This window comes from Diabrotica virgifera, chromosome 1, assembly GCF_917563875.1.
Source record: "Diabrotica virgifera virgifera chromosome 1, PGI_DIABVI_V3a".
Taxonomy (NCBI): Eukaryota; Metazoa; Arthropoda; class Insecta; order Coleoptera; family Chrysomelidae; genus Diabrotica; species Diabrotica virgifera.
This window is the reverse complement of record NC_065443.1, coordinates 181,290,015-181,434,193: the sequence shown is the minus strand read 5'-3', so window position 1 is coordinate 181,434,193 and position 144,179 is coordinate 181,290,015. Positions and strand designations below refer to the sequence as shown.

At 32.2% G+C, this 144,179-nt stretch overlaps 3 protein-coding genes and 5 long non-coding RNA genes across 9 annotated transcripts; 4 read left to right on the top strand and 4 right to left on the bottom strand.

The window, feature by feature from the left end:
• Positions 1-14,658: 14,658 nt before the first annotated feature.
• Positions 14,659-16,847, bottom strand: LOC126878957 (uncharacterized). Its single transcript, XR_007695906.1, has 3 exons — positions 16,579-16,847; positions 16,086-16,382; positions 14,659-15,683 (listed from the first exon to the last, which is right to left on the bottom strand). It is a non-coding gene; the product is annotated as an uncharacterized LOC126878957 (long non-coding RNA).
• Positions 16,848-39,796: 22,949 nt separating this feature from the next.
• LOC126892173 (gastrula zinc finger protein XlCGF7.1-like) lies at positions 39,797-40,510 on the top strand. The gene is made up of 3 exons (XM_050661648.1): positions 39,797-40,015; positions 40,129-40,248; positions 40,332-40,510. Exons 1-3 carry the CDS (start codon positions 39,934-39,936, stop codon positions 40,508-40,510), a joined length of 381 nt encoding a protein of 126 aa, XP_050517605.1. The 5' UTR covers positions 39,797-39,933.
• Positions 40,511-42,503: 1,993 nt separating this feature from the next.
• On the top strand, positions 42,504-43,586 carry LOC126878949 (uncharacterized). The gene has a single exon (XM_050641824.1). The coding sequence runs from the start codon at positions 42,637-42,639 to the stop codon at positions 43,546-43,548; it is 912 nt and encodes a 303-aa protein (XP_050497781.1). The 5' UTR covers positions 42,504-42,636; the 3' UTR covers positions 43,549-43,586.
• Positions 43,587-51,904: 8,318 nt separating this feature from the next.
• LOC126878955 (uncharacterized) lies at positions 51,905-54,710 on the bottom strand. 2 transcript variants are annotated; one of them, XR_007695904.1, is made up of 3 exons: positions 54,532-54,710; positions 54,286-54,436; positions 51,905-53,307 (listed from the first exon to the last, which is right to left on the bottom strand). It is a non-coding gene; the product is annotated as an uncharacterized LOC126878955 (long non-coding RNA). The 2 variants fall into 2 exon arrangements; XR_007695903.1 differs by having other exon boundaries at positions 51,905-53,314; positions 54,290-54,436; positions 54,532-54,706.
• Positions 54,711-62,064: 7,354 nt separating this feature from the next.
• LOC126878953 (uncharacterized) lies at positions 62,065-69,546 on the bottom strand. The gene is made up of 2 exons (XR_007695901.1): positions 68,876-69,546; positions 62,065-68,750 (listed from the first exon to the last, which is right to left on the bottom strand). It is a non-coding gene; the product is annotated as an uncharacterized LOC126878953 (long non-coding RNA).
• Positions 69,547-74,222: 4,676 nt separating this feature from the next.
• On the top strand, positions 74,223-102,394 carry LOC126878950 (40S ribosomal protein S24). The gene is made up of 4 exons (XM_050641825.1): positions 74,223-74,516; positions 74,863-75,009; positions 75,087-75,332; positions 102,240-102,394. Exons 1-4 carry the CDS (start codon positions 74,502-74,504, stop codon positions 102,240-102,242), a joined length of 411 nt encoding a protein of 136 aa, XP_050497782.1. The 5' UTR covers positions 74,223-74,501; the 3' UTR covers positions 102,243-102,394.
• Positions 102,395-103,066: 672 nt separating this feature from the next.
• On the top strand, positions 103,067-105,132 carry LOC126878960 (uncharacterized). The gene is made up of 2 exons (XR_007695908.1): positions 103,067-103,158; positions 104,968-105,132. It is a non-coding gene; the product is annotated as an uncharacterized LOC126878960 (long non-coding RNA).
• A 14,071-nt stretch (positions 105,133-119,203) lies between these two features.
• Positions 119,204-122,207, bottom strand: LOC126878956 (uncharacterized). Its single transcript, XR_007695905.1, has 2 exons — positions 121,718-122,207; positions 119,204-121,564 (listed from the first exon to the last, which is right to left on the bottom strand). It is a non-coding gene; the product is annotated as an uncharacterized LOC126878956 (long non-coding RNA).
• Positions 122,208-144,179: the final 21,972 nt, after the last annotated feature.

Here is a 144,179-nt window from a genome sequence, read left to right as displayed (position 1 = left end):
AGAAAAAATAAACAAAGATGTGTAGGTTAAATAATGCCATGTTTGAACTAAATATGATTGATTATTTTTAGTATTAGTAGTTCTTATGTGGGGCCGTGTATTTGTTTTTTTTTCTTGTATTTCCTGTCAAAATAAATATCTATATCTTTATAAAAAATTTTTATTAAAGTAAGTTTACTCTTTCTACATAACGATTTTGTTTTAGTGAATTGCTGATATACAAAGTGCTATTAACAAAAGAAGGAAAATTTGAGGAAGTTGGATTTGCCTCTCCATCCTTTTATTGTTGTGTAGAAGGCAGTGGTTTAAGAGTGGAGAAAATATTTGTATGTAATAATAACGTTTTATATCTTGTTTTATTAATAAATAATGATTTTACCTTAACACAATGATTTATTTCGCCGTATGTAATATCACTTTATTTTCAAGAAATATTAACTTAACTCTAAATATACGTTTATCTCTGCGAAATATATTTCTTAACATTAAATAAAATAATTATTAATAGTAAAATAATAATATTCCTTACTAAGAAATATTATTGCTCAAAAAGAATAGTTTTCTAATGTGTAGAAAATATATTTTTATGACCAATAAAATTAATTAACATCAAGTGTAATTTCTTTCTGATAAATGGGTTTGAAATTTGCCAGAAAGTGATAGTTCAATCATGTTTAAGATATATTTCTTTGGCTATAGTAGAATTTATTTGAAATATTTTAGAAAATTATATCTTACATACAAAGATATATTTCTTAGGCAATATGCCAAGTCGATCTTTCTTAAATATTAATAGAGTTTCTTTATGACAAGAATTTTTTTCTCTCGGTGTACGAATGCGAAGATCGAGGAGCTCATCATGAATCTCCAGAACTCGGAAGCCATAAGACAGAGGGAAAGAGAGAGACATGGTAGAGAAACAGCCGAGATGATGGCCGAGCTAAAACAGCTGAGGGCCACCATCGAGCTAAAAGATCAAAGAAACCAGGAGTTAGTCGATCAGCTGATGAGACTAACTACTGAAAAGCAAGGCCAAACCCCAACTCCCTCAGATGAAGTACCCATAAAAGTTGTCATGGAAACGGAAGAAGGTACTGTATCTGGAAACGACGGTGTCTATGAGTTTCCTAAGTATCGTAAGAGGAAAAACAAAAAGACAACCAGCCAAATCTCACAGAACGCGCGTAACAATGACATGTCCGAGATCCTTTCAGAGGCAAGCGATGCTGAAAAGGATGAGTCAAACAACAAAAAACGACGAACTCAGCCTGCCACTGTTAAAAACACCAAGCCTGCTGAAGTAGCTCAAGTGATTATCCATCAACTCTCTGATGATGAAGAACAAAAAGCAAAGGATAATCTAGAAGAAAGACAAAAGAGAAAGAACAAAAAGAAAACAGCAGTAGAAGCCAGCAAGGCTTCAACAAGTAATGCAGTGGCAGAGACTAAGACCTCCACAAGAAAAACAAAACCACCAGCCATTATCTTAAAATCTGTTGGTGAAAGCCAACGGATTTTAGGTAAAGCAGCGACGAATGGCATTGGCTCCGTGAATAAATTCGCGAAGTCAGGCAGGTCTATAGTTATCCAAACAAATGACAGAGAAGGTTACCTCGGGATGTTAAAACTCCTTGAAGACCACACACCAAAAGTGGAATTCATCGCATACCCGATCGACGCTGAAACAAACAGGGCAAAGAGAAAGATCATCAGAGGCCTAAACACAGGATTAAACCTGAAAGCTTTAGGTGCCGAGATCGAAAAAGAAGGAATCGAAGTTCGAAAAATCGAACGGATGATTTCAAAGAAACCGGACAAAAAAGAGCTACCTCTATACATCGTAACCATCGGTGAAGAAGACGAAAAGAAAATGGCCCAAATCAGTAACCTCTCCTACATGAAGGTAACAATAGAAGACGAGTTCAGAATTAAGAAAGACGTTCTGCAATGCTTTAATTGCCAGAACTTTTATCACGGCTCTAGGGCATGTCATTGCGAAGCGCGTTGTGTGAAATGTGGTGAAAATCATAAAACATCTGATTGCGAGAAAGACCGGGAAACCGCAGCGAAATGCGCTAACTGTGGCGAAGCTCACACAGCAAGCTACAGGGGATGCAAAAAGCACCCCAAAAAAGGTCCAAAGCTCCAACACCACCAAAGAGCAGAGGTGCACCTAGTGCACCTACTAGACCTAACGTTAGCTATACCAATGCGGCAAAAGGTAACGTTCCCAGCACAAGCGCTCCCCTAGACCAAAATGCAATGTTGTGCGAAATGAATGCAGCTATGCAGAACTTCGCCAATATGATGCAAAAAATGGTTGCAGCTTTCGATGTGATGAAACAATTTAACAACACCGTGTAATGTTGAACAACCAGTTGGACGAACTTAAAATTGGGTCATGGAACTCGGGCGGGCTTCGTTCGAAACTAAACACACTAGACGAGTTTTCCAACAGACTCGATATAGATGTCATGGCACTGCAAGAAACTAAACTCACCGAAAAAGTGAAAACCAAGTTCCCGGGCTATGACATCTATAGAACTGACCGGACAGGGAGATCTGGTGGCACGGCCATTATGGTGAAAAAAGGAATACAACACCAACATATTCCAACACCAGATGGCCTGGTCACCATGGAGGCTACCTTGGTGCGGATCACTGCGGCCAACCATACACTGAAAATTGCTTCGGTGTATGTGAGACCGCTGGATCCAGTACTGGGAGAGGATCTTGATCTCATCTTGGACTCAGACGAGCCCACTGTGATTATCGGTGACTTAAACGCGAGGTCGCCCAACTGGTTCGACAGATTAACTAACTGTAATGGCAGACGGCTCTGTAACTATCTCGAAAACAAACATAACACTATTGTAACTGGACCCACAGACCCAACATGCTTTCAGGGAGATAATATCCCAACATTCATAGACATTGCAATTCTTCACCAGGTGGGATTACAACACGAGATAATAACGGCAAACGAGGGAGACTCCTCACATAACGTAATAGTTATGACACTTGGGGCAATAGATTTGAACCAAGTAGAACCACGTAAAAAGAAGACAATAAACTGGCAAAACTTCAGAAGAGTGATGAGTGAGAACATTGGTGCAATACCAACAATAAATAACATAAATGAACTGGAAGAAAGCATAATAAAACTAGAACAAACAATACAAAATGCAATGGAAGTCAGCACCAGAACCGAAAACATAGCTACACAACGAGGAAGATTCAGAGAAATATCAATCGAATTAAAAGAATTGATAAGAGAAAAGAACAGAAGAAGAAGAAGAGCACAACGAACTCGAAACAGAGAAGATAAAAGAATTGCAAATGAATTAGACAGGGAGGTCAAAAAACAGTTACAAGAGCACCGAAGCGAATGCTGGGACCAATATATCCAAAGCTTAAATCCGAATAAATCTGCATTCTGGAAAGTATCAGCAGTACTTAGAAACGATAGAAAACCGATTTCACCTCTACACGGAGAAACAGGAATCGTATATACAGACGAAGACAAAGCAGAAGCCATGAAAGATACACTAGAAAAGAATTGTGAGAAAAATTTCCATCAAAGGGAAGACCTAGACTTCACCGCAGAAGTCGAAAATAGTGCAAGAAGAATAAAAAGAAGAAAAGGCAGAATAGGCCTTGAACACACCACCCCAGAAGAAATAAGAAATATAATCAAAAGGGCTAAGGCGAAAAAAGCACCAGGCCCAGACAACATCACAAATAGGGCAATTAAAAACTTACCGACCAAATTAATAGTGTACATCACAAATATCATCAACGCAGTACTGAGACTAAGATACTTTCCAGATAGATGGAAAGAAGCTCACGTAATAATGATCGGAAAACCGGGGAAAAACGGGAGCTTTCCTCAAAACTACAGGCCAATAAGCCTGCTATCATCGATAAGCAAAATAGCTGAAAGAGTAATACTCAAAAGACTCCAAGAGGAAACCGAAAAGCTAGGAATACTCCCCGAAGCGCAATTCGGATTTAGATCAGAACATTCTTGCGAACTCCAAGTACTAAGACTGACAGAGTACATCACGAAAGGCTTCAACGAGAAAATGTACACAACAGTTGCATTTCTCGATGTCAGTAAGGCATTTGACAGGGTCTGGCACGAGGGCCTAATCTACAAAATGAACGATTATGGATACAGTGGGGCGATGACATGTCTTCTGGCTTCATACTTGGCCAACAGGAGGTTCAGATTTCGGATAGGGGAAACCCTGTCCGGGGTCGGGACCCTGGAGGCGGGTGTGCCGCAGGGAGCCGTGCTGTCGCCTTACCTGTACACCATATACACCGCAGATACACCTAAAAGCAACAGAACGATCCTAAGCCTATACGCAGATGACACTGCTATAGCAGCATGCAGCAGAGACCCAGACCTGGCAGCAAGACATGTACAAGGAGAACTAAACCGACTATTACGATGGTGCATAAAATGGAAGATTGCACTAAATCCAGATAAAACTCAGGCCGTCATGTTCCGTAAAAGATGGGGAACACCGAACACAGAATTAAGCTTGGATAATAACCAAATAGAATGGGAAAACGAAGCTAAATACCTAGGCGTAACGCTAGATAGAAAATTAACATTCACACAACACATAAAGCTAACGGTAAATAAAGCAAAAGCACTAAGGAAGCAATTAGCCCCAATAATAGGGAGGAAGAGCAAATTAAACATCAAGACAAAACTCAGAACAGCCAATAGCATAATTCTGCCAACCCTAACATACGCATCCCAAGTAGCAATTTGTCGACGCTACAACGTTGTCTACCGCGTGGCAACGTTTTGTTACAACGTTGTTATTGCCTAGAAGACGACCCAATTCTGCACTAATTTGGTGGACGATTTTTGAGTTGTGTTGACGTTGCCTAGGCAATCTTAAGCGGTGCATAAGACAACTGAAACGACCATAAAAAGTGCCTGCGTGCAATGGTTGCTCAAAGAGTCGGACTGGTTATGTTTTTTTACCTATATAAAAAGTAAACTATTTTGACATCATATCAGGTATTTAAATTTATATAAATACATAAATAAGGACTTAAACAAAATTACCTGATGTGAAATTTATAAACGCATCTCAGATTACCGTCAAATATGGATATTCCACCTTTAAAAAACACACGCGCTCATTTTTTATCACATTTTTAACAAAAATTATGTAAATTTAAAAAATCTAATTTTAATATAAAAGCCAGAATTTATGTTAAAGATGTTTTGTATAAATTTAATGTATTGATGGTGCTTTTAAAGGTATTAGAAAATGCCTGCATTTTTTATATTTTGTGTTTTTTATTTTCTTTACATCCCAAAAAAAACCAAAATGGTGCATTAAACAACATTACCAATATTACTTAAAATATACCTTATTACCAACCATAGACGGATGAGACAACCGAGAAGTCCAATCGCCGACCAAACACGGCCTGGACCGACTATCCCAACCACTTTAGAACGCACCCTCTTATTGGGTGACAGAGGTCATGTGACCAGTGCAATGAAGTGCATCGAGTGCATCATTCTCCTTAACAGCGTTGCCACATTTAGTAGATATCTACTGTTTTGGTATATTTTTGATATTATTTAAAAAATTCTAGTAGGCAATGTTTTTTATTAGATGTTTGGTATATTTCAATATTTTGTTATCACTAAAATAAAATTTGCTTTTTAATAGTATTCACCTTATTTCTAAATTAATTTTCAGACATTTTGTTACAATTTCCCAATGTCATTACCGAAAATAAGATTCAGGACGTAGATGATGATAATAGATGGACAGAGAAATGAAACTGGTAAATACCAGATCTAAATAAGGAAATCTTCATATAATTGGTTTGGAGAATTTTCAAAATGGTTGTAACGCTCGGTTTCATAATCAGTTTTTTAAATTTTAAGTAAGTTGGTACCTACCTGTTTACTTTAAGTTGATTATGAAACCGGGCGATTTTGACAGGTAACCGTTAACACAGATTTTACTGTATTTACAGGGCCTAAAAAGAATCTACTGATTTCTATTGATTTTTTGAAAGCAAGAATACTATCCGCTGCAAGATAATTCGGATGGAATTCAGACAAAATATGTACAAAAAGTACATATTTTGTCGGAGTTTCAGCCAAATTATCTTGCAACGGATATAGTACTGAAAGAGTAAGAACTGGCCTGGCAACCCTGTCTAGCAAAGCTGATACAAATATTTAAGCTTATCAAATCTACTGATAAAACAATGGACAATGGAGAAACCAGCTAATAACAAACAAATAAACAGGTTGTTAAATAAATCGAAAATTTCCAGCAAAATAAAATATAAAATAATAAGAAAAAAGTAAGGTTATAAAGTAAATTCTTTTTTGCTCCTGAAGTTGCCGTAAACGTGAAACACATCTATAGAACTATACGTAAAGGCCCTGGGGTCGTGAGAGACAACTACCTAGTCGGCCAGAAAACCCATGGGCGTAAATTAGTTTAGCATTATAACGTTTTCAAGTAGTTGCGATTGTTGAAAAAACTTAACTGTGATATGTAGTTGTCACAATAGTAATAACTTAGTTGCCCATATAACTAAAGATATTACTTAACGTTGTAACATCGTAATGTCAGTCGGGTTAGGGGTCGTTGGCCGAAACAACTGAAAGTCCACTGTGGCAACGTTATATACAGTGCATTTGTTTGTACTGACAACCAATGCGTCGAAAAATTGCTACTTGGGATCAGCAGCCTGGGGACACACGTGCAAGTCCAACAGGAAGAAATTACAAGTCAGCCAAAACTACATAATCAGCGAAGCCCTAAACGTGCCCAGATATGTACCACTGCGGTACATATACCGGGACACAGACCAGAAAAAAATCCTAAGGACCATGGACGAAAAAGCGTATGACATCTTCACCAATGTGAGAAATCACCCCAACAGGTGGCTAAGGGAATTAACGGATTATGACGAAAACGTTAGAACGGTACATAGACGGCCTAAGCAGCATCTATTGGGATATAGACTGGTCCCAGCAGAAGAACGTGATGTCTGAGATAGTTACAGAGTAGTCAAACCACACCGCGCAATAAAGGGAAAAAAAAAAAAAAAAAAAAAAAGATCATGCTCTGGGGCCCAATCGATGTTAGATGATTGGACACCAGATCGTGCTCACCAAAAAAATACATAAAATATACTAACCCACAAAAAAAATACATAAAACTAACAAAAGACCCTTTATTGTCGCAACCACGTTAATATTAAGTATACTTTGAAGATTAGTGAACACTGACCGTACCCACTCGGCTCATACTCAACATTAAGGGTACAAGGGACCCATCAGGTCACCTTGTACAAGCCACTTAGGCTTCAGGCCCTTAAGTCAGGTCGAATGAGAGACCTAACCGTCGCGAAACTCTGAGCATCGAGACCATGGGCGATAACCATGGGCTCGATGGCCAGACTCATCGGGTGCCCAGCTGCCGAGGAGAACAAAATTTATTTTGCCAAATCGGCGGCTGAGTGACCGAGCTCACTACACGGTTTCCCCGCGGAGTGACATCAATCTAGGTTGATGTCCCTCCGCGAGGAAACACACTCTTAGGGACTTCAGTCCAAATTCATGTCAATACCAAAGTAGAATCAGTAAAGTAAATAGGGAGAAAAGCTACACAGCTACCCCTACAGTGAGGTGGCCTAACCACAACCATGCTAAAGCGAAGGGTGTTTCTCTTTCCCAAATCACTCGACGCAAAGATCATAGCATCCCCGCGTATGTCACACGTTGGGGAGGGGTGGAGGAAAAACCTGGGGGTCAGATAGGTACCGATCCAAAATGACTTGCTCTTTTGGAGCGTGACCGGTCTGATTTTCGGACATGTGGGTCCCGTTGACTAGCAGCGGTACACACATGTTCCTAGGGGGTGGGATGATCGGCGAGTGTGAGTGAGTGAGTGATATCAGATGCACAATACCACTATCCTGGACATTTTTTTTGTCTGATGTAAAAATCACTACAAAACGTTACTACTCCATTAGGAGCTACAGCAAACAAACCTTTGAAACTATTTATGTGTTTATAAACCTATAAGTTGGTTTTTGATGTGCCATTATGTTGGCTTTGGTATGTCACTTCTGTACAATCCACAATATGTAAAAGTGCTGTAAACTAGTAGGTGAACATAATTTATTTTTAAGTTGTGATGGTATATTTTTTATTAGCTGTATGAACAAAGTTTCATGCATAACGATTAACAATGTATACATAATATCTGCAATAGTCCCTCTATTGCAGCCAGGTATGTCTGCAACAAATTTAAACGTAATTGCATCAATATCATGAATAATTTTATTGATCTTATTTAAAGTTATACATACTTCTTTAGGCACGATTGGGGAAAATGTTGAGGATGAATTTTTATAAAAACGACAGTATGAAGTACATGCACACACAGACAGTAAAGTTAGCTGCTAAATCTTTCAAGTTACATATATTCATATATATATCAATACAAATAAAGTGTGAAAAAGATATATCAGTGTTTTTATTTAGTAAATATATTTCTTGATAATTTTTGGTCTTTGGATTTGTCTTCTTCGGGAATATGATAATAAATATTAAAATATGATAAAAAGAAGATTAAAAACAATCTTAATATTGTTTGTAAAATCTGTCAAAATAATTTATTTTATTTTACAGCCATAACACACTGACTAAGGTCCGGTTTCACCAACAACGAATAAATCAATGAATAGCTATTCGTCAAATAAAATTTATTAGATGTTTAAGTTTATAATTTGTTTCAATCTAATTTTGATAATTTAAAATTAAACTCACGAATTTACTTTCTTCTAAATATTTACAGCCAGATTAACTTGCCAATTTATTCGAAGAGTATAAGTATTTTTTTGATAAATAAATAAAATAAGTCTTATTTGACGTTAGTAAAATGTAGAAATGTCAGTTTAATGGTCAAATAACTTTAATCATAGAATAAACTACTTGTTGGTGAAACCAGCCCTTCACAGTTGTCATGATTGATAAATAGTCTTATGTTGTTGCTTTGCCTTACTTTTTTTAATTTTTGGTATTTTAATAAAAAATTTTGGTGAGAAATAAGTATTAAAATTAGTTTTATATTTAAATAAAATACAAATAAACTGTTTAAAATGTTTATTTCATTGAAATCATATAATAGAAGTATAACTTATAAGGTGCGTACAAAATACAACACATTCCTTTTTTTGTTAAAACTGTGATATTTCACCCATCCATGATAATATTCAACTGAATATTACTTAGCATATTAAATATTAAACAATATTTCAATATACAGTAGTTGTTATTCCCATGTACACTTTCACTAAATTGTGATCATTCTTGATATACTGAAATGGAAATCTATATTTGACAAACTATCTAATTTTAGTTTCAGCTGAGTATTCTCTTATTCAAGAAAATACATTTCTGTGTCTTGTTGTGCACTACTTGATGTGATACCACTTGAATGAGATGATTCTGGTTGACTTTCAAGTGGTAATGAAGATGTAGAGGGTCTACATCTACAATCCATTAAATCCATGGAATAAAACAAAAAAAAAACAGTGGTAAACATTTCTGAGATTTAATGTTAGCAACAACATGTTTGTTTTATTTTAATAGTATTTTGTATTTTGACAACGAAACCCGATTTGGGCTTCGAAACGTTAATAAATTCATTTTTTAGTAAAATTGTGGCTTATTTCCCATAAAAAATACGTAATTATAAAAATGCCACAAGGAAATAGCTTCAGAACAACATTGAGATTTAATGCTCGTACTTGTAGTTTGCATACTAAAACAAAACAAATAATATTTTATAGTTATCAAAAAAGACAATAATACATTATTATTGTACCTGTGATATATTTTTTTATAAAGACACAATCCTTATTAGTCATATCATATTGCTTTCAATTTTATAAATTACACAAAATCAAGGATTTACACACAAGATAGTACTACTGCATTTCTTCAGAATCTTCACCAGTCCTATTTGAAAATATGGTGAGAAGATTTTCTTTATCTCCTTTATAAAAGTAGCAGGGACCACGAACATAAATGAGTAGTTTTACTCTGTTCTGCAGATTTCCTAAAAATATGGTGTCATATATACCTTAAATTTACAATTTTAGATATTTTAGTACTTACAATATCAATGATAACCATTCGGATACCCAACACATTACATTACCATTTTGTAGAAATTAAATAATAATAACATACAAACAAATATAAATATTCGATTTCTATTTTTATACAAACAAAAATAAAACTTGACGTCTATCAAATGTCACTGTCACAAATACCACGTGTGAATTTAACTGACACTGACAGTTGACGGATCGGGTCCACGAGCCGTTAAATACCGCTATGAATTCCACGATTTTATTGGTTAGAACTACCCACGTGATATCTGTATTCGTATTCGTATTGGTCAGAGTGATAATCAGCTGTTAGACATCATTATGTGATGGAATTTTTATTTTGATGTAAATAAATATTTATTACTGATAATTTGTATAAGCAAAATTATTGTACTGCACTGCACCTACAGTGACTCAGAGCCTCAATTCTGAAATGATACAGTCGCTACTCAATAAAACTGTAGCTTGTGCCAGTGACTCAATATTAGAAAAAAATTACATACTGAAAGTAAGTTACTAACTATAAGTCCTCTAAAATAGCATAAGCTATGTTTTGGGTTTCAGATATACCATACTTAAATAACAATAATCCTTTAATTATTTTGTGTATGATTTTGATATCAGCTAAAATTAATAAAGAAAACAAAACTCCTTGTTGCTTATTTCTTTGGCTGATAGATTTATTTCTTGCAGTTCAGCTATGTCGATTATTATTTTGTAATATCCGTCTAATTGTTTCAGGATTACATCTTTTTCCAAACTGCCTTTCCACCTCATGTGGTGCACTTTTTTGGGATTATTTGCTATTTCTCTGTCAATACATCTTATTGTTCGTGCGCTATAACTTTTCCCATGTGTAACGATTAATTTTCAAGCAAATTAAGTCAAAACATAAGTGAAACGAATGTCGATGTGTATATACATTTTGTATACTGTATATACTTATACTACACACATCGGCGTACGTTTCACTTTATATTTTGACTTAATTTGTTTGAAAATGAATCGTGACACATGGGAAAAGTTGTAGCGGACGAACTATAGCTATTAGGACTTTGGAGACGGCTGCTCTGAAAAGTTCGTTTGATGTACATCCATACAGCGTATAGCATCTCCCTGTGCTTTATTTTCCTTGAATCTTTCCCTGCATAATGAGTTGGAGCAAATTGTTTTGGCCCATACATGGCAACATTTTTCATACGAATTTCTAGTTACAAATTGTAACTTACAATCTTTTCATGTCGTAAGGCCAAACCCAGTTATACCAGGAAATTGTCTCAGGCCATAGCATTATTCTCTACATATAAAAACTTAAGAAAGTGTGTCCTTTTAGGTGACACAACAGATCGAACACAACAAGCCATGTGTATCTTTTTCGGTACACAGTGTTGAGGACAGTGTGTATCTAAAAGAATACATTGGCACTGGGAGTGTTAATTATTGCATATTTGAAACCCAAAACATGGCTTATGCTATTTTAGAAGACTCATACTAACTTACCTACTTTCAGTATGTAAGTTTTTTCTAATAAATATTGAGCCACTGACACAAGCTAGCTTTATTGAGTAGCGACTGCATCATTTAAGCTGTGAGCCCCTGTATATGTTTATCAATCGTGGCCTAGCTACACATTAAAATTGTTTCGTTGATCATTCCCTGCTTTGCTTTTTTCAGCGTGCACACTGATTTTTATACAGCAGCTTTTGTAGCCAATAGTTACTCTTGTTTGTTTTCTAGATTTTTCCTAGTCAGGACTTTATTTCTTTTTGGTTAGTTACTGTCTCCCTTCTACAATAGAGAGAGAGTTTGGGGCTTATTATTCGTTAAAGTGTTGGAATGCTTGTGGGTTTTGATATATGTACATACTACCACAACTCTCAATACAAAATTTGATCAAACTAAACTGATAGTGTGACCACTAGATTTTTATAATTTGAACAAACTGCAGTTGTGGCGTCACTTCCTGAGTTTGCTCAAACTGTTTGATCAAATTATTTGATAGTGAAACCACGACTTTAAGGATTTAAGTAACATCCATTTAATTTGCAATAAAAAAGATCATGAAGATTTGACGATGCTTGTAAATACATACACCCGATTTAGATAATTTAAGTGACAGAAATTTTTAGATTGTCTTGTCAAATATACCTACATGCAACAAAAAATTTAAACAAAATTTGCATAAAAAAAATTGAAGTGTTTTAAAAGTTTCAATATGTAAAAACATTGAACCACAGAAACGGTTTTTCTCCACAAAGAAACAAAAATCGTAGCAACATATTAATAAGTCATACATACGTTTCAAAATCCAAATGTAAATGAAATATGAAATTTCAGACATTTTAAAAGGACACAAACACAACATGCCCTATATTTCACAAAATGCCGAAGAAAATCATAATTATATAATATAACATATAATTTCCCCTAAATTACTTTTCTCAATATCCAGTATATTTACTTTAATGTAAATTATCTGTTTTTAATTTTCATGCATTTATAATTTAATTTATAAGATCTATTCTAGTGCTGCTGTGTTTGTATTGAACAACTGAAATAAATTAAAATAATATTATTACTATACAATAATTGTTTATATTTTTTATGAGATAAAAGAAATATTTCATGAGACTAGGTACAGTCTAGAAAGCAGACTAGTAGAAACGAATAAATAGTGTTTTTTTAATCAATACTGTTTTTCAATATTGATTTTCTACCACACTTTTATTTCTATCACAAAAATTGTCAATTGTAAGATAAACAAGAAATATTTATCCGTTATCCTCGGTCAGCAGACTTGTTTTCTTGAAACGACACTGCATACAATATTGGTATTTAAATATCCCGCTCTGTCATTCTTAATCATTTGACCAATACGAACACAGATATCACGTGGGTAGTTCTAACCAATAAAATCTTGGAATTCATAACGGTTATTAACGCTTCGTATCGGGGAGAGATTAAATGTCCAGCAAACGACGGCACTGTTGCCAGATTTACCTTTTTTCCTTTTAGCGGGAATTTTAAAATTAGTCTAATGCCACTTTGGTTTTAAAAGATTCTTAAATTTATAACCTTACTTTTACAAGTAATTAGGATTATTTTATTTTACATGTAAATATTGAAACAAGTATTGTACTGTGTCATAATTTAAAACTCATGTTGCAGTATTTTGAAAAAAAAAATGAAGCTCAAAAGAAATATACTTATACAGTACAAATTATTTTTTAATGGGAATGGAACCAGAATGGAAATTTACGATTTCAAAGGTGAAAATGTGTTGGGATAGTATAGATGGACACTTTTTTATTTTAGTATTAAGTGGTTACATAATTATTCAGAATATTAATAAAATTACTAGTAATTTGAATTAGTTTTAATATGTATTATAATAGTATTAGTTCTCATCATGTATCTGGCTAAATAGCTAAGGGCTAAAGCAGCAAAATAAAAAAAATTGAAAAAACATTCTTAGTGGCCTAGCACCTTTACTTTGCCTGGGGGCGAGGCGAGTTAATAAATTCTATTTTCTTATTGCAGTCATTTTGTGACGGCTTAAGAAGTTACATAAATGATGTCTTTAGGCTGTGAAATTTTAACCGTAGAAAGACATCTTTCTGACTTTTATTTACATGATATAGGGCTTTTCACTCAGTCATTTGTTTCGAGCTTCTGTCATGTGTTGTCTAATATTAATATATCTATGTCATATGTTATTGATGTTGCCAATGATACAAACCAAAGACGTATGACGTAGATATATTAATATTATGTGACACTTGACTGAAGCTCGAAACAAATGACAATCGATGAAAAGCCCTATTCAATAGGGCATTTCATTCACAGTCATTTGTTTCGAGCTTATGTCATGTGTTGTCTAATATTAATATATCTATGTTATTGATATGCCAATGATACAAACCAAAGACGTATGAAGTAGATACATTAATATTATGTGACTCATGACAGAAGCTCGAAATAAATGACAATCGATGAAAAGCCCTATTGGCGTCTGCATATCAGGATCCGGTAATACTATATTATTTATCTATGATCAGGATATTGCTGGGTGTACACAAGTAAACAACACTTTTTTGATTAAAAGGTTTATTTCATTAAATCAAAACTTACATGGATACAATTTAAATAAGATATTTTTTCTATTTAAGGCAATATAATATAAGATATATATTTTAGTATAACTCTCCTACATTAACAAGCTTTAACACATTCAGTGGCCATGACGTATGGGTAGCATCAAGAAGGTTTTACGGAAGGTACTGACGACACATAAGTTATGTGAGTAGTTCTGTGTAACTAAATAAATGATTTAAGTATGTGGTACCAGCCAAGTGGAGCTTGTTCGAGATGTGCACCAAACATGTTAATCTGGTCATGCACAGAGACTTATACTATAATATGTTATATCTCATATTGCTCACTATTGTAATGAGTGAGCCTGCATACACAAACTATAATATATTATTATGGTTCTGTGTATGCAGGCTCACTCATTACTACTGTAGTGAACAATATGAGATGTAATATTATGAGATATACCTATTATATATTATGGTATAGCTCTCCATGAGTGCCAAGTTTTAAACTTAACTGATAACAACTAATGGATACCCTTTTATCCAAAATTTTATGAAAATTTTGAATGGTCATATATTGGTATTAATTCCACAACCCCTTCCTATAACAATAGGCGCATTGTTGGATGTTATTGCAGTAGTTCTACTGGAAATACTTACTAAAATTGTATGTATTTGCATCACTTAAAAGTCTACCCAAAAAGCTATTAATACTCTCTAAACCATCATTAATACATCTTGTATACATAATAGGATTTTTTTCAGAATCAGATATTTTATTAAGATTTACTTACCATGCCCTATCTATGTGCCAGGCACTTAACAGTCTATTAGGAGCAATACCCATTACATTTGACGAGGCATTGTAAAAGGTGTCGCTTATGCCTGATATGAAAACATTTGACTATACATATAATACCAACACAGACATGTATTTAAAAAAATTGGTCAATTAAAGTAGTTATCTTTTCTATTTGAAAATAAGAAAGCAGTACAAAATCCATTCCCAAATTCATCTTTCACTAATACTGTCATAAGTTCAAAGTCATAGGAATTGAGCCCATGAGTTCCATCGATTGCGATAAAGGATTTACCAAACTTAATTAACATTTCCTTTTGGCACAGTATTAAGGAAAATAAGACAAAAATCATAAATGTTAAATTCAGAATGAATATCCATTAGTATGCCCTGTTGTTTGTAAAATAATATTGGACATGAGTCTGTAAGCATTCAACCCAAAAATAAACACTGGTTGCATCATCATTGTACATATATCCATCTTTCAAATCAATGCCATAAGAGAGTTTAATGTTTGTGATATCTTTTCTTGTAAGTAAATTAATTCTTTTTAATTCGCCTCCTATGCTATTATGCTCTCCTGAACAGTCTGAAGTTTGCTAAAAAAAGTAAAATATAGGTATAGGAGAATCAAACACACTAGTTTGAAATTGTAAACTGTAGTAAATATTCATGAGTAATATTTAAAAAGTGGTTTAATGGTAACATTTTTGTTTTAAATTATATTGTGTATATCGATGGCGGAAAGGCAGGACCTCATAACTGAAAAATTTGTATAAAATGAGTTACTTCGGTTTTCGCTTTAGAATAAGTATATCAGCACCTATTAAACAGCTTTTAGATCTGGGAAAGCCTTCCGGAAACTTTCCCAGCTGTAATCGCTGTTTAATAGCTGCCGATACACTTATTCTAAAGCGAAAACTGAAGTAACTCATGTTATAAAATTTTTTCAGTTACGAAGTCCTGCCTTTCCGCCGTCGATATGCAAATATTTTACTTACATTTTTGAAGAAAGTCTCAAAATAAACTTTGAAGAGATATTTATCTGATTTTGGTATTTATGTAAGTGCTCTATATCATCCTCATGCGCGTAATGTGTTTTAAAATAGTTTCAATATTTTTAGATACTATTATTCGACTAGTACACCAAATAAACATTTTGCAGGATCCTTGGGATTTTAAAGCTCTTTCTCTATCTTGTTTTGTAAAATAATTTTTTGAGGATCACATACATATACATTCATAATAAGATGTTTCATGTTCTTGTACTCTTCCTGTGCCATCCATACAGTGCAAATCTAAAAATAAACAACAACAGGTGATTACATGGGCAGTTATACTACTTACAGCTTAGTTTTTATCTAATCTATTATCTAGTATTACTCTATTAGTATCTACCTACATAAAACTATCTTTGAAATCTAAATTTTTGATATCAACATCAACCTTAATACTTAAAAAATAAATAATAATGTGGAAGTTACAGGTACCTACCTAAAAGTTTTTGAATTGCAATTTTATCAACTGGAAAAGACTGCAACATAATGAGTTTGAAATTATGACACAGTACAATATTTATTGTTTCAATTTACATGTAAATAAAATAATAATAATAATAATCCTAATCACTTGTAAAAGTAAGGTTAAGATTTTTGACTTGAGAAAACAGAACTGTCAAATTTAAAACCAAACTGCTATAAAATTTTAAAATTCCCGCTAAAAGGAATCTGGCAACACTGCCGTCGTTTGCTGGACATTTAATCTCTCCCTTCGTATCGGGCCCCTGTAACCACGGTTATTGGCTGTGAGTTTCGACGGTAGCGCTATCTCGCGGTTTGAAACTTATACTTTTCTGATAAAATTTATGTATGTGAAATATACAAAACGAGAAAAATAGATACTTATCTAGAAAGACACAAATTATGAACTGAAATATTATTGTAACCTGATTACTAAACTATAAAAGAATAAGTTTATATGAATTATTTAACATTTTAAAGGTTACCTCTGTTTGTTTTTGTGTGCTTACTGCTTTGCTTATTAAAATTTGTAATTTGTATGAATTGTAATTTGTTTGAATTCTATCAAAATGGATATTAAACATTATATACTGGATTCAGTCTTATTTCCCATGATATCCAATTTCAATCAGCAACACCAAAAAAGGAAAGGATTTAGTTGATACAGGACATGTACGCAATGTTTCCGAATACAATTACTGCATCCAGTACTGTTATATTCAATATTTTTACATGAATCAATACAACAGCTGCAATATCTTGTTTTCTTTTTTGAAAAATCCATATTACCCGCCATTTCAGTTTGTGAAGTTTATCAAAAGCATAAAACAAAACTGCCAACTGCCACTAACACAGCGTTGCCACATTTTATTTAGAAAATCTACTTAAGTTTAGCTTACTAAAATCTACTTATCAAAAACTAAAATATACTATAAAACTTTATTAATATATTTGTATATAATTTATGACTTTTTATAATAAAAATAACAGCTGACTAACTAGAATTTTTTTTTTATTTAGCTAATGCCTCGACAACTAATGGGCATTGGCATGGTGATGGTACAGTGGATTTTACCAATTAGGTAGCTAGTGTTAAGTCGACTTTACATTACATGATTTATCATGTGATTTGTTATATGATTTAGTCATGGAGTAAAATTTACATGTTTACACTGTGTGATTTGTCATATGATTTTGCCATAAGCATTGTGTTTTATCATAAGCATTGTCATGCGGCTCGTCATGGGCAAAATCATATGATAAATCATGTAGTGTATAGTCGACTTTATGTGTAGTGTGTGTATTGAGTAAGTGTCTTGTTACTTTGCAAAGTCGATGTCATTGTCTTTGCAGAGACGCTAATTGTATCCGAACGTCTGCGGTCCCTCCGGTGGGTACCAATCCCACAAGGATAGAAACTATTTTCATTTATTAATTTATAATAAACGAAAAATTCTCTACCCTGGTGAGATTCAAACTCACGACCATATCGGACCTTTCGATCCAAAGGTAGGCGCTCTTACCACTGAGCCACAGAGGGAGTTTAACTAGAAATTAATATGACTGTTTGTAAACAAAAACCAAACTTTTTTATATTATAACTGGGGAACAAAATGACCAACTATAATTAATTTTTATCAGTTTCATATTTAATATTTGTATATAATATTTTGTCATCCACTGATTTTAACATCTGCATATCTGGATCACATTCTTCAAACAATTATTTCGCATTTTACATTAGAAACACGCAAACACAACATTTGTTGTTTTGCAAAGTTACATATATTATAATTAGGCCCGGTCTTTTCACCTCCGAATAAATATTTATTAGGAAGTTTATCCGGCAGATTACATGTAAATCTGTCAAATAAACCTCCGAATAACTTTTATTCGGAGGTGAAAAGACCGGGCCTCAGATATTTTAGTTTTCCATCGTTAGCTTCTAACAGGCTCACCGACCACCGAATACCAGAACTCTTCAATAACACCTGAAATAGGTACTGATTGCACTGCTACTTGAAATCTGCAAGTTTGTTACACCAGAATCCAGTTTCATTTCTGTTTAATATTCATCATCTACGTCCTGGGGCTAGATTCCGTGCACTGTAGATATCTACACTTTGCTTTCTATCGATGTCAATTGTCGTGAAAATATTTGAATTTTTAGCTTTAATTGAACTATTTTCTAGTTTTGCTAGTTGATGCTGAAGTGACACTTGTTAAACAAGAAAATATTTGAATTAAAACTAAAAATTCAAATATATTGACATTGATAGAAAGCGGTCGGCGGTGTTAGCGATTGTACACAGAATCCCACCCCTGAATCTTATTTTCGGTAATGACATTGGGAAATTGTAACAAAATGTCTAAAAATTAATTTAGAAATGGGGTAAATACTATTAAAAAGCAAATTTTATTTTAGTCATAAGAAAATGTTGAAATATACCAAAAATCTACTAAAAAATATTGCCTACTAGAATTTTTTAAAAAATATAAAAAATCTACCAAAAAAGTAGAAATCTACTAAATGTGGCAACGCTGCACTAACAGCTGTGGCGAAAACCGTCAAATCCCCTCTACTCTACCCATGGCGCGCCATTTAAATTTATCAGATAAATGCACAAAACTGCCACTAACAGCGCTGGCGAAAGCTGTCAAATCCCCTCTACCCATCGGCTCATGGCCAATGGCACCTATGTACGCCGTTTCTCCCGCTTGGCGGCGCTAGTGTAGTTGGAGGTCAACGTTTTGACTATTCGTGAAGATTGTATATGGTGTTTTTGATTACGATTTTATAAATAATAAATTATGGCCGAAATATATGGATCTTGGAGAATGTTTGTGCGTTGAAAAACGAATTGAGAAGGAATGCGAGAGTTACTGGAAAAAGGAAGCCCTTATCGAATGATAAACTATATTAATCATCGTCTCAATGTTTTATTTCTATAGCTCAGAAGAGGGTATTTATTTAGTATTGACTCGCTCCCCACACGAGTCTGACAACTGTGAATAATATATGATAAGTGCGATCTGCCTTAGTTTTTTATCAATTTAAAATTCACAATTAAGTGCGCTCAGCATTAATTTTTGTGTTAATCTCATTTAAAAATGTGATATTTTCAAAATATGGCCGCCATGACAGTTGCGCATTTGGTGTAAATTTGGTTTAAGTATGGGCTGAGCGTAGTCGATTGTGCAATGTTGTCTTATTTAAAAAAAATTATAATTCCTTATGGAAATATAGAATGTGTTAATTTAATTAAGTACAATTATTTGGGTGTTTGTCTACGTGAAAAGCGACTAAATTTAAGATGAAATTAGAAAAATTTAGGGTTAGGTTTGATCAGGTTATGTTTTAGTCACTAAAGAATATTTGAATGGTACCTACTAGGTCACTTTAATTTTCAATTATTAACTTGTTTATATTATTTTCGATTAGGTTAAGTTTGATCAGGATATGTTTTAATCATTTTAAAGCACATTTTAAAGATAATATGTCACTAAAATTCAGTTATTAACTTTTTATATTATTTTCGATGACGCTAGGTTAGGTTTGATCAGGTTATGTTTTAGTCCCTAAAAAATATTGAGAGCTTGAGAATTATTTAAAATTAGTATTTCACATTTTTCTATATTATTAATTATTATTATTGCTTCAAATATAAATTTTTTTATATGTTCACTCCATAAAAAGCGATTGTAGATGTGGCAACAGTGTGAATGTATATAAAATTGCATATCTTAATCCGTGCGTTTATAATAAATTTTGATCTGAATTTTATAGTGAAGTATTCTATTTTTTACAGTCGAATCTAGGGGCAATACGTAATCTGTTTCAACAAAATGTGTATTGCAGATACGTGCGTTTATAGTCGGCACATATGTATCCCTTCTTATTGCTACAATCCATTTTTTTCTCTTCAGAATATCTTTGAAATGCATAGCACAACATTGAGGGATTTTATTTTCTCGAGTTTAATTCACACAGCGAAACAAATATGCAATATTTACTTGGAAATAGATTGATTTGAAGTGTTGACGTAAGTTGACGTGACCTCCAACTACACGAGCGCCACCTACGTTAAGCTTTCCAGATTAGCTGCCATTAGACTTTATTACGGTTGTCTTGTCCTTAGAGTATGGAAAATTTTTTACCCTCTCCCTGGAGTGACCGCAACGAGAATGAAACTGAAGCCAAAACCAAGTTAGAACCAAACACGAGTGCCAGTGGCGTATCGCGTAGGCCAGAAGAAACTATATAAAACTACATAATTAAATAATATTGCTCGTAGGTTTAGTTCAATTTTCTATTTTTATTAATTACACAATATTATGCATGGCTTACATAGAAAGATTGAAACAAATAACAGTATTTTAGTATGTTGAACTTTTATACCCACTCAAAATTAAACAGGATTAGGAATTAGGGGATGTGACAAAAGCAAGCTTTTTGAATTATTGATTTATGATAGATATCTTTATTTCACATAGGTCGCAAAATTTCGACTCCAATACTATATTTAAATAGGATTTATTTTTTCGAATTCTGAGAAAAAAGTTACAGGGGTGAAAAACCAAGAGACAATTTAGTGTGATTTTTATTTTCAAAGATCTCATTCAAAAGAAACTTTTTATTTATTCTGAGGGACTTTCAGCCCTCGGTAATAATTTAGTCCTTCATTCTACGTTTAAATTTTTCAAAAGTATTACTTTTTTCAGTATAGGGCTTTTCATTCACAGTCATTTGTTTCGAGCTTCTGTCATGTGTCACATAATATTAATATATTTATGTCATACGTTATTGGTATATAACAATGATACAAACTAGAGACGTATGACGTAGATATATTAATATTATGTGACACATGACAGAAGCTCGAAACAAATGCCAATCGATGAAAAGCCCTATAGGGCTTTTCATTCACAGTCATTTGTTTCGAGCTTCTGTCGTGTGTTACATAATATTAATATATCTACGACATACTTTATTGGTATATAACAATAATACAAACCAAAGACGTATGACGTAGATATATTAATATTATGTGACACATGACAGCAGCTCGAAACAAATGACAATCTATGAAAAGCCCTATTGGAAAAAAATGAACACCATGTCAGTGGTAATATTTTCCAAATTGAATATTCGCTATCTTTGTCGTACAACGCACTCAGTCGAACAGAATGTGCTGACAAGACAGCGGCAATTTTAGATATTTGGCACGGCTTTAGGAATAATAATAACGTTTGATCCAAAATTATTGTCACCATAGGTGGCTCTCAACGACAGAGATAGATATACAGTGCATGTCTGTTCTTAATTCAGATATACTACTTTCCAGTTTACGTCAACTTTGCAGTGCACGTCAACTTAACAAGAAAAGGTAGGTTATGTAGAGATGTTGGTGGTGGACATATACAGCATCCCGTTTGATTTTATTTATTATTGTTACTTATAATTGTGTTAATTCTTTTTATTTTAGATTAAAGTTCTGTGTTAAAGGCTTTGACTGATTTTTTATGTTTTATAACGTTAATCAAAATTAATTGATAAAAATTCAGATTAAAGCAAGACATACGTAATTTTTTGCACGGCTAGCTTTGATCCAATAATTGTGTATCGCTCGTTATCTTGAGTTGTTTATTAAATAATAATGATAGTGTATTGGCTAAAGAATTTAAAGGCCGCGTCTCACCATCAAATAATTTGATCAAACAGCTTGAGCAAACTTGACGTACTTGAGGAAGTACGTCAAAGTGACGTCACAATTGCAGTTTTTTTTTAATTCTAAAAATCTGTGCTCTCACTATCAGTCTAGTTTGATCAAATTTTTTGTATTGAGTTGTCTAACTTGTTTGTACTTTATTTAAAATTAAAATTTTTCATTATTATCCACAATGAACACTCAGGATGTGACGTCACTAACTGTCACTTTCAGTTTGCTTAAACCAGTTTGATCAAATTATTTGATGGTGGGACGCGGCCTTAAGACGCGAAATTAATAAAAAGTTATTTATTGTTTATTATTTATGGAAGATCCCAAGCAGAGACTACACCAGGATATATATTGTGATATAAGCATTTTGTTGTTAAAGATATTCAAAATTTATCTAAGCGTTCCATAGTAACAATATATTATTAAAAAAATCACTTTTCCTCTTTTCTCGATTAAGTATTATCTTTTATGGCATAGTATATAAATTATTATAATCACTGAATACATAGTTAGTGAAAAATTATCATATTAATTAATTGAATTAATAATTTAAGCGATGATACAAGTAACAGTTATCCAAGAACATTCAAAAGTCATCTCAAGTTAATGGTGACAATGTCATTGTCAAGTAATGTTTATAGTATTTTTACTACAAAAGCGATATTACGTAGGTCAAAATTTTTGACGTAAGAGAACTGTTCGGGAATCCTTATTTCTTTATTTTAATATTGCTATGATTCTACTATTTATTTATTTTCGGGTAGAATAAGCTTTAGACAATTTAATTATATTTAGTTATTTTGGTATGCCCCCTGTAAAATGACGCGCAATAACCTTCTTAATGTCAATTTTTAAAATTATCCACAAGCTCAAAGCTTATCGCTTTCGGTACGCATGTATAAAACTGGACATGCGTTAAGTACTTTAAGGACAAGGTACCACTACTGTGATTCCGCTTCAAGCTTTCAACGAAAAAGGTACTCCCTTTCGTGATCTTGACGGTACCGTCCCGCGTTCCACGCGCATCGCGAATTCCATGGAAGGAGTCCAGAATTGAGTCACCCATTGGATCTACAAGTTTACCATATCCTAAACATCACCGATTTCCAGGTAAGCGATATTGTGCAAAGCTTGTGGAAACATAATTTTTAAATTCTATTTTTTTACAACTCAGTTTTCATATTTCCTGCAGTTTTCATAACATTTTGAAACATTTCGGTCCTTCGCAGCCATATTTTGAGCCTTTTTTCTATTTATTTTACATAATATAAGCTTATTTTGCGTCATTTTTAAACCTTGTAAGCTTCTATAAACGACAAACGTTATAGGCTTTTTATTAACAGTCACTTTTTTGTAACTTTTAAAAACTTTACAATACGATACCTAAAGTAAATTCTCGCACATATTTTTGAATCGAGAAATTGAACGGTATATCGCTTTCTAGTTTTTGCTTTTCTAAACCTGTCGCTAATTATTATTATCGGTTAATTTGATGGGTTCACGTTAATTAGGTTTTCTTGTTTATTTTTATGTCGATTTTGATAAATAAAGTTACTTGCTGTTGTTCGCTTATTTATAACAAAACAATTATTATTTGAATTACGTTTATTATTTAAACCACTTGTGTCTTTGATTAATAAATTTTTTATTCGCTATTTAGAATACAAATCAATCACATTTAAGTAAATTTTATTAGAATATTAATTTGTTAAATTAACTTTCTAACATGTCTGATAAATTAACAAAAGCCAATTTAAAGCGAACTACTGCTTTTAAACGATTACAAGAAACTTACGAGTGTGGTCTTAAAGTTTCGAATGATGAGTCTTTAAAGCCTGAATTTCTTGCTAGAGCCAATGCTATTGATGGCACTTATAATGAATTTCAAAGTAATCATAACACTGTTATTTCATTAATCAATGATGATGAATTTTCTTCCTATGATGAGATGAGATTAAATGCTGATAAAGCCTTTTATGGAGTTTTATCACTAAAACATGATTTTTTGTTGAATGACTCATCTTCTCAAGCGGCAAACATGTCTACTGTAGATAATTCTAATTCTTCTAACCGTAGAAGTGTCGTAAACCTTCCAAAGCTTTCCTTGATGCGTTTCGAAGGTTCTTATAAAGATTTTCCTACTTATTTTGATGTCTTTAACAGTCTAATCCACAATAATCCTGACATATCTAATGTTGAAAAGTTTCAGTATCTGCTTACTTCTTTGGGTAATGAACCCCTAGCTTTAATCAAAGGCATTCCTCTTACTGAGGGCAATTATACTGTAGCATACGAAAAGCTGGAAAAAAGATATAAAAATACACGTATCTTAGCTAGCCACTATTATAATGAAATTTTTAATGCTCCCTCAATTTCAAAGGCAAATTCTTTTGAACTAAGAAAATTATTAAGTGTCTTTTCAGAAAATGTTGCTGCTCTCAGGGTAATGAAGTTGCCTGTAGATCATTGGGATTTTTTGCTATTTAACATGCTTCTTAATAAATTAGATTCAAAAACCAGAACCAATTTTGAACTGGAACATAGCCTTAGCCAGGAATTGCCAACTTATAGGCAATTAATGTCGTTTTTAGATAGACAATGCATCGCACTGGAGTCTGTTCAGTATATTGCTTCGTCATCTCACAATCCAAAGGTGAACAATAAAAAACACGTATCTAGTTTTCTGGTGGAATCCAGCCCTAATTCAGTTGAGCAGTCTAAGTGCATCTTATGTTCTTCGCCTCATGCCTTATATAAGTGCGGAATATTTCTTTCTAAATCCCCTCAAGAGAGGTTTTCTATTGCTAAACAACACAAACTTTGCGTTAATTGTTTAGTTTCGCCACACTCTATGAGGAATTGTGTGTCACCTCATAAATGTCGTGTTTGCAAATTCCCCCATCATACAACATTGCACTTTGATAAAAAATCAAACGATACAGCTTCTGAGCAGAATTCAAACGTTCAGGTTACTTCTTCCAACCCCTCTGTTGGTCCGTCAGTGAGTTGCAACCCGTCTACTAGTTCTTCGATTACCAATACCCTTGTAAATACTTACATCAATTCTGACTGTATTACAAGCAACTTATCACTTCCTCAATCAACTATTTTATTGTCAACCTGTGAAGCGGAAGTAAAGGATATTCGAGGTAACTTTACCACAATACGAATTCTTCTTGATACAGGTTCTATGGCGAATTTTATTTCTGAATCTTGTGTTCAACGTCTTGGCCTTTCAAAAAGAAATTTTTCGATTCCTGCTGAAGGTCTCAATGGAATATCATTGGCTGCAAACAGTGGTATAGTGCAGTGCACAATGAAACCGTGTGGACAAATCGATCCAACATTTTCATTTGAAGCCATTGTTCTTCCTAAAGTATGTTCAAATCAGCCAAAATTCCTAATTAATCCTTCTGAGTTGACACATCTTCAAACTTTAAAATTGGCAGATCCTAAGTTCCACATACCTGGTCCTATAGACATGTTAGTTGGTGCAGAACTCACTCCGTTTATTTTAAAATCGGGTAGAATTTTTGGAAATCCAAATCAACCAGTGGCATTAGAAACTGTTTTTGGATACGTTCTTCAAGGTAAAGTAAATTGCCTCCCTAATGATTCTTCTATAAATACTCTTGTTAATTGTCATATGTCTCTTGAAACAAATATCGACACGCAATTAAGAAAATTTTGGGAGCTTGAGGAGATTTCTAAATCCTTACCTTTATCCTCTGAAGATAAAAAATGTGAAGAAATATATAAGTCTTTAACTCTTAGAGATTCTACAGGTCGATTTTTTGTCCCGTTACCTTTTCGTCAAGAAAAACCTAAATTTCTTGATACTTATTCTCAAGCCCATCGACGTTTTTCGATGCTTGAAAATCGTTTTAGAAAAAATCCTGATTTACGCACAAAATATTGTGATTTTATGCAAGATTATTTAAATAAGGGTCACATGTCTCTCGTTCCTACAGAGCATAACCATTCTCCTTCGGCCTATTATATCGCCCATCATGCTATATTTAAGGAACAAATTTCCGAATTCGAGATTGTATCTAAAATAAGGGTAGCCTTTGATGCAAGTTTGCGTGACATAAACGGTGTATCTCTAAATGACACCTTACTTGTAGGTCCAAAGCTTCAGAAGGACATTGCTAGTCTTTTACTTAGATTTCGATTTTATGCCTATGTCTTTGTTTGCGACATTAAGCAAATGTACAGACAAATTAATGTGATTGCCGACTATTGGGACTATCAACGTATTCTATGGCGTTTCTCCCTATCCGAACCTCTTCAGGAGTATCATTTACGCACTGTGACATATGGTATATCTTCTTCACCATATTTGGCATTACGTACCTTGTATGAACTCGCAGCTTCTGAAGAAAATAATTATCCTCATGTAGCTAAAGCTTTAAGAACTCAATTTTATATGGACGATGGTTTACTGGGAGCTAATGATATTCCCTCAGCCTTGACTCTTCAATTTGACTTAATCGCAGTTATGAAAAGAGGAGGTTTTGAACTTGGAAAATGGGCTAGTAATCACCCTGATCTAATTACTCATCTTTCTGCTTCCGATTGTCAGAACTCATCTTATAGTTTTGATAAGGACGAACCTTCATTCATCAAACTGTTGGGATTAAAATGGGATCCGTCATCAGACATATTTTCCTATTCCTATGTCCCTTTTGATCGCTCTTGTACAAAGAGACACATTTTGTCTGAAATTAGTAGGATTTTTGATCCTCTCGGATTTATTTCACCCTGTCTTCTGTTTGCAAAACGTCTGCTACAAAGATTGTGGGAGCTCAATGTCCCTTGGGATGAAATCTTATCCGACGAGATTACCGAAATTTGGACAAAATTCAAAACGGAATTACCAAATCTCGCTGATATTAAAATTGCTCGTTATTTGGGTTCTGAAGCCATATCTCTCGTCGAGTTACATGGCTTTTGTGACGCCTCTCAAGTAGGTTATGCTAGTGTTGTTTACTTTCGAATTGAAGAAACCACTGGTAATATCAAAACCTTTTTGGTTAGCGCTAAGTGCAAGGTTGCTCCATTAAAGACCCAGTCTATTGCTCGTTTGGAGCTTTTGGCAGCAGTTCTTCTGGCTAACTTAATTAATTTTGTTCAAAGAAGTTATGAGGGCTTCATAATGTTTAACACTGTATATGCGTTGTCAGATTCTATGATAACTTTGGCTTGGTTGTCTTCTTCACCAAGTCGATGGAAGACTTTTATAGCTAACAGAGTAAGTCATATACAAGAAACTGTCCCTAATTCTAGTTGGCATCATGTGGCGTCTTCACAGAATCCTGCCGATTATGCAAGTCGTGGTCAAAGTCCGCTTCAACTTCTAAATACTTCTATGTGGTGGTCAGGCCCTCCTTTTCTTTCTATGCCTAGAACCACTTGGCCCTGTCAGCCTGCAACTGAATCTTACTCTGATTTATCAATAGAGATCCAAAAGGAGGAAAAACAAGTTGCACTTGCGGTGACAGTTAATAGTGACAATTTTCTATTTAATTTACTTAACCGATTGTCTTCTTTGTTTAAAATTCAAAGAATTTTAGCTTATGTTATAAGGTTTATAAAAAATTCTAGGTCTAAACAAAGACTCAACGAAAACAAAATCCTTACTCCTCAGGAAATAAATTCTTCACTTATACCGATCATTCGATATGTTCAGCTGGATGTTTTTTCTGATATTTTTCTTAAGATTAATCAAAATCAGTTACTGTCAAAACCTTTTCGTAAATTGGCCCCATTTGTGGACCCAGATGGTTTACTTAGAGTTGGTGGTCGGCTTAAAAGATCTTCTTTTAGTTATGACATTAAACATCCTATCCTTTTGCCCAAAACACACAGACTGACAGAATTGATAATAGAATCAGTTCACAGCTCATATTTTCATCCTGGTTTAAAGACTTTGCAATACTTGTTGCTTCAACAATATTGGATCTTATCCCCTAAAGCAGCAATTTATAAATGTTTATCTAGATGTATTACATGTTTTCGTTCTAAACCCAAGTCATATAATCCGTATATGGCTGATTTACCCTCGTTCCGCGTTTCTCAGTTAAAGGCATTCTCATCAGTTTGCATTGATTTCACTGGTCCATTTTCGCTTTTGATGAGCAAACACAGAGGAGCAAAAACTTTTAAGGGTTATGTCTATTTATTTGTTTGTACCGCTACTAAGGCCATTCATTTGGAGGCCACATCTGATCTTAGTTCAGAGTCATTCTTAGCAGCTTTTAGACGTTTCATTGCCCGAAGGGGTAGGTGCAATCATATTGTAAGTGATCAGGGCACTAATTTTAAGGGTGCTAATAATCAATTAATAGAACTTGCTCAAATTACAGCACAAAATTAGACATTTCTTGGAATTTTAATCCTCCCGCTTCTCCGCATTTGAATGGATTGGCCGAGGCTGGCGTCAAGTCATTTAAATCATATTTTTACCGAGTTATGGGAAATCAAATTTTAACCTTTGAAGAGTTCTATACAGTTCTAACACAAGTCGAGGCTATTCTAAATTCTCGTCCCTTGTGTCCCATTAGCTCAGATCCTAATGATCTGCAGCCACTTACGCCTGGACATTTTCTGATTTTCGAATCGTTAAATAATCCGATTCCTGAACCCAATTTAGAGCATTTAAGTCTTAACAAACTAAGTCGTTGGCAGCTACTGCAACGTATCCAAAGCGATTTCTGGAAACGTTGGTCTTTAGAGTATATTAACACTCTTCAACAAAGACACAAGTGGACTAAACAGTCTCCTCCGGTTTCTAAAGGAGATCTGGTAGTTATTAAGAATGAGCAGCAAGCTTCTTTGCAATGGGAACTTGGTCGTATTGTTAACTTATTTCCGGGACAGGATGATGTAATTCGCGTTGTCGAAGTCAAAACTTCTCGCGGCACGATGAAACGACCGGTGGTCAAGATTTGTCCTCTTCCAGGCAATTAGGCAATGTAACTGCCTTTTTTAATTAAGTTTAATTGAGTTTAACTTTAGTTTTATTTTTTTTTCTTTCTCTCTTACTTTGAAAACATTCGTTTTGGCGGGGTGAATGTTCGGGAATCCTTATTTCTTTATTTTAATATTGCTATGATTCTACTATTTATTTATTTTCGGGTAGAATAAGCTTTAGACAATTTAATTATATTTAGTTATTTTGGTATGCCCCCTGTAAAATGACTCGCAATAACCTTCTTAATGTCAATTTTTAAAATTATCCACAAGCTCAAAGCTTATCGCTTTCGGTACGCATGTATAAAACTGGACATGCGTTAAGTACTTTAAGGACAAGGTACCACTACTGTGATTCCGCTTCAAGCTTTCAACGAAAAAGGTACTCCCTTTCGTGATCTTGACGGTACCGTCCCGCGTTCCACGTGCATCGCGAATTCCATGGAAGGAGTCCAGAATTGAGTCACCCATTGGATCTACAAGTTTACCATATCCTAAACATCACCGATTTCCAGGTAAGCGATATTGTGCAAAGCTTGTGGAAACATAATTTTTAAATTCTATTTTTTTACAACTCAGTTTTCATATTTCCTGCAGTTTTCATAACATTTTGAAACAAGAACTGTCAAAACATTAGAATGTGACTTTTCATTATTGCCATGGCATGTTTATAATAAACATGGCAATAATGAAAAGTCACATTCTCATGTTTTGACAGTTCTCTTACGTCAAAAATTTTGACCTACGTAATATCGCTTTTGTAGTAAAAATACTATATGTACGTATCCATACCAGTGAAAACTTTACTACATATAATTTGCCGTGTAAAAAAAGAAAAAGTAGAGATAGCCGTAAAATATTTGCGCCTGTGCTCTTAAATAATTTTTTTACATATAAACAAAGTAGAATCAAGCAATAAAATGTTTAACAACAAAAAAAGTCAATAATATGTAATAACAATATACGCTATTAATTCCATTTTCGAAGTTGCCACAATATATTTTATAATTTCATTTATTTCGTACCGTTTCGTACCTACACCACTGGTAAAATGGTGATTTTTTATGTTACTTTTAATTTTACATGTAAATTTTTCTCATTTTATAACTTAACGATGTAATTTTAATTATGTAGTAAGGTACATTGAAGTGTTAATTTTCAAATTATTAACCATTTAAGAGGCAATATCTAAGAATATAGGAGTATTTATTGAATTTTCATCTACGCACACATAACAGAAATATTTATTTACCTGTAAAATGTAATTCGCACTTATTTCCTGTTGCTGTCGCTTTTACAACCGTAAGCCGAACACATCACCATTTTAAAGAGTTAAAGAAATTGCTAGTTTTCACTCAGAAATCGCACAAAAATCACTAATAAAACTAGTGGTGTCAAACATCAATGAGAACCAACCGTATTAAAATACGGCTTCACTTCCGTTCGAAAAAGAGATGGCGTGATAGTTCTCCAGAAAGAGAAAAAATTTTCCATGCTCTAAGGTCTTGTCCGACGGACTCGCGTCCTTGGCTTCCACAAGGTCAAAGTTGTGACAGTTCTATGAGAATGTAAAATAAAATGCCGCGAAATTCAAATATGTTTAATAAGGTTATGTTTCAACTGTTGACATTATTTGAAATATAGGTTCGTTCCAAGACGACACATTTGTACGATCCCTTGAACCGCCACGAAATCGATTGGACTGTTTTAATGCGCAGAATCGCCCTTGAACGGTTTTCTTTCGATCTCGATTCGATTACCGGTACATACCCCTCTTGGAACGAATTCGTGTACCATTTCAAGTTCGAGTTGCGCCTGAGCCATTTTCAGTGCGAGTACCACTGTACCACTATAATAGTAGTTTGCTAGATGGTTAGAAATTAATATTTCTAATGTCCACTTTACATCAACAATAAATTGAATAAGAAATTGACAAAGTTATTCAATACCAAATTTGACGAGTACAAAATGTATGGTTTGTAAAAGAAAGTGAAATAATTTGATGAAATAGAACAATTGGATATGTTTTATTTTGTCAATTTTCTTTTTATTCACGGCAAAATTGGATGTAGAATTGTGTTTTGTATAAGCCAAATTTGACCTTAAATAACTTTGTCAATTTCTTGTTCAATTTATTGTTGATGTAAAGTGGACTTAACATGTTCATATTAAACATCACTTCAGCTTCAAAACCTTCCCCAGAATCGATATCTGACATTAAATCGTTGTCTTCTATGAAAAAATAAAATAATAAATTATCCATTTTTATAAGATTAATTTGAAAAAAAAAGAATTAATAATTATTTAAACGGAAATCAAGATTCACAGGTACTAATAGCGTAAATTGTGGATTATTCTATTATTGAATCATCAGCTGATCTCATAGCAGTGACCAGTAAAAATGAAAACAATCCTAACTGCGCAAGTCAGTACAAATAGTTTCTACTTGAAGGCATGTATCAAAAGGGCCGTTCAGTTACCGATTTCGAAGCGGTACATGGATCGCTTGGAACAACACGGTGTACGATACCAATCATCGTTCATGTTCGCTTGGAACGCATTTTTTATAATGCGCATGACGAGGGCAGTACGAAGGACGGTTTTCATGTCACTTGGAACGCGCCTATTGATGTAATATTTGAGGGGTCTAAAATCAAAACCAGCAATCTCCACTTTGACAAATTTTTCAGGAAATAGAATTTTTTAATAAAATTTTAGCGTTTTATTGAAGTTTGATTTTGTTTTGTTATTTATATTTATTTGTACATTGGCTTTAGTTATGCAAAAAGAAAACTTAATTATTTACATTAAATTTTAAGTAATTAACAATTTAAGTTTGGAGATTTCTGGTTTTGCTTCAAACACTTGGAGATTGCCGATTTTGCAACAGAGAAAACAATATATGAATTCAAAAAACACACATCTTCCTAGAAACTAAATTTTTATTGAAAAATTTTTAAAACAAATATTTATGGAACAAAAAATTTTTAAACATTCAATTTTGAAATTTCATCACAAGCATCAGGTTCTCCTTCAATATGTTCAATACCTCCTTCATTTTCTTCGGAATCAATAATGTTTTCTAACATATCATTATTCCTATTTAAAGCGTTATGGTAAAACCAGTGATGTGGGTAGTAGGTAAACCAGTGATGGGATCCCACATCAATGGGTAAAACTCAAGATTTTCTAAGTTTTTCATCCACTCTTCTCCAAAATGTTTTGTTAGAAGTTTATTAACGTCTCGAAGTTTTAAAAGGTTAACCTGAATAGCCCCCAATTCAATAATACCAGCCCTAATAGCACACGACGTCCTTTGGACGTCCAAAATAGGTCCATTTTTGGTCCTTACGTCCATGGACTATAAACGGACGTCCTTTGGACGTCCCATGTTGGACGTCCTTCGGAAGGAATAAATATGGACGTCCTTTGGACGTCCGACGTTGGACGTCCTTCGGACGGAATAAATATGGACGTCCGACGTTGAACGTCCTTTGGACGTCCATACTGGACGAAATACGGACGTTTTATGAACGCTTATATATTTTATATTGGACACATTATTACGGGATCAAATAGCAAAATAATTCAATAAAATATTAACTTACGCGTTAACTTTACGTTAATGAAATACAGTCAAACCTGTCAGTAACGGGCACTAAAATGAAAGAACTATTGGCTGATATAGAAAGGTGGCCGTTATTGCCAGTTTTTGTAGTCTAGATATACAGTAAAACTTGTGTTACTGGCCACCTGATAAAATCGGCCACCTGTACTAACGGCCAGTTTAAAAATTTCCCAAACCAATTATATCTAGACTACAAAAACTGGTAATACCGGTCACCTTTCTATATCGGCCAATAGCTTTTTCATTTTTAGTGGCCGTTACTGACAGGTTTTACTGTAATTGGTTTGGGGAATTTTTAAACTGGCCGTTAGTACAGGTGGCCGGTGTTTGCAGGGGGCCGGTAACACAGGTTTTACTGTAGTTTAAATCGAAAAGATTAAATCTTAATTCAAAATTGTATATACAATTATTACAATTATAAACTATATATAGTTTAATATCCAAAACATGTTTTTGATTTTATGTAATGTAATGAAAATCTTATTTGTAAATTATTGGTTACAAATGTTTAACAATAGGAAATATTCAAGAATAAATAAAATAAAAGTTTAATCCTAACAACACAAAACATTCCAGGAATGTAGGTACTACCGTTCTATTCCGTGAACATCTATCTGATTAAATTATGGGTGGAAAGTTACCACAAGATATTCTAGGCCCGTTCCAAGTGACATGAAAACCGTCCTTCGTACTGCCCTCGTCATGCGCATTATAAAAAATGCGTTCCAAGCGAACATGAACGATGATTCGTATCGTACACGGTGTTGTTCCAAGAGATCCATGTACCGCTTCGAAATCGGTAACTGAACGGTACTTTTGATACATGCCTTCAAGCAGAAACTATTTGTACTGACTTGCGCAGTTATGATTGTTTTCATTTTTACTGGTCACTGCTATGAGATCAGCTGATGATTCAATAATAGAATAATCCACAATCCACGCTATTAGTACCTGTGAATCTTAATTTTCGTTTAAATAATTATTAATTCTTTTTTTTTTTCAAATTTATCTTAAAAATATGAATAATTTATAATTTTTTTCATAGAAGACAGCGATTTTATGTGAGATATCGATTCTGAGGAAGATTTTGAAGTTGAAGTGATGTTTAATGAACATGTTAGAAATGATAATTTCTAACCATCTAGCAAACTACTAGTGGTACTGTGGTAATCGCACTGAAAATGGCTCAGGCGCAACTCGAACTTGAAATGGTACACAAATCCGTTCCAAGAGGGTTACGTACCGGTAATCGGTTCGGGATCGAAAGAAAACCGTTCAAAGGCGATTCTGAGCATTAAAACAGTCCAATCGATTTCGTGGCGGTTCAAGGGATCGTACAAATGTGTCGTCTTGGAACGAACCTTCTATGAACATACTACAATGTCTTCCTGGAGGGGTAAAATTTTCCATTACAAGATTTTAAGAGAGGCCATTTACTATTCAATTTGCGTTCATTTTCAAATTTGCCGCGCGAGTATCTATGTAGCGTCGCGTGGTCATTGGCATTCATTGGTCATCACATTTCATATATTTATTTCATTTTCATGGATAACCGATAACCTAAAAATTTAGTAAAAATTTTGATTGGAAAAAAATGCATCGATAACTGTCGATAAGGGGGTGTGGGAAATGGAAATTAGTGGCTTTTTTGCTGTACTGTCTGCTAGTTTTTGCTGTGGGCTCGTTTAAACAATTTTGTAAGTATTATAAAATCCGTTTTCAATTTTCTTTATTCTTTATGAAACGAATCATTTATGCATGCATATTATTACCTGTAAATATTACCTATTTCTTTTGATTTTTAATTGTAAAGAATAGAAAAATTACCGTTCTTTTTAATTTTTTTTAGAATCGGCTGAAAGTGGTCTACCAAAAAAAAACCAAGGAGGAAATGCCTTTCATAGCCTTGTGGCTATGAAAGGCAAAAGAGAGATATAAAAAGTGTATTGGCTAGTTGGAAGAAAGTCCACATTGTCCATGCATAATAAGTTATTACTTTATCAACAAATATCAAGAAGATAGCAGGAATAAGTCACGAGCAACAACTTCATTAGTTCAAGAATATTGAGGAAATCCAGCTCCTCGATACTACTGGGCAAACTAGAAGATTGAAGAGGACAAAGCCTTTTGAACTAGTTTGAGTGATAGGTGATAGTGAAAAACGGAGCATAGTGCTTGTGTGCTGTGCCTGTGTATGTTAGAATAGTGCACGATCTTGTTAGATTAGATAAGAGACGCTATGGGGTAAGCTCTTCATTTTAAGAAACAGTAGTAATTTAGGTTAAATTAAAATTGCTTATTGGTCAGTTATGACCAGATTGTTTTTTTATGTTTGGCAAAAAGGGCTTAAGTCAGAATTGCACATTGATAATGTTTTGATGATTTATGGACCAGAAAAAAACTGTTGTAGATGTAAACTGTATGTACAGTAGAATCTACTACAGTACTGTAGAAATCATCAAAACATTATCGATGTGCAATTCTGACTTAAGCCCTTTTTCCCAAACATCAGAGAATTGTAATGTACAATAATTCTCCTATCTGCTTTTTCATGAATTTTGTAGGAGACGAAAAACCATTTTTAGGATCATCTGCTTTCACATGTAAATTTTGACATGTTTTGTAGTAAATAGATAGTTGAATTTACTGCAAAACATGTCAAAAAATATATGAAAACAGGAGGTGACTATAAAAAAAGTTTTTAGTCTCTCTTACAAAACTCATGAAAAACAAATCGGAGATATGTCACATCGGTGACTATATCCAGGGAATGTCTAAAAAATATACTTTGATGTCCCAAGAACCAAATATAACCTACAGTCCATCTAATTTACTTACCGTTGCACGTCATTATCTACGCCAGAGATCTAAGTTGACATAGTTGCCAAAGTATAAAAAGATCCTGAATCCATTTTAAATCAAATTTATCACATAATTATTGTAAACGTGGATTATACAACAAAACAAATTAATATTCAATGTAAATAAGTAAAAACTTAAGAAATAGATAACAAGAATTAAGTTATAATCTTTTAAGATTTGCAGTGCAAGCGTTTTTGCACTGCATTGTTAATAATTAAAAAACGGCAACTCTTGGCAAAAAGCCGGTAGGTTTCTTTGTATAAGTATGTCTACAATAACAACTAAAAAAGTTGTCAGATACCTCGATTATTCCAAGTCGTTATAAAATTAGGTGAAATTTATATTTTTATAGTAGAGGATCTTTTTATAGTAAAGTAAATAATAAAAACAGTAAATATAATAAATAAAACAGATACTTATAGTAAAGAATATAAACAAATATGAAGTGTCATCACCGCAACTGTCAAATAAATGTTACCAATTTATTCTAAAATGTCACCTTCGTTCGATTACAGTTACAGTGTGATCCGAACAAATCTGCTTCATAAAAACGCTTTATAATCCATTTATACAAATTAAATGAAACATATTATTGTGTATTTCTTTAGGTTAACATTAATAGAAATCTTCAAATATTATTTCTACGCGTATATAATAAAATATGTCTAGTGGCTGTAATTCCAGTGTACTCGGCAAAGTGATTCTAAAAAAGAACACACCTACCGCCTAAATATTTCGTGTTGGTATCATGCAACGTCACAGGCTACGACGCGGATGACGCGCAACAGTTAGTAAATTAGACGAAGTATGTAGATATATACAGGGTGTAACAAAAATACAGGTCATAAATTTAATCACATATTCTGGGACCAAAAATAGTTTGATTGGACCTAACTTACCTTAGTACAAATGTGCACACAAGAAAAGTTACAGCCCTTTGATGTTATATATTATATATATAATAGCACTAAGGGCCTTAGAGGCCCATGGCTTGAAAAGTTTGTTTTTTTTTTCTTCATTTTCACGTTTCTTTATGTACTGAGATCTTCTCTGGCTTGATATGTGATTTTTCTTCATTCCTTCCTGTTATTCATTTTTCTTTTCTGACCCTGTAGCACCATTCTTTCCAAATCTTTTTCGACCTCTTGCTTCCATCTATTTTTCGGCCTTCCTCTTCTCTTTCTTGAAGCTATAGTGTAGTTTAGTACCCTTTTTGGAGTCCTCCTGTTTGGCATCCTTTCAATGTGACCTCGCCATCTAAGTCTCTGTGCCTTTATCACTCATTTGAAGTTACAAGATGAAGTGATTTTTTCCAATATATCGAAAACTATTAGAGATTTTTTATTGAAAATGGACATGTGGCATTATTATGGCAGCAGTATCTTACGAAAAAACTATAGTAAAATTTGGACACCCCATAAAAATTTTATAGGGGTTTTGTTCCTATAAACCCCCCCCCCCCCAAACTTTTGTGCATGTTTCAATTTAATTATTATTGTAGTACCATTTAAGCACAACGTTTTAAAAACTTTTTTGCCTCTTATTGCTTTTTCGAAAAGTCAATTTTTATCGAAATATTTTGAATATTTGTCAAATCCACCACATATTTGTATATGGTTAAGTACGATTATGGAGACTTAATAATAATATGCAGACTTATTTATGCTTTACATTTTTAGGTATATTTTGAACCATAGTAAAAAAGAAGCCAGATCTCGATAAAACGTGCCTTATCGAAAAAATACAAAGAGGCAAAAATGTTTTAAAAACATTCTGTTTTAACTAATGGTACCTCAGTAATAGCTTAATTGGAATGTACACAAACATTTGGGGGGTTTAAAGGAACAAAACCCCCATAAAATTTTTATGTAGACATGTTAAAAAAGAAGTCGCAACTCGATAAAAACTGCCTTATCTGAAAAATACTAAGAAACAAAAATATTGAATTTAACTAATGGTACCACAATAATAAAATTGAATTGGAACGTACACAAAAGTTTGGGAGGATCTAAGGGATCAAAACCCCCATAAAATTTTTATGGGGTGCACAAATTTCACCATAATTTTTCTTTAAGATATTCCTGCCATAATAATGCCACATGTCCATTTTCAATAAAAAATCGCTAATAGTTTTCGATATAATCGAAAAAATCTATTTTCATTTTGTAATTTCAAAGGGCTGTAACTTTTTTTATGTGCATATTTGTACTAAGGTAAGTTAGGTTCATTCGAACTATTTTTGGTCCCAGAATATGTGATTTAATTTATGACCTGTATTTTTGTTACACCCTGTATATACAGCCCATTACGCACCACCTTAAAAATTGGGCATTTTTGATGTCTCGAATTTCCTAAACATGTTGTTGCATCTAAGTGATTTTTTTATAATATTCTAGCCTAGGCCCTAGGCTATAGGTTAAGTACCTCCTTATGCTTGTCATGCACGGGGAGCTATACTGTAATATATATTATATCACATCGCTCTCTATAGTAATGAGTGAGCCTGCACATAAGGAACCATTTGTTTCCTGTCTGCAGGCTCACTCATTACTATAGAGAGCGATATGATATAATGTACATATATTACAGCATAGCTCCCTGTGCATGACAAGCTTAAGGAGGTAACCTATAGCCTAGGCTATAATATTATAAAAAAATCACTTGAAACAACAGGTTTAGGAAATACGAGACATCAAAAATACCCCATATTTAAGGTGGTGCGTTAATTTCTTGGAGAAGTGTATTGTAATTTAATGTAAATAATGTAATATCCAATAATTGTAATTTAATATAAGATGTAATATAAGTTCCTTAAAAAATATATTTTTTATTTCCCACGACATTAGATGGATGTTCGGCAGCAAGACATTGGACCAAACTGGGACGTCCTATGAAGGCCCAATTGACGTCCACCGAATGTCCCTTCGGATGTTAAGTGGACCTCCATTGAACGTTTGGCAACGTGGCATTTGGACCAAAATTGGACTTCCTGTTAAGGTCCAATTCACGTCCCCTAGGACGTCCGGTTAAGATCCAATTTACTTCCGATTAAGGTCCAATTTACGTCCGATTAAGGTCCCATTTACGTCCGATGAAGGTCCAATTTACGTCCTATTAAGGTCCAATTTACGTCCGATTAAGGTCCAATTTACGTCCGATTAAGGTCCAATTTACGTCCGATTAAGGTCCCATTTACGTCCGATTAAGGTCCAATTTACGTCCTATTAAGGTCCAATTTACGTTCGGTTAAGGTCCAATTTACGTCCGATTAAGGTCCAATTTACGTCCGATTAAGGTTCAATTTATGTCCGATTAAGGTCCAATTTACGTCCGATTAAGGTCCAATTTACGTCCCCTAGGACGTCCGATTAAGGTCCAAATTACGTCCGATTAAGGTCCAATATACGTCCCCTCGGACCTTAGATGGACGTCCAATGGACGTTCGGTAGCGCGACATTTGGACCAAAATAGGACGTATAAAGGACGTTCCTCGGACGAAAACGGACGTCCCTAAAGTCCGTGAAGGACGTCCAATGGACGTCCATTGGACGTCCTTGTGCTATTAGGGAGGATTAATCATCCTGATATTTTTTCCAGCCTTACAAACACTTTTTGGTTGTCCAATATCGCTTCAATAGTGCGGCTCTCTCTGTACCAAAACTTTTAATCCATTCGTCAAAGACTGAAGCATGTTATAGGCTGTGCGCTGTGATTGGTGAAAACGGAGATTGCTGGTGTTGCTACTCACGCACCGATGGAGATTGCTGTTTTTGCTACTAACCCTATTTTTTGACGTTAAATATTTACAAGATATTGGGGGTTTTGCTACATAATATTTTGTGAAGTTGTAGAAATGAACACAAAAATATAGATGGCAGCAATAACTCAATTTAATGAAAATGTGGAGATTGCTGGTTTTGCTTCTATACCCCTCATTTGTGCTGAATAAATTTGTATGTCTTATTAGTAAATAATATTTGTGCTGAATTAATGTTACAATTAAGACATTCATAATATAAATTGCTGTCAGAGTAATCTAGTAGATGTTCTTAAACTATATAAGGCCTACAATATTTTGAGATTATTATTTACTATAAATCTACATATTATTTTAAAACTATTTCGGCTAAAATAGGAATATATAATGGAACATATATGCACGGAGTGTACGCTCACATTCTCAAAACATTCTAATTTAAGAAGTCACCTGAAAACGTTTCATCCTGGTAAGTTGTTTTTGATTAATAACAATCCACTGGATATCTATGCAATCTACAAACTTGATGACTTCTCGTTGTTATATCTACAATTTGATGATTCCTAATTCTTGTAATTTTAGATAAACTGGACATAATTGCACCCAACAAAACATTTAAATCTATTGTACTTTGTAACAAATGTCCCAAAAGGTTCTCTAAATATTCCAATTTAAAAAGGCATGTCACTAAGTTTCATCCAGGTGAGGACAAAACTTCTATTTAGTGCTTTTTGGCTATTATTGTATACAGGAATCAATAGCGAACATATTTTATTTTATTTCAGAAAATATCAACGAGCTGACTTCATCTAAGATTTGCCCATATCAATGCAGTGAATGCCAGAAAAAGTTTTCACATTTACAAAATCTTAGAAAACATAAAAAAATTCATGCAAAAGACAGTATATTGGAAAAAAGCAACAAAACTTCAAGTGCAGTTTATGTAACTACGAAAATTCTATAAAATCCAATTTAATTCTTTATTTCGAAGAATATCATGCCATTAAAATAGAGCAACAAGATCTTCACTTTTCTAGTGAACTAGAATTTCAAAAATGGAAAACTGACATGGAAAAAAAAGAATTTTCTTCATGTCACATACAGTCATCCATATACAACTGCAGAGGGCATTAAGAAACAGAGTTATATTTGCCATCGTTCAGGTTTTTATGTGAAAAAGGGTAAGGATATGCGATATTTAAAAACCAAAGGAAGCAGAAAAATTAATGGAATATGTCCTTCTCGATTGAAAGTTTGTATTTTACCAGAAAATGGCAATGTTAAAATTAATTTTATACAAACTCACATTGGTCATGACAATGACTTGGGTCATTTGAATATTACTAAAAATGAAAAAATAGAAATAGCTGGTAAAATTGCTTCGAAAATTCCTCTTGTTTCCATATTAGATGAGATTAGAGATTCTGTAACTAATAATAAGTTGGAAAGGATGCATATCTTAACAAGAAAAGATCTTCATAATATATCACAAACTTTTAATTTAAATTCTGATGGAATTCGCCATAAAAATGAAGTTATAAGTATTGAATCCTGGATTGAAGAACCCAAGAATAGTGGAATAATTTTATATTACAAGCCACAAGGGGCTTTATGTAATGATTTTCCTTGTTTAAAAAATGAAGATTTTCTTTTAATTGTTATGCATCCTGGTCAACTGGAAGTGTTAGACAAATACTCAGAAGATGTAATTTGTATATCGACGGAACACATGGACTTAATGCTCATGATTTTGAACTTACTACATTGTTAATATTGGATGATATGAGGGAGGGATTTCCTTGTTGTTTTATGATTGGAAATCGGTCTGATGAGGAAATAATGACTATTTTTTTCATGAAGATAAAAGAAAATTTAGGAAGAGTAATCAAACCCATGGTTTTCATGTCAGACATGGCCCAATATTACTATAATGCATGGCTCCAAATTATGACTCCAGCTAAATTCAGGTAGAAAACTATGCAATATATTCTTATTTTTAAACGCTTTTATTTAGTTCAATAGTTTTCGTCAAATCTTTAGACGTTAATTTGACTGCCTTTTCTCCAATGCAAATGAATGAAAATTGCAGACATATGCATTTGCGGGAACAATACACGAATAATCAATAAAAAAATTTTTTGTTTATTAATTGTTTAAATAAAATAAACGATTTTAATGGAAAATATGTACTTAAATTCTCTTGTTTTTTACGATGTAAAAACTTGAAACTTTTACGGATTGTAGCTAATGATATGAACCTTACATAATTTCACTTTTTGCGTTAATTGTTTACGTTATGCTTCATAAATAAACAACAAAGTTTCAAATTTTTTGCCCATTCCAACTACTTTTCATGTTAGTAGATACATCATATGTTTTATACATATTTTAATAAACATGACGATATATTTTAATGTTTGAAAAGTGTAAGATTAAAAAGTACAAAATAAAAAAATATGAAAAAAAATTTTTAAGAAACGCTTTTCTTTAGTTACGAGTGACTAAAATTAAATATATAAAAAAATCAACTAAAAAGCAAAAAATAAAAATGAAAAAATCTAACACATTCGTTAAATAAAAGCGTGGGGCGAAAACCATTTATTCGATGAAGACGCGCCACGCTTTTTTTTGACGAATGTGTTAAATTTTTTCAATTTTTTTTTATGTTGATTTTTTATATTTTTAATTTCAGTCACTCGTTATTAAAGAAAAGCGTTTCTTAAAAAATTTTTTATTAAATCTATATTATGGATATTAAATTTTAGGCTATTTTGTTCCTGGCACGTAGATAAAGCGTGGCGGAAAAATCTAAATAAAATTGATGGTCAAGAGCAAAAGGTAACTTAAATATTTAATTTTTTTGCCCACTCATCATATCATTCGTCTTTTAGGTTATCGTATACAAACAGCTACGTACCTTATTACAAGAGACTGATGTTACTTCATTTAGGGATATGATACAAAATTTTCAAATTTCTCTTCTATCTTCTGGTAATACCCAAGAATTTGGTCAATATTTTCAAAAATGTTATCTGCACAATATGAAATCCTGGGCGTACTGATCACTTGCATGCAGGAATAAATACAAATATGAGCATAGAACGAATGCATCAAACGATTAAATATTTGTATTTAAATGGAAGACAAGTACGAAGGCTGGATAAAACTATCAATATCTTGATTAAATTAATTAAAGACAAATTGTTTGAACGGCTTATTACGTTGAATAAAGGTAAAATATCCAGCAAATTACGAGAGTTACGGAAAAGGCACAAAACAAGTCTTAATTTAGATATGGACACCATTGTCATGTCTGAAATGGGCTGGGAGATACCATCAAGTTCAACCAATGATATCTATTTAGTTCAGAAAAACAAACCCAGTTGTGACTGCCAATTAGTCTGTGATTTGTGCCAATCCTGTCTACATTCATATTCCTGTACATGCTTGGATAACAGTATAAGATGGAATATGTGCAAACACATACATCTTGTGTGCCAATTTATGAAAGGCTATCAAATTCAAGATACTAATGCAGATGAAGAACATATAATAAATACAGATGAGGTAAAAATTAAACAAGCTACAGAGCAAGCAAAATTTGTGGAATTTGTGAGTAAGTCTTGTAATATCAATCAAGAAAAAACGTCCAAACAACTGGAAGTTGAAAAACAGAAATTGATAGAAATACAAACCCAAATAATTCAAAATATAACAACTTTTGAACAACTTGAGGCATTTAAAAGTATTACAGCACCCTTGGTGCCTACATTAAGGACATTAGCAGAACATTCTGGAAATGAACTTAATATTGTGGCACTATCTCATGGCACACAAAACATTCCACACAATAAAAAAGTAGTTGCTCAAAAACGTTTATTTTCCACCAAGAAAAAAACTACAAAGTCAAAAAAAAAGCTGTTATCAAAACCTGATCCTGAAGAAACAAATTTGATAGCAAATCAATTAATGCTACAAGTAAATAATGTGCTCTTTAATTAGAATAAAATCTTTATTTGTATACATTATTAATTTGTTTGATTTTCTCACCTATTCTAATTCATTTTTTTTTAATTCATATTGAAAATATTGTAGGCATTAATACTTTAAAAACATTTACTAACGTACCTACTCTGAAAGCAATTTATGATATTATGTCTGTCTTGTAACATTAATTCGTAATTTCATCAGCACCAATAATATTTATTAATACATAATATAATAATTTCAAATTCAAATAAAAATAAAACATAACCTTATAATATTATTTGTTTGCATTTTTATTTGACATTTCAATCGAATGACCTTGAGAAAGCCAAGGAGCAAAAATATTTTATAATGGCACCTATGTACGCCGTTTCTCCCGCTTGGCGGCGCTAGTGTAGTTGGAGGTCAACGTTTTGACTATTCGTGAAGATTGTATATGGTGTTTTTGATTACGATTTTATAAATAATAAATTATGGCCGAAATATATGGATCTTGGAGAATGTTTGTGCGTTGAAAAACGAATTGAGAAGGAATGCGAGAGTTACTGGAAAAAGGAAGCCCTTATCGAATGATAAACTATATTAATCATCGTCTCAATGTTTTATTTCTATAGCTCAGAAGAGGGTATTTATTTAGTATTGACTCGCTCCCCACACGAGTCTGACAACTGTGAATAATATGATAAGTGCGATCTGCCTTAGTTTTTTATCAATTTAAAATTCACAATTAAGTGCGCTCAGCATTAATTTTTGTGTTAATCTCATTTAAAAATGTGATATTTTCAAAATATGGCCGCCATGACAGTTGCGCATTTGGTGTAAATTTGGTTTAAGTATGGGCTGAGCGTAGTCGATTGTGCAATGTTGTCTTATTTAAAAAAAATTATAATTCCTTATGGAAATATAGAATGTGTTAATTTAATTAAGTACAATTATTTGGGTGTTTGTCTACGTGAAAAGCGACTAAATTTAAGATGAAATTAGAAAAATTTAGGGTTAGGTTTGATCAGGTTATGTTTTAGTCACTAAAGAATATTTGAATGGTACCTACTAGGTCACTTTAATTTTCAATTATTAACTTGTTTATATTATTTTCGATTAGGTTAAGTTTGATCAGGATATGTTTTAATCATTTTAAAGCACATTTTAAAGATAATATGTCACTAAAATTCAGTTATTAACTTTTTATATTATTTTCGATGACGCTAGGTTAGGTTTGATCAGGTTATGTTTTAGTCCCTAAAAAATATTGAGAGCTTGAGAATTATTTAAAATTAGTATTTCACATTTTTCTATATTATTAATTATTATTATTGCTTCAAATATAAATTTTTTTATATGTTCACTCCATAAAAAGCGATTGTAGATGTGGCAACAGTGTGAATGTATATAAAATTGCATATCTTAATCCGTGCGTTTATAATAAATTTTGATCTGAATTTTATAGTGAAGTATTCTATTTTTTACAGTCGAATCTAGGGGCAATACGTAATCTGTTTCAACAAAATGTGTATTGCAGATACGTGCGTTTATAGTCGGCACATATGTATCCCTTCTTATTGCTACAATCCATTTTTTTCTCTTCAGAATATCTTTGAAATGCATAGCACAACATTGAGGGATTTTATTTTCTCGAGTTTAATTCACACAGCGAAACAAATATGCAATATTTACTTGGAAATAGATTGATTTGAAGTGTTGACGTAAGTTGACGTGACCTCCAACTACACGAGCGCCACCTACGTTAAGCTTTCCAGATTAGCTGCCATTTCTAGACGCGAGTCTATCTATTACACTGTGGTGGTACGGTACAACCGGTGGTGGGGAGACTTATATTTTTGACTTTACGTCACAAGAGTTTATATTCCCATATTTTTAAATTATTTTCGATCATTGAATGCGTGTTATTTTGTATATATGTGTATTATTTGTGTTATTATGAAATAATAAGACAAATAGTACACATTTTATCTTATACCGGGTGGTGAATCGTAAAAAGGGCCATAGGAAACTCAATGTAAAATTCTGAATTGTTGAATTCCTGCTTCCCTAATTATTCTACATCAAAAGTCATGAGAGAATACTTGTAAAGAATTAAAATCTGTATTAAAATCAAAAGTTAAAATTGTTTAAATGCATTCCAAAATTTTGAAAAATATGATACATTTGCCACAACAGGTATACATGTAAAAGTAAGGCCACACGTTACTATTTAACCGACAGTGCTCACACCATTGACTGAATAAAAAAATCTTTATTATTAATCCTTTCTCCGCAACTGAGGGTATCTTATCAACTGTATTATTTTTAAACAATAGATGATAAAATAAAAATATTGACAGTTCAAAAATGTGAACATTATTGCATTGTGTGTGGCCTAAGTTTGGGCTGAAAACTTGACGCATGTCAAAATTTTCAATGTGTTTTAATTGTATTCATTTTTTTCGAATCCTGAGAAAACTAATAAATATTTTTGAAAAATTTAAACTCAGAATGAAAGACTACATTATTACCGAGGGCTGCCCAAGTAGCAATTTTTCGACGCATTGGTTGTCAGTACAAACAAATGCACTGTATATAACGTTGCCCGAGAGCATTTTCAGTTGTTTCGGCCACCGACCCCTAACCCGACTGACATTACGATGTTACAACGTTAAGTAATATCTTTAGTTATATGGGCAACTAAGTTATTACTATTGTGACAACTATATATCACAGTCAAGTTTTTTCAACAATCGCAACTACTTAAAAACGTTATAATGCTAAACTAATTTACGCCCATGGGTTTTCTGGCCGACTAGGTAGTTGTCTCTCACGACCACAGGGCCTTTACGTATAGTTCTATAGATATGTGACACGGTTACGGCAACTTCAGGAGCAAAAAAAGAATTTACTTTATAACCTTACTTTTTTCTTATTATTTTATATTTTATTTTGCTGGAAATTTTCGATTTATTTAACAACCTGTTTATTTGTTTTTTATTAGCTGGTTTCTCCATTGTCCATTGTTTTATCAGTAAATTTGATAAGCTCTAATCTTTGTATCAGCTTTGCTAAACAGGGTTGCCAGGCCAGTTCTTACTCTTTCAGTACTATATCCGTTGCAAGATAATTTGGCTGAAACTCCGACAAAATATGTACTTTTTGTACATATTTTGTCTGAATTCCATCCGAATTATCTTGCAGCGGATAGTAGTTTTCCTTTCAAAAAATCAAAAGAAATCAGTAGATTCTTTTTAGGCCCTGTAAATACAGTAAAATCTGTGTTAACGGTTACCTGTCAAAATCGCCCGATTTCATAATCAACTTAAAGTAAACATTAAGTAAAGTTCACTTTAAAGTTGACATTTACCCATATATGAATTGTGATAAAGGTAGAGGTACCAACTTACTTAAAATTTAAAAAACTGATTATGAAACCGAGCGTTACAATCATTTTGAAAATTCTCCAAACCAATTATATGAAGATTTCCTTATTTAGATCTGGTATTTACCAGTTTCAGTTCTAGACAAGGCGAAAACGGCGGGTTTGAAGGGAAAAATATTCCCATGAAATTTTTTTGCATAATCACATTCGTGAGACATCCCAGAATAAGGTTCAAGAAGTCGCCCAAGTGAAAAGTGGGCCAATTTTTTTTAACAATTTTTTTTTTAATCAAATTGCAAGAATCAATATTTTTGGCCCGAGCAGTTTTTTCTTTAATTTTTTGGACCATTCTGGACAAAAAAGGTCTCTAATAATTTTTCTCTAAAGTTGATCGTTTTCGACTTATAAGCAATTTAAAATTGAAAAAAACGAAAAATGGCGATTTTCAAGGCTTAATAACTCAGTTAAAAGTTATTATTATGAAAGTCAATATATGACTAAATCAAAGTTTGAAGCCCTCCCTACAAGATCTTGAAGAAATTTTCGTCATTATTTTATTACTAAGCTGTTATTTTTAAGTAATAATAATAAGCGCCATTCACGTGTGCGGGGCTGTAAATGCTGAGTGCGAGAGAGAAGCTATTCCAGCAGTCCTCGCACTCACATTTACAGCAGCGTCAATACGATACAACCACTCATTGTTATTAATTAAAAATAACAGCTTAGTAGTAAATTAATGAAACAATTTCTTCGGGATCATGTAACGGTGACTTTAAACTTTGATTTAGTCACTTTCTGACTTTCAAAATAATAATTTTTGACCGACTTATTAAGCCTTAAAAATGGCCATTTTCGCGTTTTTCAAATTTTAACTTGCTTCTAACTCGAAAAAGATCAACTTTGAGAAAAATTATAAGAGACCTTTTTTGCCCAGAATGGTCCAAAAAATCTAAAAAAAGTTAGTCCGGGCCAAAATATTTATTTTTGCAATTTGATTAAAAAAAAAATTGTTAAAAAAAATTGGCCCACTTTTCTCGTGGGAGACTTCTTGAACCTTATTCTGGGATGTCTCACGAATGTGATTATGCAAAAATATCTCATGGGAATATTTTCCCAACGAACCCGCCGTTTTCGCCTTGTCTATTCTCTGTCCATCTATTATCATCATCTACGTCCTGAATCTTATTTTCGGTAATGACATTGGGAAATTGTAACAAAATGTCTGAAAATTAATTTAGAAATGGGGTGAATACTATTAAAAAACAAATTTTATTTTAGTGATAACAAAATATTGAAATATACCAAACATCTAATAAAAAACATTGCCTACTAGAATTTTTTAAATAATATCAAAAATATACCAAAACAGTAGATATCTACTAAATGTGGCAACGCTGTTCAGGAGAATGATGCACTTCATTGCACTGGTCACATGACCTATGTCACCCAATAAGAGAGTGCGTTCTAAAGTGGTTGGGATAGTCGGTCCAGGCCGTGTTTGGTCGGCGATTGGACTTCTCGGTTGTCTCATCTGTCTATGGTTGGTAATAAGGTATATTTTAAGTAATATTGGTAATGTTGTTTAATGCACCATTTTGGTTTTTTTGAGATGTAAAGAAAATAAAAACACAAAATATAAAAAATGCAGGCATTTTCTAATACCTTTAAAAGCACCATCAATACATTAAATTTATACAAAACATCTTTAACATAAATTCTGGCTTTTATATTAAAATTAGATTTTTTAAATCTACATATTTTTTGTTAAAAAGGTGATAAAAAATGAGCGCGTGTGTTTTTTAAAGGTGGAATATCCATATTTGACGGTAATCTGAGATGCGTTTATAAATTTCACATCAGGTAATTTTGTTTAAGTCCTTATTTATGTAATTATATAAATTTAAATACCTGATATGATGTCAAAATAGTTTACTTTTTATATAGGTAAAAAAACATAACCAGTCCGACTCTTTGAGCAACCATTGCACGCAGGCACTTTTTATAGTCGCTTCAGTTGTCTTATGCAACGCTTAAGGTTGCCTAGGCAACGTCAAGACAACTCAAAAATCGTCCACCAAATTAGTGCAGAATTGGGTCGTCTTCTAGGCAATAACAACGTTGTGACAAAACGTTGCCACGCGGTAGACAACGTTGTCGCGTCGACAAATTGCTACTTGGGTGAAAGTCCCTGAAAACTTCTATAATGTTTATTTTAATAAGTTACAGGGCTGAAAATAAAAGAGAAGTGTAATATTTAATTTCAAATATTTCATTCAATAGAATCTGCTTGTTTATTCAAGGGGCTTTCCGCCCTCGGTAATAATATAATCTTGCATCCTGCGTTTAAATTTTTCTAAAATACTTGGTTTTCTCAGGATTCGAAAAAAATCATATTACGATTCAAATGACAGTAAACTCTCGCGACGTATTCTCACCCTTAATGTTCATTGGTTAGTCGATTTAGGCAACCGTAGTAATGTCTAAGAACCGTGCCCTGTAACGAGAAAATAAACTAGGAAGGAGTACAGAGTACAATGCGAAATGACTACGAACCAGGAAGGAGGTTTCAAATGGCGATCAGCTGTCAGGTTTGCTTTCTGTCTCCAGTGACATACCTTTGAAAGAGGGAAGAAAAGAAATTCTTAACGATTTTATTACATCTTTGATGTTAAACAAACAGCTACAGATCAAGAGAAAATACGTATTAATATAATATTTTGTTGAAAAGTCAGTTAAATAACATTTTATTATACTAATAACTTCAGTTAATTGATTGCATATACAGGAGCTTTACCAGATGGTACGCCTATGCACACAGCTGATCCAATACACAAACACCTTCTACCTCGTTGACAAAAACTTATGAGTCATCCACAGACGTTCAAGATGGCCGGTTCCGCTAGAAATTTAAGGTGTTGTTGATATATGAAAGACTCCTTTCTATTTTTGTTATATTCTAAGGTAACGAGAAGCTAATTCGCACACTTGATCCAACGTTGCCGGGTTGTACGTGTAACAGTCAATGCGCGGTAAATGTAAAAAAGACGATGCATTGTGCCAGCACACAATCATAATATAAGGATTAATTTAATCATAATATATAATTAATAATCATAATATATAATTAATTTAATCGTAATATATAATTAATTTAATCATATAAAGATAGTCAGTCAATGGCGTGCGTCATACAGATTATATTTTCAAGTTTAATTTATGTCTTACTAATATACATGATAAAGCTCAAGCTAAAATAAGTTTATTCAAGAATTTAAGCTATACGTACAGGAACTGTAAGAAATTTTATAAAAGTTACTAACGAAGAAAAAACAAACAGATCGCTTCGTAGCGGCAATTAAGATTGCTTCGTAGGGGTAACTTTAAACATGGCCTGTTCTGTTGGGCCATAACAGAGGGTCACTTTAAATTGTCGGCCCGAGTGGGGAAAGAATTTGGTAATATACTGGGTCAAATGTAAATACCAGGTAAATTCAGAACCAAGTACTAACTTACTAGCAACAACATTTATTACAGGAGTGAAATGGAAACAATAAGCTATAAAGATAGCCTAACTAAGAGAGCTTTAATAAATTACTTCAGACACATATTTGCTCTTTATTTAGCGTTTGCCTCTAAATCCCCGCCTTTGAAATCAATAGGCAGTGATGTGTTGTTACCATATCAATCTCTAAAAGTTAAAGTTGATATAAAATTTACATACCTAAATTGTATTTGCCTAGTGATAAAAAATAGTGTTTTTCAAACTAAGCAATATCTTAAGGCTTAAGGATTACAATAAAACGAACATATATAGTCGTACCCAATTATTTTGCAAACATGAAGTTGGTCAAGAACAACCAAACAATTACACAGTTTAAAAAAATTCCTCAAATACAAAGTATAACAATACTTGAATATATGCTACACAGGGTGTTATAACAGAAAAAAATAATAAGCAGTAGAATAAATATGATCGCCATTTACAATTAAAAGAAAATATGATTGATTTAAAAAATTGTGGCCTTCTATGGAAAGTTTTTGTTATCATTGGGTTTGAAAGTGTTTTTCACTCACTAATATCCTTGTAGTGTAGAGCACCAATTCAAGTTAAACTTGTTATTGATTTTTGTGTTTGTTATTGTTTTGTATTTTTTTATGACTCTGTAAGCATTGTCTATAAAATTGTACAATTTTCCATGACAATAAAGCATATTTCTATTCTTTCTCTTTCTTTCATATTTCTATTCTAAGTTGTCTATTTCTTAAACCAAAGCATTGATTATTTATTACTACGAAATATTAATATCATCATTATTAATCTCACAATCAACTTTTAGAAGTTGTCACACAAATAAAATATTTGGGAATCATTATTGATAATTTTGATTTCTGAAATGAAAATAAGAATAGAAAAAGCCAGATCCATATTCACTAAAATGAAGAGGGTGTTCTGTAGAAGAGATTTGAGCCTTGAAATGAAACTTCACCTGATGAGATGTTACGTACTTTCTGTGCTGTTCTATGGAATGGAGTCGTGGACGCTGAAAAAGATTGATACCAAAAAATTAGAGGCATTTGAACTGTGGATGTATCGCAGAATCTTGAGAATATCATGCACGGAAAGAGTCACAAACGTCGAGGTCTTGAGAAGAATGAATAAAGAAAAGGAAGTCATATTTACGATCAAAAAACGAAAACTGCAATACTTAGGACACATTACAAGAGGCGAAAGATAGAACTGCTTCGAATAATTATGCAGGGGAAGATAGCAGGAAAAAGGTCCATAGGAAGAGGACGAAACTCCTGGCTAAAGAATCTACGGGAATGGTATAGCTGTAGCAACAATGAATTGTTTCGGTTAGCAGTTTCGAAAATACATATAGCCCTGACGATCGCCAACCTTCAGAACGTAGATGGCACTTGAAGAAGAATATTGATAATTTATTTATTAACATTAAAAAGATTTATTGATTACAGAGTTAATTTATTTAATGGAAATTAAGGTAATAATAATAATAATGTTTATTCAACACAAATATAACAATATACATAAAATAATAAACTATAAAATCTTCATGCGACTAAAAACATATCAAAGTGTATAGTTAATAAGAATAAGCATAGGAAGCCACAAGAAAATAAATTTTCACGTAGCTATTATAGCCCAAAGTAACTCCTGTTGTTTATCCAAATCTTCACTAGTCAAAAGCCTTTAAATTAAAGTTCCAGCAGTTTTTCCTTTTTCTACATAATATACAGGGTGTAACAAAAATACAGGTCATAAATAAAATCACATATTCTGAGACCAAAAATAGTTCGAATGAACCTAACTTACCTTAGTACAAATATGCACATAAAAAAAGTTATAGCCCTTTGAAGTTACAAAATGAAAATCGATTTTTTCGAATATATCGAAAACTATTAGAGATTTTTTATTGAAAATATATATGTGGCATTCTTACGGCAGGAGCATTTTAAAGAAAAATTATAGTGAAATTTGTGCTCCCCATACAAATTTTATGGGGGTTTTGTTCCCTTAAACCCCCCCAAACTTTTCTGTACGTTCAAATTAAATTATTATTGTGGTACCATTAGTTAAATTCAATATTTTTAAAACTTTTTTGGCTCTTAGTATTTTTTCGATATAGCAGTTTTTATCGAGTTGCGGCTTCTTTTTTAATATGTTTACATAAAAATTTTATGGGGGTTTTGTTCCTTTAAACCCCCCAAATGTTTATGTACGCTCCAATTAAACTATTACTGCGATACCATTAGTTAAACAAAATGTTTTTAAAACTTTTTTGCCTCTTTGTATTTTTTCAAGAAGGCAACTTTTATCGAGATACGGCTTCTTTTTTAATACGGTTCAAAATATACCTAAAAATGTAAATCATACATAAATTTTCATATTTTTACTAAGTCTCCATAATCGTACTTAACCATATACAAATATGTGGTGGATTTGACAAATATTTAAAATATCTCGATAAAAATTGAATTTTCGAAAAAGTACTAAGAGCCAAAAAAGTTTTAAAAATATTGTGTTTAAGTAATGGTACTACAATAACAATTTATTTGGAACGTACACAAAAGTTTGGGGGAGTTTAAAGGAACTAAACCCCCATAAAATTTTTATAGGGTGTCCAAATTTCACTATAATTTTTTTTTAAGATGCTACTGTCATAAAAATGCCATATGTCCATTTTCAATACAAAATCTTTAATAGTTTTCGATATATTGGAAAAAATCGATTTTAATTTTGTAACTTCAAAGGGTTGTAACTTTTTTTATATGTACATTTGTACTAAGGTAAGTTAGATTCAATCAAACTATTTTTGGTCCCAGAATATGTGATTAAATTTATGACCTGTATTTTCGTTACACCCTGTATAAAATATCTGGTGTTTCTGGTTCCTAAAAACAAATACATAAATAAAAACTCTACATTGTGTACCATAAAAATCATACAAATGTGGAAAGTACCACAAAAGTACAGTACACACTTGATACTCTGACATGCTCGGTAGTCTGATCTTTTGGTCCCATACCTGTCGGACTATCAAGGGACAACTGTATTTTAATATTAGGACAGTTATATAAGGTTTAGGTTAGTTTAGTTAGTTTTATATAAGGGCAGTTGCCATAATAAGCCACAACAAAAAGGTATTAAAAGAAAAAGCTATAGATCTGAAATGGGAAGCTACTACGTTTAGTCTATATATAAATGAAAGTAAAACAAAATATTATATAGAGTGCACAAAGTCGAATCAACATGAAAATCTGAAGGTAGACAACCATACCTACGAATATGCCTCCCATTTTCACTACCCAGGCTCAATAATAAATGACAACAACAACACCAGTCAAGAAAAGCATGGATTCTTAGCAGCAATAAGTGATTTTATGCATACACAGACTTAACGAAAAGTAAGATACTAAGTCTAAGCTTAGAATCTACAAAACAAATCTACACATTGCAGTGATGGTTTGTGGAGAATTAAAATGAACCACGAGCTGGATAGTATTAATGCAGAGCGCAGATATTGTTAGAATTGTAAAATCTCAAAGACTAAATTGGCTTGGTCACTCAGAAAGAATGCCAGATAATCGAGCTGTGCAAGTAATCCAGAGATGGAAGCCCCAAGGAAATAGAACAAGAGGAAGGGCCCATAAAAGATGGATAGACGATGTAGAGGGGGATCTTAAAACCATGAACATCAGAAAAGTATCTGGCAGGGCAGAATGGAAGAATGTTGTTAAGCACACCAAGACTCACAAAGGGTTGTAGCACCATTAGAAAAAGATTGAAGGACAGTTTGGGCTATATGCATTAAAACACTGTGAGCTTTGCATATAACCATATTGTAATAAACTATATCTTATACTTACATGGTCGAGAGAAGTCTGGGCATTATTTTCTTTACATTTACTTCTTTCATCAGCTCTTTTCTTGCATTCTAGATCACCTTTTCTTTTTATCGCCTGCTTTAGTAACCCGTTTTGGTTTGGAATATCTTTTTGAAGTGGCTGGCCTTCCTAATAATTAAGTTTGAATTATTACTTAGGTAGATCTTTATCATTATTGTAGACATTTTTTAAAAACCTTATTAATTGAATTACATTAAACTTACCACTTATACAAAGTTTATTGCATATTCTTTCATATTTTAATTTTAGTTCTGTTTCTGTTCTCCTTATGGCTTTTATCCATTGTTCCCGACTTTGTTTTTGTTTTGTTCCCGTTCCGATAACCAAGGATAACTTTATTTATTTTTTACAATTTACAAGGTAATCTGTCAATTGTCAAATTGGTGTCAAATATTGAGATTTTAGTGACTTGGCAACGTTGGATCAAGTGTGCGAATTAGCTTCTCGTTCCCTGTAATCGGAAGTTCCTTGTCCCTTTGCTTGTTTCGTTTGACACTGTCCGCTGTCATGAGCCGCTGTCACATCCGAAGAGATGACCAACTTTCATCTTTTACAGTGCGTTTCTTCCTTAGAATATAAAAAACCAGGAAGGAGTCAGTCATATATCAACAACACCTTAAATTTCTAGCGGAACCGGCCATCTTGAACGTCTGTGGATGACTCATAAGTTTTTGTCAACGATGTAGAAAGTGTTTGTGTATTGGATCAGCTGTGTGCATAGGCGTAACATCTGGTAAAGCTCCTGTATATGCAATCAATTAACTGAAGTTATTAGTATAATAAAATGTTATTTAACTGACTTTTCAACAAAATATTATATTAATACGTATTTTTTCTTGATCTATAGATGTTTGTTTAACATCAAAGATGTAATAAAATCGTTAAGAATTTCTTTTCTTCCCTCTTTCAAATGTACGTCACTGGAGATAGAAAGCAAATCTGACAGCTGATCGCCATTTGCAACCTCCTTGCTGGCAAGAAGTCAGTTCGCATTGTACTCCTTCCTGGTTTTTTATATTCTAAGGTTTCTTCCGTCTGGCCAATCATAAGGCAGAATTTTGTTCTGTCACTCAAAGTGGACCCGCCCCGCCCCCTCATTCCTTGTGTTGTGTAAAAAGTTGATTGTCAACATATTCGAATTTTGTTAATTATTTGTTAATACAATGGATGTTAAGTTATTAATTTAATAAAAATATATCATAGAGTCATTTCAATATTTCAGATAAATATGAGTTGTTTATTAGCCTAATTCGTGGTTATCCACACATATATTATACGATAAGTAAATCCAATAAACATTTAAAGACCAGGAAATGAAACAAAATAGTTGGAAATCCCACGGCATGCGGCACCAAAGAGCATACTTTCGTTTATTTCCTAATCCATGTAACACACAAAACAGATAAATATTATAATAAATAATAGTATAAGTATAAATAAATAAACACAAAGTTTGTTTACTGTTCGTATAATTTATAGGCTATGTTGTTGAATTAGAATTAAGTCATTGTTTACTCTTTCTACTCATGCGCAAAAATTCCGCTACGTCGATCTATAAATTGACATAATATTTTCTTCCGTCTCCAGTCCGTTTCTTACGTCTACGTTGCGTCTACGTCTACGCTACGTCAAACTATAAATCCAACTTAGTCGGATTTATAGTTTGACGTAGCGTAGACGTAGACGTAACGGAGACGCAGTGGAAAAGATCAACACTGAATTTTGTGTACTCGTGTTTATAAATGAACGCAAGCGTCTGACGGAACATAAGAGAAACGTAACGTAACGGAAGAGATGACCAACTTTCATCTTTTACAGTGCGTTTCTTACGTCTGGCCAATCAAAATTAAGAATTTTGTTCTGTCACCCAAAGTGGACACTCCCTCATCAATTTTGTAAAGATAAAATATGTTGAAAGATATGTTGTTTATCAACATATTCAAATTTTGTTAATTATTTGAATACAATGGATGTTAAGTTATTAATTTAATAAAAATATATCATAGAGTCATTTCAATATTTCAGATAAATATGAGTTGTTTATTAGCCTAATTCGGGGTTATATACACATATTATACGATAGGTAAATCCAATAAACATTTTAAAGACCAGAAATGAAACAAAATATTTGGAAATCCCACGGCATGCGGCACCAAGGAGCATATCTTCGTTTATTTCCTAATCCATGTAACACACAAAACAGATAAATATTATAATAAATAGTAGTATAAGTATAAATAAATAAACACAAAGTTTGTTTATTACTGTTCGCATAATTTATAGGCTATGTTGTTGAATTAGAATTAAGTCATGGTTTACTCTTTCTACTCATGCGCAAAAATTCCGCTACGTCGAACTATAAATTGACATAATATTTTCTTACGTTTCCAGTCCGTTTCTTACGTCTCCGTTGCGTCTACGTCTACGCTACGTCAAACTATAAATCCAACTTTTTATGTTACGTTACGTTTCTCTTACGTTCTGTCAGGCGCTTGCGTTCATCTATAAACACGAGTACACAAAATTCGGTGTTGATCTTTTCCAGTGCGTCTCCGTTGCGTCTACGTCTACGCTACGTCAAACTATAAATCCAACTTTTACACTCAAATGCCCATAGAATTTCTTAGCGCTTGTTCACAATGGACGTAACCATAAGGTGAACGTAAACCGTTATCATTTCGTAAACCGTAATTTGTACATAATTTTATGCAGCGTTCACAATAGACTTAAATTTTACGTAACAAAACAGGTATTTTGATTGTCAATTGTCAAAACGTTATTTATGGGTTGATGTAAATACCTACATGTTTGTTTTTGAATTTTTGTGCATTTATTTAACAGAAATATGAACACAGCTGGTTTGGCTTGTGACCTGCTTACCATTTTATTGTTACGGGTAATTTAAAAAACAAATACATAAACCAAAAAGAAAAAAGGAGAGGTTAGGAGTCTTAAGGCTGTATGACACTATGCATTTTCTTGTATCATTTCTAATATCGTTTCTGATATCGTTTCTTGTATACATTTTCTTGTATCATTTCTTGTACGTACATTTGTGCCCTGTATGACACTATGCAAGTTCTTGTATCGAAAATTGTATGAAATTCGGCACGTGATTGGTCGAAATTTTGTTTGTCACCCTGTGTCACGTTATGGTAGTACTGCATCTACAGACACAGCTGATTTTAAATATTTTATAAAATTTATAAACTTTTATATAATTAACATTTTAATGTTAACCAGAATTTTACGTTGACTGAGGTTGATTATTTGTGTTTTTATTTTGTTTTGATATTTGTGCTAAAATATTTGCATTAGAATTATCTTCAGTTGGATCCAAATTAGGAACTATTGTATTTTCGTCTATTAAAAAATTATGCACCATGAAACCTAAATTTATAGTTTGAACTTTACTAGGAGCTAAATATATGGTTATTAGTAGAACAGTAATCCATACCAAACGGTATATTAAGTATCAATAAAAGATTTATAAATAATACCTACAAAAACACAAATAAATTCATCAATACATTATCCCATTTTCATTTCAGCCGCCATTATGAGTAAGTAATTATGACATTTTAGATGTTTTACCAGCAGGTTTTACGTTTTTGCTCTTTGCGCAGAAATTGGCGCAGTTCTTGTACAATAATCTGTGCCTGACACAAATTCTTGTATCGTTTCTGATATCGTTTCTTGTATCTGTGTATGACACTATGCATTTTTTTGACATATCAGAAACGATATTAGAAATGATACAAGAAAATGTATAGTGTCATACAGCCTTTATGAATGAAATGAGGTTGTATGATGCACAGTGGTTTTTACTTACACAAGGATTTTTATATACAATTTAAAAATGTTTTTCACCCTTACTATATTATAATTAGGGCTAGGGCTTTGAACGCACAAGCTGAATTAAAAGTTCAATATCCACGTTCTCCATTTTATTTAATTTATATTACCAAAACGTGAGATAAATATAGATTAATAGAGTAATGGGGTAAACAAAAACAAACCATAATAAGTAAACTGACAGAATCCACCCGTCTGAAATGTCAAACTTTTGATCACCAACATTAAAATACAAAAAATACTACAGTTATCCTTAAAATTCACGTAATTCGAACATAAAGTTGAAACAATCTCAACTTTATGTAATCCTTACGTTTAAACGTAAGACAACCATAACCATAAATTTTACGTTTGCCCATTGTGAATACTTACATTTGATTTCTACATGTTCAACTTTATGAATTACGGATGCATTATGCGTAAATTACGTTTTACGTCCATTGTGAACAAGCGCTTACACTCAAAAGTGTAACACTAAAAAACAAAGGAACAGACCTATTATAATCTTTCATCCTGCGTTTAAATTTTTCTAAAATACTTAGTTTTCTCAGGATTCGAAAAAAATCATACGATTCAAATGACAGTACACTCTCGTGACGTAATCGCACCCTTAATGTTCATTGGTTAGTCGATCTAGGCAACCGTAGTAATGGGTGCGTTCAGCGGTGAGTGATCAATTTACGCTACTGATACATCGAATGAACTGCTCTTTATATTCCGCTACATTTTTGCTCCAATTTGTTTGTCAAATATTTTATTTAGCTGTCAAGAACTTAACCAAACTTTATTTTGTAATTTTGTCTACTCTAAACTCTAAAGAAAAAATAATTAATTATCATTCTGAAAACGTTCTGAATGAACATATTTTATTCAATCAATTGGGATTTTTTAAGATTTTAGTAAATTATACATATTACATAGAGGTGGTTTTACTTCATGTAGAATTTTTTGGGTATACAGCCAACCCAGGGAAATACCCCTTTTTAGTTTAATTAATTATCAGATATCATCTAGCTACTGTTTTATTTGCTACCAGGTAACATTATATTATACAATAGATACCTTTATAAATCTGGTTCATTCAAAATAGGAACCAAAACTGTGCCAAAAGTACCTGTTTATTGCTTTTACGCATGCGTCATTTTATGCTACACTCAAAATATTACACTCAAAATGTGCTCCAAAAGATGACACCGCTCCGCTACATTTTCGAATCGAATGAATCGAATTTCGATGTTCATTCGATGTAGCGCACAACGCAAAGGTCGTTCAGCGTGAAGGAGCGAGATGTGATCCTACCAGATCACTTTATGCTCATTCGCCGCTGAACGCCACCAATGGCTGCATTCAGCAGAAAACTGCGATGACTAATCGATTACTTAGCGATGTGTAATCGCTAACGATTCTTCTGAATGGTATACTTTCATGTACATACGAAATAGGTTATGACAACTGTCACATTTTTCAAAATGATTTGCAAATACGTGAAAGACACCCCAAGAACAGAAATAAAAATTATTATGAAATGGTAATTTATAAATAACCCCATTTAATTCATACATAGTTTCAAATTCTTGAATTTCTTACGACATAGGTAAACCTAATAGGTACATACGAATAATCCAACAAAGCAGCTCAGATATTTATCAGCGTGATTTATATGCTTTCCACCCTTCCTTGCCTTCAATTCATGTTTTTTTTAAGATACATAACTTAAAATATACGTGGTAGACACACGTCATACGTCAATCTTATTTCAATTTGCTAAGTAATCATATTTCAAAACCGATGTTTAAAATGGCGACCGATAAGTCATCGAATGATAACTAATCGACAATTTATGTGGCATTCAGCAGAAAATCACTAAGCGATTAGTCATCGATTGAGTCTGCTGAATGCACCCATTGCCTAAGACCCGTTTGCAAATGGGTTAAAAAAACCCAAATTTACAATATGGGCGCGTTCACCAGATGCAAACGTTGGCAATCAGTTTGCGCTTTATGGTTCTGAACGACTTGCTAACGTCAAACATGTTTGGAAAGCGGTCGCCATTTTTGCAAACATAAGATATTTAAGTTGAACTTTGCAAACGTGTTGAAATATGGCGGGAATTTAAATTGTATATATTGTAAAATATATTGATAAGGGTTTTATATATAAAATAAAGGCTACTGAAGACATTCTGCTACGTTATTATCTATTAAATAAATTTTCTTTTTTCCTTTAATAAAAAAAATAAATTCAAAAACGTATTTATTGAGAAAATTTATTTTAGGTTACGTTCAAACCAAGCAAGCAAAATGTCAAATTTTAACCTAAACAACCAACCGTTCAGTTCGCTGTCAACAAGTTTAGAATCAAAGCGCAAACATTTGTGAATGTGTTTGCATCTGGTGAACGCAGTCAATTTCAGTACTGATTTCAGTACTAAAAATATTGGTTAGTTGCGCGAGTCGATTTAGTATGAAAAATGTCAGTTTGTGCCAAGTTTGTGTTTGCAACTATCCGAATTGTAATCAGCATATAGGCATGCGCTCTACTAAATTTACATGAGCTTTACTCAAGGTTCATAGATAGGAGCTTTACTAATTGATGTTGCAAGCCATTAACTTGGCTTTTATTTCTGCTACAGATATATCCACACCTAGTTTGGCTAATTCTGCCTTTATTTCTTCCAAAACTTTAATTCGTGCATTCCTCATTGATCAGTGATTCGATTTGTAAAACTCTATTAATGTTTCAATCTGCCTTTGGCTCCACATGTTGAAAGTTGAAATCACTATTATTATTATGTACCTATAAACAAAACAAAACATGTTTTAATTTTTAGTACTAAATCGGCGCGCGCATCTAATTTGTAGATACAATATTTTACTAGAGTCTGTGGCACGAAAAAAGAAATTTCGCAAGGCTATGATTGGCCACAAATTTTAGGCTTGCGATTGGTCAAGAAGCGACCATGTCAACTTGTCATAACTATAACCTCAGAAATTTAAAAATTTATCAACGGTATAATATACATAAAATATTATTTTAAATTTATAACGGGTTTATGCCTTTATGGTTTATCTTATTATTATACACGTGGAAACCGATATTCGTTCATAAGTTCACATGATTTTTCAGTTCTAGTGAAATTAGAATAATTGGCTTCTCTCCTAAATATATTTTCTGTTAGAATGGATTCAAAGGACCTATTTACAAATTACCTATTTATGAATAAGCCAAATTTGGATCAGAAATATTATGTGCTAAACTTTATTGCAGTTTCTTTTATGTGTTTGACCAGCTTAAAAATTCATCAATTTGAACACCTAAAAACATTGTATGATCAGTTACTTCAAGGTTCATATTGTTTAGTTCAACAGTTTGTGGTTTTTCATGAATGTATATATTAGTGCGGCATTAGGCAAACTAGACACTACAAATAAGTTTAAAGGTGATGTAAATGATGCATATAGAGCTTTTTGAACTCTGTCTCCTATCATATTGATACAACATGTTCTTTAATATCAAAACGCATAACTAATAATACCAACAGAAATTGGATCAATACTGAAATTCTTCAGCTTAGTAAAAAGCTAAAAGATTTATTTTGACTAACAAATGTTAGTGGTAATCCAGATTTAATGTTTAACTATAAAATACAAAAGGCCAACTTTATCCGTAAGGTAAAGGATACAAAACAAGTCTCCTATCAAAGTTATTTCTATAGTGCTATGTATTAAGAGTATGTATAAGTCAAAAATGAAATTTTTTTATTAGGACCTTTCAAAGTCTTTTTTACCACTGATAAAATAACTATTACAAATAAATATCAAAATAAGATGTGTCAAAATAAGATCACATCTTATCGTAGTGACAAAAAAAAAACAAACCACAAAAAAGAATACATTTATTTTAAATATTAACATTAATATTTTTATTTGTAAAATGTATACACTATGTGTTCTTGATAAACATCAAGTATAATATATTTATATTATTTATTAACATAGTATGTAGTTACGGCCAGTGGATAGTTTACAGGCTGGCTTATCTAGGAACCGATTTTTTAAATTTTTACCTCGTTTAAATGCACCTCTTGCGTCAAAGTGACGTTGCCAGTGGTGTACCTAGAATAAGTTGATTAAAATTAAAAAATCAAAATAACAAAAATAAATTTTACAAAATTTATCAAAATGGAAAATATAGAAAGAAGTTTTTTTGAATAAAATGGATTACGGTCTTAATATGGTTTAGTTTCTTATTTTATTTTTCAACACTCACGAAATTTTTGACAAGCATTGACTTTTTGAGATTTTTTGACTTTAGACATTTATCAAATCCGTACGACACTGCAATTTTACAGTATTACAATATAAAAATTAAAGTGTAAACTATTCAGTGAACGTAACTGTACATTAGCTGTAATGAGTAGGTAAAATAAGAAGTAAAAAATTGTAATATAATAACCATGTTTCACTAATTAACAATATCTAATATCTCTAATACATTTACTTTTGATTGAGACTGGCTGAATGACTATAGTCCAAGCAAAAAAAATATCAAAATGGTGACGAAATATGATTAATAAATTAGTAATTAACTATTTTACTTTCTACTTTGGTAATACCTTATTAATTATACAGGGTGTCCCGAAAAGATTGGTCATAAATTATACCACATATTCTGGGGTCAAAAATAGTTCGATTGAACCTAACTTACCTTAGTACAAATGTGCTCATAAAAAAAGTTACAGCCCTTGTAAAGTTACAAAATGAAAATTGATTTTTTTTAATATGTCGAAAACTATTAGAGATTATTTATTGAAAACGGACATGTATTATTCTTGTGGCAGGAAGATCTTAAAACAAAATTATAGTGAAGTTTGTCCACCCCATAAAAATGTTACGGGGTTTTGTTCCATTAAACCCCCCCAAACTTTTGTGTATGTTCCGATTAATTCATTTTTGTGATACCATTAGATAAACACAACGTTTTAAAAACTTTTTTGCCTCTTAGTATTTTTTCGATAATCCAGTTTTTATCGAGATGCGGCTTTTTTTTAATATATTTACATAAAAATTTTATGGGGGTTTTGTTCCTTTAAAGCCCCCAAACGTTTGTGTACGTTCCAATTAAACTATTATTGTGGTACCATTAGTTAAACACAGTGTTTTTAAAACTTTTTTGCCTCTTAGTCTTTTTTGGCAAGTCACCTTTTATCGAGATGTGGCTTCTTTTTCAAAATACACCTAAAAATGCAAATTATAAATAAATTTTCAGATTATTAACAGGTCTCTTTAATCGTACTTAACCATATACAAATATGTGGTGGATTCAACAAATATTCAAAATATGTCGATAATAAACACTGGCTTATCGAAAAAGTACTAAGAAGCAAAAAAGTTTTAAAAACATTGTGTTTAACTAATGATATGGGGATTAATACTAAATATATAAAGACTAATAATGGGGATTAAAAGAACGAAACCCCCATAAAATATTTATGGGATGCATAAATTTCACTTTAATTTTTTTATAAGATGTTGCTGCTATAAGAATACCACATGTCCATTTTCAATAAAAAATCTCTAAAAGTTTTCGATATACGAAAAAAAATCAATTTTCATTTTGTAACTTCAAAGGGCTGTAACTTTTTTTTGTGTGCACTATTGTATATAGATAAGTGAGGTTCAATCAACTTATGATGTACATATATATCTCCAGTTCTGTCTCACATCATCAACCTATCTGTCAAGGATGGCAAGTTTCCAAGTGATATTAAAACGGGAGTAGTTAGTCCAATTTTCAAAAAGGGGGATCCATGTTTGGTTGATAATTACAGGCCAATCACTGTAACAAGTGTACTCTCTAAGATTATCAAAAAGTGTATTTACAATAAAATGTTAAGTTTTCTGAACAAACATTATATCTTAAATAAATGCCAGCATGGGTTTCTTCCTAACAAATCTACAGAAAGTGCTTCTATTTCATTATTTAATTATATCCACGCTGCTTTGGATCGAAAAAGATATGTGGGTGCACTCATTTTTGACTTAACTAAGGCTTTTGACTCAATTGACATTGACATTATACTGCATAAATTAGAAGCCCTTGGTTTTCGGGCCATTTCTTGAACTGGTTAAGGTCATACTTACAATATCGTAAATTCCTAGTAAAAATCGATAAGAAGTCATCTGTTTTTAATCTTGATCAAGGTGTACCACAGGGCTCCGTATTAGGACCCTTAATATTTCTTTTATATGTCAATAATTTGATAAATTTTATATGTGGAAATGCAGATAGATTATTAAGGAAGCCGACCCCGCATAGGGATAAGGCAAAGAGAATGATGAATGATAAATTTGATAAATTTTTTAACTGCAGATCATACAGTTCTCTATGCAGATGATTCAACAATTATTGTAGTTGACTCGTCAACTGAAGTCGGAACCCTTATCCAAAATGAACTTGGTAGCACAGGAATTTACAACCTGGTGTAAAAGGAACTCTTTAATGGTATATGATGCAAAGAAAACTATTTGTATGCAGTGCTACTCGTGCAGTTAGCCATCCCATGATTATAAGATCACAGTTAGTTCTGAGGAAATACCTTTTAGTGATACATTATTTCTTGGTAGCATTCTAGAAAGTAATATGACAAGGGATGAAAACGTTACTAAAGTCTGCAAAAAAATGAATAAGGGTTAGTATGCGATCCTTCAGTTGAAAACTCTATTTAATACCAATCAATTGATAAGTGTGTACTATGCATTGGTTTACTCATATAATATATGAGTCATATTATAGCCTATAATGTTGTCTTGTAGGGAAACTCTTCTAGAGTTTTTGTAACTAAAAAGAGAATTATTAGATTGATATTTAATATCTATCGATAATAGACAATCATGTCGTAAATATTTTATTGATCACAGACTGACTTTCCATGCTTTATACATTTATAAGTGCATTATTCATGTTAAAACTATATTTCAAAATTTTACTCTCAACTCTGACTATCATGATTACCCGACAAGGCACGGGAGGATGATAAGCGTATGTAAACATTCCACAACTCTTTTTGAAACTAGTCCTGATTTTACAGGATCTAAATTTTACAATTGTTTGCCACTTGATATGAGAAATGAAAATAATATTCAAAAATAAATTAAAATCATGCTTGATAGAATTATGTGTTTACAACCTAAATGATTACTTTGACTTAATAAAAGACTAAAAGGAATGAGGACCGACGGGTTCAGAGACACTCTATATTGCATATCTTTTTTTATTAATTTATAGTTTGTTGATTATGTTTTATATAACTGTCCTGTATGACTTGTTGATTATGTTCTATGTAACTACATATATGGCTTGTCCTATACTGCAGTGCTTAGAGAAAACACTGTATCTGCAAAAATTAAATTTTTACTTCTTTCTAACCCAAATGTGCATATATGTCTTATTTGCTTACTAAAAATGACGTAAGTTAAACCAAAACACATTAAACACACCGCATCTTATGCCGTATCTTGTGTAAATGTATACGAATACTTTAACAAAAATTGATTTTACTCATGTGATGTCTGCAGATACGGTGTTTTCGCTAAGCACACTATCATCTAAATGAATTAATAAAGATATTCTATTCTATAAACAGTGTTACATTTGCCAAATTTATTATGTGGGAACCAATCTTTAGTTTTCGTAAACAAATCTTTAAAATTTTCTATTGCTTTCTAGTTACGTTTCTTTATGAGTGTTTCCATGTTTTCTGTATCTGGTCTTATAGCATCTTCAAAGTATTTTAATTGTTGGACCTGGTGGTTTGTTAAATTTGAGTTTGATCACCAGTCTGACTTAATTTTCAAGTATATCAGGTTTTTTTTCTGTTTTGTTAGGGGTTTAGTGAACGAGTTCCTAGAGTTGATCATCTTTATATAGATCCCTGCTTCTCTATTTGTTCTCAGTATTCCTGTGTATTCTCCAATAGATATACTCTTTCATTCTCTACTCATTCTATATAATATTTCAAAATATACTTGAGATGTACTTTTTGTAAAATAAAATAAATTTGTTTTTAGATAAGTATGTGCTTTTATTTCATAAAATTTATACATAAAATAATATTTTTAACTATGGAAAATAGTGCTCTAATACACATATAATCTACAAGCTACAGAAAACCCCTGGTCATATTATATTATTTTAATATGTTATTAGTTGGAAATTATAATATTTATTCAAAACATGAGAACAGCTAGTACTGCCACGATTATTGTAATTCTGTATGTATGAAATACAGTAATAGCTGCCAAATATACAAAATGAAGGATGTACTGCAACAAATCTACATGAAGCTTTTAATTTAATAAAGTTTATGTAGTGGAAGATAGCTGTCAAACCTGACAAACCTTAATTCGTTTGGTTCAAGAAAAGAATAAACATGTTGGAAGAACAACCTGTCCTTAATCTTTAACTCATAGAGTGGAAAAATAGCTACGCATCACTCTAGATCTAGACAAAGTGTGTGTATGTGTGTGCGGAACACTAAGAATTTGACTGAATATTACATTTGGCATTTTTCCAATTAAAAGAGATACATCAGATAGTAGTCATGTCTTGAAAAAATTGTGTCTTCTATGATAATAATTGAATCCTATGCTGGAACAATGTTTGCGTAACCACAATAGTTGTATTTTGGTTTTCCAGGAACAAAGTTCTATATGTGCAAAATAATGTACTGCCGAGCATTGGGAATATTAAGACTTTACTTGATGCATCCTAAAATCTATCATGTTATCCTCATAAAGTTGCTTTTTTCAAATCATTACTACTTGCATGTTTTTCAAAAGTTGTAGACAAAATCTGATTTGGCATTTACAACATTGTTCCTGCATAGGAAAAAAATTTGAAATTGAACTAATTTGGTAACACTTATTATATTCAATGTTTTGTCTTACTATATTATACAAGAGGAAATATCTGCATCTAATAATAACAATAAAGGTCTGCATTTTTTGTTCAAATTCAAACAATACACAAAATATAACATGATATAATATAATCATATACCGTCGGCCTCAGTGCCAAATCTTGTACATATGTGCATGTTGTGAGATTTTTCAGGAAATGAAAAAAACTCTTATATATTTTTTATCTTTATCAGAATTAATATCATTTTGCCGAAATGTGTTAAAAAGTACTATACTCTTTAAATTTAGAAATAATATTAAGAAGATTATATCAGTATTATGTGTTGTAATTATAAATAAAAAAATAGTGGATTTTGTCAATAATGTACATATGAGGTTTGGCTCTGACAATGACGATATACCTCTATGCACAAAATACTAAAAAAAATGCTGAAGATCAGTTGGTACCGATTTCAAGAAATCAGCACCTAGACTTTTCATCTTAAGCAAGAGAAAAAAAGCACAAATTGAGCATTTTTAGATTAATACATCAATAAAAGTAGCAACATTAAATCTTCAAATTAACAAGGGTCTACACAACATACCTGTATATTTGGCTAAATATCGTTACATAATTTGTAGCATCATCCCATAAGCACAATGTAAATATGAATGCAAAGATTGCATTTATCTCAAAACTTTGTTTTTTGCAGTTAGGCCACTGTTGCTCTGTGTCCCTTATGTCAGTTCTATAAACAGTGATGAGTGCGCTAATAAATTAAGTTGTGAGATAAAAAGAAATAAAACTAGTGTAGGTGGGAAATTTAGCGATACAAACCTATACATTTATATTATATTTATTGTTTTCCACCTTTAGATGTATTGGACGAGTTTGGCAACTGCCACTGTGACAGTTTTAGTTGAAATACTCATCTGATACGTCTAAAGGTGGGAAACAATAAGTAAAATGTAAACTTATAAGTTTTTATCGCTAAATCTACCACCTCCACTAGTTTCATTTCTGTTTATCTCACAACTTAATATTTTCCACCTTTGCGTTATTTTGCCGGTTATTAGGGCGCTCATCACTGTATAACTTTTTTAAAAAGATATGTTGGTAGTGAGTTTTTGATAATTTTGTGGAACAGACAAGCAGCATGTAGAAATCTTCTCTTTTCCACGCTCAACCATTTTACATGTTTTAAATTTGTGACAAATAGGCTGGTGTCTTTTGAACCCCCCGAATTCTTCCTCTGTCATCTGATCGAATACAATGTCCATATGGGCCATTCCACGAATATACGTCTGTTCTAGACCATCGCGACAACGAATATTTTAGTGTGCAACATAAGAAGTACGAAACTAAATTGCAAATTACATTCTTCTTTATTGGAATAATTTTTACAGCCATTTACTTTCGTACTTCTTATGTTGCACACTAAAATATTCGTTGTCGCGATGGTCTAGAGCAGACGCGCAGACGTGGAATGGCCCATACACAACATCACCATAGTTAAATTTTGATAGGACTAAACTTTCGCACAGTTTACTTTGTATGACTGACAGCAGCGATTATGATTGTTGGATGCAGCAAAATTGTTCTTAAACATCGCCAACTTTTGATGAACTATCTTCTCATATTCAGTGATATTTTATTCATTGTGTTTCTAAAAATAGTATATCTGATTAGAAAATTAACATTTCTGTAGCAATTTCTGTATTTCAAGCAATTATTTTTTAATGTGACAGGCTTTATAGATTCTTTATACCTCTAAAATATGTCATTGCTTACCAGTAAAATGTTATCTATCTATGCCCTCAGTTTCATTTATTTTGCTTTCAGACATGCAGCTCTTGGATTCTCAAGATTTTACATCTCATTTTACATTTTCTCTTTAAATATGTTACATCTTTCTAAAGCATATATTTCTTTAGGAAATTATAAATCATTATAATTACATAATATTATTATTATTCTTCTATATTTTGTTTATTTTTATTGGATATTGCACAGACATTAAAACAACAAACAACGGTCAACTAAAATTTAAATTCTAGGTTATATCTTATGCAGAGTTGCCAACGACCGAACGTCGTTTTCTACTAGATTTAGGTATAAAATCTACTAAATTCTACTAGATGGAGGATAAAATCTACCAAAAATTCTACTAAATTATTTGCTCACAAAATGACACTTGACAGCCAAAAAAGAAGAAGAAATGACAGATGACAGCCCAAAAACAGAAGAAGAAATGACAGATGACAGCTAAAAAAGAAGAAGAAATGACAGATGACAGGTTATTATATGTTAAAAACAACAAAAACCATGTTTATTTAAAATATAATAATTTTTATATTTACATAAACCACATAATTGAAACCTCTAAAAAATAATTAAAAAAATGTTAAACACTTATTCTATAGAAAAGTATATCCTCTCTAGGAGAAAGTGGTGAAAACAAGAGAAACGAGTTGATTTAACTAATACCATTGATTAAGAACTACCCTTTTTTTTAAATTCTAATACATTTTGTACATTTAATTTTTTTAACGTCACTTTCTTGTGCTTAACACAGTTTACTATCAAAAATTTTACTTCAAAATTAAGTTACTTTAACGTTTTGAATTGTAAACTGATTTTAATATAAAATTATAGCTTATTTCCAGTAAAAATAATGCATTAGAGTTCATTTCTAACTCTCAATAAACCCCTACTGATAAAATGTTGCAAGTCTGCAAGCATTGGCAATTTCATCTGATTGCACATATCACAAAAATATCCTCTCTAAGAAGAAATATGTAGGTAAAAATAAGTTGTATTTAACTGAAAGGATAAGTAGTTATTAAAATGAAATAAAGTGTCTCTATTTATTATAATATGGGTAACATATTCATAAATACAAACAAGGAAATAATAATATTATATGTGTTGTATCCCATAAGTCATTTTGAGGGAGAATGTGACTTACACCGTTTGACTTCTGAGGCATCCATATGTAAACATGTAAAAGACAACTATAAGTTCTAGGCAAAAAAATATCAAATCGTATTATACGAAGGGAATATTCAGATCATTGTGAGATTACTGACATACCAGGGTGCTCCAGTAATTGGTCTAAGGACTTTTGATTGAAATCTCTGTATGGTTGTGATGTGTGTTAATTTAGCACAATCCCAGAGATGGATACCATACATCCTAATTGATCTCAACATGGCTTTGTATAGTAGTAATTTGATATTTAATGACAATTTGGATATCCTACCAAGGAGCCAGTACATTTGTCTGAACTTGAGATCCAACTGCCTGCATTTCATTTAGAGGTGTTTGTTCCATGTTATCCTTTGGTTGATATGCAATCTAAGGTATTTAAGATGCAATGTAAACTAATTTGAATGCACAAATATCATTCTTGAGACGAGACATTGTGGAAAAGTTTAGAATTTGTTAAAATGCTGGATTCAAAAGTAGGAGTTTAATACAACAGATATATAACATAAATGGTATTAACAATATAAACAGGTTAATACAATAAAACAAAGGTTTAAGTATTTATTTTTTAAATTTTAATACTTTATGCATTGGAATCTATAAAGTTTTGAACTAAGACCAAAAGTATGACACTTTCAGTTGCATGCCATCAGCATTTGTTTATTTAAATGTGCTATAAAAAAACACCATAAATCCAATTCCTTTACTTATTATTTTTTGTCCTTTAAAACAATTTGTTTATTCATACATTTTTGCTAGCTGTGGAAGTTCTTTTAACGGAATGTGATATAACATACTTTAAATGATACTTCAAATCAAACACCAATATCATGTACCTATGTATTTATAAATTTATTAACAAACTGCAGTCCAAGAAAAATAATATATTATCAACATTAGCCATTTACAGTAAAACCTCCGTTAACCAAAATAATTGGGGGTAGGCTGTTTTGGATAACAAGAATTTCAGTTAAAAATGACATTGTTTTTGTACTCTTCTTTTATCAAATTACATAGTATTGGAGAGATATAGCTACAAAACATCATTGTCAAAGGGAAACACAAAAGAAAATAGAAGAATTCTTTAAAAAACACTCTAAACATGTTCATTTTCCTTGGTTTTATTGCTTTTTGATTAATTTCCTTTATATTGACAAAATTATTGAAACTGTCAGCCATTTCGGTTGAACGATGTTTTGGTTAAAAAGGTTTCGGTTAACGGAGGTTTTACTGTATTTGCCTTAAATGGCAACATTTTAAAACAAACAAACACACATTACACAAAAAGTTGCACTAGACTTTCTCCTGGTTAAAAATGTATAAAGGTACTGCCACAGTTTGTTCGAATTAATAACCGCAGGCTCAGTTGCCAATATTTCAATGTTTTCTCTAAACAACTGCAATATTTGTAAAGCTGCTATTATTGGAACAAAAGGTATGTTGCATTGCATCTCATTTCACATATTAATACGAAAAATCTCTTTAAAATCTCTTTAAACCTTCTTTCAATAACAATTGAAGCAATTTATGATTGATTAAAAAGCACTTCAACTGCTGTCGAAGATTCTGCTATGGTGTCATTAATAGGTAGTTGAGAACTGGATATTCCCTAACAATACATTGTCCATAAATTCCCCATTTTATGTGCCCATAATCCATAATATGCAAAAGTATTTGACAACTCCTAAAATAGAGTATTTTTTCTAAATGCACTTCCATAATATTGTAGGATGAGTATTATGGGTTATATTGCTCTTTAAATGACAAAATACTAATTAAATTCAACGTTTTACTCTTTTTCATGATCTTTTTACTTTTTATATATATTACAGGCATAGAGATTACAGGTAACAAAAATAGAATTTTAGCACATTTTAGAGGTTATTTTTATAATTTTTTACAAAAATAAAAATATTTAATGTCATTGTCATTTGTCAAAATAAAAGATTCCTTTCTTACAACCAAAACCTACTAAAATCTACTATATTTTCTACCAGATTCTAAAATCTACTAGATTTAAAATTTTCCCACTAAATCACAAGAAATTCTACTACAGTCGAACCCGCTTATTAGAGTACCGGTTATAGGAATATCCCGGTTTATGTAATATAAATTCGAGGTCCCAAAACGTTTCCATTTACCCTTTAATAAATTTATCCGTTTATTGTAATATGGTTTAGTAACCTAATACCGCTTTTTCGAATAAATGTTTCAAGTCAACAAATAACTTTTTATGTACAATTTCCTAGAAATTTTAAATTTGCCTGATCTAATGGTTTGTCGTTTTGTATATTATTACGGTTTCTCAGGTACCTACCTAATAAACACTTTATTACTGTATTATGATGAGTAAACGCTTCTCTCCCACAGAAAATTCAATCGTATGCCGACAAGGTCATAAAATAATTTCATTTGTCTACAAATTTCTATAGGTACATTGCCACACACTTGGATGTTTTTAGAAACAGCATTTTTCTATAAGATTATTTATTACCAATAGTTGATTGTTTGTTTGGGGGTCTTTTCTAAAACCCAATTCCAATTTATTAGGTCTGGATCCCGCGTATGAAAAAAAGTTGATTAATAGCAAGCTGAAAATTTGTTAATAGGTTAAGGGTGTCTAGTCGGATAAACTTTGATGTATGGGAACACTGGAACAGGGGCAGTTTTAATTGTAGAACAGGTTAAAAATTTGGAATGGTCAGACCACGAAAACGGCACATTTATTTTGTCCGACAGAACAGACTTAAACTCTCCGAACAGAGATTAAACTCTCATGCAAAACTCAGACTGCTATTTATCACCTGTCATAATTCCTGTCATTTGACATGTTCTACATGTTCCACTCATTAAAACGCCCATTTGGTGATAAATAGCAGTCTGATTTTTGCATGAGAGTTCAATCTCTGTTCGGAGAGTTTAAGTCTGTTCTGTAGGAAAAATACATGTGCCGTTTTTGTGGTCTGACCGTTCCAAATTTTTAACCTGTTCCACAATTAAAACTTCCCCTGTTCCAGTGTTCCCATATATCAAAGTTTGTCCGACTAGACACCCTTAAGCTATTAACAAATTTTCAGCTTTCTATTAATCAACTTTTTTCATACGCGGGATCCTTATATATTGTCTAATCGTTTCGTAATGATTTTTGTAAATAAATTATAAATTTTTATTGATATAAATAGACCTAAAACCATATGCATATACATATTGACATAGTATGTACTATTATAACGTATATTTGGTAGGTACATTTATTTCACCATCCGCCAATGATCGGTTATTAGAATATCCCGCTTATAAGAATATTTTTGCTTGGCACGAAGGCTATTCTAATAAGCGGGTTCGACTGTAGATCTAGTAGAAAATCTACTAAATTGGCAACCCTGGCCCTGGATTCCGTTCACTGTAGATATCTACATGTCGCTTTCTATTGGTGTCAATTTTCGTAAAAATATTTGAATTTTAGCTTTAATTGAATTATTTTCTAGTTTTGCTAGGTTATACTCTAATTGATGCTGAAGTGAGACAGGGCCGGTTGTTCGAACGCTAATCAACATTGATCACTATCAAATACTTAATTACTGTCACAAGTGTCAATGTCAACTTTGGTTGGGTTGCCGAAAACATAATTATTGATGACAATTATGAAATTAGTTAATCAATTATGTTAATAATTGTTATGTTAATTGACTAACTAATCTCATAATTATAATTAACTATGTTTTCAGCAACCCAACCAAAGTTGACATTGACAGTTCTGACAGTAATTAAATATTTGATAGTGATCAATGTTGATTAGCGTTCGAACAACCGGCCCAACAACAATTAGTAAAACAAGAAAATATTTGAATTAAAACTAAAAATTCAAATATATTGACATTAATAGAAAGCGATATGCGCAGTGTGAATATATTTTAATTTTTAGTTTTAATTCAAATATTTTCTTGTTTTACTAAGTCTCACTTCAGCATCAATTAGAGTATAACCTAGCAAAACTAGAAAATAATTCAATTAAAGCTAAAATTCAAATATTTTTACGAAAATTGACATCGATAGAAAGCGACATGTAGATATCTACAGTGCACGGAATCCAGGCCCTGATCTTATGATCACAGTCAGCTTTCTAACCAATCGCAAGCCGGGATTTTGTGGCCAATCATAGCCTTGCGAAATTTCTTTTTGTTTGGTGCTACAGATTCTAGTCAATATTTTTAGTACTAATTTCAATTTCAGTACTAAATTTAGCATAGTGGCAAGCGGACCTAAGAACCGTGGGTGAGAATAGGCCTTTATTTATCAATCGGAACTCGTCAACAGTGAATTGTTCGGAATTCGGAACTTACTCTAGGAAGCACATGTTTATTTTTATAGTTTGATTGACGGCCACCTTTCCCGTTTGAGCGCTCTTTTTGTGAAGTGGTCTCGGTATATGATAGCCAAAATGGTAGGTGTATAAAAATCTGAAAATAAACGAAAACATCCAAAGTTATTTCACAAATATGGTTACAATCTTTAGTAAAATAATATACGGTGAAAGCTATTTTCTCCATATTTTTATCCTTTTAATAGAACTTTATAGTCTTTGATTTTTTTGTGGCTTATAGGATGACAGTTTAGTAAATTGTGAATGTGAAGTGGATGTCACAAAGAAAAATCTTAAATGAAGTTTAACTTTTACACAGATGAAATACAAATATGAATTTGTGAAATACTTTTTGTTTTTATAAATTTTAGATACAACATACTTCTACTGCATGGATTGGATAATATCTAATTTTATTATATTTTAGACGGAAGGTACAGCTACTATTCGAACCAGAAAGTTCATGACCAACAGACTTTTGGCTAGAAAACAAATGGTTGTTGATGTTTTACATCCTGGTCAACCATCAGTTAAGAAAACTGAAATAAGGGAAAAGTTAGCCAAAATTTATAAAGTAAGTTTTAAATTTGTGTTTACATTGCTAGTCCATATTGTATATATCATTTCATCAGTATAGTATAATGATTTTAGGTACTCCCAGATGTAGTATTCGTCTTTGGCTTTAGGACAAACTTCGGAGGTGGTAAATCCACTGGATTTGCTTTAATTTATGATACATTAGATTTCGCCAAAAAATTCGAACCTAAACATAGGTTAGCAAGGCATGGTCTCTATGAGAAGAAACAACAAACAAGAAAACAACGTAAAGAACGTAAAAACAGAATGAAGAAAGTTAGGGGCACCAAAAAAAGTAAAGTTGGTGCTTCTGCTAAAAAGGTGAGGATAGATTTTTTTATAATTAATTATAGTCTGGCCTGATTATCCGAGAATAGACCATTTTTGGGAAAAGTTATTTACCAGCAATTTTATTGCTGGAATCAAATTATAAGATCGTATATATTAATAATATAGGTATGCAAAGTCCTCAGATAGTGTGCTACTTTTTTTATAAACAAAATGGCGCCTGGAAATCGTGCTTTCTTCAATTATTGCTCTATACCTCCGAAGATTTTAATTTTACACCAAAAACACTCAAATAAAAATTCACTGTGATTAAATTCTGCATAGAAACGTGTTTTTCCCGATCTGCTCGGATGAAAGTTTTTCTCGGAAAATGCGGGTTTTCCCAACAAAATCTCTAATTTTCAAATAAAGTTTTAGATAAGTAATTATCTACCAATAATTAAATAATTTGGTGACTTAAAAGCCTTCTTGGATTAGATTATAGTTCCAGAAGATGATGAAAATTAAACGAATATTTTAGCAACAATTCAATTGTTAATTAATAATTTACGGTTGCAATAATAACCAAAATAATTATGATACACTGATCAAACTTTAAAATCATAAAGATGAGATGCCTATTTAATATTTTGTCGACAAAATATAAATTTTTTATTTTTTTGCATAATCTTTAAATGTTAAAAAACAAATTAACGTTTCTCAGAAAGTTTTTATTATATTGTAATTTTAAAAAATAGCTAAAATGCGCATTTCAAATATCTTGAAAATAAATGCTTTAAAACTTTTTTGCAACCATTTGCAAAAAAGTTATGAAACAGCAAAGTAAACATACAATTACTACGGTGTTTATAATTTTTTTTAATTCTTTCAAAGCGTAGAAGTGAGTTTAAAGTACAAGCTAATTATTTACAAAAAATACCGATTATCAGTTTAATGGTTATATTTGAATTAAAGATTATAAATATATTTTTTGTAATTTACACGCGCGAAAGTAGAATCATACAGTACTGTAGCTAAAATTTTCACTCGGAGCGACGACCGGCCGTGCGAGACATACACTTTTATAAATAATGTATGCTGCTTGTCAGTCGCTTTGAGTGAACATTTTAGCTCCGACTCTGTATCAGGCCTACTTTTGCGCTAAAAATTACAAAAAAAGTATTTTTAATCTTTGATTAAAATATAACCTTTGCACTAATTTTTGACATTCTTTGTGAGTAATTAGATTGTACCATAGACTCACTTTTAAGCTTTGAAACAATTAAAACAAATTATAAACAACGGAAAAATTGTATATTTACTTTGCTGTTTCATAACTTTTTTGCAAATGGTTGGAAAAATTTTTTAAAGCATTCATTTTCAAGACCTATGAAATACGCATTTTAAGTATTTTATAAAATTAGAATATAATAACAATTTCTGAGAAATGTTAATTTTTTTATAACAATTCTTTTTAAACATTTAAAGATTATGCAAAAAAATGAAAAATTTATATTTTGTCGACAAAATATTAAATAGTCATCACACCTTTACAATCTTTCTAAGTTTGATCAATGTCTCATGATTATTTTGGTTGTTATTGCGACTGTAAATTGTTAATTAAAAATTGAATTGTTGCTAAAATATTTGTTTCATTTTCACCGGCTTCTGAATTTATAATCTATACCAAGAAAGCTTTTATTTCACCAAGCTATATAATTATTGATAAATAATTACTGGCCCAAAAAATATATTTGAAAATTCGAGATTTTGTTGGGAAAACCCACATTTTTCGAGGAAAATTTTCATCGGAGCAAATCGGAAAAAACATGCTTCTGTGTAGAATTAAATTGGGGTGAATTTTTATTTAAGTGTTTTTGGTGTAAAGTTCTAATCTTCGGAGTTATAGAACAATAATTGAAAAAAATAAGATTTGTCGGCGCCATTTTGTTTATAAAAAAAGTAGCACACTATCTGCGGACTTTGCATACCTATATTAATAATATATAGGATCTTAGAATTCGATTCCAGCAATAAAATTGCTGGTAAATAACCTTTCTTTGTACTTTACTAATAATACCAACTATTTTTTTTTTTTTTTTCAAAATTTAAAGATTATGCAAAAAAAGGGAAATTTATATTTTGTCGATAAAATATTAAATAAGCATCTCATCTTTATAATCTTTGATAAGTTTGATCAATGTATCATGATTATTTTGGTTATTATTGCGATCGTAAATTGTTAATTAACAATTGAATTGTTGCTAAAATATTCGTTTAATTTTCACCGGCTGCTGGAATTACAATCTATACCAAGAAAGCTTTGATGTCACTAAGTTATTTAATTATTGATTAATAATTACCTACCTAAAACTTTATTTGAAAATTAGAGTTTTTGTTAGGAAAACCCGCATTTTCCGAGGAAAATTTTCGTCAGAGCAAATCGTGAAAAACATATCTCTATGCAGAATTTAATTGCGGTGAATTTTTATTTGGGTGTTTTTGTGTGTAAAGTTAAAATCTTCGGAGTTATAGAGCAATAATTGAAAAAAATATGATTTGTGGCGCCATTTTGTTTACAAAAAAAAAGTAGCACACTATCTGCGGACTTTGCATACCTATATTATTAATATATAGGGTCTTATAATTCGATTCCAGCAATAAAATTGCTGGTAAATAACTTTTCCATGAATTTTGCTAATTAGCCCAGAGTATTAGTACAGTTGATCATAATAATTGTATACTTGGTTTGCTGATCCTTGGTCCCATTTAGTGTAAATTTAGTAATTATTTTTTTGCTACCTTGGTTAATTTTCACCTGGCAATGCCTGGAAATTATTATCCAATCAAACATATCGACTCTTTTATTATTTTTGTGTACAGATATATCAAACTTCATCCTATTTAAGATTCACATGAACGTATGTCCGCCTGCTTTAGTTCTGATTTGCATATGAATATCTACATGTAACGTCCAACCCCCGATAGGTCTACACAAAAATAAATAAAATAAAACAAAATGTAGTTACGTTTGTGTGATCCTAAGCCCCCGTATAGTAACTTGTAAGTAAGTCAGATGCTGTTCCAACAAAATGGCTCCTAGCAGAGTTCCATCATCTTCGATACACAGTGAAAGAAATATTATCTATCCGAAAATCATACATGTTTTGTGATAGGTGAAACAGTTGAACATGGAAATGTATCAAATTCTAGAGGGTGATCAATAACGGCATGGTATATGTTATGTTTGTTCTTGTGGGCTTATTGTTAGAATGATAGAATTGATGACCAGCTTCTTATTTATTGTTTATTGAACAGAAACTCATATTACATCAAACCTCTCTGTCAATTGTCCATCTCCGTTGCCATCTTCACTTCACACCATGTCACTAACACTACATAACATGCCCCTTTTTTTTAACAAAAAAAAAACTAAACTACTCATACAAATTAAATATACTTGCAATATTACATTGCCCCATTAATATTCTGAAAATGAAAACCTTTTTGGCATATTTACTATTCGACCACTCCTGGTACAAAATTGATTATTTACATTTTGTCTGGGTGTCCTATCTACGTTAACATTTGAATTGTTATAACTTTGAATTGAAATTGGTGTATTGTTGTTCATATTTGGAGCCTCATGCAAAGTGGAACTAGCCACTGTACTATTTTCATGCTTAACAAACACTTCACTATTATGTCTACTAATTGTACTGGCAGACTTTAATATGTGTTGTCTGTTCCTATGATAATGTACACCTTCAGGTGTTCTCATAACATATGATCTTGGAAAAGGATCTACAGTAGAACCCCGCAAATCCGAACTTTCGGCAAATCCGAACCAACGGAAAGTGAAAAATATTTTAAAAATTCAAAATAAAAATTTAAAAACATGTTTATTATGTGAGAAAATAATTACGTAAGATGCTAGCTACAGTATTAAACACTGCAACACTAATGGGTGAATAAAAGCATCGAGTTAGACTAAACACAATCAATAAAGGAATGTGCATAATACACATTTCCCATGGTAATACTATGAACGAAAACATTGAAAAAGATAAGAAACATAGTGTAATCAATATCCAGATTACAAATTAAATGAATCATTTACATGGCCGAATTCCCATGTCCCGTGACGAAACAAAACTACTGGCGTTAGCGATTTAATATTTCAGTAATCTAAATATTTTTCAGCTTTAGAATATTGGAGGCATAAACGTGCGGATAAAGTTTCATAAAGGGATTGGTGGCAGTCCAAATCTTTTAAAAATCATCTTCGTTAGCTTCTTAGGCTAACTTTCGGATAATCCGAACAGGCTGTCCCCCCAATTAGTTCGGATTTGCGGGGTTCTACAGTATTTCTATCACAGTAGCAGGTAACCACGGTGATAATGGAACCTTTTTATAAAATACATTTTCTCCAACAAACAGCTTTGGTAGGTTTCTCGCTGACCGACGCGATATTCTTTTACTTTCCTTTCTTTTTCCTTCATCAATTTGTTATATTCATCTCTATTGATTGTTTTTGGTATGAGTATATTTTCACTAACTGATAATTTCATTCTTAAATTACGTCACCAGTGGCGTGCTGGGACTTTTCAAGCGGCCCATTGATTTTATAGAAAAGCAGCCTCCCATTCTCATTTTGTCTTCTATTATCAGAATTTTTTATTTGTTATTTATTGTTCTGAAGCTATTTCTTTGGGGTATTTTTGTAATTACCTATTCTAATTGGAAATAAGCCACAATTTAACTTGATAAAATAATTTTATTGACGTTTCGACTTCCAATTCAGACGTCATTGTCAAAATACAAAATATTAATAAAATTTAATCTGACTCATTCATATCAGCAATTCAGACATATAGGTATTATACATTTTAAAGTAAAAGACTTTAAAATGGTATTGCCAATATTTATGAGTTGCGTTCCTGGGATGACTTTATTGAAAAATATTTCATTCGATTACATGAGATCACCCGTGTTGAGCTGACCCCCCCCCCCCCACTTGCAAAAATTAAAAACAAATAGCCCTGATTTATGAGATATTTATGAGCTTTCATATTCCGCAAATTAAAAATTTTGAGCTCGTTCCACTGAGCAAGTATTTAATTTTTAGTTAAAATATTTAAAAATAGGAATATTGAATCGATTTTTGTGGCAGAATTACGAGCTATTTATGAGCTCTTGAAATGATATAGTTTTGATTTTTGAGCTCATCCCCTTCACCCCCAAACAACCCTTTAATTGATTTAACTAAGAGAAAACTTAAAATATATAGTATTGCAGATATAATTCCTATAGCTTGTATATTCTAAGAATAAACTATTAAATCACGTGAGTTTCGATTATTAAGCTACAACCCCTTCGCAAGAAAACCAACCCATCTTCCCGGCTTAAGAGAGAGTTGTACTTAAAATGCATTAAATTAATTATTTGGTGACTACATATCATTTAATAATTTATGAGCTCCCAAATTACGCGCATTTAGATCAGTAAATAGCAATTTATTTTGTATAGTGCAGTCACTGAAGGTAAAAATCAACGATTACCTTCAATTTCGGTGAACCTTCATCAATTTTCACGAAAATTGGTCAGTGGTTAGGGGATACCTCAAGAAACGAAAGGTGACATGGTACCACCTTGCGCCTTTACCCTGAGGGTGGATACCGCCCTTTCTCGTGGGTGAAAATGATTTTATAAAAAATAACTGCACAAATCAATAAAAGGACAAATTATAAGCAAAATTTGTTATATAGAGTTATTAAAATAAGTCAATACTTTTTAAATTATTAAAGATCAAAGATTTTAATTATTCGTGAAAAAAATTCATGTTTTGAAGTGGTTTTTTGCAAATCACTGAAAAACTGTAAATTTTTACAAAAATGTTAATAGTAGTTTAATTCATATAGCTTATATTCTAAGAATAAACTCTTAAATCACGCGCATTTCGATTATTGAGCTACAACCACTTCGCAAGAAAACCATCCCATATTCCCGGCTTAAGAGAGAGTTGTACTTAAAATAATTTAAATTAATTATTTGGTGACTACATATCGTTTAATAATTTATGAGCTCGCAAAATATACGCATCTCAATTATTGAATTGCAATTTTCTTTCTATAGTGGTCACTGAAGATAAAAATCAACTATGACTTTCGATTTCGTGATTCATTTTCACGACAATTCGTGAGTGGACGGAGGATACTGTAATGTATGCCTCTTTAGGATTGTGGGACAACATAACAAAGCTATTTACGATAGGTTTTATTAAGCTTTATAAAGATATGTAAATTAACATTAACATTGTTACTCTTGTTCACATGGAGTCCCTAACCTAAGTGTGTTGTCAATGTCTGGTTGTCATGTCACAGCTGTCACTTGTGGTTCCGTTTACCAAGTGCAACGTTGCCAAGTATATGCGTACATGACAACCATACATAACACGTCCCCTTTAATAAAAACAAAATAAACTAAAAATACTTCACATAATATATCATAGGTACATAGATAACAATACTTAATTCACAAATATATCAATAGGTGAATCTATCAGGAGGGCGAATGACTCTACCACTTCTGGATGTTTTCAAACCAGGTGAAGTACTGTATGATGTAGAAGGTACATTAATGTCATTGATGGGTGATGTTCTATTAGATGTTGAAGGTACATCAATATCTTTGATAGTCTTATTTGTTTGACAGTCTCTTGTATCATCGGGTACATCTAGACAAAGAACTGTTCTCGTATTTCCCATACTTGTCCTTCCAGTAGTCACAATATCATTTTCATGACTAGCCTTCACATATGCTTGCTCACAATTTGCATAAGCATGTTGCTGTGCTTCTGACCGTACAGGTCTAAGATAGTGTCTATTACGTCTATAATCAGTATCATTTACTTTAACGACATAATCCCTTGATCCTTTCTTTGCCACAACCACTCCAGGGTTCCATTTCCTTTTCTTTTCTTGAAGTAAAATTTGTTTTCCAGATTTTAATTCTGGTAACCTATTTGTTCCTTTGTCATAATAGTGTTTTTATTTTCTTTGATTTTCTCGCAATTGTGTAAAATATCTTTTATTAGAATGTCTGGGCTTTAGAAATTCCATACTGACTGGTAAGTTGGTTCTGAAATTTCTTCCAGTTAGCAACACGCAAGGAGTAGGTAAATTTTGTTTTGGAGTTGTATTATAATCTAATACAGCTAGAAATGGATCTTTCTTAGTTTGTACAGATTTTAAAAACAAGTTTTTTATTGTTTGTATTGTTCTTTCCATCATGCCATTGCTATGAGGATATTGTGGACTTGATGTTGTTACTTCAATATTATACATACGGACAAAATTTAAAAATTCATGAGAACTGAATGGAGGACCATTATCAGAAAATATTTCACAAGGCAGTCCATTAATAGCAAACATATTTTTTAATTGTGTTACAACACTGCTAGCCGTTTTGTTCATTAGTTTGTTAACAATTGCAAACTTCGAAAAATAATCAACCACAACTAAAAAGTCTTGTGAGGCTGCTGTCATAAAATCAATACCAATTTTTTGCCAAGGTATTTCAGGTACATCATGTGATTTTAATGGCTCCCTACTGTTGCTCTTATAGCTCATTTGACAAGTCAGACAGTTCAGAACAATGTTTTCTATATCCTTCATCAATCCCGGATAATAAATTGCTTCTTGAGCCTTCTTCTTACATGATACTACACCCTGATGAGACTGATGTATAACATCAAGAAATTCACCTTCAATTCTTCAGGAATAATTAACCTTTTTTTATAAAACAATACAGAGCTTTTATGCTGAGGCCACCCATTTAAAACATAATATTTAACTTTTTGTAAAGATGGGTCAGTATCAATTGCATCTTGTAATCTTTTTTCATTTTCTTTTGATGTTGCCACAATAGAATACACTTTCAAATTATTTTCATCATCTATAAAATTAGTATTTATCGTTTTGTTCAAAGCATCTCTACTTAAATTGTCAGGAACTTTGAGATTCTTACCAGGAACATATTTGAGTGAAAATTTATATCTCATTAATTGCATTGCCAGTCTTTGGATCCTAGGTGACATTTCATCTAAAGGTTTTTTTAACAAACCTAACAGAGGTGTGTGATCTGTCTCTATTTCAAAATCTATGCCATAAAGATAGAATGAAAATCTTTCACATCCATACACTATACAAAGAAGCTCCTTTTCAATGTGGTTATATCTTCTTTGGGTTGGAGTTAATGACACTGATGCAAATTCAATTGGAAACCCATATTGCGAGACCATGGCCCCCAAACCATATGGGCTGGCATCAACAGAGAGTATGGTCTTTTTGTCAGGGTTAAAATAACGCAAAGTAGTGGCTGATGCCACAAGATTCTTTAATTTATCAAAACATGCCTGTTCATTATGTCCCCAATGCCACTCATTTTTGCTAGAAAGTAAACATCTTAGAGGACTAGTGTGTTCTGACAGGTTTGGTATAAATTTTGCAAGATATACTATGGTACCCAAAAAACGTAATTTTTTTCGATTACTTGGTGGTGTCATTTTTGTAATAGCTTCTGTTTTATCATGATCAGGTGAAATGCCAATATTACTAATCTGATCACCTAAAAATTTTACTTTTGTTTGACAAAATTTAGATTTCCCTAAATTTAAAGTTAAGCCACTCTGTTTAATTTTTTCTAAAACACATTTCAAATTATTATCATGTTCACTTTTAGAACATCCAAAAACCAAAATATCATCAAAATACGTTATTGTTCCTGATACACTATCTAAAGCTTCAGACATATATTTTTGAAAAATTTCAGGTGCACAGGTAAGGCCATATTTGGTAATCTCAGATATCTATAACGACCAAAAGGTGTAGTAAAAGTACATAAAAGTGAACTTTCATAATTCAAAGGCAACTGAAGAAAAGCAGATGATGCATCTAATAATGTGAAATAATTAGCCCCTGAAAGCTTAGCAAATAAAGTATCTTTAGTAGGAATTGGAAACCTTTCTCTTTTAACATATTTATTTAGATACACAGGATCCATACATATTCTAATATCAGATCCCTTATTTTTCGGAACAACTACAATAGGATTTTGCCATTCTGTGGGTTCACTAACTGGTACGATAAGGTTTTTACGTACCATATCATCAAGTTTATCTTTAACTTTGCTCCTTATAGCCAGTGGAATTTTTCGTGTCCCACTTATGAATGGCACTGCATCACTAGATAAAGTTATATTAAAATACCTGTTGACCTTTCCTACACCTGAAAAAATGCTCTTATAACTATTTATAATATGATTTGTTTCATTGTCTATCATACTAACACTAGGCTGATCACAAACAATTTTAAAGTCTCTTGCTGCCTTTAGGCCTAATAGAGATTTTTGTGTATCATTATCTAAAATATAGAACAGACAATCTTTAAATATGCTCTTAAAAGAGCAAGGTATATAAATTTTACCAACAACATTAATAACATGTCCAGTATAGCTAGACAATGAACTATTAGTATTTTCAAGCATATTATAATCAATATTTAAATTTTTAAAATCACTACTGTTCAATATATTGACTTCACTTCCAGTATCAACTTTTAAAAAACTCTACCATTAATAATAATTTTTTGGAACCATTCTGAAGAGTTCGGATTAATTTCATTAACGGTCCATACTAGCACCTGTTCATCAGTTAAATCAGTGTCAGAATTACTACGACTACTATCGTTATCATTGATTTCATGGACTTTGTTATTATTATCAGGACAAAATTTACGGTAGTGCCCTTTTTTGTTACACAAAGAACAATATCTGAAAAATGCAGGACACTTACCCCTAATATGCTGAAGTCCACATTTATAACACTGAATATAATGGTTACCTGTATTTTTGTCAGTAACTTTGTGGCTTGTAGACTGCTCCTTCTCATACTTTGAACCATACCTTGACTGTCCTGTTGATCCAGGTCTGCTTTCTTCATTTCTTTTCTTCACAACACTAACACTTTCTTTGGATATTTCACGTTGAGTAACAGCACTATTTTCCATAGCCCTACAGATGTCTATAGCTTGTGCTAGTTTTAAATCAGCACATTGTAATAATTTTTCTTGAATTCGTAGATCATGTGTACCCAAAACAATCCTGTCCAAAATTAAAGTATCCTTTTCTTTAATCTCACATGTTGATGCTAATTGTTTCAAGGCAGTTACAAACTGATCGATACTTTCATTTTGTAATTGATCTCTTAAAGAATTTAAAATGTTCATAAATTAAATTCTTCAGAGGGCTGCAGTATGTATCAAACTTACACAAAACAACGTTGTACTTCTGATCATCTCCATCATTTGCATACTCGAAGGTATTGAATATCTTTAGCCCTTCATCTCCCAGCTGATTTAGGAGAATAGCGATTTTTATGTGGTCTGGTTTTTCACTTTTGCCGGAGGCTGTTAAAAATAACTGGAACTTTTGCTTCCAAAATTTCCACTCGTGTGAAATATTATTTCCTTGGAAACTAAACGGTTCTAAGCCTTTACTAGTATCTGTCATCTTGATTCGAGCACAGTATAGCTCCTTTACTTACGTATACTTTTTATAGGTTTTTTCATATGCACTGGCTTTTAACACAACTTATCGTCACCTATCTTAACCTATCGTCACTTTTACGCTGCCACCATGTAATGTATGCCTCTAGGATTGTGGGACATAATATAACATAAAGCTATTTACGATATGTTTTATTAAGCTTTATAAAGATATGTAAATTAACATTGTTACTCTTGTTCACATAATTCACATGAAGTCCCTAACCTAAGTGTGTTGTCAATGTCTGGTTCATGCCCTGCGAACTCAATGGAAAAAATTGGTTCCATATATATAGTGAGCTTCCGGAATTAGAGATGGCGACACATAATGTGGATCGCTAATATATGTGGTACAAGGCTAATTGAAAAGAAGAAGAATATTTGACAATTGAATGTCGAGTTGGACAGTTGTGTTTATTTGGTAACAGCGTTGCCACATTCAGCAGATTTCTACTTTTTTGATAGATTTTTGATATATTTTTTTTTAATTCTAGTAGGCAATATTTTTTAGTAGGTTTTTGGTATACAGTGATGAGCACGCTAATCACCGGCAAAAAAGCTCAAAAGATGGAAAACATAATACATTGCGAAACAAAAAGAGATGAAACTAGTGGAGGTGGAAATTATCGTTATAAACGTACTATTAATTAACATTACATTACATAGTTTTCCAACTGTAGACGTCTGTGACAGGAGTATTTTATAAAATTCTACTGTCACAGTGACAGTTGTCATACCTCTGATACGTCTAAAGGTGGGAAACTATGTAATGTAATGGTATTTTAGACGTTTATAACGATAATTTCCACCTCCACTAGTTTCATCTCTTTTTGTTTCGCAATGTATTATGTTTTCCATCTTTTGAGCTATTTTGCCGGTTATTAGCGCGCTCATTACTGTATAATATCAACATTTTCTGTGCTATGCATTATGACTAAAATGAAATTAACTCTTTAATAGTATTTTTACATTTGACATTTTGTTACAATTTCCTAATGTCATTACCGAAAATAAGATTCAGGACGTAGGTATGAATACAGAGATTAGAGAAATAAATGAAACTGGTGTCTGATACCAAACTTTCTTGTTTCAAGCAGCAGTGCAGTAGTGTTTCGGGTAATATTTATATAACAAAGAGTTTTGACATTCGGTGAGGCTATTAAAATTAAACTAACGACGGAAAACTAAAATATGTATGTAAAATGTAACTTTGCAAAAATAATGTGTTTACCCGTTTCTATTAACGTAAAATGAAAAAGATTTTTTTCCGTTTTTAACCGTATTACAACTGATGATCGCAATAAACTTTTGAATAAATAGTTATTTATGATATAAATGTTAAAAGTACACGTTTAAGGCAAGCATGTGAAAGTTTGCAGAATGAGCGAAGCGAGTTCTGCAATTCACATGAGTGCTTTAAAAATGTACTTTTTAACACGCATATCATACAATATTTTTTCTACAAACGTAATTACAGGACAATATCTACAAAAACTTTTACTTGGACTTGACTGACATTCCATTTTTATATTTTTTTGACATTACATCAAATTGCCTATACGGTCAATACGAACTGCAGTGCCTTAAAATTTTTAAAGCACTAGTGCCTTGAAGTAACATTTTTAACGCTCGTATGGAGTGCTAAAAATTGCATTTTTAACACGGTTGTAGAAAAAATGTATTTTCATGATTATTTGTCAAAGAAGGTATGAATGAGGTTGGGAATTGTACCAAATTTGATCCAGACATGCATAATATGTTAAAATCAATGGATGACAAAATATTATATAAAAATATTAAATATAAAACTGATAAAAATTAATTAAGTACCTAGGTCATTTTGTTTCCCTGTTAAAATGTAAAAAAAGTTTGGTTTTTTTACATTCACGTTATATTTATTTCTAGTTAAGTTAGCTGCTGTTTTTATTATAAAAAACCTAAATTATACTTAAATAAGTTAATAAAGTTTTAGTTCTTGATTTAGTAGATTTTAGCCAAACATGCAATATATTTCCTAAATAAAATATGGCAACGTTGTCTTGTATTGAATTAAGTGCGTCATTTTGTAATTTTTGTGTTGTGTATGCGTTTTATATCAATTTTATATTTGTGTATTAAGTTTTTATCCCGTACCCAAGTGATTAGTGAAGTGAATGTTTCATATTTTAGTTATTAATAGACATTTTTTCAGTGTATAAATTATTTTTCTTCCCTCAACTGTACCTAGTTGTTTCCAGGTAATGTGAATAATTCCTAAGGTAGAAAGACATTTTACATTATGTTATGAAAACAATGAATTCATGTCAAGATTTATATAAATAATAATTATTACTGTCATTTGTTGGTTTCATTATTGTTCTTACATTGTCCATACATACATACTTATCATTTTTTAAATATAATCGCTGCTCATGCTAAATTCTATGCTTGTGCATGTTATTAATTTTTTGTTTTTGCAATAATTATTTTTATTTTTATGGTTTCTGTAATACAAATATTTTATTGCAAAAACTAAAAATTAATAACGTGCACATTATAGAATTTGGTATGCCTAGCGAAGCTTCCAAAACGGTACAGATATCTTCCAAAACGTTACAGAGATCTTCCAAATCGTTACAGAAATCTTCCAATTTAAAACGCTTAGTTGGCTTCCAAAAATATCGATGGTGTTGGAATACGGGACCAGTTCTGCCCATAGACTATAGAGTTCCCTTTCTACCCCACCCACTCTTCTATGGTGTGGTTGTCATGTCACAGCTGTCACTTGTGGTTCCGATTTCCAAGTGCAACGTTGCCAAGTATATGCGTACATGAGAACCATACATAAAGTGCACTTTACATCAACAATAAATTGAATAAGAAATTGACAATTCAAGGTCAAATTTGACTTAAGGCTGTATGACACTATGCATTTTCTTGTATCATTTCTAATATCGTTTCTGATATCGTTTCTTGTATACATTTTCTTGTATCATTTCTTGTACGTACATTTGTGCCCTGTATGACACTATGCAAGTTCTTGTATCGAAAATTGTATGAAATTCGGCACGTGATTGGTCGAAATTTTGTTTGTCACCCTGTGTCACGTTATGGTAGTACTGCATCTACAGCTGATTTTAAGGATTTTATAAAATTTATAAACTTTTAATTAACATTTTAATCAGAATTTTACGTTGACTGTTTGAGGTTGATTATTTGTGTTTCTATTTTGTTTTGATATTTGTGCTAAAATATTTTCATTAGAATTATTTTCATTTTTATCCAAATTAGGAACTATTATTGTATTTTCGTCTATTAAAAAATTATGCACCATGAAACCTAAATTTATAGTTTGAACTTTACTAGGAGCTAAATATATGGTTATTAGTAGAACGTAGTCCATACCAAACGGTATGGATAAAAGATTTATAAATAATACCTACAAAAACACAAATAAATTCATCAATACATGATCCCGTTTTCATTTCAGCCGCCATTATGAGAGTAAGTAATTATGACATTTTAGATGTTTTACCAGCAGGTTTTACGTTTTTGCTCTTTGCGCAGAAATTGGCGCAGTTCTTGTACAAGAATCTGTGTCTGACTCAAATTCTTGTATCGTTTCTGATATCGTTTCTTGTATCTGTGTATGACACTATGCATTTTTTTGACATATCAGAAACGATATTAGAAATGATACAAGAAAATGTATAGTGTCATACAGCCTTTATACAAAACACCCAATTTTGCCGTGAATAAAAAGAAAATAAAGAAATATGACAAAATAAAACATATCCAATTGTTCTATTTCATCAAATTCCTTCATTTTCTTTTACAAACCATACATTTTGTACACGTTAAATTTGGCCTTGAATTCATCATCATCATCATCATCATTCTCTTTGCCTTATCCCTATGCGGGGTCGGCTTCCCTAATTGCATTTCTCCACACAATTCTATCTTGGGCCATATCAATGTTAATCCCCTTTACCAACATGTCCTGCCTTATCGTCTCCCCCCAGGTCTTCTTTGGTCTTCCCCTCCTACTCCTTCCAGGAATCTGCACTTCAGCTATTCTTCGTATTGGGTGGTTAACGTCTCGACGTTGAACATGACCAAACCATCCTAACCTATGCTCTCTCATTTTGGCATCAATTGGTGCCACACCTAGACTTCCCCTAATATACTCATTTCTAATTTTATCCTTCTTTGTCACTCCACTCATCCATCTAAGCATTCTCATTTCCGCCACATGCATTCGCTGTTCCTCTTTCTTTTTCGCTGCCCAACATTCAGTTCCGTACATCATAGCTGGTCTTATGGCTGTTTTATAGAATTTTCCCTTCAGCTTCATTGGAATTTTTCTGTCACACAACACACCACTCGCTTCTTTCCACTTCATCCATCCAGCCCTAATTCTACTGCATGCATCTCCATCTATTTCTCCATTACTCTGTAATATCGATCCTAGGTACTTAAAACTATTGCTTTTTACAATCATTTCACCATCCAAAGATACCATTTTATTTGTAGTAGCTCCATCTTTAAATGAACATTCCAAATACTCTGTTTTTGTCCTACTAAGTTTTAAACCTTTTTCCTCCAGAGCTTGTCTCCACTGTTCCAGTTTTTGTTCTAAGTCTCTTTCACTATTTCCTACTAACACGACATCATCAGCATACATTAAGCACCATGGAATGTTACCCTGTATTTTCGCTGTTATCTGGTCCAAAACTAATGAGAATAAATACGGACTAAGCACAGAACCTTGATGCAATCCTACTTTCACATGAAATTTATCAGTCTCTCCCACACCTGTCCTAACACTAGTCGTTACTCCCTCATACATATCCCTCACAATCTTTACATATTCACCAGGGACTCCTTTCTTATTGAGTGCCCACCACAGAATCTCTCGAGGAACTCTATCATATGCTTTCTCAAGATCAATGAATACCATATGAGCGTTTGTTTCTTTACTCCTGTATTTTTCCATCAACTGCCTTATAGTGAAAATTGCATCTGTTGTTGATCTACCCTGCATAAAGCCAAATTGATTCTCGGATATTTCGGTCTCTTCACGTATCCGTCTATCAATTACTCTTTCCCATATTTTCATGGTGTGGCTAAGCAGTTTTATAGCCCTGTAGTTTGTACATTGTTGTATATCTCCCTTGTTTTTGTAAACAGGTACCAGTATACTGCTTCTCCATTCGTCTGGCATTTGTCCAACTTCCATAATTCTATTAAATAGACCAGCTAGCCACCTTGTTCCTGTCTCTCCCAATGCTCTCCATACTTCCCCAGGAATATCATCTGGTCCTACCGCTTTTCCTTTCTTTATTTTTTGAAGCGCTTGAGCCACTTCCTCATTGGTTATTTTGGTGACCATTGCTGCTACTGTCTCCGTTGACTCTACGAGCTGTCTGTCAAATTCTTCATTTAATAAGCTGTCAAAGTACTTTCTCCATCTCTTTTTGACATCCCTTTCGTGAACTAGTATTTTATTATTTTCATCTCGGATACATCTAATCTGATTAAAATGGCCTAAATGAATCTAAATTTGGCCTTGAATAACTTTGTCAATTTCTTGTTCAATTTATTGTTGATGTAAAGTGGACATAACAGATACCTCAAGAAACAAAATTAACAATGATAACTTGCCGTTTTAGCCTGGGGTATATGTCACCCCTTCTCGGGGGTGAAAATTACTTTATTATAAATATCCCCACAAATCGAGAGAGTGACAAATTCTAAGCAAAACCGATGCTTATCTAAAAAATGCCCATTTATTGTTTGTATGGATCTAGCAAAAACAAAACACTTATACATAAGTAGAAGACAACACAGAGGAATACTCTGACATATATTTAACATATTATATGAAAAGATAGACCGTTACAAAAATAATCTAAAACAATACTTACAGAACTCTAGGTCTAATAAAATTTAAAAATATTATTGCACGTTAGTGGTTTGGCTTCTTAAACATTTAAAAAAATCAGTAATTTTTTTCTGAATTTTCTTTTATAATGATTTTTGATGTGCAAAGTGTGTGACTAATGCTCAGAAGCGGAGACCGAACTAACCGAGGCCGAACTTACGGGAGTCTACTGTACAGGGTTACGCAATTGAACTGTTACCAACTTCACATCGATATATCTGGCAAATGATAATGACAGCTACGTCAAAGTTGGTCTGATAACACTTCAGTATATTGTTTATAAGCCGTTGTTTATAATCTATATTTTATAATTATAATCAATTATAAATCAAATCGCAACATCAACGTTAAAAAGGGAATCATTAAATCCTTATATGATAGAGCCAAAATTACTTGTTCTGACGAAAATTCATTTTTAGAAGAAAAACAATTGTTAACATCTGTTTTATTAAAAAATGATTATCCTTTATCGTTTATAAATAAGGAATTGTCAAGATTGGATCGAATGGAACAGAACAACTTAGAACGGGATCCTACAACATTCACAAGAAATAATACGAGGAAAATATCAATACCATATATAAAAGGACTATCCGAGAAACTTAAAACAATACTCTTTTGGAGTAAATAGTTTTATTCGGTCCTGTATCTGTAGTGGTTCTTCTAATATTTGGTTCGCTTCTGGTACTTGGTCGTCATTTAGTGGAGTAAAAACTTCTGCTAAATACTCGGCAATTAGGTCAGCCTTTTCTTTATCACTTTTTGCCCATGGTCCTGGTGGTGTTGAATTTTTACGTATTGGAGGTAATGCTGTTATTGGCTTTCTCTTACTTTTTATGGGCTTCCATATAGAGTTGTCTTGTCTTGATAGATTGGTGATGTAATTCGTAAATGACTCATTTTTGACTTCTTGCAGCTTTGATTTTAATTTGTTGCTGATGCGATTGTATCTTGTTCTGCTGTCTGGTGTGTGTGTTCGTTGCCATGCAGATCTGGCCTTTCTTTTTTCAGCTACCAGTTTTTTTATTTCTAAAGGTATATTACTTATGTTTCTGTTGGGACTACTTTGTGGGGTAGCTGATTTAGCTGCATACTGTAGTATGTTTATAAATTTGTTATAGTCCTCTTCAATTTCTTCTGGTTTTTTCAGCCTCGTTGTTATTTCGATAGTATCGTGAATTATTTGTCGGTAAGTGTCCCAGTTTGTTTTATTGTTGTGCAGGTGGAGTTTTGGTTTTTTAGTGATAACTGTTGTACTTACCGTTGCTATTATTGGGCTATGGTCAGTAGTTAGGTCATAGCTTGGTGTTATATCTGTATAAGTTATACCGATACCGTTTGTTATGAAGAAGTCCAATAAATCTGGTTTTTTGTTGGGATCGGTCGGCCAGTATGTTGGTGTTCCCGTTGACATAAATGAGTAATTCTTATTTTGTATAACATGTGCCAGTTCTCTGCCTTTTGGTCCTAAAGTTTGGAAAAATTCTTCATAGTGTTCTCGTTTTAGATTATGGCGAGGAGGGCAGTACACAGCTGTTATGTTGACATTATATGGAAGTGCTTCAACGCTTACTGTCGTTGCTTGGATGTGTTCTTCTTTGTACTTCAGTAGTTCATGATGTTTAATATTTTCTTTGATGAGTATTGCTGTACCTCCGTGGGCTGTGCCGTCAGGATGCTCAGTATGATATAGTTTATATTTAGGTATGTTAAAATAAGTTCTGTTCGTAAAGTGCGTTTCACTAATTAAAAATATGTCAATTTTATTTATGTCTAGAAATATTTTCACTTCTTCTGTATGGCTTGGAAGGCCGTTGGCATTCCATTGGGCTATTCGAAGAAACTTAACCATTTACTTCATTTTGTTCATAAGAATGGTAAGCATGTTGAGGACCATGCTATTTTGTTGGATTAGTTGGTTGAATAGATTCTTGAATTCTTCCAAAAACTTGTTTAACACAGTGGTTGTATCTTCTGTTTGGTTGTGTTTAGTTACTTCAGCGTAGCTCAAGCCCTGGGGCAGTGGATTGGATAGTTGTTGTGTGTTTCTTGTGTATATATCATTTGTGTAGATTGCTGATGGGTTTTGATGCTCTCCATTGTTTTTGTTGCTTCCTTTGGTAAGTTTCTTATAGTGATCACATCCCTTATAATTGGCTGGGTGGCCTCCATTGCATAACGCACATATGGCTGGCGTCTCCTTTGACTTTTTGCACGTGGTGGTATTGTTTGAGCCTCCGCATTTTACACAGACGAATTGTTTATTACAATATGATTTGGAATGTCCATATTGTTGGCATCTCATGCACTGTATTATACTGTTTTTTGTTTTTTAGTTTGTGGAGGTTCTATGAGTACTACTCTGTTCTGTAGGCCTGTTATATTATAGACACCTTTATTGTTTTGCGCGGGTTCTAAATCTACAAAGAAGAGAACACCTTTCTGCATAGTGTCTAATATCAGATTTATGTGATACTATTCAATCTCTAAGATATCTCGAACATTGGCCGATGTATTTTTTGTTACAATCATTACATGGGATACTATACACTATGCCTGACTGGAGCTCTCTAGGAGTCTTATCTTTTAATTTTGAGAAGGTAGAATTTACAGTGGAACCTCGATAACTCGGATTAATGATAACTCGGATTAATCGGGACCGCGGCCGATCCGGGTTATCGAAAATCCGGGGTAGCCGGAGAATATGGTCAAAATTAATAAAATACGGTAGACTTACAGATAAACTCCGTTAGAATTGAAATAACATGAAATATAAATATGCACAGTACCTACACATCTAAGTTACTAAAAACACGCAAACACAAACGTAAGCAAACAAGCGAACAATCTACAAGACCGTACTACACACAATACAGTCACAATCGATGTTATGTTATTTAAGAACAGTGAAAACTAAAGACCATTGTTTGAAAAAGAATTTATTAAATAGTCTTTTTAAACAATGCTGTTTGAAATATATAAAGGAATACTACATACAGGTGTCTGTTGTTTCTGTCGGCGCGGCGTGTACCATTAGTCATTTTTACTGTCGTATAGTTCAAATTACACAAATACACATTATCTCTCAAATATTATATTACAAACATTTTTATTGTTGAAATGTTTATCTGATAATTAACTATTTTGATTGGAAATACGCCACAAATAAATTGTCATTGTCATTGTCAAAATACAAAATACTGAAAATCAAAATGTTTATCTGATGAAAATCGGTCCGGGTTAGCCGGACTTCCGGGTTATCGGGGGCCGACTTATCGGGGTTCCACTGTACTGTTAAGACCGTTTTGTTTGCAACTTTGATTTCTAAATATGGTTTTAATATTCGTGTTAACTTGGGTGTGATCTCTTGTACATAAGGTAAAGTGACGAATTTAGTGGTGGCTGGGTTAACATTGCTGGTTGCTGCAGGATCTTGTTCAGTTAATTGATTGTTGTTAATTATGTTTATGGATGATGTACTGAATAGGATCTTTTTTAATAATAAAGATGGATATGAATTGTCGATGAACAATTGGTAAATAATTCTTAGGTTCTTTTTGTGGTACGATGTGTCAGATATCTGCATTACCCTGTTTTTCATTTGTTTGACTAGGTTTGTTTTGATTGTTTATGGTAAGAGTTGTAATTGAGAAACCTACCTGAACTCATGCTTTTTCGATACCAGTCAATAGTAATAATATTTGTGTTCGATTGTATAAACTTTGTATCTAGAAAAGGGATGGATTGATGTTCATCCTTTTTTTCTATAGTGAATTTTATGTAAGGATCGTAGCTATTGAACACAAATAGTAGTTCGTCTTCTTTGTCTTTGGGTATTGCCAATATCATGTCATCTACATATTTTTTAATAAAATGTATTTTAAAGGAGATAACGTATCACTACGTCTAGTAGATCATCCATAACATATGAGGCCAATATGGGGCTAATTTTTGCACCCATAGGTGTACCAAATTTTAAAGAAAATTTTTTGTTGTCAAAAGAAAAATATGAGTTATTAAATAAAAAAGAAATTAAATTGACAAAGTATCAAGATCTATCTTGCAATGTTGAGCAATCTCATCCCAGTGTTTGTAAATTGATCTAATACAAGCTCGTAAATACACGTTATTGAATAAAGATACCACGTCAAGACTGACAAGGACATAGTCTTTAGGTAGTTGCAAGAACTTCTTTTGGTGGGTGCTTACTATTCTCAGGAGGAATATCTCGGGGCTACCCTGTTGTGATAGTCCTACAGCTCTCTTAAATGTTCTGTGTGCTCTTGTGTTTTTATGCTAATATTCTAACTTTGTGTTAAGTATTTAGACTAGGTGATAAAATTTTATAGATTTTACTTATTAAGTGTTAGCTTGCCAATGTATTTCAATGATGCATTTTAACAGACTTTGACTTATGGTAAATACTTTGTATATTGACATCAATAAACTGAATTGAATATTATTAAATTTCTTTTTTACATCAAAAGAATCTCTGATGTAGTACTCATTATCAAGAACATACGCTGACGTTAATATGTCTGTAAGGAAAGTGGCTATACTTTCCGTTGGTGCATTTATAGAAGATACAATTGGTCGAACTGCTAACGTAGGCTTATGTATCTTAGGCAATGAGTAGTACCTAGGAGCTACGCTATTATAATAGTAAGGCGTTTTCTAGTCTTCTCATCAATGATTTTTTTAGTGCATAATTGTTTAATTAAATTATTACTCTTTCTTTGGATAGATTCTGTAGGATCTGTATGTAACTCCTGATAATATGTCATTTTATAATAGTTGGTTAGATAATTATGTATAATCAGATTTGTTCATGATGACAGTGACATTTCCTTTATCAGATTTAGTTACAATCAGCTCCGGGTGTTCTTTTACAAAATTTTTTGCTGTATCGAAAATTTTATGTAAAAAATTGTTTGTATTTTTACTATATGCAACATAATTAGTTAGAATGTTTGTTGCTCTTGCTCTTACTATATTTTTTATACTATTATCTACAATAGAAGAGGATACTGAATCAATATCTGACAAAAGGCCTTTGATAGATATATCATGATGTATTCTTGGTTCTAAACTGAATTTAGGTCCAAGTGATAACAAGTCTAAAACGTCTTGTGGAATCTCGACATTACTGATGTTTTTTATCCAATTTTTGTTAGTTGTTAAGATTTTCTTTTTTAAGTTAGATTTAAGTTTTTCGAGTTTCCTCATATGTTTCAGTTTGGTATCATTAAATATTTTATTGTAAACTTTCATTTGTTTTTTTTTTTTTGAAAATTCATTAAAAGTTCTTTCATTACAATCATGAATCAATTTGTCTTTCAAATTAATCTTGAACTTGAAACAGCGTTGTTATTTTTCTTTTAATTTCTATGGACTCTAGAAGTTCCCTCTTCTTTTTGTTGGGTTCACTTTTTAGGATTTTAGTTTTATCGAAATCAAATTTGTGTTTCTTTTCGTTTTCATGTTTTGTGAATGCCGTAGTGTTATTTTTGTCATATTTGTGAGACCGAATTCTAGAGTTTAGTAGCTGGCTGGTTTGTCCGATATATACCCCATCGCAATTTGAACAAGGAATTTCATATACAACATGTGATTTTTTTGATTGCTGGGTTTTAGTTTTTAGTTTAGTAATGTTATGCTTGGCTAGGAGATTTGAGAGTTGTTCAGATAACCCTTGTATGTAAGGCAGAGACATATAGTTCTTCTTTTCCTTATTATTTTTGTTGTTGTTTTTGTCGTTGTAAAAGGTATGTAGTTGTGACTTGAAGGTGTTTTCAATGAGGTGATATGGGTATGAATTAAGTGTTAGTGCTGTTTTTGCTTTTTTTATAGCATGAGGTCTATTGATAGGATCGCACAACCTGATGGCTCTGTCGGCTAGGCCAAGAACTACTGATTTCTTCTGGGACAACGGGTGATGAGAGTTGAAGTTTAGGTATCTTGACGACCAGGTTTTTTTGGTGTACCATGAAGTAGTTATGATGCTGTTGTCTCGATGGTAAGGTCAAGTCCAGAAAATTGATTTGACAATTTTCTTTAACTTTAACGTGAATTTAAGTTTTTGGTGGAAGTTATTGAACTCATTTAGCAAAACATTCATTTTGTCCTCTGGTGCAGCACCAAATACCTACATTTAATAAAAAAAAATACCTTTATGTGAATAAAATAAAAATAATTTTGTATAAAACATTTATATAATAATGTATTTAAGCGCATAAACATGTTAAACCTTAATAATTACGTAGGTACCTACAGAAATAATTAAAATATATTTTAGCTTCTTTCTATAATCTCGTCGTCCTCACTTTCACTGCCACTGTCGTATGGTATAAAATGACATTAATTTCATCTTGGAAATCAGTCATTAAGAATAACAAACTGCAATTACGATCCAAATTTTCCAAATGAGCAATGAGTTACTCAATAAAATGTGATCAGTAATAATTTTAAGCTTATTTAATATTCTTTGTTATAACTTAATTTAGGTGAACTGACCATCAACAATTATAATTTATTTATTCTCAACTGTAGGACAATGTAAAACTTTACTTAAACTTGACTGACAATCTATTTTATATCTTTCTTGACGTTACTTCAGAACTGTCTATACTTCTATACTGTCAATGCATAAATTAACAACCGTAGAACACCATCCACTTTTAATGTTGAATATTCTAACATTCTTAACCAAAAAAAGTTATTACGCATATCGATTATAAAATTGCTGATTACTTTTCGAAAATGACTATCACTCACAAAAAAAAACAATGAAAAATATTGTTTTACTTGACTGTAACGGCTTAGTTTTAATTTAACATTTTTAGGGACCTACATTTTTAGGACCTAGGTAATGTCCGATTGAAAATTCTTTTGAAAAAAATCAGCATTGCCGCGCTAAAAACTCCCATAAGGATTGTATTGCCGTGTGTTCGTGTACTGTAAAGTCAAGGTGGGACAGACAGTAGTGGCTTTTAAATGGCAAAAAAGCTAGTTGTCAACTATCTCTAATCCTAGTCACAGCAACTCCATAATGAAGGGATAGTGTGACACCTTACCCTCTTAAATAAAACATAATATAGAAGGAATTTTAAAAATGCAACATGCCTATTCACTGTGCAATTACTGTGACAATTAACCAGAAAGTCTTCATTAAAAATCTGAAACCATTCAATTAAAAGCAATTTTTTTTTATTTTAAAATCAAATTTGCATATTTTTACGTCACACTAACCATAGACCTTACCCATGTTAGAAATTTTATTTTGAAAATTAGTTCATATTAAATGGTAAATACTTTTGTTTAGTAACAAAAAAACAGATGACCATAAACAAAAAACAAGAAATAAATTGTAATTGAAGCAGTTAGAAGTAAAACAGCCTAAGTGCAATTTTCACGGAAACGACTTTAGTGCTGTTTCACGTGCTGAATATCTTGTACTGTTTGGTAGTAAAATCGACTATGCTCTAACTCTACTTTATCGCCATCTTTTGATGAATAGAAAAAACAACCAAAATGAAATTCACCAACCCTTAAGAGCAGAAATCGCCTTAGTGCACCTAGGCTGTTTTACTTCCAAACAAGCGACTGGAAATAAATATATTTTTATTAGATACTTAAGTTGTTTGGGTTTTACTCACGGTTTGGATTTTTTATGGAGTGTAGGTTATACTACTCTAGTAGATTAATAGCAGTGTTGTAAGTGATACTATTGTTTGCAGAAATTATATATTTTGTCATTAAAATATTTGGATCATGTTTTTGAGTCAGGTACTGTCATAATGATTTTTGAAAAAAACAGAAAATAAGAATCTATTAGTTAAGTCATGATCAAGTAAATGTGATTGCTTACAGTGACTCATGCGGCGGTCAGAATAAGAATAAAAATATAAGCAAATTATTCATACACATTGTTCGCACTACACATATTGAAAATATTGACCACAAATTTTTTGAACCTGGTCTCACCTATATGGAGTGTGATCGGAGTTTCGCTATAATAGAAAAACTGAAAAATAAAAATCCTGAGATATTTGTACCTGATCACTGGTGTTACTTAAAAGTGTTCAAAAAAATTTGTTGTTATTAAAATGACATATTTTGTGTCCCTTTCAAATTTAAATAATTTCATTAAAGATAAGAAGGATAGCGAAGATCTTGTGATCAAATGGAGAGACATTAAGTGGTTTAAATATAATAAAAACCAAAAATACCAATTTTCTTTTAACAGTACTTTAGACGAAGACGAAGAAAAATACAATAAGAATGTTGGACGACTGGTGAATAATCTACTTTGGAACCTCTTGGAGATCAAGCAAAATAAAAAAAAAATAAGTATCAAAATGGGAAAATTTACAACAGCTGCTAGATTTCATACCCCCCCATTTACCAAAGCCGCAAAAACACAATGAAAAAAGCCAGCACCGCTGTTGAGTCTTGCAAAGAAGATGCCAATGACGAACAAGACGGGTACATAGATTTTTTTGTCAGATTATAAGTAACTTTAGTGTTATAACAGAGTAAAATTTGTGTTTTTTTAAGAAAAAATAAATAATATTAATTGAAAATTAAGCTTTTGCTTTGTTCCTTTTATGTATTATAAAGTCATTTTTGCTTAAAGGTAAAACTATTTAAGTGCACTTTTTTGTCAAGAGGTAAAAAAAATAAAAAAATTTCTCGCCAGAAGTATCTTTAAAATTTTATACTTATTTTGAATTGTTTAATACTTTAAAAATTTTTATTTTGAACGTGCAGAATTTTTAAAGGAGCAAAAACTTTGATGCTTTATTTCTAAAAATGTGTATTTTGCTACTTAGGCGGTTTTGCTTGTGACCCCTTTATTATATGTTAAAAAGAAACTTATCGAACCTGTCAGGATTCTGCCGTGTCGGGATTTTGGGGTAGACCCTGATAATACATATATAAAAAGAATTACAGAAGGCCGAAGATCAATTCGGATGGTATCAATTCGGATCAATTAATTAGGAGGGTAGTTAAGGGGTTGTTTTCACTGATTTTTCGTAGAAAAAAGTAGGTACCGACCTTATTTTGATCATAAGTCACTCAATTTTTATGCTAGAAACTTTTTTTGAAAGGTCTAATTGCATACTTCTAAATATTCTGCAAAATGCAAAGTTTTTCCGTTATTTGGCTTTGAATATTTCAAATTATGCATTTGACGAAAAAACTAACCTTTAACATGCCGTATCTCAGTTTGTATTGTTTGTAGAAAAATTATAAAAAAAAGGATTTTGTTTGTCTTTCTAAAAGATACAATTTTTAAAGCTACAGTTTTTTGATTAAATGTATATTTTTGAGTTATTCTCAAAAACCCTCTAAAGAAGTCGATTTTTTCGTCGAAAAACTGTTACTTTCAACCGCGAATAACTCGAAAAATATTAGTATTACGAAGAAAACGCAAAGGACATTTTTTTCTTTACAAATTTAATTTTGAATTAAAAAAAATAGATTTAACTATTTTAATTGATTCAGTTGTTTTCATCATTAGAAAATAATTTATATTTTCTTTTATTTTTAATGTTTGTGTTTTATCGTTGTATTTTTACGTGTATCTAATTTTTATATTTTCATTATTATGACAAAAGCTCTGCTTTATTGTATTGGGTTTATCCCGTTAATAAATAATAGTTATTTATGATATAAGTGTTAAAAGTACACATTTAAGGCACGCATGTGAAAGTTTGCAGAATAAGCGATAGCGAGTTCTGCAATTCACATGAATGCCTTAAAAATGTACTTTTTAACACGCATATCATACAATATTTTTTCTACAAACGTAATTACAGGACAATATCTACAAAAACTTTTACTTGAACTTGATTGACATTCAATTTTTATATTTTTTTGACATTACATTAAAATTGCCTATACGGTCAATACAAATTGCAGTGCCATAAAAATTTTAAGGCACTAGTGCCTTAAAGTAGCATTTTTAACGCTCGTATGGAGTGCTAAAAATTGCATTTTTAATACGGTTGTAGAAAAATAAAAATAAATTACATTTTCCGTCGATTTCCATGGTTAAAATGTAATGAAAAATTCCCGCCCCAAGATGGGGTGGTAACCAACCCTAAGGTTTTAGCGTACAGCGGCATAATATAGAAAATGATTCGGCTTCATTTCCAGGCCTAATCTCCAGTAACATTATTTAAATTCTAGAATCAGTTGTTTGTGTGAATCAACTCTTACTAAATGGCATTGGGAAGAGTATACTTTCACTAGTTGGAGTCTACTTTTACTAGTAAATATTGAATAAAAATCTTCATTTTATATTTATAATCAACCCTTACTGAAACCAGCCGTTTGAGTTGACTCGAACTAGAAATAGTCAACTCCAACTGAATAATCAACTTATGTTGATAAACTCCAATGTAACTTATATATTTTTTTTTTTTTCAGTAATCTGTTAATGGACGCGCATCATTGTGTGGCACTTATCTACAGTACATTTCAAGTTCTATATGTGTTATTCAACAAACAGACGATGTGCAGGTTTGATTTTTATGTTAAACAAGATCATTTCAACAAATATATTTAAGTTTCTAAGTATATAATCGACTTTTATTTATCCTCATTTCTATGCCATTTCATTTTTATTCTAGATAGAAACATCTTTATGTTCTAGAAACAAATAATAATTGTTTAATACCAGAAAAAGTATCAACCTTTGAATACCTAGGGAGTTTAATTGACGACGGGAGAATAGACGCTGAAATAGCAAATAGAGGAAACAAATCGACACGGATATTTTATGCCTTACATAAACCCATACTACCCAAACAGCACAGTACGTTTTGAGTACGTACAATTTTGGTACTGTACGTACATGATGTAAAATGTACGTTTTAAGTACGTACACTGGGGTACATACCAGTACGTACAGAATAGTACGTACTATTACGTCCAAGTATGTACCATGAGAAAGAAGAGCTAAGGCATATTTATTATGTCAGGTTATGTTAACCTAACCTAATTTATTTGGTTAGGAACAGGAACTGTCCTTCCACCTCGAGTACAGTTTTGATGTGATAATTCATTGCAAGACAGTTTCATTTAGATTTTTTTTTTACTTATTTTTGGTGTTGGAGCTTAGTGTGGTTTCCTGTTATCTTAAGATTATTGAGGTGAGTGTTTTTTAACTTATTATAGTAATACTGAAAAATGTATTTTGTGGGCGAGGAAGTTAGATAAATAAAATTAAATAAAAAATAAGTAGGTATATTTAAAACAAAACGATTTGGCAAACTTTAAGAGTCATAAGTTTTGCTTGTTTTTGTACTTCAAATATGAATTTTTTTTCATATTGGTGAATAAAAAGGTAATTTTAACAATTAATTCATCATTTAGGTATCTATTTTAAATTTTAGACATGTCATCAAATAGTAAACATTACAAAAATGCTACAAAGCAATTGAAACGATTTAAGCAAATGAATGTGCAAAAAATATCTAGTTTTAATATTTCAGTGAAAAGTGAAATACTAGTTTAGATAATAAAACTATGGATATGACGAGACACTAATGATAATTCAATGGATGTTTTTGAAAATTTAGAACATCATCCATTACCACACTCTCTTTCAGACACACTCTGTTTTGAATATGAGAATATATTATTAGAAGATGAAAAATGTATTAGTGATACTACGGAGGATACTACATAAAAGTCTTACCAGTAGCTTATAAGAATGGTGCTGTAAACATAATATTACACATGTGGCTATTAATGACCTGTTAAATATTTTAAAACCATATCATCCTGAATTACCCCAAGATGCTAGAACTCGTGTTACACACTCCAAGGAAAACTATTCTACAACCAATAAACTCAGGTCACTATATTCATTTTGCATTGAGAAATTGTTTGCAAAAACTACTGTCTCAGTATTCTGGAGAAGAGTGTCTTGATACTGTAGAAATTTTAATTAATATAGATGGTCTTCCACTTTCAAAAAGTTCATCCAGTCAAGTGTATCCAATTTTATGCAGTTTATATCCGAAACAGGGGCCAGTTGATATAGTTGGTATATATCACGGTTATGAGAAACCCAAAGATTCTAATTTATTTTTAGAAAAATTTGTAGATGCCATAGAAATAATAATTAATAATGGTATGAAATATGAAAGTAGAACTTATTTTATTAAAATTAAAGGTTTTATTTGTGATGCTCCTGCTAAAGCATACATTACATGTACTAAAGGTCATTCTGGTTACATGTCTTGCAGTAAATGTGACATTGAAGGGGTTTACACTAATAGGATTTGTTTTCCTGACACGAAGAATTTTCATTTGCGCACTGCATAAATTTGACTGTATTTAAACTACATTTGACTGTAATTAAATGCATTATGTAACAAAGATATGTACTATTGGCACCGTGCAAGTTCGGCAAAGCGACCTCTATTTTTACGCTCTGTACTTTTATTCGCACTTTTAATTATATTGGCCAATTATATTAGTCCTGGTTGCTGGATAATTGTCAAGGCCATGGTCCAAAAAAATAATAAGAAAAAATAAGATGCAGGTTATGTTATGCAAACGTAAACAATTGTATGTAGTAAATAAAATTAGTTATTAAAATGCAGTACTGCAAGCAAAATACAATTAATTAAATTTACCTTTATATAATAATTGCATATCATATCAATATTGTGGAGCAATATATAATTTTTCTGCTTCAATGACAGAAGGTATGAAATATACGTCAATTTGACAATTTCAATTGACAATATGAATTATTTAAGATAGCTGCAATATTTCTCCGCGACTCGCGCACGGTCGTTTCTCGTTTCCCTTCCAAGTACTTGCACACCGCGAATACAGTTAACTATAATTTATTGGGCTTAAAATAAAGCATTTAATCGTACTAGAGGGACATCAGTCTTAAAATAGATTTTTTTAAATTAATGTAAAAAACAACCCACTTCTAAATTTCTAAATATTTAGAGCAGTTGCAAAAATGATTTGATTTTCGGAGACACACAAGGCAGACATACATTTAGCAGTATTATTTATTTATATGGGTGTATTTCCATGAGTTAATTAATGCTTCAGTTGATGATGGTTGTGATAAAATATTCTTTATCAAAAGTATCCAGTTTTATAATTTGATATTCTTTCTTGATAGAAGCTGCAATAAAAAGTCAAAAATGTAGTGATAAGAAGGTGGCGGAGCAAGAAATTGGACGATGGTTGAGGAGAGCCGGGGATCGCTTAAAAACTTTCAAGGAAAAGGAATCAGAATAAAAATTGAATTTATTTATTTTTTAAATAATAAAGATATATTCACCTATATTTACTTTTATTTACATAAATCATCATAAGTGTGTATAGTATGTACATAATATTATGTATATACAGTGATGAGCGCGCTAATAACTGGCAACATAGCACAACAGATGGAAAACATATTAAATTGTGAGATAAAAAGAAATAAAACTAGTAGAGTTGTTAAAATTAGCGATAGTAACATATAAATTGATATTATATTGATTGTTTCCCACCTTTAGACGTATCAGAGGAGTATGTCAACTAAAACTGTCACTGTGACAGTGGCATTTCTCAAAATCGTCTGATACGTCTAAAGGTGGGAAACAATCAATATAATGTCAATCTACAAGTTACTACCGCTAAATTTAACACCTTCACTAGGTTAATCTCTTTTTATCTCACAACTTAATATGTTTTCCATCTTTTGCGTTATTTTGTCGGTTATTAGTGCGCTCATCACTGTATAGTATGTACTACGTACATACCTTCAATATGTATCTACTAGGTACGTACCGTCAGTACGTATTAGGTACGTACCATAATTTGGAAAATGTACGTATTAAGTACCTACTTCATACAGCAAAGTACGTACATTGTATGTACTTTATGTCCCATCAGTACGTACTTAGTATGTCTTATGTACGTACTTGTGCTTACTGGGATAGAGTCTATATTAATAATTTAAATCAGTTATTTCAATACAAAATGTAAATTTGACCTGTTTATATCAAAAATACAAAAAAAATTTAAAACATAAAGTGCCAGATGATGACACCCCAATTCGACTTTAGAGCTATAAGTTCAGAATGACACTAAATAACCACTTTAAACATTAACACATATATATACTTTATAATATTATAAAAAGCTACTATGACGCACAGCTCGCTTACCAAACTTGAAATACCAAATATTTGATAAAAAATATGTTATGGGGTGCTGGTAGATCCCCACGTGGCAGGTGCCGGGTTAATTGTTCTTCTTTCCAATAATTAAGCTATCCTTTCTTGTTCCTTCTCTTAATTTCCTTTTTTTTTTGTCCAATTTGTAAAATTTTATTTGATCCATTAATTAGAGAAATACACTGAAATAACTCAGCCGTGCACTTCGCTAGTTTACAGTGCGCCAATATTGTGAGAAGGGTGACTTTAGCGTTATAAATAAAAAATTATAGAAGCTACAGATTTAATTTTATAAAAATTTTAATCTTATATTTAATTATAAGGTTTTTTCAATAGTCTGAATTTTTCAATAGTCAAGTCAGTTTTTTTCTAAAATTTATATTTTCGGGGTTATTTAAAGAAACATCTAATTTCGCAGTTCATTTGTTTAATAAAAAATTAAGTGCCCACTTCTAGAGTAGACCTTTTTAATATGTTGTTTATTAAACATTTCTTAGGGCCATCGGTACATAATTCGCAAATATTTTAAGGCTATCCCTACTTTTTTTGTCTTTACACGACAAATTACGTGTAGTAAAATTGTCACTGGTATGGATATGTAAACTTTACTTGACAATTTCATCATCTGTAAAGATGGCTTTTGAATGTTCTTGGATAACTTTTACTAGTATAATTAATTGCCTTAATTGTTAATTCAGTTAATTAATATGAATATTTCATATTTCCGACCAATAGAAAGCTACAGAAATACAAATTAAATTGATCATTTTTGATAATATCCCATCGTCAAGTATATTACATCAGATACCCTTCGTTGCTGTGAAATAATACATTCAGTGACATTAATGACAATTACTGTTTTAAAACTTATAAATAAAAGTGATGACTTTCAATCGTCAAATATTTATAACAACTGTGTGTTTAATTGTACTAATTTGTACTTACATAAATAAATTACAATAAAATTTTGGTTTTAAACAGTTTTATTCATGAAATAATCGCATCAAATTGCAGCTCGATCTCTGAAATTATTATCGAATTGTTTCCCTCGTGCGACTTGACGTAATTTCACTCCCCTTCGGGTCGTGAAATTAATACTGTCAAAGTGTCACTCGGGAAAAATTCGATAATTTCAGAGCTCTTGTGCAATTACTACTGATAATTTTTTCACTACCTATGTATTCAGTAATAATTTATCTACTGTACAACAAAAGCTAATAATCAATCGAGAAAAGAGGAAAAGTGATAAAGTGATTTTTTAATAATATATTGTTACTATGAAACGCTTACAATTTTGAACATCTGTGACAACACAATACTTGGATCACTGAATATATCCTGGTGTATTCTCTGCTTTGGATCTTCCATAAATAATAAACAATAAATAACTTTTTATTAAGTTCACGTCTTAAATCAATTATTTATCAAACACATTATCAATATTATTTAATCAACAACTGAAAATATTCCCGATGCTAGGTCAAATATTTAAAATTGCCACCGTCTGACTGACAATATGCTGGCAATATTCTATTTACTACTGACAAAGATTTGGAAAATATTACCACGGACATTGTGTTCATTTTTTCACATCCTGAAAAAAAGAACAATAAATATTTTTGAAAAATTTAAACGCAAAATGAAAGACTAAATTATTACCGAGGGCCGAAAGTCTCTTACAATAAATAAAAAGTTTATTTTGAATGAGATATTTTGAAATTAAAAGTCACACTAAATTTTCTTTTAGTTTTTTAGCCCTGTAACTTATTAAAATAAACATTATAGAAGTTCTCAGGGACTTTCAGCCCTCGCTAATAAACGTAATCTCTTATTCTGAGTTTAAAATTTTCAAAAATACTTATTAGTTTTCTCAGAATTCGAAAAAAAATGAATTCCATTTGAGTAGCATTTCAGCAGAAACTACGTACCCATCCCCTTAATGAAATTAAAAAACATCTATATATTGTTTGATTTTTTCCGAAGGGAAAATCTATATGCATTTGTATTAAATATTTTGTATTTGTATTAAATGAGGCGCTCAGAGCAACAGTGGCGCAGTCCACAAATTGAGCATTTTTAGATTAATACATCAATAAAAGCAGAAAAATTGGATATATGGTTCAACAGTGGTCTACACAATCTAGCTCTATATTTGGCAAGATGGCACTACATAATGTATTGTTGCCTTGACAAATACTAAAAATACGAATGAAACAGTGGCTTAACCCTCAATTGTGTGGCTCAGACCCAACAAACAAGTGTTCATCGTATCAGAATCAGAATAATACGCATAATTCATAAGAATGACTATTTTTAATTTTATAAAGTAATATTTAATAATAATAACTTTAACCCCGTCCTTGACTGAGTGGTAAGAGCGCCTACCTTTGGATCGAAAAATCCGAATGGTTGTGAGTTCGAATCTCACCAGGGTCAGAAATGTTTCATTTATTATAAATTAATAAATGAAAATAGTTTCTGTCCTTGTGGGATCGGTACTCACCGGAGGGACAGCAGACTTTCGGATACAGTTAGCGTCTCTTTGCAAAGACAATGACGTCAACTTTGCAAAGTAACAAGACACTGAATCCTTTCCGTGGGGCCAAATGACGAATGTATCGTCAACATATCGTAGCCAACATGTGGGTTTGAGCGTAGATGTGGATAGTGCTCGGGTCTCAAAATCTTCCATAAAGATATTAGCAATTACTGGAGAGAGTGGTGAGCCCATTGGGGCACCATTTATTTGTCTGTAGAATTGATTTTGGAAGATGAAATAAGTGTTGGACATGCAATGTTTAATGAGAGATAAGTGGTCTTGCTGGATACTGTTTCGTTTCCAGAATATTTAGGGTGTCATCTATAGGAATGTTTAGTAAAAAGTGAAACGATGTCGAAACTTACTAAAATGTCTGAGGGTGAGATAGGATATTGTTTGAGAAGTTCGATGAAATGAAAAGAATTTTTGACGAAAGATGAGGCATTTTCGGCGAAAGGTTGTAGAGTTTTGGCTAGATATTTTGCCAAAGGTTGTGTCGGACAGTTGTATGCACTGACAATGGGGCGTAGAGGAAGATCGGGTTTATGAATTTTGGGTAGGCCATATATTCGAGGTGTTCTAGAAGACTTTTCACGAGGAATTGAAGTTTGTTTTACGGCAAGAGGAACAGCAGTTTTATTGATGATGGTTTTTGTTGTTTTTTCCAAATAGGTTGTGGGATTATTAGAAACTGGCTTGTAGTCGGGGGTGTTAATGAGATTTGAGAGCTTATCGATGTAAGAAGAAGTGTTTAGGATGACAGTGGCGTTTCCTTTATCGGCAGGAAGAATGACTAGATCTGGATTTGCTTGAAGCTCTTTCAGGGATTTTCTCTCAGATTGACTAATGTTTGGAGTAGGGGGCTTTGAGTTCCTAAGAACTCTAGCGACGTCTTGTCTAACTATTTCAGCATCTTCAGAAGGTAAATGAGAGATAGCTTCCTCAGTTTGACAGATGATTGTCTCAATTGGGATGTGGTTTGGGGTAACAGAATAATTGAAACCTTTTGCTAAAGCTTGAGTGGCAATAGTAGAAATGGGGGTATCAGAAAAGTTGTGTACCACTGTGGTGGGTTTTAAAGTTCTGGGTTTTGGAAGTTGTTGTGTAATTAGATGAGCTAATTTGCGCTTTTGAGTTTCAGTCTTAGACTCGAAAGTATTTAGGGCTGTTTGTGTGTTTATACGGTCGAAACTGTCCCATAATATAGGATGTACATGGAAAGAATGAATAGATGACCAAGTATTAAAAATATGGGTGTTTGTGACTTCTAGTTTTCGTCTAGTGGAATGAATTGCTTCACGAAGAAGCGCGAAACTGGATTTTCTAAGAATTTGGGAGATAGAAGAAGAAGAAGTATGGTGTTTGAGTTTTAGACATTTGGGAATGACTTTATGGTCTCGACAGGCTTTAAGGAATGTTAGATCGCAAAGAAGACGAGTTTTGCGCAACAACAGATTGTTGTATGATTTAGTGAGATGGTAAAATTCCTCTCCGTAGAGGCGAATAAAATGTTCGGAAAGGTTTCCGCGGTTAATACAATAAAACTTAAAGCTAAAATCAATATCAACAAAAGAATTAATATTAAAATTAAACTCACCAGGCTTCCGGGTTGAACCGCGTCGTTGGCTTCTAGGCCGAGCTTTCGACGTCCTCTCTGACGTCATCTTCAGGGCTTCCGGGGTCTCAGTCTCCTGAGGCTCCAGACACTACACTCACTACTCACTACTCACTGCAATACTGTTGTTGCTGACGCTGGGGCGGTCATTTATACCGTGGACTGATGTGACTGACGTGGCTGTCGATGACGTGGCGGAGTGGGAATTAGCGCGAAGACTATTTGGAGTGGCGCGAAGACTATTTGGAGTGGCGCGAAGATTTTTGACGGCGGGAATTGTATTTGTAGATGGAGCGGACGATGTTTTCTTTAGGAGGGGTCTCCAAGTCGAAGGTAAACGGATGCCGTCATCTCTTTTATTGAGACAACTTGGCCGTTTTTCGATTTCTATGGCTTCTCGGATAATCCTTTGTTTATAGAAGCGGATGGGGGCTATGGTTCTCAAAGTCAATTTTGTGACCTGTATGAAGATGGTGTTGGCCTAGGGCTGAAACTGAATCGGAATTGCGAACAGATATGGAATGTTCATAAATCCTATTTTGGATTCTACGATTGGTTTGTCCTATGTAAGATCGGGGGCAGTCTGCACAAGGAATTTCATAAACTCCGTGTTGTTCATTTGGAATGTTGTCTTTGACGGATCGGACAAGAGATGAAAGTTTTTGTTGGGGGGTAAATACTGTTTTGGTAAATACTGTTTTTATTCCTCGTGGCTTAAGAATTCTGTCGACAGAATTCTGTCGTTCTTCTTTATAAATTATACTTTAAAATATTACACAAAATACCTTTTTTATTTCTTTTTATTATAACTTTATTATAGGAACTTCATTAATGCACGACTGCACTTGCACGATAAACAGCAAACACAAAGATATCACAGGATTATTATATTGTATGTAATAACAAAGAATACTCCATCCAACGGATGGAGTATTCTTTGGTAATAACTTAATAAAGACAAAATTCAGATAATGGCGCCCCATCCAGCATGCACATTCAATAGGTTTATTTCTGTTCTGTTCTTTCCAAACATTATTATTTCTTAGAACTTAGAGTCAGTACGGTTGTATATTGCAAGCTGGTTTGCCATTCTGTGAATTATCATAAATAAATCCTCCTTCAGTATTCCACAACAATTAACAGCGAAAATCCCCTAAAAGCACCTGCCTAATACACCTTTTACGACCGATAGCGTGAAGAGCGACAACGTTGTCAAGAAGATTCTCATTTAGTTTGGCGCGAAATTTAACAGTTACAAAATGCACATTTAAGATTTAAATTGGTAGTGTCTAATTATTGTGTAAGTTCTATAATTACCGATGCGCGATGTAGCTCCGTTATTCTGAAAAAGTTTACCATCGTTTTATCATCATCTAATATTATATAGGTTTAATTAAAATAATTTTAATGGTTCAGTGTTTTAATTCGATGATGAAAAAATATGTGACTACATTTATTAGAAGCTTCTTGTATTCTACTAATAATATTTGCTTTGATTAAAACAAGAAGCTATAATATAATTACTCATAATAATAGTCGCTTTTTGTGTAAAATCTCCATGGACCACAAATGGATGTCCAATGTACGTTGAAATCAAACGTCCAATGGACGTCGCGTAATGGACGTACATAGTACGTCCAGTTTTGGTCCATGGACGTTTGGACTTTAAATGTACGTTATATGGACGTCCATCGGACGTTGTGTGCTATATGGGTATGGCTGCAAGCTTCACTATTACTGGCCATACACATACAATGTGCATTTGCTATGCCATTGGAACTGGCTATCACCGAAGCATCTAGCGGTTTAGCATTAGCTTTTTGGGAATTCTTCACCTAAAAAAAATATTTTATCTTTGTGGGAATGCTTCAACTACAAAAATTTATTTTCATTAGAGTATTTGCGTTCTTTACAATGATTGAGAATATTTTAAAATCAGACATTCATATAATATAATTTTAGAACAAACAATCATGACTGTTTATTATTCTCTTTTCTATCATAGCAATTACATGTCGTCGACCTAATCTGTAAACTGTGTAACTCCATTTATCCAAATTTTACAGAGGCACAAAAAATTATTTCTTTAAATATGACTAATGCGAATACTACGTATCTCCCATTTTAAAAGATAGAATGCTAAAATTGAATATTTTATAGATAGGTATTAACATTTGTACCTATATTGTTTAATGAGTGTATTAATATTATTTACCACCAACTTTTTCTTGAAAATATCACTTTCTAAACAGTGAGGTCAATCGTGGGGTATGACAAACTGGGGAGTTACATATTTTTCATACTAAATTTGCTGCAAGGGAGATACAGTGTATACGAAGATGTCACTATTTACTCTTCTGGTAAAAATATGCATGTGCATCCTTTTTTAAACGAGTAGGGATTTTTTCAAATAAATGGCAGTAATAACTCATTTTCAGAGAAATATGGAGTTACACAGTTTACAAATTAGGACGACAATATGTCTGGTTTCATACAGATATATAAATGTAAATAAATCTAATATTTAAAACCCATTTATCCGAAAGACACTAATACTGTTATCCATATATTTCTTAATGGTGAATAAATAAAATAAAAACTTACCTTTCCAACAATAATATAGAAATCATCAAAACATCAATGTTTCAAAACAAATCCAGTTGTGAAGGCTTTTATCCCACATAACAATTTCATGTTCTTAGTAGATTCATAGAACATACTTTTCAGAAAAAGTATATACTGAGAATGTGCGTAATTACCATTGCGAATGTGCAGAGCAGATACTGAGTATATACTACATTACAGTACTTAAACGTTCTATGTATATACTTAGAATGTACTACCGCACTTCTTTTCAGTATATACCAAGAATGTTCTTTTTAGGACATTCCAAGGACGTGCTATAAACCTTCTATGTGTATACTTAGAACATACTACCGCACATCTTTTTAGTTTATACCAAGAAGGTACTTTTTAGAATATTCCAAGGAAGTGCTATAAACCTTCTATTTATATACTAAGAACGTATACCGCACATCTTTGTATGGGAAGAATATTATATTTTTAAGAATATTCTAAGAAAGTGCTATCAAGTGCTATATTGCTTAGAAGTATGTTTTCAGCATCACCTAATCTCATCTTAGGTTCTACTGGTTCTACCAAATATCTATTTACATATTTTAATTGCAAATGAGAATGTAGTTAGTACCTACATTCTACAATATTACTTAAGAAGTAAGTACATATTTATAAATTTTAGTTATTTATATAAATCATTATATAATATTTAGCTAAACTAAACTATGCATAATGAGTAACTAAAATTTATATAATACGTATATGTACTTACCTATTTAAGTAATATTGAGTTATCAAAATAGATTATATATGTATTTTGAAGCACCGCAAACAAAATAAACAGATTATGTATGTTCTTTAGTCCTAGTACTACCCCAAGTAGCAATTTTTCGACACATTGGTTGTCAGTACAAACAAATGCACTGTATATAACGTTGCCCGAGAGCATTTTCAGTTGTTTCGGCCAACGTCCCCTATCCCGACTGACATTACGATGTTACAACTTTAAGTAATACCTTTAGTTATACGGGCAACTAATTTATTACCATTGTGACAACTGCATATCACAGTTCAGTTTTTTCAACAATCGCAACGACTTAAAAACGTTATAATGCTAAACTAATTTACGCCCTGGCCGATTTGGGTTTTCTGGCCGACTCTGAAGTTGTCTGTCACGACCCTAGGTGTTGTTCTAGGTGTGTGACACCTTTGCGGCAACTTCAGAAGGAGAAAAAGAATTTACTTTATAACCTTATTTTTTTCTTATTATTATATGTTTTATTTTTCTGGAAATTTTCGATTTATTTAACAACCTGTTTGTTTGTTTTTTTAATAGCTGGTTTCCATTCCATTGTCCACTGTTTTATCAGTAGATTTGATAACCTTAATCTTTCAATCTTTGTATCAGCTTTGCTAGACGGGGTTGCCAGGTCAGTTTTTACTCTTTCAGTAGTTTTGCTTTCACAAAATCAGTAGATTCTTTTTAGGCCATGTAAATACAGTATACTTATACAGTAAACTGCATATCCATCTTAACTGTCCCAAGAGGAATTCCAAAAAATTGGAAACCTAATTATTCCAAAACAACAACTGGTAATTACCATTTTTTAGCTAAAATCTACTAAATCAAAAACTAAAATATACTTAAGGATTTTTGGGATATATTTGGGATTTTTGATAATAAAAACAACAGCTAACTTAAGGGGATAGGCGCAAAATGTCGCCCGTTAAAATGTTCAATGTATTTTACATGTTTTCATTTTTTGCGAATCCTGAGAAAACTAATAAGTATTTTGAAAAATTTAAACGCAGAAAGAAAGATTAAGTTATTCCGAGGACCGAAAGTCCCTGAAAACTTCTATAATGTTTATTTTAATAAGTTACAGGGGTGAAAAAAGACAAAATGTAAAAAAGACAAAATGTAGTGTCATTTTAATTCCAAATATCTCATTCAAAAGAAACGTTTTGGTTTTTCTAAATAATGCAGTCTTTCATTCTGCGTTTAAATTTTTCAAAAATACTTATTATAGTTTCCTCGTGATGCGAAAAAAATGAATAGGTACATTTAACAACTAGAATATTTTCTCATCCACTAATTTTAACAGCTGCATGTCTGGATCAAATTCTTCAAACAATTGTTTCACATTTAACATTAGAAACACGTGAACACAATATTCTGTATTTTGCAAAGTTACATAATGTTTAGATATTTTAGTTTTCCATCGTTAGCTTCTAATAGGCTCACCGAATGCCAGAACTCTTCAATAACACCTGAAATACTGCTTGCACTGTTACTTGAAATCTGCAAGTTTGTTACACAAGAATCCAGTTTCATTTCTCTGTAATATTCATCATCTACGTCCTGAATCTTATTTTCGGTCTTATTTTCGGATTGGGAAATTGTAACCAAACGTGTGAAAATTAATTTAGAAATGGGGTAAATACTATTAAAAAGCAAATTTTATTTTAGTCATAACAAAATGTTGAAATATACCAAAAATCTACTAAAAAATATTACCTACTAGAATATTTTAAAAAATATCAAAAATCTACCAAAAAAGTAGAAATCTCCTAAATGTGGCAACTCTGTTAAGGAGAATGCTACACTTTTAACACTGGTCACATGACCTCTCTGTCACCCAATAAGAGGGTGCGTTCTAAAATGGTTGGGATAGTCAGCGCGGCCGGGTTTGGTTGGCGATTGGACTTCTAAGTTGTCTTATCGGTCTAGGGTTGGTAATAAGGTATTTTTTTAGTAATATTGGTAATATTGTTTAATGCACCATTTTGGTTTTACTTGAGATTTTTGGGATGTAAAGAAAATGAAAACACAGAATATAAAAAATGCAGGCATTTTCTGATACCTTTAAAAGCACCATCAATACATTAAATTTATACAGAACATCTTTAACATAATTTTTGACTTTTATATTAAAATTTGATTTTTTTAAATTTGCATATTTTTTGTCAAAAATGTCGTAAAAAAGTAGCGCGTGTGTTTTTTAAAGGTGAAATATCCATATTTGACGGTAATCTGAGATGCGTTTATAAATTTCAGATCAGGTAATATTGTATGTCCTTTATGTATTTATATAAATTTACCCTAATAGCACAAGGACGTCCAATGGACGTCCATTGGACGTCCTTCACGGACTTTAGGGACGTCCATTGGACGTCCGTTTTCGTCCGAGGAACGTCCTTTATACGTCCTATTTTGGTCCAAATGTCGCGCTACCGAACGTCCATTGGACGTCCATCTAAGGTCCGAGGGGACGTATATTGGACCTTAATCGGACATAATTTGGACCTTGATCGGACGTCCTAGGGGACGTAAATTGGACCTTAATCGGACGTAAATTGGACCTTAATCGGACATAAATTGGACCTTAATCGGACGTAAATTGGACCTTAATCGGACATAAATTGGACCTTAATCGGACGTAAATTGGACCTTAATCGGACGTAAATTGGACCTTAATAGGACGTAAATTGGACCTTAATAAGACGTAAATGGGACCTTAATCGGGCGTAAATTGGACCTTAACCGGACGTAAATTGGACTTTAATAGGACGTAAATTGGACCTTAATCGGACGTAAATGGGACCTTAATCGGACGTAAATTGGACCTTAATCGGACGTAAATTGGACCTTAATCGGACGTAAATTGGACCTTAATCGGACGTAAATTGGACCTTAATAGGACGTAAATTGGACCTTAATCGGACGTAAATGGGACCTTAATCGGACGTAAATTGGACCTTAATCGGAAGTAAATTGGACCTTAACCGGACGTTCTAGGGGACGTGAATTGGACCTTAACAGGACGTCCAATTTTGGTCCAAATGCCACGTTACCAAACGCCCAATGGAGGTCCACTTAACATCCGAAGGGACGTTCGGTGGACGTCAATTGGGCCTTCATAGGACGTCCCAGTTTGGTCCAATGTCTTGCTGCCGAACATCCATCTAATGTCGTGGGAAATAAAAAATATATTTTTTAAGGAACTTATATTACATCTTATATTAAATTACAATTATTGGATATTACATTATTTACATTAAATTACAATACACTTCTCCAAGAAATTAACGCACCACCTTAAATATGGGGTATTTTTTATGTCTCGTATTTCCTAAACCTGTTGTTTCATCTAAGTGATTTTTTTATAATATTATAGCCTAGGCCAGCGGTTCTCAACCTTTTTTACTCAACGACGCACTAACGTACTCCTTACAGATTTGCGACACCCTTATATGTACAAATTTTTGCTAGTGGTAGGTAAGAACAGATGAATATATTAAAAAGATATACAGTGCGTAAATCGTTCAGCTGGACATAGGGAACATACATTGTATATATTTAGATACATAAATACATACATTGTATTATATTAAGATAATTGTGGCAACTTCGCTCTCTCAATGACAATATAGTATATAGTTGTTAGCATTAGGGCATTAACCTCAAAATTGACAATTAATTTTGGGTGACACAAATAAACGTCAAAACATGACATTGTAGTAGAACTATTTTTGACCTAATGGGAAAACTGAGTCTGTTTAATTTGGAAATTAATTTTTAAAGATATTTTAAAAATTAAAGTAAAATTATTAATTCATCAGTCAAAATCTTTGTTTTTGATTTATTTATAGACTACCTTGCATTCAAAATCACTCATTCTATTCGTTCTAACAGCTCTATTGCACCAGAAACTCGTACTCGAACAGAAGTTTCACCTAACACAGGTTGGCGCAGTTGCCACAATGATCTCAATGTATAATCCCTATGTTCAGCAGAACGATTTACGTACTGTATATTAAAAACAGTTACAGTCGGAAAAATGAAAGAATACCCATGAACGATCACATCAATCACTTATTTTGTATTTGCTATCTTTTTCTACAACAAACGTTTGTTATTTATAGAAAAAGACAGCAAATACAAAATAAGTGATTGATGTGATCGTTCATGGGTATTCTTTCATTTTTCCAACTGTAGAGAGGAAACAATTACGGATTGGCACTTTATTGATTGGTATAACGTGGTATATACCTAATAGTTAAAAAAATGGTTGAATGCATGATTGGTATATTATAACAAGTAAAAAAATATAAATAAAAATATCGTATTCGTAAATCTCGCAACACACCTGATAGGTTCTTCCGGCACACCAGTGTGTCGCGACACGGTGGTTGAGAACTGCTGGCCTAGGCTATAGGTTACCTCCTTAAGCTTGTCATGCACAGGGAGCTATGCTGTAATATATGTACATTATATCATATCGCTCTCTATAGTAATGAGTGAGCCTGCAGACAGAAAACAAATGGTTCCATATGTGCAGGCTCACTCATTACTATAGAGTGCGATGTGATATAATATATATTAGAGTATAGCTCCCCGTGCATGACAAGCATAAGGAGGTACTTAACCTATAGCCTAGGGCCTAGGCTAGAATATTATAAAAAAATCACTTAGATACAACAACAGGTTTAGGAAATTCGAGACATCAAAAATGCCCAATTTTTAAGGTGGTGCGTAATCGGCTGTATATACAGGGTGTAACAAAAATACACGTCATAAATTAAATCACATATTCTGGGACCAAAAATAGTTTGAATGAACCTAACTTACCTTAGTACAAATATGCACATAAAAAAAGTTACAGCCCTTTGAAATTACAAAATGAAAATCGATTTTTTCGATTATATCGAAAACTATTAGCGATTTTTTATTGAAAATGGACATGTGGCAGTATTATGGCAGGAATATCTTAAAGAAAAATTATGGTGAAATTTGTGCACCCCATAAAAATTTTATGGGGGTTTTGATCCCTTAGATCCTCCCAAACTTTTGTGTATGTTCCAATTCAATTTTATTATTGTGGTACCATTAGTTAAATTCAATATTTTTGTTTCTTAGTATTTTTCAGATAAGGCAGTTTTTATCGAGTTGCGACTTCTTTTTTAACATGTTTACATAAAAATTTTATGGGGGTTTTGTTCCTTTAAACCCCCCAAATGTTTGTGTACGTTCCAATTAAACTATTACTGAGGTACCATTAGTTAAACAGAATGTTTTTAAAACTTTTTTGCCTCTTTGTATTTTTTCGATAAGGCACATTTTATCGAGATCTGGCTTCTTTTTTAATATGGTTCAAAATATCCCTAAAAATGTAAAGCATAAATAAGTCTGCATATTATTACCAAGTCTCCATAATCGTACTTAACCATATACAAATATGTGGTGGATTTGACAAATATTCAAAATATTTCGATAAAAATTGACTTTTCGAAAAAGCAATAAGAGGCAAAAAAGTTTTTAAAACGTTGTGTTTAAATGGTACTACAATAATAATTAAATTGAAACGTGCACAAAAGTTTGGGGGGGTTTAAAGGAACAAAACCCCCATAAAATTTTTATGGGGTGTCCAAATTTTACTATAGTTTTTTCGTAAGATACTGCTGCCATAATAATGCCACATGTCCATTTTCAATAAAAAATCTCTAATAGTTTTCGATATATTGGAAAAAATCACTTCATCTTGTAACTTCAAATGAATGATAAAGGCACAGAGACTTAGATGGCGAGGTCACATTGAAAGGATGCCAAACACGAGGACTCCAAAAATGGTACTAAACTACACTACAGCTTCAAGAAAGAGAAGAGGAAGGCCGAAAAATAGATGGAAGCAAGAGGTCGAAAAAGATTTGGAAAGAATGGTGCTACAGGGTCAGAAAAGAAAAATGAATAACAGGAAGGAATGGAGAAAAATCACATATCAAGCCAGAGAAGATCTCAGTACATAAAAAAACGTGAAAATGAAGAAAAAAAACAAACTTTTCAAGCCATGGGCCTCTAAGACCCTTGGTGCTATTATATATATATATAACTTCAAAGGGCTGTAACTTTTCTTGTGTGCACATTTGTACTAAGGTAAGTTAGGTCCAATCAAACTATTTTTGGTCCCAGAATATGTGATTAAATTTATGACCTGTATTTTTGTTACAGCCTGTATATATCTACATACTTCGTCTAATTTACTAACTGTTGCGCGTCATCCGCGTCGTAGCCTGTGAGGTTGCATGATACCAACACGAAATATTTAGGCGGTAGGTGTGTTCTTTTTTAGAATCACTTTGCCGAGTACACTGGAATTACAGCCACTAGACATATTTTATTATATACGCGTAGAAATAATATTTGAAGATTTCTATTAATGTTAACCTAAAGAAATACACAATAATATGTTTCATTTAATTTGTATAAATGGATTATAAAGCGTTTTTATGAAGCAGATTTGTTCGGATCACACTGTAACTGTAATCGAACGAAGGTGACATTTTAGAATAAATTGGTAACATTTATTTGACAGTTACGGTGATGACACTTCATATTTGTTTATATTCTTTACTATAAGTATCTGTTTTATTTATTATATTTACTGTTTTTATTATTTACTTTACTATAAAAAGATCCTCTACTATAAAAATATAAATTTCACCTAATTTTATAACGACTTGGAATAATCGAGGTATCTGACACAATTTTTTTAGTTGTTATTGTAGACATACTTATACAAAGAAACCTACCGGCTTTTTGCCAAGAGTTCGGAGCCGTTTTTTAATTATTAACAATGCAGTGCAAAAACTCTTGCACTGCAAATCTTAAAAGATTATAACTTAATTCTTGTTCTCTATTTCTTAAGTTTTTACTTATTTACATTGAATATTAATTTGTTTTGTTGTATAATCCACGTTTACAATAATTATGTGACATTTTTGATTTAAAATGGATTCAGGATCTTTTTATACTTTGGCAACTATGTCAACTTAGATCTCTGGCGTAGATAATGACGTGCAACAGTAAGTAAATTAGATGGACTGTAGGTTATATTTGGTTCTTGGGACATCAAAGTATATTTTTTAGACATTCTTAGTCACTGATGTGACATACCTCCGATTTGTTTTTTCATGAGTTTTGTAAGAGAGACTAAAAACTTTTTTTATAGTCACCTCCTGTTTTCATATATTTTTTGACATGTTTTGTAGTAAATTCAACTATCTATTTACTACAAAACATGTGACAGCAGATGATCCTAAAAATGGTTTTTCGTCTCCTACAAAATTCATGAAAAAGCAGATAGGAGAATTATTGTACATTACAATTCTCTGATGTTTGGGAAAAAGGGCTTAAGTCAGAATTGCACATCGATAATGTTTTGATGATTTCTACAGTACTGTAGTAGATTCTACTGTACATACAGTTTACATCTACAACAGTTTTTTTCTGGTCCAGAAATCATCAAAACATTATCAATGTGCAATTCTGACTTAAGTCCTTTTTGCCAAACATAAAAAAACAATCTGGTCATAACTGACCAATGAGCAATTTTAATTTAGCCTAAATTACTACTGTTTCTTAAAATGAAGAGCTTACCCCATAGCGTCTCTTATCTAATCTAACAAGATCGTGCACTATTCTAACATACACAGGCACAGCACACAAGCACTATGCTCCGTTTTTCACTATCACCTATCACTCAAACTAGTTCAAAAGGATTTGTCTTCTTCAATCTTCTAGTTTGCCCAGTAGTATCGAGGAGCTGGATTTCCTCGATATTCTTGAACTCATGAAGTTGATGCTCGTGACCCTGCTATCTTCTTGATATTTGTTGATAATGTAATAACTTATTATGCATGGACAATGTGGACTTTCTTCCAACTAGCCAATACACTTTTTATATCTCTCTTTTGCCTTTCATAGCCACAAGGCTATACATTTCCTTCTTGGTTTTTTTTTGTAGGCCACTTTCAGCTGATTCTAAAAAAAATTAAAATGAACTGTAATTTTTCTATTCTTTACAATTAAAAATCAAAAGAAATAGGTACCTATTTACAGGTAATAATATGCATGTATAAATGATTCGTTTCATAAAGAATAAAGAAAATTGAAAACGGATTTTATAATACTTACAAAATTGTTTAAACAAGAGATCTAGCCAGTGCCCAGAGCAAAAACTATTAGCAGACAGTACAGCAAAAAAGCCACTAATTTCCATTTCCCACACCCCCTTATCGATGCATTTTTTTCCAATCAAAATTTTTACTTTTTTACTAAATTTTTAGGTTATCGGTTATGTTATGAAAATGAAATGTGATGACCAATGACCACGAGACGCTACATAGATACTCGCGCGGCAAATTTGAAAATGAACGCAAATTGAACAGTACAATAAATGGCCTCTCTTAAAATCTTGTAATGGAAAATTTTACCCCTCCAGGAAGACATTGTACTATGTTCATAGAATATCTTGTGGTAACTTTCCACCCATAATTTAATCAGATAGATGTTCACGGAATAGAACGGTAGTACCTACATTCCTGGAATGTTTTGTGTTGTTAGGATTAAACTTTTATTTTATTTATTCTTGAATATTTCCTATTGTTAAACATTGTAACCAATAATTTACAAATAAGATTTTCATTACATTACATAAAATCAAAAACATTTTTTGGATATTAAACTATATAGTTTGTTTATAATTGTAATAATTGTATAAACAATTTTGAATTAAGATTTAATCTTTTCGATTTAAACTACAGTAAAACCTGTGTTACCGGCCCCCTGCAAACACCGGCCACCTGTACTAACGGTCAGTTTAAAAATTCCCCAAACCAATTACAGTAAAACCTGTCAGTAACGGCCACTAAAAATGAAAAAGCTATTGGCCGATATAGAAAGGTGACCGGTATTGCCAGTTTTTGTAGTCTAGATATAATTGGTTTGGGGAATATTTAAACTGGCCGTTAGTACAGGTGGCCGATTTTATCAGGTGGCCAGTAACACAAGTTTTACTGTATATCTAGACTACAAAAACTGGCAATAACGGCCACCTTTCTATATCGGCCAATAGTTCTTTCATTTTAGTGGCCGTTACTGACAGGTTTGACTGTATTTCATTAACGTAAAGTTAACGCGTAAGTTAATATTTTATTGAATTATTTTGCTATTTGATCCCGTAATTGGTATAATGTGTCCAATATAATATATACGCGTTCATAAAACGTCCGTATTTCGTCCAGTATGGACGTCCAAAGGACGTTCAATGTCGGACGTCCAAAGGAGGTCCATATTTATTCCGTCCGAAGGACGTCCAACGTCGGACGTCCATATTTATTCCTTCCGAAGGACGTCCAAAATGGGACGTCCAAAGGACGTCCGTTTATAGTCCATGGACGTAAGGACCAAAAATGGACCTATTTTGGACGTCCAAAGGACGTCGTGTGCTATTAGGGTAAATACCTAATACGATGTCAAAATAGTTACCTTTTTGGTTTTCGCATTCACCATACAGGTGTTAAAAATATAGGTAAAAGAACATAACTAGTCTGACTCCTTGAGCAACCATTGCACGCGCAGGTTCTTTTTATAGTCGCTTCAGTTGTCTTATGCAACGCTTACGAAACGATGTTGCTTCATAGGAGGTTGCCTAGGCAACGTCAAGACAACTCAAAAATCGTCCACCAAATTAGTGCAGAATAGGGTCGTCTTCTAGGCAATAACAACGTTGTAACAAAACGTTGCCACGCGGTAGACAACGTTGTCGCGTCGACAAATTGCTACTTGGGACATCATTCGCCTTCATCCTTAACACTGCATAGATCCATAGATGATACAAATAATGAAATAATGCCTGTTTTCTTTTTCATATTTTACGGTTTTTTCCTACCTGATCCATTCAGGTAAGAATAGAAATGGTCAGAATATGATGCGGGGGGGGGGGTTATGAATGTATTGTGGAATAACAAAATCGGTGGTCAGTGTTGCCAAACGGAGAAAAATTTCCCTTTTTGCAGGAATTTTCAACATAAAAGGTGATAAAGGGAAAAAGTTAACTCAAAAGGGAATTATTGTTCCAGTCCAAATTGTAAAATATTAAGAAAAATTCAAAATATTTGAAAATAATTCAACATATCTTCTCAGATTTTGTAAACAGGAGGGAAGTTTTTTTTTATAAAAGTGGGAATTTTTAAGGTAAGTTGACGGAAAAAGCTTACTCGACGGTTGGCAACGCCAAAGCCTTTGGTTGTGCAGTTTGGCACGTTTTGGTTCTGCGAAATGGCCTATTGAATTGAATGTACCTAAATTCAAATTCCAAGGATGTAAAAATACTAATGATTCATGATAAACTCGAAACGGTAACGTAATTTCAATTATGAAAACGAATTTTTAATAGTATCTATGTAAACGTTAATACAATTAATGTTTAAACTTTTTTACCCTACAACAATTTTGAAATGAAATTCGTCCAATACTACCTACATACATAAATTTTATTAATTATGTATTCTAAAAAATAACGAAGTTGATAATTAGGCTATATTAGATAATAAGGCTAATATTATACTTCCTATACATACAAATTATTTTTAAGATATTTTAAAAGTATCTACTTATAAGTATGTGTTAAAAAAGTACTTATAAGTATGTGTTAAGAATATTCGATAAAGGTATATTCTAAGAATAAACTTTTACGAATATTCCGAGATCCTACGTACACGAATATACTTAGTATATTCGGTACGAGACTATACTTTGAAGTATATGCAAAGAACATGAAATTTAGAATGTTTTTTAAGGTAGATGCTATGCTTGTACTACACATATACTAAAAAGAATATACTCCGACGAATGTTGGTAGTATATGCTTAGAACATGATGCGAACATCATTGTTATGTGGGATGTGCCTGAAGGCTTTTGTATGCTTTCATCTGCTGCTTAAAGTAGTAACCATGCCCCGGAATCTTATATGGCAAAATTGGGGAATTTCCCCCACCACTTCCACACCGCTCAGCTAAATAAAGAGAAATGACAGCCTTTCTCGCTCACGAAGACTTTAACCAATCATTAATGTTAAAACACCATACCTGAATGTCACAAATAAAATAATCAAACGAAGCTTAACTCGACAATGTCAATTCTGTCAAAAGTAATGACAGTTAGTGCAAATACACATAATTTTCTATTAGTTTACAGTTTTTATTGTATTATCTGTAACGATTTATTCTCAGTAATTTCAATTTCAGTTGGTTCCTTATCCTTCGTTTATAAAGTGTAGTTTTGTTTTAGTTGCGAAAGAACTTTGGTGTTGTGTTAATGAAAAATAAACATGGTTTATTATTGTTGTGTACAAGTCACAGATAAGTTGTTATAAAAATGCATAGGTAAATAGTAATTAATTTATAACTTTTTTATCTGAAACAACAAATAAATACACGTACCTATATTTAGAAAAAAATTGTCTAACTTTTTTATATCCCTTTTCCTTACTAAATTTGAGAGCAAAAATAACATATTTTGCAACTTGAGAATTCCGAATAATTTATGAGTATTACTTAGATATTATTTAAATAAAATACTTTAACAAGCTTAGTAAGTTTTGGTATTTTATTTTAATAATATAGGTGAGATTATTTCTTGTAAAATAACAAGATATTTTAATTAGTAACGAAATTGTCCGCAAGAGGCGCTAAACGGATAAAATTAATGCTTGTCTATTTGAATTTCCCGCCAAATGGTGATTAGTTAACACATCGCTCGCAAATGGCGTAAGGAACCAAATTTTTACAGTGAGTTGCCTATCTATTCGGTAATACTATATATTATTTATCTATGGTAGTAACTGTGAGACTCTTGACTCTACCAGTCTATCTATAATAGCATTATAACAGTAATTGATGGAATGCACTGTAAAATCCAATTCTGATGACTGAATTGTATATGGATCTAAATCTCCAATTATTTTCAGCTTCAATGAATATCTAAAACAATAAAAGAAATAATGTTCTTGCTTGCAAAATTCATCATTATTGATAAATATCAGGGAAAAATCAATAGTAAATAAAAATTGTTTCGCCTACCTTTCTAAAACATCTGCGGAGTTTCCATTAATAATTTCCTTAAATAATCACTTTGCATTGTGGTAAATTTATAAAATTTACAAATGACAAACAGAAGTTTTAAAAAATACACACAAAACAGCCAACAAAATCCAAATGAATCCAAAATAGGCAAAATACTAGGACAAACAAACAATGAAATGAAACGACAAACGACAACGATGATACAAACATAACCTTAGTTTTGTAACTTTTAAGCTCCAAGCTCCTCCCAATTTCGTGACGTCAGACTTAGGCTGGCTGAAATTAAAACGTCTTTTAAACGTATTTTAACGTCATTAATCTTACGTATTTAAAATCACCTACAAAAGACGTCAATATGACGTAATGTTCAACCACGTGTATATATTCCACCAAATACTGACGTTTCCTCGACGTTGTTGACGTCACTTGGTTGCCTGGGGTGTAACTACTATACTTATCTATGTATGTGTTAAATACCAAATTACATTATATTATGTATGTGAATGAATACAGTAGCAGTAGGTAATTAATATAAAATGTATGCAATATGTAGATATGTAAATATTTTCTTATTAAAATGCATATAACAAAATTACTTATTTTTTCTTGAGAAATTATCGGTAATTATAGCTTTTTCGTTGTTAATTCGTGTAGTCATCCTTAATCCATTATTGGTTGAATGTAACTTTTATTGGCGGCAAGAAATGGATGAATTTAACAAAGCCATAATTCGCATCTTGCAAACAAGTAGGTAAATACTCTCTGGGTGAATTCTAAATAAACTGCTTCTAACAATTTTATAGCAGGCAACAGTGCCTTTGTGTAAACAAATAAAAATTACTTTATGACCCATGCATTTTTCGGCTAAAGATCGAATTGGTAGGTACTCGTAACAAAGTAATAAATATTTATTACCCTAATAATATCTAATCAAGCACTACAGGCCCTTGACGACTGACCATAATACCAAACATAATTTAAATTTTTAGTAAATTGTAAAAAAAATATTCGTTGACCTGCAAAATATGATAATAAGCGGTATTATCTAATTAGAACCTATTCCAATAAAAGGATAAATTTATTAAGGAGTAAATGGAAACGTTTCGGGAACTCGAATTTATATTCGATAAACCGTGATATTCCTATAACAGGGATTCTAATAAGCGGGTTCGACTGTAATGGATTTTCCCCAAAAAGTGCTTAATTTTTTGGATATTTCACGTCGAAATATTCTATTTGAAATTTGGTGAATATGAATCTATTTTTCATTGGCTATAACTCTGGTTCTACGAAATCCAGAGACCTAACGCGTGCACCATTTTTTTTTACTTTTTTATAAACTATATTTTTACTAAGAACGTTTTTTTCGACAAAATACTTACTTTTTGAGTTATTTGCGAAAAACCGTCTAAAAATGTGGTTATTTTGTTGAAAAATGAACATATTCACTCGCAAATAACTCGAAAAGTGTTGATTTGGCGAAAAAGCTCTATAGAGCAAAAGTTACTTAGAATTAGTCAGTTTACCCATTTCCGGACTTATTTTGGACATATATTTTTTCACCCCCAAGTGGGGGTGAAAGTCGCCCCCAGGGCAAAAGCACACATCACTTTTTTTCTTTGACATGTTAGCTATACGCATGCCAAATTTCATGTCAATCCAAGCGGTTCTTTAAAATTTAGAGCAAAAACCGTGAAAGAATGGACTACAATATCGATGGCTTAAGCCATTAATTTAATTAAAGCACATATTGTATGTCCATTTTTTCTATTATTGAGTTATGCACTGTACCGTGATACCTGATAACAGTCTATCACCCTGCACAGACATTGCAACGCGTTTGGTGTGGTATAAATGACATTTCAAAACTGCGCTGTAATGCTGTGCTATAAGAGCTTAAACAAAAGTCGATTTTGTCAAAAAGTGCATGCACGGAAATACTAAATAAATAATTGACGTCAGAATTGCAGTTTTTTTGAAATTCTAAAAATCTGTGCTCTCACTATCAGTCTAGTTTGATCAAATTTTTTGTATTGATTTGTCTAACTTTATTTAAAATTAAAATTTTTCATTATTATCCACAATGAACACTCAGGATCCCAGATAGCACATGACATCCCGAGGATGTCCGTTTCAGGTCCCAATTAAGTCCGAATGTACGGGGAACTTAATCGGACGTTCCCGCAGGAATTACAATAAATCCAGACGTCCCCAGGAAGTACGATAACGGACGTCCCCAGGACGTCTGTTTCAGGTCCCGCGAAGTCAGAATGTAATGGGGCCTTAATCGGACGTCCTCAGGAAGTACGATTACGGACGTCCCTAGGAATTACGAATCCAGACCAGGGGCCTGATTCTAATTCATTTCGACAGTCGCAATTTCATTTCGACACCGCCATGACAGCCGCGATTCTTATTCATTTTGATATTAGTTACAACTGGGGTTAGTTGCAACATTAACCTTATCATGTTGACACTGCTCAGAATTTGGGTTGGCGCTCCGGTTTATTGGAATTTGTTGATAGTCTGGGAAAATTATTGAAAAAATGCCATTTTTGGGGAAAATTACTTACCAGCTATTTTATTGCTAAAATCGAATCTTAAGATTGCATATATTAGTAATATGGGGTATGACAAGTCCGCAGAAAGTGTGTTATTTTATTTATAAACAAATTAGCACTCCTAAATCTTCTTTTTTTTCAATTAGTGCATGCTCTGTAACTCCTAAGATTTTTCCTTTGAGCCAAAAACACTCAAATAAAAATTCACCGTAATTTAGTTCTGCACAAAGTTATTTTTTTTCCGATTTCCTTCAACAAAAATTTTACTCAGAAAATCCGAGGTTTCCCAAAAAATCTGCAATTTTCAATTAAAATAGGGAAAATAGGGAAGTACCTAATTATTTATCAATAATTAAATAATTGATGACATGAAAGATTTATTATAGTAGATTATACAGAGGGGCTAAATTATGGAATAAATTCATTTCTTTAAAACGGACGATTTTGGAGCAAAATCCCGATAGAGGTCGATTTTTATTTTTAAATTAGAATTTTTTGGCATATATTTCATGCTTAGTGACGTCATCCATCTGAGCGTGATGACGTAATCGATAATTTTGTTAATGGGAATAGGGGTCGTGTGGTCCCAAGTAGCAATTAGTCGACGCGACAACGTTATCTACCGCGTGGCAACGTTTTCTTACAACGTTGTTATTGCCTAGAAGACGACCCTATTCTGCACTGATTTGGTGGACGATTTTTGAGTTGTCTTAACGTTGCCTAGGCAACCTCCTGTTTAAGCAACATCGTTTCGTACGCGTTGCATAAGACAACTGAAGCGACTATAAAAAGCACCTGCGCGTGCAATGGTTGCTCAAGGAGTCAGACTAGTTATGTTTTTTTACCTATATTTTTAACACCTATATGGTGAATGCCAAAACCAAAAAGTAAACTGTTTTGACATCGTATTCGGTATTTAAATTTATATAAATACATAGAAGACTTATTACCTGATGTGAAATTTATAAACGCATCTCAGATTACCGTCAAATATGGATATTTCACCTTTAAAAAACACACGCGCTCCTTTTTTTTATGACATTTTTGACAAAAAATATGCAAATTTAAAAAATCAAATTTTAATATAAAAGTCAAAATTTATGTTAAAGATGTTCTGTATAAATTTAATGTATTTATGGTGCTTTTAAAGATATCAGAAAATGCCTGCATTTTTTATATTCTGTGTTTTCATTTTCTTTACATCCCAAAAATCTCAAGTAAAACCAAAATGGCGCATTAAACAATATTACCAATATTACTAAAAAAATACCTTATCACCAACCTTAGACGGATAAGACAACTTAGAAGTCCAATCGCCAACCAAACCCGGCTGCGCCGACTATCAAAACCATTTTAGAACGCACCCTCTTATTGGGTGACAGAGGTCATGTGACCAGTGTCAAAAGTGTATCATTCTCATTAACAGCGTTGCCACATTTAGGAGATTTCTACTTTTTTGGTAGATTTTTGATATTTTTTTTAAAAATTCTATAGTTTATTTTTTAACCAGGAGGAATAAACTTAAAAGGCAGATTCACGCCTAAGAAAGTCACTAGAATAATAACCAAATACATCTTCTTTTTTGGTTGATCATGTCGGCCCTCAACGGTAATCCATAAATATTATATTATATTAATACGTCGCTAAAGAGTTCTAAAAACGACTGCTTTTTATATAAAAGCAGACTAACAATCTAAAAATTAAAGGAATAACACAGATAACACAAAAAATCGCTTGTATATCTTAACTAACCTATGAAATTCCACTAGGGTCAAAATTTGATAAATGTCATTAGTGTCAAAATTTTATAAGAGTGGAGTAAACTTGCCTGCAGTTGGACCAATTACAAACAAGCATTACAGCGCGGTAAATTTGAATCACTCTTCTTGGTTAAAAACAAACCATTAGTAGGCAATATTTTTTAGTAGATTTTTGGTATATTTCAACAGAATTTGATCCATTTTTTTCGAATCATGAGGAAACTATAATAAGTATTTTTGAAAAATTTAAACGCAGAATGAAAGACTGCATTATTTAGAAAAACCAAAACGTTTCTTTTGAACGAGATATTTGGAATTAAAAGTCACACTAAATTTTTTCTTTTTTTCACCCCTGTAACTTATTAAAATAAACATTATAGAAGTTTTCAGGGACTTTCGGTCCTCGGTAATAACGTAATCTTTCTTTGTGCGTTTAAGTTTTTCAAAAATACTTATTAGTTTTCTAAGGATTCGCAAAAAATGAAAACATTTAAAATACATTGAACATTTTAACAGACGATATTTTGCGCTTATCCCCTTAAGTTAGCTGTTGTTTTTATTATAAAAAATCCCATATTTATCCCAAAAATCCTTAAGTATATTTTAGTTTTTGATTTAGTAGATTTTAGCTAAAAAATGGTAATTACCAGTTGGTGGTTTGGAATAATTAGGTTTCCAATTTTGTGGAATTCCTTTTGGGACATTTAGGACGGATGTGCATATCACTGTATTACTGTATATTTACATGGCCTAAAAAGAATCTACTGATTTTGTGAAAACAAAACTACTGAAAGAGTAAAAACTGACCTGGCAACCCTGTCTGCGAAAGCTTATACAAAGATTATCAAATCTCAAATCTACTGATAAAACAATGGAATGGAAACCAGCTATTAAAAAAACAAATAAACAGGTTGTTAAATAAATCGAAAATTTCCATCAAAATAAAATATATAATAATAAGGAAAAAATAAGGTTATAAAGTAAATTCTTTTTCTCCTAGTTGCCGCAAACGTGTCACACCTCTAGAACAACACATAAGGGTCGTGACGTGACAGATAACTAACTACTCAACTACAACTACAGAGTCGGCCAGGGCGTAAATTAGTTTAGCATTATAACATTTTTAACTCGTTGTGATTGTTGAAAAAACTGAACCACACTGAACTGTGATATTATGTAGTTGTCACAATCATTGTGACACAATGGTAATAAATTAGTTGCCCGTATAACTAAAGGTTGTAACATCGTAATGTCAGTCGGGATAGGGGACGTTGGCCGAAACAACTGAAAATGCTCTCAGGCAACGTTGTATACAGTGCATTTGTGTGTACTGACGACCAATGCGTCGAAAAATTGCTACTTGGGGTAGGTCATTTGAAAGGGCGTTCAATTCTCTATTCAGTAATATAAACATTAATATCATTAGGTATTTATACAGGGTTGCCAAAAAATAATTTTTGAATTAAATTAATTGGCGCAAAAAGAAGAATGTATGTAATTTATTTAACTCAAAATACATTGTGTACTGCTGTCAGAAAATAGAAAAAAAGGTTTATTTCACAAATAAACATTTCTTTTCGCTTAAATTAAATCACAAACAGCCTCCCTCCTACCTACTGGCAGTTTGAACATTTAATTTAAGCTAAAAGCAATGTTTATTTGCAAAATAAACATTTTTTTCTATTTTCTGACAGCAATAGAATGTATTTTGAGTTAAATAAATTACATGCATTGTTCTTCTTGCGTCAATTAATTTAATTTAAAAAATTTTTTGGCCTCCCTGTATAAATAATGATATTAATGTTTATAATAGGGCTTTTCATCCATTGTCATTTGTTTTGAGCTCCTGTCATATGTTGAATAATCTGTGTATAATATTAATATTTACGGATTATAACGAAATATGACAGAAGCTCGAAATAAATGACTGTGAATGAAAAGCCCTATACTGAATAGAGAATTGAACGCCTTTGTAAATGAGCTACAACACGAACCCCTATTCCTATTAAAAAAATAATCGATTACGTCATCACGCTCGGATGGATGACGTCACTAGTTTGAAATATATGCCAAAACAATTTATTTAAAAATAAAAATCGACCTGTTTCGGGATTTTTCTCTAAAATCGTCCATTTTAGAGAAAATAAATTTATTCCATAATTTAGCCCCTCTCTGTATATCAGGAGACAGGCGACAATCTAACCAATAGTTTAGCAATAATATATATATAGTGACTGTACACCCCGATATGGGGCTAAGTCGCGTAAGCTTTCTAGATCCTATTTCTTAGGAGGATCAGTCCCTTTTGCTTATGTTATCTTCTTAACGATTTCTCTCCATTTTTTCCTATCTCTAGTTTTTCCCCGCCATTCTCTGACTCCTGCGTTTTTTAAGTCTTCTTCAACTTCTTGCAACCACTTTGATCTTGGTCTTCTTCTTTTCTTTCTTCCTCCTGGATTCCATTCTATCATAGCATATGTCACTGCTTCATCTCCTGCCCGCCAGATGTGACCTAACCATCTAACTCTGCATTGCTTTATTTTGGTCACGATATCTTCTTTTAGTACTTTCTTAATCTCTGCATTTGTTCGGCTTCGATATTCATTTTGCTCTGTTCTGATTGGTCCCAGTATGGTTCTCATGATCTTTCTCTCCACTATTCTTAAGTTTTCTTCATCTTTTTTAGTCATCGTCATTGTTTCTGCTGCGTATAATAATATTGGTCTAATTATGGTGTTATACATTCTCATCTTGGTTTTAATAGACAGTATTTTGCTTTTAAGTAGTGTTTTATTTGCAAAATAAGCTTTATTCGCTGCCAATATTTTTTCTTTTATTTCTGGTATTCTTTCACCCGTTTTGCTTATTGTCACTCCTAGGTATTTGAAATGTTCTACATCTTCAAACTCTGAATTTCCTATTTTGGTTTTTCCTTTTATTGCTGGTTTCCCTAGTCTTAATATTTTCGTCTTTTCTTCATTTAATGTGAGTCCCATTGTCTCCCCTTTCTCTTTTATTTCTTCTAGCATTTCTTTCATTATGTTTCTATTTTTTGCAATAATAACAATGTCGTCTGCATATGCGATTATTTGTCCACCTCTTGTTCTTAGGTTTCCTTTGTTTATATTTCGTAGTACATATTCTAAAGCTAGATTAAACAGTGTCGTGGATAAGGCATCCCCTTGTTTCACTCCTTTATTTATAATGAATTCATCTGTCTCGCCTCTTTGCGTCTTTATGCTAATTTTGGTAGTTCTCATTGTCATATTTATTAATTTTCTGAGTTTATGTGGGATTTTTAATTTTTCCAGGGCAATCATTAGTTGTTTTCTCTTAATCGAATCAAATGCCTGTTTGAAATCGATGAATAGCATTTCTAATTGCAGTTTGTATTCATTTGCTTTTTCCATTATTTGTTTTATTGTGTGTATAGCATCTATTGTTGATCTTCCTTCTGTGAATCCACATTGGTACTGTCCCACTCTCTTCTTCGTGATCTTTGACAATCTTTTTCTTATTATCGAAGTCAATATTTTATATGTTGTGCTTAGTAGTGTTATTCCTCTATAATTTTCACAAATTTGTTGGTCTCCCTTTTTATGTATTGTTATTAACTGCCCTATCTCCCAGTCCTCTGGCATCTTCTCTTCCTTCCATATATTTTTCAATAGTGATAGTATTTTTCCTTCAGTTCCTTTCCTCCATATTTTATAAGTTCCATGTTAATTTCGTCTTTTCCTGGAGCTTTTCCATTTTTGCTCTTCTGTATTACTTCCTCGAGTTCATTTATTGTTGGCTCTTTTGGGACTGCAATGTGTATTTCGTCTGCATCTTCGTCCACCGTTTCCTCTTCGTGCATTTCTTCTCCAGTGTATTCCTCCGTCAAGAGTTCTCTGTAGTGATCTGCCCATACCTGCCTATATTCAGTGTCTTCTACAATGACTATTCCCTCTTTATTTTTTATTCCGTTTGTTTTACCTTTGTATTTTTTGGTTTGTTCTTTAATATTTTTATAGAAATGTTTCGTGTTTCTATTTGTTCTTTCCTGTTCTATTTCTTGCATCTTTTCATCTGCCCATCTTCTTTTATTTTGTCTTATAATTTTCTTAGCGTCCTTTCTTAATTTTTCATAACTTTCTCTGTCTTCCTCTTTATCCGTTCTCAGCCATTTAATTCTTGCTTGCACCTTTTGTGCTGTTAGTTCTTTACATTCGTTGTTATACCATTCGTTTTTTGTTTTCTTCTGGTGTTTGCCTACCTGCTTTTTTGCAGCTTCTTCTATTGACTTTTTGATCATGTCCCATTCTGATTTGATGTCCTCTGCTTTATATTTCTCTCTTATTTGCACTGTTACTTCTTCTTCATATTTTTTTCTAATATCTGCATTCTGCAATTTATTGACATTCCATTTTTTCTGTTGATTTTTCTGTTTAGTTTGGATTTTAACTTTTTGTCTTATGGTGGCTGCGACCATATAGTGGTCTGAATCCGCACACGCACCTCTGAAAGTTCTCACGTCCTTCATTGAAGATTGTTTTCTTTTGTTTATTAGTATGTGATCAATTTGGCTATACGTTTTCTGATCAGGTGACCTCCATGTTACTTTATGCATTTTAGGGTGTTCAAATTTTGTTGAGCTTATTATCATGTTTGTTCTTGTTGCTAGGTTACATAGTCTTAGACCATTATCATTAGTGTTTTTGTGTACGGTGTGTTTTCCTGCAATTTGCTGTAAAAAATCTTCTTTTCCAATCTGGGCATTGAGGTCTCCTAGTATAATTATAACATCTTCTTTGGGTATTTTTTCCATCTCTTCTTCTATCTTATCATAAAAATTGTCTTTATCGTCTGTGTTGCTTGTTTCTGTAGGTGCGTATAGGTTTAATAGTGATATATTGAATGGTTTATTATTTATTCTTACATACGCAATTCTTTCACATATCGGTTTAAAGTTTATGACTTTTTCTCTTAGCTGTCCTAGAATCATGAATCCCACTCCTTTTTGTCCTTGCTTCTTTCCTCCTGAGTATAATAGTGTAAAGTCTTGTTTATCAATCTGTCCTTGTCCCTCCCACCGTATCTCTTGCAGTGCTGCAATATCTATTTTATACTTTGCTAGTTCTTTGCTTATTTCTAGCATTTTTCCTGGTGCCAACATCGTTCTTATATTCCATGTGCTTATTTTCAGTTCTTTATGTTTTTTATTTTTTTGTTTTCGTCTTGTATTTTTGTTTCCTTGTCTGCTCTTATTTATTTCTTTTTTGTGATACATCAATTTATCTGCACTCATTTCCTTTTTATTTGCCTCGTCCGTCGCCAAATAAGTATTGTCTTGTATTCTCTCATCAGTTGCTAGTTTTTTGAAACGTTTTGAAAAACCTCATCCAACTGATTCTTGTTCTTATTCCATTTCCTCTCCCGTCCATCTATTATCAATTTGTTGTGCTTAATTTGGACGCGTTTTCCTTTCTTTATTTCATCATTTGCTATTTTGACTATTTCTTTTTGTATTTGTAATTCCTCTTTCGTTAAATCATTGTTTATATATATTCTTTCTTCTTTTACTTCTTTAAGTTTTCTTTTATTTTCCATTACTTTTATTTTTTCCTCTTTGTTTGGCAATCTGACTAAACATGTTTTGTTTCCTAATTTCACAGCTTCTTCTATCTTTATATTAATATCTAGTTCTTTTTTCATAAAGTTCTCCATTGTTTCTTTTAGTAATCTTCTATCTCCCGTATCTATTGTCATTCCCTGTACTATAACATTATTTTCTTTTCTTGCTCTATCGAGTCTTTCAAGGCGCACTTTTACATCTTCCAGTTCCTTTTTCATGTGTTCATTTTCTCTTCGCACTTCACCATTCTCTTGTCTTAATTCTTCTAATTCAATTCGGAGTTCCCTCATTTCTTCTCTGTATTGCCTTTGCTCCTCTTTAATTTCTTTTACGTGAATTTTCAGATCTTGTGTCTCTTTCGTTAAGTTTGCCATCATATTTAATATTTGGTCTAGTTTGTCTTCCTCTGTGTTCCTTTTATCTGGGGTTCTTGATACTTTTTTGCTTTTCGAAAAAGACTGCTCTTCATTTTCTCTATATCTTTTCCGATTATCGTCGGATGTGTAATCGTCGGGGTTCATTTTCTTACCGAAATTGCTCGCGATAAAATCACCCTCCCCACCTATCGCGCCAGAGGAAGATGATTTTCTCAAGCAATATGTTTCTCTTTCGAATGTGTTACCCCTAAATTGAATTAAATTAAATTAAATTATTTTACGTTATTTTGGAGCAGTTCGATTCAACAGTTCCCACCTTTAACTTTCAAAATTCCAGTTTCTGGAGCTTGTAATCAACGTTCTAATGATCTACTTTTTTGGCTTGATGTTGAATTAAATTGTATTTGTTGTTTTAAGTTTATGTATTGTATTTAATATGATTGTACTTACAGTCTGTTTCAAAAGTTTATTTCTATAACTTCACTTAACACTAATCGTCTTTGACACACTGTAACTAAAATCACTTTAGAAACTATTTCTTATTCGCCAAAAAATTGAATTTTTAGAGAGCCAGGGCCCGGATTACGTACACTCGATACGCATCGTATCCGCCATGTTTTCCCATAAGGCGCTACAGTAAAACATGGCGGATACGATGCGTATCGAGTGTACGTAATCCGGGCCCTGATTTTTCAACAAGAATCTACAGGTCGAGCAAGTCTTGTAAATTTCACGATTGCGAGCCACGTTTCACGCAACCGTGTTTGCGTACTTGTGTTTCGAGTTGCGTGGTCGTGCGGAGTTATATTTACCAATTCGCGCAATCGTACTTGAGACGCTGTGTCAGGTGAGGTGTTTGAAAATTTGTGTAACTTGATTGCTTGATTCTGTGGTGTGAAGGTGGTTAAACTTTTGCTTTATTTTTTTTGTTTTGTTTGTTTTTGTTGTTGCGAATATATCGCAGAAAGTTTTTAGATGAAGTAATTGTATGATGAAGATAACACAGAAAATACAAGATAGAATTTCTTTACAACTCATTTAAACTCCAGACATTTTTGTATAGAAATAAATATTTTTATTACAGATATATAAGATGTACCTACCTAATTTCAATTAATTTGAATGCACAAGTATCATACTTGAGACATTGTGGAAAAGTTTAGGATTTGTTCAAATTCTGCATTCAAAGGTAGAGTTCAATTCAACAGATATATAACATAAATGGTATTAAAATATAAACGGGTTCATACAATAAAACAAAGATTTAAGTATTTATTTTTGAAATTTTTTGTCCTTGATGTATATCGTTTTGAACCAAAAGTATTACACTTTCATTTTCGTGCCATCAGCTTTTGTTTATTTAAATATACTGTCAAAATAATTCATCCACCATAAAGCTATTCATCTATTATTTTTGTCCTTTAAAACACTTACTTTAGTTTTGGGCTATGTCGGCTCCATCTTTGTTGCCGAGCCACAAATCTTCGAGGGTACAAGGATAGTTTCTGCATGTAAGAAGATGTTCCATATTCTGTATTTTTCCATAGTCACAGTTCACATCATCTTGGTCTATTTTCCCCCATTTTATAATGTTTGATTTTACTGGAGCGACCCCTGGTCATATCCTATTTATAGTTTTCCGTGTTTTAAAGTCTAGGTCTAGAGATTGTCTGGTCCATTGAACCTAGGGAAGAGGAAAATACTCATCCTGCACTGTTCCAAGGAAGCTTTTCCTGGATTTTAGTCGCTTTTGTGGCGTTCAAGCTTTGTATAGGGCATTCCACTCATCCACAATTTGTTTAATTTTCTATATGTGCTCTGCAACTCATCTGTGTATCAACGGTTCTACAAAACCCGATAAAACAATTTGTTTGTTCATACATTTTTGCTAGTTGTGGAAGTCCTTTTAACGGAAAGTGATATAACATATTTTAAAGGATAAGTAAAATCAAACACCAATATGTATTTATAAATTTATTAAAAAACTGCTAATAATAAAATACTTAAAATCAGACACCAATATTAAACTATATATACTATACCTATTTATTTATAACTTTTTGTCCAATAAAAATAAAATTATCAACATTAACCATTTAAACTTGCCTTAAATTGCGAATAATTTTAACACAAACACACACAAAATGTAGTTGCACTAGATTTGCTCCTGTTAGAAAATGTACTGCCACAGCTTGTTCGATTTGGCGAATGGATTTAGTGTCCACAGTCATATAAACCCAAATAAACAACAAAGCTTGTTCGATTAAATCGCACCACCTTCATATTTGTTAGTACAAATTTCAATGAAACTGTAAAACTGAACAAACTCATATTATTCTCTAAATATAACTTGCATCTTATTTCACATATTAATATTGGAAATCTTCTCTTCAAAATACAAAATGTTCTTTCAATAACAGCTCTTTAAGCAATTTGTGATTAATTACACAGCACTTCAACTGCTCCCTAACAGATACATTGTCCATAAATTCTCCATTTCGTATACCCATAATATGCAAAAGAGCATTTAACAACTCCTATAACTCCCTTATAGTTATAACATAGTATTTCTATTTTCACTTTCATGTTGTACAGTGAGTATTATGGGTTAGGCTGTTCTTTAAATGAGAAAATAATTAAATTCAACGTTTTACTCTTTTCAATGACCTTATTCTTAATTGTCTTGTTCTTACTCTTATTTTAATTTTTATCTCTATAATATAATAAGATCTTATTTTTTATAAGAGATTACAAATAGAATTTTATAGGTTATTTTTATATTTACAAAAATATTTAATGTCATTTGTCAAAATAAAAGATTCCTTAAAACTGCTTTTCGATAACTCTCATTACACATGTCCTGTATTTGTCCTTTATTAAAAGATCCTGTAATAAAGGAACTTTTAACTCACAGTTTCGATATCTCTCTAATAGAGAGTTATTAGAGAGATATCGAAACTCGGAGTTAAAAGTTCCTTTATTACAGGATCTTTTAATAGAGTTATTAGAGAGATATCGAAACTCGGAGTTAAAAGTTCCTTTATTACAGGATCTTTTAATAAAGGACAAATACAGGACATGTGTAATGAGAGTTATCGAAAAGCAGTTTTAAGGGATCTTTTATTTTGACAAATGACATTAAATATTTTTGTAAATATAAAAATAACCTTATAACCTATAAAATTCTATTTGTAATCGTAATCTCGTATAAATAAGACCATAGAAGAGTGAATAAGACCTTATTATAGAGATAAAAATTAAAATAAGAGTAAGAACAAGACAATTAAGAATAAGATCATTGAAAAGAGTAAAACGTTGAATTTAATTATTTTGTCATTTAAAGAACAACATAACCCATAATACTTAACATAAACCATAGTACAACATGAAAGTGAAATTAGAAATACTATGTTATAAGGGAGTTAAGGAGTTGTTAAATACTTTTGCATATTATGGGTATACGAAATGGAGAATTTATGGACAATGTATCTGTTAGGGAGCAGTTGAAGTGCTGTGTAATTAATCACAAATTGCTTCAAGAGCTGTTATTGAAAGAACATTTTGTATTTTGAAGAGAAGATTTCCAATATTAATATGTGAAATAAGATGCAAGTTATATTTAAAGAATAATATGAGCTTGTTCAGTTTTACTAGTTTTACAGTTTCATTGAAATTTGCACTAACAAATATGAAGGTGGTGCGATTTAATCGAACAAGCTTTGTTGTTTATTTGGGTTTATATTTATGACTGCCGACACTAAATCCATTCGCCAAATCGAACATGCTGTGGCAGTACATTTTCAAACAGGAGCAAATCTAGTGCAACTACATTTTGTGTGTGTTTGTTTGTGGTAAAATTATTCGCAATTTAAGGCAAGTTTAAATGGTTAATGTTGATAATTTTATTTTTATTGGACTGCAGTTTGCTAGTAAAGTTATAAATAAATAGGTATAGTATATATATAGTTTAATATTGGTGTCTGATGTTAAGTATTTTATTATTAGCAGTTTTTTAATAAATTTATAAATACATATTAATGTTTGATTTTACGTATCCTTTAAAATATGTTATATCACTTTCCGTTAAAAGGACTTCCACAACTAGCAAAAATGTATGAACAATTTGTTTTAACGGGTTTTGTAGAACCGTTGATACACAGATGCGTTGCAGAGCACATATAGAAAATTAAACAGATTGTGGATGAGTGGAATGCCCTATACAAAGCTTGAACGCCACAAAAGCGACTAAAATCCAGGAAAAGCTTCCTTGGAACAGTGCAGGATGAGTATTTTCCTCTTCCCTAGGTTCAATGAACCAGACAATCTCTAGACCTAGACTTTAAAACACGGAAAACTATAAATAGGATAAGACCAGGGGTCGCTCCAGTAAAATCAAACATTATAAAATGGAGGAAAATAGACCAAGCTGATGTGAACTGTGACTATGGAAAAATACAGAATATGGAACATCTTCTTACATGCAGAAACTATCCTTGTACCCTCGAAGATTTGTGGCTCGGCAACAAAGATGGAGCTGACATAGCCCAAAACTGTGTTTTAAAGGACAAAAATAATAGATGAATTAGCTTTATGGTGGATGAATTATTTTGACAGTATATTTAAATAAACAAAAGCTGATGGCACGAAAGTGTAATACTTTTGGTTCAAAACGATATAGATTCTAATACATCAAGGATAAAAAATTTCAAAAATAAATACTTAAACCACTTAAATCTTTGTTTTATTGTATGAACCCGTTTATATTTTAATACCATTTATGTTATATATCTGTTGAATTGAACTCTACCTTTGAATGCAGAATTTGAACAAATCCTAAACTTTTCCACAATGTTTCAAGTATGATACTTGTGCATTCAAATTAATTGAAATTAGGTAGGTACATCTTATATATCTGTAATAAAAATATTTATTTATATACAAAAATGTCTGGAGTTTAAATGAGTTGTAAAGAAATTCTATGTCTGATTATTGTACCTAATTATTAAACACTAAAATTATTTACAAAAATTATATTTAAATTCCTGTTTACAAACTTTTTCTAATAACTCAATGGTCTTAAATATTCTTTTTTATATTGATTTGGGTCAAAACATTAATAATCTATATCTGAGAATAAACTGTTATTCCTTTATTTAGGAGTTCTTTTTAATAAATAAAACTTCAACTTAGATCAAAAATATCCAGATGTGATAAAAACATAAATATAAGTGAAGTTAGACGCCTTTCTTTTCTTGTTTCTTCACATAATTTGACAAATATGTCACATTTTTGACACGTTACGTCAAAATACAGGATCCTTTATTAAAAGATTTTTGCCCTTTATTTTTCCTTAAATACAGGCGGCCTGTATTTTATTACAGGACAAAAATAAAGGATGTGATACTGCGCTTGCGTATATGTCAAAATAAAGGATCTTTTATTAAAGGACGATGTTAAATGGGGTTTCGATATCTCTCTATTGCCAACGTCTTTTAAGTCGACCTGTAATAAAAGATCCTTTATTTTGACATATAAGCATGCGCAGTATTGCGTCTTTTATTTTTGTCTTTTAATAAAATACAGGCCGCCTGTATTTAAGGAAAATTAGAGGACACCTTTATTTTAATAAAAGTTCCTTTATTTTGACATAACGTGTCAAAAATGTGAAGAAAGGTCTAACTTCACTTGTATTTTGAATTTATCTTGTCGCTTCTTTGGATTGATAATTTATGTATTGTGGGATTGATATTTGATTAAACTTTCATCATTAAAGTTGTATGTTTGGTTTTATTTATTAAAAACAACTCTAAGTAATATTCTGAGATATAGGTTATTGATGTTTTGACCCAAACGAATATAGAAAAGAACATTTTATTGAAGCTTGAGTTATTACAAGAAGTTGTAAAAAGGAATATTGTGTAAATAATTTTAAATTGTTACTAATTACAATGATCAGACTTAAAATATCAGTAACTCATTTATTAAACTCAATATATTTTACATTTTTCTATAGAAATAAATATTTATTGAAGATATAAGAGATTGAAGATATAAGATCAATAAATTTTAATGAAAGTTAGGATTTGTTAAAATTCTAGATTCAAAATAGAGTTCTATTCAGCAGATATATAACAACAGGTTAACAAAATAAAACAAAGGTTGAAGTATTTATTTTTGAAAATTTAATCTTTTATAGATTGGAATCTATAAAGTTTTTAATCAAAAGTATTAATACACTTTCATTTTCATGCCATCTTCTTCTTTTGGTTCTTATCCGTTTCGAATGTTGGAAATCATATAGCAATCGTAACCTTGCTAGCTGCGATTCGAAACAGTTCCATTGATATTCTCCCTCTACCAGGTCTTCGCTTACCTTTGACTGTACCTTGCAATATGTACTGCAGCAGGGAGTAACGGTGCTGATTTATCATATGTGTCCCAGATACTGCAGTTTTATGCGTTTAATGGTAAACACAATCTCCAATTCCTTCTTCATTCCTCCTTGTTCGTGATCCATTTCATGCCATCAGTATTTGTTTATTTAAACATTGCCAAAAAAATTAATAAAAACCAGCATAAAGCCTAATTCTTCTATTATCTTTTTGTATATCGGGAAGTTTATCTGACAGATTAGAGGTCTTTTCATTTTCAGATAACTAATTATTGGGAAGTTTATATAACAGTATCCTTAGTATCTGTCTTTTCAGCTCCGGATAACTAGTTAACGGGAAGTTTTTCTCTGTCAGATATCTATTAGTATCTAATCTGTCAGATAAACTTCCTGATAACTAGTTATCCAGAGGTGAAAAGAAAGAAAGAGAGGGCTATAATGGATAAAAGATCAAACGCCAATAGCATGTATGTATATATTTATAAATTTATTATTTAAAACCTGCTAATGATCATAAAATACTTAAAATCAGTCACCAATATAATATTTATATTTATTTATAAATTTATTAACAAACTGCAGTCCAATAAAAATAAAATTAGTTTAAGCGCTAGCTTTAAATGTCGAACAATAATTTTAAACAAACACACACACACAATTTAGTGGCATTGGATTAGCTCCTGGTTGAAAATGTACTGCCACAGCTTCTATATCAATATCAACAGCACACTCATTTGCCAGTATTTCAACGTTTTCTCTATTATGTACTACTGCAATATGTAAAACTGAACAAGCTGATATTATTCTTTGAATAAAAGGTAACTTGCATCTCATTACATATGGTAAAATGGGAAATCTCTTCACAATACCAAATGTTCTTTCAATAACAATTCTTGAAGGAATTTGTGATGGGTTATAAAAACACAACTTCTGTCTGAAAATTCTGGAATGGTGTCATTCGGTAGTTGTAGTTGAGGAATGGATATCCACTATTCCCTAATAATATATTCTCCAGAAATTCCCCATTACATATACCCATAATGCAAAAGTATTTAAAAACTCCTAAAATAGTATTTCCAATTTATTGCACTTCCATTTTATTGAACGATGAGTATTATGGGATATATTATGTTGTTCTCTAAACATCTTTAAATGACAAAATAATTAAATTTAACGTTTTACTCTTCAATTATCTTATTTTAATTTATATCGACAAATGGAATTTTATAGGTTATTTTTATATTTACAAAAATATTTCATGTCATTTGTCAAAATAAAAGATTCTTTAACTGCGTTTGCAATACCACTCTTTTATACCCGTCCTGTATTTGTCCTTTATTAAAGTATCCTGTAATAAATGATCCTTTATTTGCCGGTGGCAATAACTCTCTAATAACTCTCTATTGCCAACGTCTTTTCAGTCCGCCTGTAATAAAAGATCCTTTATTTTGACATATAAGCATGCGCAGTATTGCGTCTTTTATTTTTGTCTTTTAATAAAATACAGGCCGGCAGGCCGCCTGTATTTAAGGAAAATTAGAGGACACCTTTATTTTAATAAAAGTTCCTTTATTTTGACCTAACCTGTCAAAAATGTGAAGAAAAGTCTAACTTCACGTGTATTTTGAATTTATCTCGTCGCTTCTTTGGATTTTGGATTGATAATTTATTTATTGTAGGATTGATATTTGATTAAACCAATTAAACTTTCATCATTAAAGTTGTATGTTGGGTTTTATTTATTAAAAAGAACCTTAAGTAATATTCTGAGATATAGATTATTGATGTTTTGAACCAAAGGAATA

Bases quoted from the DNA above. Each gene is read 5' to 3' on its own strand.
- LOC126892173 (XM_050661648.1), top strand. From the start codon at position 39,934: ATGGAACATATATGCACGGAGTGTACGCTCACATTCTCAAAACATTCT. The intron at 40,016-40,128 runs GTAAGTTGTTTT...TTGTAATTTTAG, and splicing joins CCTGAAAACGTTTCATCCTG to ATAAACTGGACATAATTGCA. The intron at 40,249-40,331 runs GTGAGGACAAAA...ATTTTATTTCAG, and splicing joins TGTCACTAAGTTTCATCCAG to AAAATATCAACGAGCTGACT.
- LOC126878949 (XM_050641824.1), top strand. From the start codon at position 42,637: ATGAGCATAGAACGAATGCATCAAACGATTAAATATTTGTATTTAAAT.
- LOC126878950 (XM_050641825.1), top strand. The intron at 75,010-75,086 runs GTAAGTTTTAAA...TAATGATTTTAG, and splicing joins AGTTAGCCAAAATTTATAAA to GTACTCCCAGATGTAGTATT.